A 121,896-nucleotide genomic window follows, 5' to 3' on the forward strand; every position below is an offset into this window, starting at 1 on the left:
TGAGCCATCAACGTCCTCCTCCAACCTGCAATAGAAACAATATAAAATACAATACAAAAACAATAATACAATACAACCCTCCTCTGAAATACTACCAAAAGAAATCAAATAATAAATAAATTAAACAAAAATAATCAAATTAAACACAAAATTAAATAAAACTACAAACTCCTAGTTTAACTCCCAAATAATAACAATTAGATAAAAGCGTCCTCAGAAATAATATGAATATGAAAAAAGGAAAGGATATGTCCTCCGATCTACTCCTTCTAGGATATAATAGGTTTTCTCTCAGGAATTCTCCGAATATCTTCAAAATCGCAAGATCTGCACAGAAAATACTCGGCAAAAGTCTCTGAATTCGCAGCGTCTCTCAACCAACAGATAGCGATGTTTGAGTGTATATTTTTGATTTTGAAGTCAGAATTCGTAACCATAGACTGTCGCTATAGCAAATAAAATTCGAATCATCATCGCACGCATGATGGGGGCGTGTCAGTGAAAAAAACATGGTGGAATAGAGTGGTGCAGAGCCATAGAGATGAACGCAACTTTGATGTATTTTGAAGCCTAAATGCAGTAGCCAGGAGTAAAATACTAAATGCTATAACGAACTACACCACGGTCTCACGACTTCAGTGTCACCACCACTAAGCTTCACACAACTCTTTTAGTTCATATATATATGTATATATATTTGTTATATATATGTATATGTATTTATATATTTATATATATATATATATATATAAAACATTTTCCCATAAAGTTTAAGTTTTAATAGTTTATAAGAGCACAATTTTAAGCATAACGAGAATGTAAACGCGGACTGAGCATACCTGTTCGCTGTGATGACGTTTAATCTCCTCGACTGCCTCTGTAGTCCCACCGTCTTATGAAACTTACATTGTTTGAAAATATTGATTAGAATATTTATATAAAACAGATATGTTTCTAACTCTGCGTATCTGAATTTTTGTGTAGCTGGCAGTGTATAGGAATTTACTCTAATTCTACATGTTTTCACTGTTATACGGTAGGGGGCGCTATGACACATCTTCTAGGACAGAATCTCCGGGACGGGTCAAAACACAGGAGAAGAAGAAGCTGAAACAAGTGATAGAAGATTGTTTGCTCAAATGTAAATAACGTGATCGTCAAACATTAAACAGCGTGTGAATCTAAACTGCTTAATATTACCAAATGAAATGAAGCGTAACCAATGAAGAGAAAACGACTGTGAAGCTTTGGGGGTGTTGGACTCGATCTACTCCATCTGTGTTTTGATCATCGTTCTGAATCTGATCAAGGCGTAGTCTTTGACAAAAATGTGATTTTCTCAGCTTTTTTTGTTTAAAATGTTGCCTTTCTTTATGAAACTTACCGACATTCAGGTTTTGATTAAAAAAAAAAGAATGCATGAAGCTAATAAAATGTTTTAAAAATTAAAGTACAGTTAAAGGTATTTTTCAAGTATAAACCAATAATATCTACATTTGAACATAGTAGTATACTGCAAATGCAAAAATAACATATAAATAGTAAACTATAAGTATAATGTTATGTTCACTTAAAGAAAACTTAAAAGTAGACTTGCAGTATAAACTACTAAACTAGTAGTTTACTGAGAGCACACTTCAGTGTGTACTTTCATCAACTAAAAAATGTACTACTTGTATTAAAATAGTAAACTACTAGTGTACTCATAAGTTCACTTGTAGAACAGATGCATTACAAATGAGAAACCTAGTTGTGTACTTTAAAGTTTACTACTCTTACACTTATAGTACACTTAAACATATACTTATATACTAAAAGTGGGCCAATTTAGTCCCAAGCCGTATTGAAATTGTTCACTTACATGTTTACTACAATTTTCAAGACTTGAGACCTGAATCTTTCTAATAATACGTAATATTATTAATTAAGAAAAGAAAATGAAAACAGAGGCTGACTCGCAGCACTAGCATAATCTAGCATAATAGCTGACTGGGTTTTTTTTTAAGAATGGCGAGGGCTGTCATGAGCCTAATTTTCCTATTCTTTGAAAGAATTTATTTAAAGGGATCATGTCACACTTTTTATAATCCGACTAAGATCCACTTATAATGTTTGTCAAGATTTTTATTGAGCTGAATGATGACAGCACTGTTTTCTGCAGAGCTGCTTTACAGCTGAATGGAACTCATTACATAATTGATGAACTTTACACAATTACTGAACTGAATCAACTATGAACCGACTCCAGCTGAATAATGACACTACTGTCTTAGAGCTGAATCTTAGAGAATTGAATTGTGTTTGCATTATTGATCCTTATCTTTCAGTTTATCACTGTAAAGCTGCTTTGAAACAATCTCTATTGTATGAAGTGCTGTATAAATAAAGATGATCGTCTTAACTTTAAATGTTTTTATTTTATTTCTGTACCTTTTTTGTATTAACAAGACATAGCTGCTTATACAAAGTAAGAGACAATGACATATATATACACACAAATACAAATATTAAAGTACAAATAAAGGGTAGGAAAAAAACGACTATATCTATACATCTACATATTTTGCTGTGCAAAATCATACTATTATACAAACATTGCTTTTAAAACAAAGCAAATATGGCTGTGATGACTTCTTTCCAGTCTTGCCGTCTCTCATGTTTATTTGTTCATAGAGACAGTGCATATTAATAAACACAAAGCATCTTATATTAATACAAACACACACAAAAGAGAGAGAAAAAAAATCACATTCTAAAAAAACAAGTACATGATTCCATGCGAAAATCAGTCTAAACATATACAGTGCTGCATAAGAGGTCAGAAAAATAGCGACAGGAGAAAGCAAATAACTAAGAGCAATTATTACAAAGAAGAATGACTAAAATCTGAATAGTAAGATACTAATGTTGACAGTGCTGAGTAGTGAGTAAAATAACTTAAAACTTAAAAGAACCGTATGTATCCAGTCTTCTAATTATTGATGGAGTTCCTTTCCCTTGCGGCTTTGAATGAAAATACAGACTGGCTAAATTAACTTTTTCTGAGAGGAATAATGCAGTTCCCTCTTTCTCCACCCGTTGTGGACAGATGTGCAGTTGTTCTAACGTTAACATACAGTTTAACGGGGAAGACAGGACTTAAACATAAGACAAACATCTACATATTTGATCAGGTTATCCCAACTTAGTAAATTGTATTTTTTTAGTATCGAGCAACGATGAAAATTAACAGATTTTTTTATCAAGAATTTTTAGTGATTGTTTATACAGAGACTCCAATGGTTTTAGAGTAGATGTACTCTCTTGTGACCAGGTTGTTAGACCTGATATGAGAGATACATAGAACATAGCGGCCTCTGTTGACATATAATCTCATATATATCTAAAATCTGACAGACTAAATTTGGCCCGGTTACAGACCTTTTTAACTTGAGCCTTAAATGAAAGTCTGGAATCAATCACAACTCCAAGGTACTTCAGATATTCAGATACAACTAGTAGCCTTTCCCCTGATTCGACCACATCTGGTACTACACTTGAGCTATTTGTTTTGGTAAAAAAACCACGCGCACTGTTTTAGTAATAGTTCACTGTAAACAGCATTGTTTTAGCCAAGCTGTGACATTAACCAGGGATTTTGTAGGTTCATTTCCGACTTGTGACACACTGCTCACGTGCATAATAACGGTGCCATCCGCATACATTTGGATGTTAGTGTCGGGACAAACGGATAGAAGATCATTGATACAACGTAAATAGCAATGGACCCAGAATAGATCCTTGGGGAACACCTGTGGATATACTTAAGGGAGCTGATTTATAATTCTGAACTCGGACATACTGTGTGCGACCGGACAAATATAATTTTATCCACCTCAAAGTCTCTGGAGAAAAATTAAAACCTAATAATTTAGACATAAGAATTCTGTGGTTTAAAGTGTCAAAAGCCTTCGTGAGGTCAAGAAACAGTGCCCCGACAACCCCACCTTTGTCTAAGAGAGACTTAACTTTTTCAGTGAAATAACAATTTGCCATCTCAGTTGAACAGTTTGCTCTGAAGCCAAACTGCATTGGATGCAAAGCAAATGAACTAGTATTTAGATAATCATTGATTTGCACAGCCAACAATTTCTCAGCAACCTTTGAGACTACAGGTAAAATACTAATAGGTCTGTAATAGGTGCCTCCACTTTTAGATATAGGCACTACAGGAGATGACTTCCAAGCACATGGGAACGTCGCCTGAGAAACTAAAAGGTTGACAATTTTGGTGATAGGAGTAACTAGTGATAGTGATAGCTCTTTAAGCATTACTACATCCAAACCAAATATATCTTTTTACTCTGGATGGATTAAGAGATGTAATTGTTATTAAAATGTCTAATTCAGTGACTGCCTTTAAAGTAAAGGCTTGTTCCACTGTATTAGCTAGACAAACTTCTGTGTACTCAGGGGAAAAAACTTTATTTTTGTGAAGTTGTGACTACAGAATCAATAAAATAATGATTAAGTGCTTCGGCCACTTCAGCTGGATTATTAGTCAGCTTCCCATTTCCTATCAATTCAAGTGATGTCCTATCTTTCTTTTTAATCTCCTTTTCATTTATTCAACTAGTTCCAGATTATGCCTTAGCTTTTCTGAGTGTCTTTACCACCTTGTTCCTTAACATAACAAAATGTTGGCTTTCATGACTTAACTTTGATTTATTCGTTTTTAAAGCAAGATCCCGTTCTTTCATCAGTTTTAAAATATCAGAATTTATATCAGAAACTAATACAGTGTGCTTTTTATTTTTAGGACTAAATTTGCAACTAAAATCTTTAATAGTGTGCTCTAATACTTTGGAGAATATTAGTCTGTCTTTCTCCTGATCTTTTCCTATCAATACATCACCCCATTTAATATGATGAACCGCACTTCTGAAGTCATCTAGTTTATGTTTTGAGATGCCATAAGAATCATATTTCATTAATCAATCACACTGTTTTAGTAAATGTTTCAAATTTTCATAAAAACTACTATTTGAAGAGGGAGGACTATAAATTACAATTATTACAAAGGACATTTGTGGTGATAGAATAAGATTCAGGCCAATACATTCCTAATCCATACAATTTGACCAAGCGATTTCATTACACTGGACACCAGTTTTCGCATAGATCATAACTCCCCTTAGAACCAACTCTATTTTTCTTATACAGTTTAAAAGCAGGCACTTCTAATGCTGCTGACGGGGGAATATACATGAAGCCATGTCTCAGATAAACAAAGAACATCTAAATTAGAGTCCAGTAAAAGATGGTGAATTTATTTTCAAGTGATCACCTAAGAGACCCTTTGGCTTAACTTTAGGGTCCCAAATTGTTCATGTTGATTTCCTGTCCGAAAGATCCCCCTGTTACGTACTGCTCCGAGACACGAGGGTAGAAGATCCAAATGCAGTTTTATTTAAAGGGTTAAGCAGAATCGTAATCAAAATCCAGGCAAAGGTCATACACAGGCAGGCAATCAAACAAACAGACAAATCCAGAGGGTGAGGCAGAAACAGGAAAACCAGGACACGGGCAGAGATCAAGAACCAGGAATAACAACGACAACAAAGGAAATGCTCAGAAATGCAGTTGGAATAACGTACAAGACTTCGCAGGGAATGATGAGGTGAACCAGGCTTATATGGGGTGAACTAAACAATATAATGAGACACAGGTGAATGTGATAATCAGGAATGATGAGTCCGGGCAGTGAATTATGGGAATTGTAGTAGTGAGTGAATAATGATAGTCTGATGTGGAGTGCCCTCAGGTGGCTCTCAAGGGCACTCCAGCTGATGACCGTTACACCCCCATGCTGACTGACTCTGAGCTAAAGAACTCCACCAAGGACAGCAACTTGACGGCTGGGTGATCTGGCTCAGGCTCTGGGTCCAGATCTGCTGGAGGGACGAAAGGCTCCACAACATCCACAGCACTACTGTGACAACAGCAGCCGAAGTGTTGTTTCATAGCCTTCCACACGCTCATGAGGAAAGAACGAATTCCTTTCCTCTTCCTACATTCTGTAGGTTTTTCTGAAATCACACAATTGAAAAAACATCTATTAGAAACATCTCTGACCTCAAATTAAACAATGACATAATGACACTTATATTTTACTGTTCAATTATTATCTGCAATGTTACGAATCAAGTAATGCAAATATATTATACGACGGCCCTGCTTCTGCTTAATGCCTGCATAAATGTCCCAAAGTCTTATTTCACAATATTAAGCATTGACATCCAGTTTTTTTCAATGTTTTAAACATGTTTTTTCCCGGTTATACAAATGTTAAGGGGACATTCTGTGTTATAATTTTGCAAATATTATGGGACTGTTACTTTTTAATGTTCTGTCAATGTTCTGAAAAATATGTTAGACAAACGTCCAACTAAAATATTTTGGAAATAATTTTGGAAAGAAAATTTCAGCTAAATTTTGCTGAGCAACAGTTAATATGACTAGACCTTATCCTGTTAAAAGCTTGAAGCAGTCTTATGCACAAAATCTGTATCCGTACACTTTACACCCCCCAGCCTTATTTCAATCTCACCTGTTGAGTTCTTGTTCGCAGGAGAAGCCTCCATGGCACCCTGGGTTGTTAGGCCAGTCGTGGTCACTGTTGGCTCCACAGGAACTTGACCTGGCAGCGGAGGGCACATCATCTCTTGGAGGCTGTCGGAGCACCACTCGACGCTGTACGTCCCTCTGCTGCTGAGGCTCAACTCTCCACATGACCGCCTGGATGGACATCCATCATCTGGGCTCTGCTGGCTGCCGCTCTTCCTCTTCCTGTAAGCCTGATCTGTGAACACAGAGAAAGAAAACTCAGAAGACAGAGGAGCTAAATCATCAGAGCTGAGACTACAAACCTCCAGACCAGCCGTCTGAGCGGAAGCAGCTCCCCTGGATCTGGAGCGGCCTGAGGCTGGAATATTTCAGACATCACATAGTTAGTTATGTTTTGATAATAATCAATGATCAATGTCAGTGGTCAATTACAAATTGTTACAATAGTTACTCAAATTGAAAGGTTTATTTCACATGCAAGGAATCAAATACATGTGATCACTTAGCTGGGAAAATTGGCAGATCAAATGGGTTAACGTTACCTCACACTAGTTTCTGCACATTAATTTAGTCCATCATCATACCATAACATACCATAAACAAATGAAAAACTAGAGCACTCACCTCTTCTTTCACCCATGTGAGCCATCAACGTCCTCCTCCAACCTGCAATAGAAACAATATAAAATACAATACAAAAACAATAATACAATACAACCCTCCTCTGAAATACTACCAAAAGAAATCAAATAATAAATAAATAAAACAAAAATAATCAAATTAAACACAAAATTAAATAAAACTACAAACTCCTAGTTTAACTCCCAAATAATAACAATTAGATAAAAGCGTCCTCAGAAATAATATGAATATGAAAAAAGGAAAGGATATATCCTCCGATCTACTCCTTCTAGGATATAATAGGTTTTCTCTCAGGAATTCTCCGAATAGCTTCAAAATCGCAAGATCTGCACAGAAAATACTCGGCAAAAGTCTCTGAATTCGCCGCGTCTCTCAACCAACAGATAGCGATGTTTGAGTGTATATTTTTGATTTTGAAGCCAGAATTCATAATACGCGTCGCTATAGCAACTAAAATTCGAATCATCATCGCACGCACACCTGAAGTCGGCATCAATTAATCTACTTATACTTGCAAAACACCCCGATGTACATGCGAAAATGTCATCAAAACAAATCAAACTATCCGGACATAAATACAAAAGATGGAGTATTTGCATGCTGATGATGACTAGTGACGTTTAAAGCCCGACACGCGCGCTTCTGAAAGGCTTGTTGTATGTGTGTGTGTGTGTGTGTGTGTGTGTGTGTGTGTGTGTGTGTGCCTCCAGGTATATTAGGTAAGCATTCTCTTGGTCGGCGTTACGTCACAAATCATGTGACCTGCGTAGCAACAAGCCACCGCCATGTTTGAAGGGTAAAACAAACCGAAGGCAAAGCCCGAGGCAAATCAAAAAGGTATCTATTCACAGAAGTTTTGCTGTGGATTATGTCAGTTATGGATACTAACGGACTACTTTGTATTAATGATGAATGATATCTGTGTATACGAATGTATGTCGGTGGTGAGAAGTAATAAAACACTCATGTAAAGCGCTTTAATTGTGACTAGCTACATGTCTGTGAAAGGCACTATATGAATAACGTTACAGATCTTCTATTACAGAATGTCTTATCAGTAGACAGTCTCCTAGCGTCTGTAAAAAAAAAAAATATTGCATCACATTAAGTGTATTGTGACTGTCAAAACATTTTAGTAACTAAACTGAATTTTATTAGGTTTAGTGACAGCATGTTACAATGTTTACATGGTACAATTTCTGGTAAGCTAACGTTACGCTTTTTTATTATTTCAATTCAATTATTGGGATTTGATTTAATACTGACTCATTTGGATAAATATTAGGTAGTCTACGCAAGATAGGCATTCATTTTTCTCAAGAAAAAACAACTCACCTAATGCTGTAAACATACAGAGAGCCCCATCAGCTGGCAGTATTATTTATATTTAGCAAAATACTCCCTATAGCTCTTTTTTCTAGCCAACTACGTGCTTTAGCCTATATTATGGTCATCAAATGGATTTCCTGAGGTAAATGTAATGTGACATAATTGTTCTCCAGCTGTTTTATTGACCCCTTTGTTTGATTGATTGGTCGATATTATGTATGAGGAATATACATTTCGGTAAGTTGTAACGTTACTGTTTCTTTCAACATTGTTCATTCGTGTTTATTTACTGTTAGCTAGTAGAGATGATCGGTTCACGTGCCGCTAGGGATCTGTCGCGTCACATTTACAAGCGCCAAAACGCTATTTCTTGTCTGAATTAAATTAAATAATAAAAGTGACAGAATCTGAGAGCTGAGATTTTTATATATCATAAGTAACCTGCTCTGTCTAGTCTGTCGGTCTCCGTGTCCTCTATGCTTCGCGATTTTTCTGTGCGTGAGAAAATGGATGTGTGGCGTGAAAGCGTGTGAAACGTTGCGTGAGAGTTGGCAGCTCTGGACTGAGTCCTACACTTGCAGTCATGTTTAAATACCCATCAAGCATCGATTACATTAACTATGTTCATTCAAAAGCATTGTGTTACACAGTGGCTGTAATGAACTCAGTCTGTCAGTGGCACAGCTTGTACAGTGTCAGTGAGGGACACAGTTTTTTCTAAAGCCAAAAAAGGCTAACTGCAGAAATGTATCAGTTGCCTCGCTAGGAATCAAATAAAAGGAGAGGTCACTCATTTTTACGCTGTTGTTGGTGCAACCAACAACACAAGTTTTCCGGCATGATTTGCAACCAAAGGAAAAGAGTTCGGCGCTCGTTTGTCTTCCGCTTCGTGTGTTGCAGTTGGCGGGCGCTTGTTTGTTTTACCCTTCGCCGCGGTTGCTTTGCGCGCGCAGTGCATTATGGGAGCACAAGTCCCGGATGTCCGAAATCTGTATCCGTACACTTTACACCCCCCAGCCTTATTTCAATCTCACCTGTTGAGTTCTTGTTCGCAGGAGAAGCCTCCACGGCACCCTGGGTTGTTAGGCCAGTCGTGGTCACTGTTGGCTCCACAGGAACTTGACCTGGCAGCGGAGGGCACATCATCTCTTGGAGGCTGTCGGAGCACCACTCGACGCTGTACGTCCCTCTGCTGCTGAGGCTCAACTCTCCACATGACCGCCTGGATGGACATCCATCATCTGGGCTCTGCTGGCTGCCGCTCTTCCTCTTCCTGTAGGCCGGACCTGTGAACACAGAGAAAGAAAACTCAGAAGACAGAGGAGCTAAATCATCAGAGCTGAGACTACAAACCTCCAGACCAGCCGTCTGAGCGGAAGCAGCTCCCCTGGATCTGGAGCGGCCTGAGGCTGGAATATTTCAGACATCACATAGTTAGTTATGTTTTGATAATAATCAATGATCAATGTCAGTGGTCAATTACAAATTGTTACAATAGTTACTCAAATTGAAAGGTTTATTTCACATGCAAGGAATCAAATACATGTGATCACTTAGCTGGGAAAATTGGCAGATCAAATGGGTTAACGTTACGTCACACTAGTTTCTGCACATTAATTTAGTCCATCATCATACCATAACATACCATAAACAAATGAAAAACTAGAGCACTCACCTCTTCTTTCACCCATGTGAGCCATCAATGTCCTCCTCCAACCTGCAATAGAAACAATATAAAATACAATACAAAAACAATATTACAATACAACCCTCCTCTGAAATACTACCAAAAGAAATCAAATAATAAATAAATAAAACAAAAATAATCAAATTAAACACAAAATTAAATAAAACTACAAACTCCTAGTTTAACTCCCAAATAATAACAATTAGATAAAAGCGTCCTCAGAAATAATATGAATATGAAAAAAGGAAAGGATATATCCTCCGATCTACTCCTTCTAGGATATAATAGGTTTTCTCTCAGGAATTCTCAGAATATCTTCAAAATCGCAAGATCTGCACAGAAAATACTCGGCAAAAGTCTCTGAATTCGCAGCGTCTCTCAACCAACAGATAGCGATGTTTGAGTGTATATTTTTGATTTTGAAGTCAGAATTCGTAACCATAGACTGTCGCTATAGCAAATAAAATTCGAATCATCATCGCACGCATGATGGGGGCGTGTCAGTGAAAAAAACATGGTGGAATAGAGTGGTGCAGAGCCATAGAGATGAACGCAACTTTGATGTATTTTGAAGCCTAAATGCAGTAACGTTAGCCAGGAGTAAAATACTAAATGCTATAACGAACTACACCACGGTCTCACGACTTCAGTGCCACCACCACTAAGCTTCACACAACTCTTTTAGTTTATATATATATATATATATATATATATATATATATATATATATATATATATATATATATATATATATAAACATTTTCCCATAAAGTTTAAGTTTTAATAGTTTATAAGAGCACAATTATAAGCATAACGAGAATGTAAACGCGGACTGAGCATAACGTTACCTGTTCGCTGTGATGACGTTTAATCTCCTCGACTGCCTCTGTAGTCCCACCGTCTTATGAAACTTACATTGTTTGAAAATATTGATTAGAATATTTATATAAAACAGATATGTTTCTAACTCTGCGTATCTGAATTTTTGTGTAGCTGGCAGTGTATAGGAATTTACTCTAATTCTACATGTTTTCACTGTTATACGGTAGGGGGCGCTATGACACATCTTCTAGGACAGAATCTCCGGGACGGGTCAAAACACAGGAGAAGAAGAAGCTGAAACAAGTGATAGAAGATTGTTTGCTCAAATGTAAATAACGTGATCGTCAAACATTAAACAGCGTGTGAATCTAAACTGCTTAATATTACCAAATGAAATGAAGCGTAACCAATGAAGAGAAAACGACTGTGAAGCTTTGGGGGTGTTGGACTCGATCTACTCCATCTGTGTTTTGATCATCGTTCTGAATCTGATCAAGGCGTAGTGTTTGAAAAAAATGTGATTTTCTCAGCTTTTTTTGTTTAAAATGTTGCCTTTCTTTATGAAACTTACCGACATTCAGGTTTTGATTAAAAAAAAAAGAATGCATGAAGCTAATAAAATGTTTTTAAAATTAAAGTACAGTTAAAGGTATTTTTCAAGTATAAACCAATAATATCTACATTTGAACATAGTAGTATACTGCAAATGCAAAAATAACAAATAGTAAACTATAAGTATAATGTTATGTTCACTTAAAGAAAACTTAAAAGTATACTTGCAGTATAAACTACTAAACTAGTAGTTTACTGAGAGCACACTTCAGTGTGTACTTTCATCAACTAAAAAATGTACTACTTGTATTAAAATAGTAAACTACTAGTGTACTCATAAGTTCACTTGTAGAACAGATGCATTACAAATGAGAAACCTAGTTGTGTACTTAAAGTTTACTACTCTTACACTTATAGTACACTTAAACATATACTTATATACAAAAAGTGGGCCAATTTAGTCTCAAACCGTATTGAAATTGTTCACTTACATGTTTACTACAATTTTCAAGACTTGAGACCTGAATCTTTCTAATAATACGTAATATTATTAATTAAGAAAAGAAAATGAAAACAGAGGCTGACTCGCAGCACTAGCATAATCTAGCATAATAGCTGACTGGTTTTTTTTACAATGGAGAGGGCTGTCATGAACCTAATTTTCCTATTCTTTGAAAGAATTTATTTAAAGGGATCATGTCACACTTTTTATAATCCGACTAAGATCCACTTATAATGTTTGTCAAGATTTTTATTGAGCTGAATGATGACAGCACTGTTTTCTGCAGAGCTGCTTTACAGCTGAATGGAACTCATTACATAATTGATGAACTTTACACAATTACTGAACTGAATCAACTATGAACCGACTCCAGCTGAATAATGACACTACTGTCTTAGAGCTGAATCTTAGAGAATTGAATTGTGTTTGCATTATTGATCCTTATCTTTCAGTTTATCACTGTAAAGCTGCTTTGAAACAATCTCTATTGTATGAAGTGCTGTATAAATAAAAGATGATCGTCTTAACTTTAAATGTTTTTATTTTATTTCTGTACCTTTTTTTGTATTAACAAGACATAGCTGCTTATACAAAGTAAGAGACAATGACATATATATACACACAAATACAAATATTAAAGTACAAATAAAGGGTAGGAAAAAAACGACTATATTTATACATCTACATATTTTGCTGTGCAAAATCATACTATTATACAAACATTGTTTTTAAAACAAAGCAAATATGGCTGTGATGACTTCTTTCCAGTCTTGCAGTCTCTCATGTTTATTTGTTCATAGAGACAGTGCATATTAATAAACACAAAGCATCTTATATTAATACAAACACACAAAAGAGAAAGAAAAAAAACGAACAACAAAAAAAACAAGTACATGATTCCATGCGAAAATCAGTCTAAACATATACAGTGCATAAGAGGTCAGAAAAATAGCGACAGGAGAAAGCAAATAACTAAGAGCAATTATTACAAAGAAGAATGACTAAAATCTGAATAGTAAGATACTAATGTTGACAGTGCTGAGTAGTGAGTAAAATAACTTCAAACTTAAAAGAACCGTATGTATCCAGTCTTCTAATTATTGATGGAGTTCTTTCCCTTGCGGCTTTGAATGAAAATACAGACTGGCTAAATTAACTTTTTCTGAGAGGAATAATGCAGTTCCCTCTTTCTCCACCCGTTGTGGACAGATGTGCAGTTGTTCTAACGTTAACATACAGTTTAACGGGGAAGACAGGACTTAAACATAAGACAAACATCTACATATTTGATCAGGTTATCCCAACTTAGCAAATTGTATTTTTTTAGTATCGAGCAACGATGAAAATTAACAGATTTTTTTATCAAGAATTTTTAGTGATTGTTTATACAGAAACTCCAATGGTTTTAGAGTAGTTGTACTCTCTTGTGACCAGGTTGTTAGACCTGATATGAGAGATACATAGAACATAGCGGCCTCTGTTGACATATAATCTCATATATATCTAAAATCTGACAGACTAAATTTGGCCCGGTTACAGACCTTTTTAACTTGAGCCTTAAATGAAAGTCTGGAATCAATCACAACTCCAAGGTACTTCAGATATTCAGATACAACTAGTAGCCTTTCCCCTGATTCGACCACATCTGGTACTACACTTGAGCTATTTGTTTTGGTCAAAAAAACACGCGCACTGTTTTAGTAATAGTTCACTTCACTGTAAACAGCATTGTTTTAGCCAAGCTGTGACATTAACCAGGGATTGTGTAGGTTCATTTCCGACTTGTGACACACTGCTCACGTGCATAATAACGGTGTCATCCGCATACATTTGGATGTTAGTGTCGGGACAAACAGATAGAAGATCATTGATATACAACGTAAATACCAATGGACCCAGAATAGATCCTTGGGGAACACCTGTGGATATACTTAAGGGGGCTGATTTATAATTCTGAACTCGGACATACTGTGTGCGACCGGACAAATATAATTTTATCCACCTAAAAGTCTCTGGAGAAAAATTAAAACCTAATAATTTAGACATAAGAATTCTGTGGTTTAAAGTGTCAAAAGCCTTCGTGAGGTCAAGAAACAGTGCCCCGACAACCCCACCTTTGTCTAAGAGAGACTTAACTTTTTCAGTGAAATAACAATTTGTCATCTCAGTTGAACAGTTTGCTCTGAAGCCAAACTGCATTGGATGCAAAGCAAATGAACTAGTATTTAGATAATCATTGATTTGCACAGCCAACAATTTCTCAGCAACCTTTGAGACTACAGGTAAAATACTAATAGGTCTGTAATAGGTGTCTCCACTTTTAGATATAGGCACTACAGGAGATGACTTCCAAGCACATGGGAATGTCGCCTGAGAAACTAAAAGGTTGACAATTTTGGTGATAGGAGTAACTAGTGATAGTGATAGCTCTTTAAGCATTACTACATCCAAACCAAATATATCTTTTTACTCTGGATGGATTAAGAGATGTAATTGTTCTTAAAATGTCTAATTCAGTGACTGCCTTTAAAGTAAAGGCTTGTTCCTCTGTATTAGCTAGACAAAATTCTGTGTACTCAGGGGAAAAAACATTATTTTTGTGAAGTTGTGACTACAGAAGCAATAAAATAATGATTAAGTGCTTCGGCCACTTCAGCTGGATTATTATTCATCTTCCCATTTCCTATCAATTCAAGTGATGTCCTATCTTTCTTTTTAATCTCCTTTTCATTTATTCAACTAGTTCCAGATTATGCCTTAGCTTTTCTGAGTGTCTTTACCACCTTGTTCCTTAACATAACAAAATGTTGGCTTTCATGACTTAACTTTGATTTATTAGTTTTTAAAGCAAGATCCCGTTCTTTCATCAGTTTTAAAATATCAGAATTTATCCAGGGGACAGTGTGCTTTTTATTTTTATGACTAAATTTGCAACTAAAATCTTTAATAGTGTGCTCTAATACTTTGGAGAATATTAGTCTGTCTTTCTCCTGATCTTTTCCTATCAATACATCACCCCATTTAATATGATGAACCGCACTTCTGAAGTCATCTAGTTTATGTTTTGGGATGCCATAAGAATCATATTTCATTAATCAATCACACTGTTTTAGTAAATGTTTCAAATTTTCATAAAAACTACTATTTGAAGAGGGAGGACTATAAATTACAATTATTACAAAGGACATTTGTGGTGATAGAATAAGATTCAGGCCAATACATTCCTAATCCATACAATTTGACCAAGCGATTTCATTACAGTAAAAGATGTTGAATTTATTTTCAAGTGATCACCTAAGAGACCCTTTGGCTTAACTTTAGGGTCCCAAATTGTTCATGTTGATTTCCTGTCCGAAAGATCCCCCATGCTGACTGACTCTGAGCTAAAGAACTCCACCAAGGACAGCAACTTGACGGCTGGGTGATCTGGCTCAGGCTCTGGGTCCAGATCTGCTGGAGGGACGAAAGGCTCCACAACATCCACAGCACTACTGTGACAACAGCAGCCGAAGTGTTGTTTCATAGCCTTCCACACACTCATGAGGAAAGAACGAATTCCTTTCCTCTTCCTACATTCTGTAGGTTTTTCTGAAATCACACAATTGAAAAGACATCTATTAGAAACATCTCTGACCTCAAATTAAACAATGACATAATGACACTTATATTTTACTGTTCAATTATTATCTGCAATGTTACGAATCAAGTAATGCAAATATATTATACGACGGCCCTGCTTCTGCTTAATGCCTGCATAAATGTCCCAAAGTCTTATTTCACAATATTAAGCATTGACATCCAGTTTTTTTCAACGTTTTAAACATGTTTTTTCTGGGTTATACAAATGTTAAGAGAACATTTTGTTTTATAATTTAAACATTATGGGACCATTACTTTTGAATGTTCTGTCAATGTTCTGAAAAATATGTTAGACAAACGTCCAACTAAAATATTTTGGAAATAATTTCAGAAAGAAAATTTCAGCTAAATTTTGCTGAGCAACGGTTAATATGACTAGACCTTAACCTGTTAAAAGCTTGAAGCAGTCTTATGCACGAAATCTGTATCCGTACACTTTACACCCCCCAGCCTTATTTCAATCTCACCTGTTGAGTTCTTGTTCGCAGGAGAAGCCTCCACGGCACCCTGGGTTGTTAGGCCAGTCGTGGTCACTGTTGGCTCCACAGGAACTTGACCTGGCAGCGGAGGGCACATCATCTCTTGGAGGCTGTCGGAGCTCCACTCGACGCTGTACGTCCCTCTGCTGCTGAGGCTCAACTCTCCACATGACCGCCTGGATGGACATCCATCATCTGGGCTCTGCTGGCTGCCGCTCTTCCTCTTCCTGTAAGCCGGACCTGTGAACACAGAGAAAGAAAACTCAGAAGACAGAGGAGCTAAATCATCAGAGCTGAGACTACAAACCTCCAGACCAGCCGTCTGAGCGGAAGCAGCTCCCCTGGATCTGGAGCGGCCTGAGGCTGGAATATTTCAGACATCACATAGTTAGTTATGTTTTGATAATAATCAATGATCAATGTCAGTGGTCAATTACAAATTGTTACAATAGTTACTCAAATTGAAAGGTTTATTTCACATGCAAGGAATCAAATACATGTGATCACTTAGCTGGGAAAATTGGCAGATCAAATGGGTTAACGTTACCTCACACTAGTTTCTGCACATTCATTTAGTCCATCATCATACCATAACATACCATAAACAAATGAAAAACTAGAGCACTCACCTCCTCTTTCACCCATGTGAGCCATCAACGTCCTCCTCCAACCTGCAATAGAAACAATATAAAACACAATACAAAAACAATAATACAATACAACCCTCCTCTGAAATACTACCAAAAGAAATCAAATAATATATAAAACAAACAAAAATAATCAAATTAAACACAAAATTAAATAAAACTACAAACTCCTAGTTTAACTCCCAAATAATAACAATTAGATAAAAGCGTCCTCAGAAATAATATGAATATGAAAAAAGGAAAGGATATATCCTCCGATCTACTCCTTCTAGGATATAATAGGTTTTCTCTCAGGAATTCTCAGAATATCTTCAAAATCGCAAGATCTGCACAGAAAATACTCGGCAAAAGTCTCTGAATTCGCAGCGTCTCTCAACCAACAGATAGCGATGTTTGAGTGTATATTTTTGATTTTGAAGTCAGAATTCATAATACGCGTCGCTATAGCAACTAAAATTCGAATCATCATCGCACGAAGTCGGCATCAATTAATCTACTTATACTTGCAAAACACCCCGATGTACATGCGAAAATGTCATCAAAACAAATAAAACTATCCGGACATAAATACAAAAGATGGAGTATTTGCATGCTGATGATGACTAGTGATGTTTAAAGCCCGACACGCGCGCTTCTGAAAGGCTTGTTGTATGTGTGTGTGTGTGTGCCTCCAGGTATATTAGGTAAGTATTCTCTTGGTCGGCGTTACGTCACAAATCATGTGACCTGCGTAGCAACAAGCCACCGCCATGTTTGAAGGGTAAAACAAACCGAAGGCAAAGCCCGAGGCAAATCAAAAAGGTATCTATTCACAGAAGTTTTGCTGTGGATTATGTCAGTTATGGATACTAACGGACTACTTTGTATTAATGATGAATGATATCTGTGTATACGAATGTATGTCGGTGGTGAGAAGTAATAAAACACTCATGTAAAGCGCTTTAATTGTGACTAGCTACATGTCTGTGAAAGGCGCTATATGAATAACGTTACAGATCTTCTATTACAGAATGTCTTATCAGTAGACAGTCTCCTAGCGTCTGTAAAAAAAATAATATTGCATCACATTAAGTGTATTGTGACTGTCAAAACATTTTAGTAACTAAACTGAATTTTATTAGGTTTAGTGACAGCATGTTACAATGTTTACATGGTACAATTTCTGGTAAGCTAACGTTACGCTTTTTTATTATTTCAATTCAATTATTGGGATTTGATTTAATATTGACTCATTTGGATAAATATTAGGTAGTCTACGCAAGATAGGCATTCATTTTTCTCAAGAAAAAACAACTCACCTAATGCTGTAAACATACAGAGAGCCCCATCAGCTGGCAGTATTATTTATATTTAGCAAAATACTCCCTATAGCTCTTTTTTCTAGCCAACTACGTGCTTTAGCCTATATTATGGTCATCAAATGGATTTCCTGAGGTAAATGTAATGTGACATAATTGTTCTCCAGCTGTTTTATTGACCCCTTTGTTTGATTGATTGGTCGATATTATGTATGAGGAATATACATTTCGGTAAGTTGTAACGTTACTGTTTCTTTCAACATTGTTCATTCGTGTTTATTTACTGTTAGCTAGTAGAGATGATCGGTTCACGTGCCGCTAGGGATCTGTCGCGTCACATTTACAAGCGCCAAAACGCTATTTCTTGTCTGAATTAAATAAAATAATAAAAGTGACAGAATCTGAGAGCTGAGATTTTTATATATCATAAGGAACCTGCTCTGTCTAGTCTGTCGGTCTCCGTGTCCTCTATGCTTCGCGATTTTTCTGTGCGTGAGAAAATGGATGTGTGGCGTGAAAGCGTGTGAAACGTTGCGTGAGAGTTGGCAGCTCTGGACTGAGTCCTACACTTGCAGTCATGTTTAAATACCCATCAAGCATCGATTACATTAACTATGTTCATTCAAAAGCATTGTGTTACACAGTGGCTGTAATGAACTCAGTCTGTCAGTGGCACAGCTTGTACAGTGTCAGTGAGGGACACAGTTTTTTCTAAAGCCAAAAAAGGCTAACTGCAGAAATGTATCAGTTGCCTCGCTAGGAATCAAATAAAAGGAGAGGTCACTCATTTTTACGCTGTTGTTGGTGCAACCAACAACACAAGTTTTTCGGCATGATTTGCAACCAAAGGAAAAGAGTTCGGCGCTCGTTTGTCTTCCGCTTCGTGTGTTGCAGTTGGCGGGCGCTTGTTTGTTTTAGCCTTCGCCGCGGTTGCTATGCGCGCGCAGTGCATTATGGGAGCACAAGTCCCGGATGTCCGAAATCTGTATCCGTACACTTTACACCCCCCAGCCTTATTTCAATCTCACCTGTTGAGTTCTTGTTGGCAGGAGAAGCCTCCACGGCACCCTGAGTTGTTAGGCCAGTCGTGGTCACTGTTGGCTCCACAGGAACTTGACCTGGCAGCGGAGGGCACATCATCTCTTGGAGGCTGTCGGAGCTCCACTCGACGCTGTACGTCCCTCTGCTGCTGAGGCTCAACTCTCCACATGACCGCCTGGATGGACATCCATCATCTGGGCTCTGCTGGCTGCCGCTCTTCCTCTTCCTGTAGGCCGGACCTGTGAACACAGAGGAAGAAAACTCAGAAGACAGAGGAGCTAAATCATCAGAGCTGAGACTACAAACCTCCAGACCAGCCGTCTGAGCGGAAGCAGCTCCCCTGGATCTGGAGCGGCCTGAGGCTGGAATATTTCAGACATCACATAGTTAGTTATGTTTTGATAATAATCAATGATCAATGTCAGTGGTCAATTACAAATTGTTACAATAGTTACTCAAATTGAAAGGTTTATTTCACATGCAAGGAATCAAATACATGTGATCACTTAGCTGGGAAAATTGGCAGATCAAATGGGTTAACGTTACCTCACACTAGTTTCTGCACATTAATTTAGTCCATCATCATACCATAACATACCATAAACAAATGAAAAACTAGAGCACTCACCTCTTCTTTCACCCATGTGAGCCATCAATGTCCTCCTCCAACCTGCAATAGAAACTATATAAAACACAATACAAAAACAATAATACAATACAACCCTCCTCTGAAATACTACCAAAAGAAATCAAATAATAAATAAATAAAACAAAAATAATCAAATTAAACACAAAATTAAATAAAACTACAAACTCCTAGTTTAACTCCCAAATAATAACAATTAGATAAAAGCGTCCTCAGAAATAATATGAATATGAAAAAAGGAAAGGATATATCCTCCGATCTACTCCTTCTAGGATATAATAGGTTTTCTCTCAGGAATTCTCTGAATATCTTCAAAATCGCAAGATCTGCACAGAAAATACTCGGCAAAAGTCTCTGAATTCGCCGCGTCTCTCAACCAACAGATAGCGATGTTTGAGTGTATATTTTTGATTTTGAAGTCAGAATTCGTAACCATAGACTGTAAAAAAATTGTTCGTAACACGCGTCGCTATAGCAACTAAAATTCGAATCATCATCGCACACACACCTGAAGTCGGCATCAATTAATCTACTTATACTTGCAAAACACCCCGATGTACATGCGAAAATGTCATCAAAACAAATAAAACTATCCGGACATAAATATAAAAGATGGAGTATTTGCATGCTGATGATGAATAGTGACAAGTTGGGGGCGTGTCAGTGAAAAAAACGTGGTGGAATAGAGTGGTGCAGAGCCATAGAGATGAACGCAACTTTGATGTATTTTGAAGCCTAAATGCAGTAGCCAGGAGTAAAATACTAAATGCTATAACGAACTACACCACAGTCTCACGACTTCAATGTCACCACCACTAAGCGTCACACAACTCTTTTAGTTTTTATCAAAAAAAAAAAAAAAAACATTTTCCCATAAAGTTTAGAGTTTTAATAGTTTATAAGAGCACAATTATAAGCATAACGAGAATGTAAAAGTGGACTGAGCATACCTGTTCGCTGTGATGACGTTTAATCTCCTCGACTTCCTCTGTAGTCCCATAGCACTTGTTAGCAAGCCTTTTTCAAGACACATAACAGCTTTAAAAAATCACGAGTGTGGTAATACCCTATGGGTAATACTGATGTATTTTATGTCGTAGAATAAAACGTGAAAGTATCTTGAGCTTGTGTTCACCTCTTATTTCAGTAATTTACCCAAAAACCCATTAAAAAAACCGACTTCGGGGTGATGGAACGTCATCTGCACAACAATATTTATAGGTATTTAGCAGTGACATTGTCAGGCTTTTTTATTTACCCTGCACAAAATATAATGGCATTGTAATTTTACAATAAAATAGCCTACGATTAAGTTTACAGTGACTTCATAAATTAATTAAAAACATTAAAACACCTGATTCACATTCCTTGTTCTTAATTATTAGTAAATACCTCGTAAATACGAACCCCACAGGAGGACTTGAACGCATCATAAACTCCTGTTCCTCCACAGTTGAAGGATTACAGAAATCACAGATGTTTTAACAAGATTACAGCACCCTCTAGTGTCAAATTTAATAAGCACTTTTAATGTCAAACAGAGTGTGATAAAAGATCTTTTACTGCTCACCTCCCTTGTTTTGAATAAATTCACTAATACCTTCACATTTCACGCTATTCGTCAGTTGGACACTTATGAAGTTGTTAAACAGCCTTTTATCATATAAACACTCTCTGGGCTGTACTCGCTCACGCTGAAGAGGAACTCTTTCTGTCAGCCGACTTCCTGTTCACTTTCCCTGAAGTGGCTCTAGTGCCTTTGGCAATTCAGAGTGTCTCTTCATCTGAATTTCACATCTCAATGGCAGCTGGGTCAGAGATTCGGTGAGGGGGGTTGCTTGTGAGGCTGAGCAACCACAGATGTGGAAAACGATGAGAAACAGAGGATTCCCATCATGATACGGGAGCCAATCTGACCTTGAGAGATGTCACACGACATCTGAAGAATACAAATTATTCTATCTATCTATCTATCTATCTATCTATCTATCTATCTATCTATCTATCTATCTATCTATCTATCTATCTATCTATCTATCTATCTATCTATCTATCTATCTATCTATCAGTCTGTGGTTGTTATGAGGTTTGTTCAGGATGGCAGCAGATGCTGTCATGGACACTGAATGTGGTCAGCACAGCAGATACGTGAGCTCTCTGAAGTTTTGGCAGCTTTTTGAATACATGCTTTGCACTCAAGAGTTTGCTATAGGCTGTGACCAATGGCCCTTTGCTTTTGCACTCCACTTGAACAAAGAGTGAAGCTTCAATCACCATGTCTAAGCCACTTGACGTGACCAGACTCTATTGACAACAAAGATAGAAAAGGCTGTAACTGTGAAACACAGGTAAAACCAGCTGAAATGCAACACATAATGAACATGGAAATAATTGGGCTTTCTCCTGCTTTTGGCTGTTATATATATATATAATTTTTATTATTTATTTTTTTAGCTCTGTAGAATAAAGTCTAAAGTCTACTTTGTTCATGTTTTTTGTCTTATTGAAGAGTTTATAATGTCCAGACTTTATCACATCTCAGACATATTAAACAATGTGGAGAGAAAATGGCACTGATAAAGCATTTTGATTTAAACATGCCTCCCTGTGCACATATGAAATGGCTCTAAATGATATATTGCAGGCAGTTGTATTAAAATGGAGGCAGATTATAAAGCTCAGTGTTTGAAGTGCATGCACAGCAGAGAAAATGCTGCCAAAGTAGCCACTGTAACACATTTACTCTTATCGCTTTTTAATTTACTGTTCTTCCCTCTGCTGTAAATGTGGTTTTAAAATTTCACCCCTTTTTTCTTATTGATTTTCTCTTTTTAATATTTTATTTTTATCATGACTAATTAAGTCTCCATTGAATTTTTTTTTGGGTAACACTTTAGAATACTGTTCATTCATTAATGAAAAAAAAACTACACAGGAACAAATGTTTAACACAATATTAATATTTTACTTAATTAAATACTTAATTCTAAAGTGAAGATCAAAGTAACCCACTCGAAAGTTGCTGCCTTAAATGTTTAAGTACAATCAACTTGGCTGTTTAAGTCATTTCAACTTAAATCAGGCCTACATTAAACTGCCTTTAACTTATATAACGTATAAAAAAGTAGAAAATTGCTTAACTTATTTTGATGGGTTAAAGCAAAAACATATGTTGTCTTAACTTATTGATCATCTAATTCTTTACCGTAGTAATTACTCAAGTATTACCAAATTCTAGAAGGAACAGCATTCTAAAGTAAAAAGCATGATATAACTCCCTAAAGATTGAAGTCATAAGCTTTTGAAGTTTTTGTAAGGTTTTAGATTTGGATTTGGTAACACTTGAGTCATTTCCACTGGGTTACCATGATCTTGACTTCAGAAAACTGTTCCAAATAGCTACTAATTCCTTTAGAAGGATGTAGTAACACTTGAGTCATTGGGCTACCATTCTTACAATAGGTTTTAATGGAACTAATAATAACCATATTACTTATTGATTATTTAAGTGGTTAAAATGTTAATTTGTCCTGTATAGGCTATAGTATGGGAGGATCTATCTATCTATCTATCTATCTATCTATCTATCTATCTATCTATCTATCTATCTATCTATCTATCTATCTATCTATCTATCTATCTATCTATCTATCTATCTATCTATCTATCTATCTATCAAAATTGAGGGCCTACAGACACACTCAGGACAAGATTACAGACCAAGACAGGTTTCAAGAACGTATGCTCTTCAAAGAGCAAGACGAGAGAAAAAAGACAGTAAAAAGCAGAGGCAGTAGGAGGGGGTGAGTGTGGGAGGGGAGATGGAGAGTGAAGGACGAGTGTTAGTATGGAGAATTAACACTGGCATAACCACAGGAAAGGACGGAGCTGCCTGTCCAACTCCGGGGGACCGAACATTAGGTCAGACAAGGGCCCCGGAATGAGCAGGACAATATTTTTTGAGGTAAGGCATCAAGTTAATTTACAAGATTACATGCTTTTTGTACAAACTTTAAACTATGGGTTTCGAGGTTCATTCATTTCTGTTTCTAAAGAGTAAATAGCCTCATACATTCCCACAGAAACAATACAAAGAAGGGGAGATCCTTCACTGTGTGTGGGTTTACCAGAAAATATATATATTTGGGTTTGTTCATGAAATGAATTATCTAATCATAAATATGTGTGACAGTAAAAGTGATTAAATATGTTAAATGTTAGGCTAATTAAAAACAGTCAGCATTTTTTAAGCTGAAAATGTGTCTTACGTCAGCCCTCAGATCCTCCAATCGGCTGTCATACTGTAAGAGCAAATTTGCTGTATGCTGGTTTGCTTTAATTTTACGCTTGCTGAACATAAACAAGTAAATATAATTTAGCGCATAACTGACCGGCCTGTCATCTGAGGAGGATTAATGACCCTCTCATGCATTGCCACTGCCTATGTAAAACACCACCAGAGACGGCTGTGCTATTGATTAACACACGCTCTATATTATAAACAACTTTAAAATCAAATGTACAGAAATCAAACATTTAAATGTAATGTACTGAACTGTTTTCTGTCAGCGAGATGTAAGCAAAGAGAAAGAACGAAAAAATCGAGGTTACAGAGTGGATACAGAATTATGTAATGTTTGAGCCTGGTACATTCCTCAACATTACTGATGTATTTACAGTACTGGAGGATGGCTATAACAGAAGCAGGACGTCCTGTCAATAGCACTTAGAAATCCACAGAGTGGTTTTATTGATTACTCTGCCTGATTGAAAACAGGACAATTTTACTGCTTGGTCTTTATACACGAGTATTACGGTGAGTGAGTCATTTAGTTCACTAAAGCTAAAGGCAGAGCGAAAATACTGTAAGTGTATACGGAAATATCAAGAGTCTAGACACTTCATATGAAAAAAAAGTTTCAGAATGAGATAATAATTTTTTTTATCAGATTCCAAACCACATTAGAATGTGCTATAAATCAAATTATATAATGTATGCGATAGTCTGAGCGATAATAGACTGATGTTTGCTTTATTGAATATTTATATATTTTATTTTACTTACAAGGACACACTGCTCAAATTTTTATGTTTTTACTGGAGATACTCTAGCTGCATTTTCAAGTGTAAGAGTTTAGAATACTAGCTAATGAATTTAGACAAGTGTTCTGTAGAATAACTTCTTACTTTAAGTTGAGCATTAGGCTAATCCTATGTCTCCATTAGAAGATTATTACTCTAGCCAGTATAAGAGCAGTTTCAGGGTGACAGCTCTGCTGAGCTCCACAATATATAGTGCTTTCAAGGCAAATTGCAGCAGACTCAACTCGCAGTACTCTGTAGATCAACACTGACACCTTTTAATTAAGATTAAAAAGCCTCCCATACTGCAAAAAGATGCATCCCCAGGAATTCAGAGCTCAGACAGGTCGGAAACAGACGATGGAAGAGATTGTGGTTTTGGGGTGATGAAGTGAATTCATTGAGCTAAACAGGGACAGATCTGTCAAAACAGAAGCTCTGATCAATTAACAGCGTCTGGACTGTGCCACCCTCATTAGGTGCTCATCGGCTTCTGCGATAGCCTACACAAAAGCTGTGTCAGAATGAATTTGGATATTCACTTCGCAGCACGTCTTTTGCGACCACTCAAGGGGAGACGTGTTGCAAATTATTCCTTAAACTCCTTATTTTCTGTTAATATGAAACTATGTAAACAGCTAAAGATTTGATTGCTTTTCTCAGTTGTCAATTATGTGATGCATCTTTGAAGCATACAATTCTGGGAGAACTGATGGGCAGCTTCACCCTGAGGCCTGACCTTCACGAAATTAACTTGATTTATGTTGATTGAATAAAAAAAAGAAAAAAAAGTAAGTATGCTTCACACAGTGTCTGTGCCATGCAGCTATAGACCTTATTCAGAGAAGCGCCATGACTGAAAGTGAGGCTGTGAGGGTACTTGTAATTTTCCACAGCTCATGTTGTCAGGTGTTTAAAAAAAAAAAAAAAGATACTAAAATATCTTGGAAAGGTATTTTTGCAGTGTTTCGTCAGCAGAACAAGCCAAAAACACATTACATAACAACTGAAGAGATGTATGTCTATCCCTCGCAGCCTCGCTTTCATTCCCGTTCAAAATCAAAGAAGGCTATGATGTGAATAAGGTCTATTAAAGGGATAGTTCAATCAAAAATGAAAATTAGCCCATGATTAAGTCATAATAGGGGTATGCCATTCTTCTTTCAGACGAATACAATCAGAGTTATATAAAAAAAATGTCCTGGCTCTTCCAAGCTTTATAATGGCAGTGAATTGCTGTTTCTGTTTCTGAAGTTTGTGTAAGAAAAATATTCAAATTTAACATGTTACAAAGCAAAATTTTAGCTTCTGGCCAAACGGCAATCTACTTACACCTAAAGCGCAACTTACACAACTTGTGACGTCGGAAGTAGCGCATTGCGTAAATATCAGCATTGCGTCGCATTACTCGCATAAGTTGTGCTGTAGACTTACGCGGAATTCGTATGTTCATTTGGCCGGAAGCTAATTATTTTATTTTATAAAGTTTTAAATATGGATATTTTTCTTACACAAACGCATCGCTTCACTTCAGAAGGCCTTTATTAACCCCCTAGAGCCGCGTGCATGATGGATAGATGCATCTTTATGGACTTCAAAACAGAAACAGCAATTCAATGCCATTATAAAGCTTGGAAGAGCCAGGACATTTTTCAATATAACTCCTGTTGTATTCATCTGAAAGAAGAATGTCATATACACCTAGGATGACTTGAGGGTGAGTAAATCATGGGCTAATTTTCATTTTTGGGTGAACTATCCCTTTAACCCAGCTGATATGACTCTAATCTTTCAGGTCGAAATTCTAGATTCAAACACCAAAGAACAGCTCTGTTTTCTTGACAAGGTAAGCAGATTTTACAACTAACAATCAATGCCAGTGATTGCTGCACTCAGCTAAAACTTTAAGGTAAATTACTTTATTTTGTTTTTAATGCAGGTTGATCCCCATTCAAGCATAGGTGACATTAAGATTTTGTTTAACAAGTCATGTAAGTTTTTTTTTTACCCCACAATGGTATTGTATTTTGTAATTTTGCCTGGTCATTTATGATATAAGTCACATTTTACCTCTGCTCCGCCTCGGGGTCCTCATCACTCTGTCGAGGTTTATTTAATAAGGAATTTATGGTGGGCATTTCAATTATTAGAAACAGAATGCACTCCTGAGGTGGAGCGGTTCAGTTGGTTACTCACCCTGTTGTTCTAATGCCTTATCTAAGATTTTTCCGTATGCCCTTCTTATTCCACTTCGAATATACGACACGTGTCGCATGGGATCATTCTGTAATATAATTTTTTATTTTATTTTTATTTTTTAAAGCTTGATGCTCTGGAAAAATATAGCCGCTGAATGCCTCGATTGACCAATCAGAATCAAGTATTCCAGAGCGCGTCAATAGTAAATTTATTTGAAAATTATATTGCAGAACAGGTATTAATAATCTAATGTGTAATATGTTTAAAACAGACATGTTATTTGATATGTATAATATTTACATATAAATTATTTAATTATTCAATTATTTAGTGATTAACCTTAGCCTCTTTTTATGACAGCATTGTGCTGTAGATATTAATATTTGATATACGATAATGTAATATTGTATGATTTTTCTGTCTTACTGTCAGATCCCAAATGGTATCCAGCTAGACAAGCCCTGAGGCTGGACCCCAGTGAGTATGAGGAACTCATAATACATAATTTATATATGTATACAAAAACAAAAACATCCAGATGATATCCTTACACGGGGGTTATGTTTTTACTACAGTATAGCATGGCTGTGGAATATTTCAGGACAGGCTTATTCCTTGGGTAGAAATGGAATCATAAAAATTCTTTCATCTGCTCCATTTGTACCAATTTCTAAAGCCACACATTGAATTGATGGATATTATTCATCTATGTTTAAAAACTGATCAGATGAAGGCAACTTAGTAGACAGGATGTTTCTCAGACATTGAACTCAGATGTCCCTTGATCTCTGTGTAGTGCTTTTGAAGGCAGCACATTTCAGGTTTCAGAAAGCAAGACGAGTGCTATCTGTTGAGAGCTGCTTTGATGCAGCAAGACCAAAACCTATACTTACCCAACACTTTAACACTAGCTGTGGCAAATCTAGTTCTGCATTTGTGGTTTTTAGAAGGAAAAGCACTGAGAGATGATGATGTACTGCAGAATCTTCCTGTTGGGACCTCGACGACCATGTATTTTAGAGACCTTGGCCCGCAACTGGGATGGACGTTGGTAAGAGTGCTATAGATTTGCAAAATGTAATTCTGACAGTATCAAACATATGATCTTTAAATACATAAATGCTCTGTAGGTTTTTTTGGCGGAGTGCATTGGTCCCCTTCTGATATATCTCCTCTTCTATGTCCGTGTCCCGCACATCTATAGCCACAATTACGCCTTCACCTCCAGCTCTCATTCTGTGGTCAGGTACATTCTTAAAAAAAAAAAAAAAAAAAGACACCTTTTGTGCTCCATTGATGAAATATGGATATGGATTTTGAAAGCCATGAGTAAATAACACAATTTAAATTTTCTCTTTAGTTTGGCTTGTGCTTGTCACTCCTTTCACTATATCAAGAGGCTAATTGAAATAATATTTGTGCATCGGTTTTCTCAAGGCACGATGCCTCTTAGAGCCATTGTAAGGGTGAGTGTTCGGTCACGCTGGTCTGGTTTGCTACTGTAACAAATAAAAACTAGTCTGAGAAGTAATTTGTCACCCTTGTTTACTTCAGACATGGTAAAATGATCATTGAATACAGTTCAGCCATTTTCTGAGCAATTTTACAAATTAAACAATACAATTATGATTATGTCAAATCCTCTGTTGATTGGTGATTCTCTGAATTCACAGAATTGTGCATATTACTGGGGTTTTGCAGCATGGTTAGCTTACCACATCAATCATCCTCTCTACACACCACCATGTGAGTACCAGAAGAGATAAAGGTATTTAATAGTCACTTCAGTTTGATACATTAACCTTTATGTTTTACAGCATACGGAGAGACACAGGTCAACTATGCACTAATTCTCTTTGTGGTACGTGATGTTTATGCACCACTTTAAAAAATGTATATTAAGGATAAATGAACAAACATGATATTGTTTGTGTTTCAGTTATGTGAGGCAGGTAATTTCTCCATCCACTGGTCATTGAACAGTTTAAAACGTGAAGGTGAGTGCATATGTCACATTTCGACTACTTTACAGCTTATGACCCAATGTATGATCCTATGTTTGTTTTTTTTGTTCTGTTTAAAAGGTACAAAATGTCGGAGGTTCCCAAATCCATCCAAAAACCCTTTTACATGGCTCTTTTTCTTTGTATCATGTCCCAACTACACATATGAGGTAACAGCAAAATAGTTATATCTTTATAACTTCATTTCTACTACCTTTGCCTGACCCATCACATCTTTGGTTACATTTTCCATCAGGTAGGTGTTTGGGTGGGCCTGTCCATCATGACCCAGTGCGTTCCAGGTGAGTAACTGCAATCAAACAGCTGTCAGCTTTGTGATTCTGATATATCTGATATACACTGAGCTACTTTTTATTTTTTTCAGTGGCTCTCTTCACACTTGTAGGGTTCATTCAAATGACCATCTGGGCCAAAGGAAAACACAAAATGTACACCCAAGAGTTTAAGGACTACCCAAACCTCCGCATGCCAATCCTCCCCTTCATCCTCTGACATTCACATAATACCAACTTCAGTTCAAAATGCAGAGACATTATGATTTTGGCTGAGAGAACTATGACAGCTGCATGTAAATGAAGCTGATTTATGACACCCTCTGGGCAGGATTATGAAAGTTAAATTCTCTTCTCAAAAATATCTCACGGTTATCATGCAAGATGAGGTCGCACATTGTTGCACTTACAATGGTATGTCACTTGGAATTTGAAATGAGCAGATTTGTGGGAATTTGTGTTTACAGTATATCTGTGTTGGTTAAAGCATTACACCAACCATTCATGTGCAATATACAGAACTCTACCTCTTTAAACCAACTACAACACAGGGAGACACTGAACTACATCAGGGAATTCAAAACTATATTTATATGAAAGGTTTTGGGTCAAATAAAAATAATTAGTTTTACCTGAAATCTCATTAACTGGTTTAAATGGTTATACAACCACAATCGAGTCATACCATTAAACAAACATGTCTGGATTGTATTGAAAATAGTAATGTTTTCTCATTAATTCTTGACAAGGTTCAAAGTGAGCGACAGCATACCGTTTTAATAGTATTATTTTGGTGAATTTTTACAAGAATAAGAAGAAAATCAACTTTCTATAATTCCTTGCCTTATCAGCCATATCTAGTATTATTTAGTTCATTTACAGCAACTGTTTGTATGCTACTCTTTTCTAACTTGGCAAAAATTCTTAAATCTGTGACTTGCAATGTGTCACAATGCAATATGCATTTCAATAGCAATAGCCTTTGCAATAAAATCTATTGCATCATTTGATTTGTTTTTAAAACAAAATTCTTTGTAAAATAAAAGTGATATTAATAATAGATATCACTTTTGAGAATAATAAAGTGCTACAGTATTCATAAGACTAACTCGGTCCAGTTCTGTCTATGTTTTGTTGTATTTTTCGATGCATTTCTATATAAAAAAAGGCCAATCAAAAAAGGTGCGCAAAGCTGTTACGGCGTAAACGATCAAAAGTCTCAAGTGTTTTGTAAAGAAGAAAAAAATCATCTCCTTTTCTTTTATTTCTTTTCTTTTTTCTTTTGTGTGACCTTGCAAGATGACTCCAATTGACCTGCTCAGATGACCCTCTTCAAGCTTTCAGGCTTTCGTTTTCACTGGAAAGACTCTCATGTCCCGCCGGGCACCGGCTGCCCTCGGGTGCAACACAATGGCATCATCTTCTCCGGATTGGTGCTTGGCGAAATTCACAAACACCTACAGGGAGTGAAACAAAGAGAGCGAGACTGCATAAGGAGCCAAAATGCCCTTGTTCCAGTGCATTTGTCACACTCAGGTATGGAAACAAATAGTGGCGGTCACAAGATGGATGGATGCTTGTGGCAATCTTCTGCCCCTAAACTGGACTGTTCTAAATTGAGCTTGTCTAGTTTGGGACATCCTGTCTCAGAAGTAGGAGAGTGCATACACTGATAATAGATTTCTCTGTTTTGGACTACATGAAGGGAATTATACATTTTTCAAACTTAAATGTCTACCATATAGATATACTGTCAAATATTTTCAGTAGTTGTCATTTAATTGAAAATTTAAATGGTAAAGGTTTATCTAGGCCAACAGAATCATATGAAATACCTGGTCCAGTGTTGTCTGGGAAACCGAGTAATCTTCAATATTCAGCATTTCCTTGTTGGCTAAGACGAGCTGGAAGATTTTGGCCAGAGAGGAAGAAGCGATCTCGTACTGTAGAGTATTATAGTGTTTCTCCCTCTGAATGCAGCCTGGAAATGTGCTCTCCATGAATGCTTCAGCCGGGTTCAGATCCGGGACTGTGCCTGCTTTGGCCGCCCTGATTTTCATGGTGACCACGTATCCATCACCAAATCTGCAGGGAAATGATTACAAGAGATGTTTCACAGAATAGCAATGCAAACAAAAAAAACGATACAACTGCAGAAAGCGTGTAGCTGGAAATTTTCATGTGAATAAAATGTGTGATCTTACTTGTATTTGAGGTGCTGGATTGTGCCAAGACACTTGAACGTTCCGTTCACCATGATGGCCAGTCGTGTGCAGAGAGCTTCACATTCCTCCATACTGGAGGATTGTAAAAAGTAGGCTATGATATTATTGCCTATACCTATATTATTTATAATTAGCATTATAAAATGCATGTGCTTTGTCGTGTTCTTGCCTGTGTGAGGTAAGGACCACCGCCCTGCCGCCCTGAATCACGCTCATGATGGAGTTCCAGAGGAACCTGCGAGAGTGAGGATCCATCCCTGTGGTTGGCTCGTCCTGCAGGCACAGGAAAAACAACATGCTAGTAACGATGCTTATCATAATCTGAGATAATTCACACAGAAAGGCTCTTACCAGGAGCAGAAGAGCTGGACAGCCAATCATTGCGATAGCTGTTGAGAGTTTACGCTTGTTTCCACCGCTGTATGTGCCGGCACTGCAGCCTGCATACTCAAATAAACCCAATTTCTGAATTCCCCATTCAGCCACCTGCATCAGAGGGAGATAGAAGTCTCTGACAGAAATCCCCAGAGAGAAATAAATAAGAAGAGATAAGAAAATGGAATATCGTCTCACTCTGCTGATCTCGGATTCCGGGACTCCTCTGAGCCGAGCGTATAAGTGCAGGTGTTCTCTTCCAGTTAGAAGATCATCGATGGCATCAAACTGAGGGCAGTAGCCCATGTTCTGGTGCACATCCAGGATGTTGGTCAGAATGCTGGAGCAACATAAGAAATCAAATTGATAAACAAAAAACTAAATGAGTTTGTTGAGTAAAATGTGTAATTTTCCACATCACTAGCAGCACCCAACAAAATAGTAAAAATAATTGTTTTCAAACTGCTTTCCTAAAAAGTCCTACTGGGTGTTCTAGGTGGTTACTGGTGTAAAAATAGTTGTAAGACACGTTCCTGGATTACCATGTTAACATACCCATAACTTATCCCTAAAATCAGAGGGAAATGATTGGTGAATAACACTGATGTAGAAGCACCTAACCCTATTTGTAAGCCTAAACTTGACATAAACTGTAAACTCGTCCCTTAAATCTGATTGGTTGTTTGGAATATTGTTCCAGGATCAACAAAGATGTTGATCTACAAACATATTGTACTTGGTGAAATCACGTTCACCATCCTAGCCATATTTGTATTGTGTTAGCAGTCAAAAATATACCTTTACAATTATCTAGTTAAACAAACCTGTAACCAGTCACAGCAGCTTCCCCTGAAGTGACATCTATGTCTCCTGTCAGCATTTTGAATGTGGTAGTTTTCCCAGCACCATTCACACCCAGAAGTCCAAAGCACTGTGGGGGGAAAAACAGTTCATGCAAAGCTCATGGAGCTTACAACACAAAGACCAAATGCATCCATTTATTACCTCTCCTGGTGACACTCCTACACATATCCTGTCCACTGCTGGCCTGATCGTTCCCACGTACGTCTGTAGAGAGAGAAAATGCATTCATGATCTCTGTTGTGTGAAGCAATGCCCATCATGCACCACTGTGAGGTGGACAGACTTGCCTTTGATAGGTCTTTTATCTGGAGGATATCGCTAGGGCTTCCTCCTTTGTAAATCCTCTCTCTCTCCTTGGCCACATCCACATCTTCATCAGTTACTGGTGGCTTCTTAAAATCTGACATCCTGTTGAAAGAGACAGCTTATTTATATATATATATATGTGGAAACCACTGGATCTACTCAAGGCTGAATGTATTTCTTCTCACCAGTGATCCAGGAAGAATCTGTACTGTATCAGAACATTCAGGATGAAATAGACGAACCCCTCTACTGCCATGAACGTCACATTCTTTCCCACAAAGTCCCAGCTGAAGGGATCCAGACTGAAGTCCTCACCTGAGACGCACATGCGATGTACAGTACATGAACCTCACAAGAAGTGTCACCAACATTTACATTTTCAGAACCAACTATGAATTATAAAAACTCTATACATGTAGTTAAGTGTTGCTATGCGGTTGTTAGGGTGTTCTTGGTGGTTGCTGGTGCATTGCTATACAGTTGCTATAATGTTCTGGGTGGTTGCCAGGGTTTTGCAAGGCTGGTTGCTAGGGAATTGCTATGCAGTTGCTAGGGTGTTCTGGGTGGCTGCTAGTATGCTGTGATGCGGATCCTAGCGTGTTCTTGGTGGTTGCCAGGGTGTCCCCAGGATGTTCTGTGTGGTAGTTAGGGTGTTGCAAAGTGGCTTCTATAGTATTCTGGGTGATTGCTGGGGTGTCGTCAAGAAGTTTCCAGGGTGTTCTCGGTGGTTGCTTGTGTGTTCCCATGCTGAGTGGTTCCCAGGGTGTTGCTAAGCAGTTTCTATGGTGTTCTGACTGGTTGCTTGGGAATTTCTTTGCAGTTTCTAGGATGTTCTGGGTGGTTGGTTGCTAGTGAGTTGCTATGTGGTTGCTAAAGTGTTCTTGGTAGTTGCCAGGGTGTTGCTAGGGTATTCTGGGATGTTGTCAGTGTGTTGCCAAGCAGTTTCTATGGTGATCTGAGTTGTTGCTTGGGCGTTAGTCTCCAAGTCCAATTAATGGCTCAGATGCCTTCTACAATGTAAGTCTTAGAGACTGCACATCTATTTTATCATCCGTCTAATCTCTTACAGAAGTTTCTAGTTAGTTAGAGAGACATCTCCTAGCCTCTCTAGTAAGTCCTTGTAGATTTTCAGTTAGCAAGAGATCAGTTTAAGGAGATCTAGGAGATCAGTTTGAGCACAAAGCCGCCTTTCCACTATCTCCGACATTCGCATGCGTGTCGGATTTCGCTCCTAGTGGCAGGCGCATGGAACTTTTCAAATTTCAAATTGAGTCTGTTCCATTTTGGCTATCTAAAACAATTGTAGCTTTGAATAGCCATCAGATGCAATGTGAATTTTCAATGAAGACACGGTTGGCAAATGTAAGGTGTTGTATTTCCATCATGTTGACATATAAATTGAAGCTCAGTGACTTTTATGGAGGTCAGATCACAGAGTCCAAACCTTGCCAGGGGCCAGGCAAGGGTCGCTTGCTGCAACCTCAATACGACCGATTGAAATGCAAGGTGGGGAAAGGAGCAGGACTCACCAAAGCGTGCATACACATCCATCACGGCTTGGTTCATTGCCATGTCAATGAGCCCACGGCCCAAACAGAAGTGAGGAAAGACAAGTAGAGCTTTCTTCAGCACCTGGTTACACTTATACAGAGCCTATGCAAGTAGAGACAGATGGAGGATGAAATGAACTTTAACTTTACACTTGACTAATGCATTAAGTCAGATTAAAATTGTAATGATAATATAGGTGGAAATTGGAGGGTTGTTTAAAAGCTAATAAATCGTATTATTTTAGACTAAAATAATTTTGAAGGCTGGGATGTTTCACCTCTGTACTGTCGAACAGGTCTAAGATAAACGTGATGGCACTGCTGTTGATGCCAATGAAGAGGTTGATGCAGGACAGAGAGACGTACGCTGTGCTGGGCACGTTAAACACATATGACATTGGATACATCATGGGAGTCACAGACCATCTATTTCACAAATGAGAAAAAAGACAGATTAGTATATTTTAAAATATTCATACAGGTCAGATTTATGGACACTAAAGAAATAAAATCAGCATTTTTATCTTCAGATACAATTTCCACTTATTCCTTTGAATGCATGAATCATTCTAATTCTGTCAAGATATGCTTCATTTATCAGAAACAACAAGATTTTGTCTTCAGAATAAGGGGTTTGTGCGGGGGTGTCTGGATTGGATTCACACTAGAAGACTCATTGAGCAGAGGAGAGTCTGAGAGACATTTGGCTTTCAATTGCACTGCCTGTGTTGATGTGATCAAGGGCCAAATAAACACACTGGGAAATGGCAACATGAATAAAACACTGGCAAATCACCTTTCAAACCTTTCAGTTGGGTCTACTCATGACCCTTCATCTCTCAGACCGTGCTGTTAAAGGCACTGAGGGTGAACTTTTTACACTGAATACTTTTTTGATTTCAACCCACATATATAATAAGACAAACCTAATATACCTAGAAAGGCTGTTCTGCTAAAAGAAATGTAAAAGGATCAATGAAAGAAGACATTACCCATAAAGCATCAGCAGAGCTATCAGGGCTTGCAAGTTGCCAGGCGAGGTATAGCATTTTTTATCAAATGCAATAAAAATCCCCACAACCATTGCCGCGCTGACAGCATAGTTTATCTGAAACGACAGGACAACAGCAAAACTGAATTATAAGACCATTTTAGAAAACATTAGACAATGCTATAGAATAAATACACTTTTATATTTATTCATTATACACTATAAGGAAACTTAATGGTCAAAACAACATGCTTATAGTTTATTAGTATTTAATTTATGATTTTCATTATTTATACAGGGCTCAGCAATAAGGATGTAGTTGCAAATTGCGCTGATTTGTCTCCAAGATAATGCTTTCTAGCTGGCTAACATTGGTTTTGTTGAAATTGCAAAAATGATTTGTGAAAGTCTGAAAGCATTAGCAAGAATACCAAACCAATAAATAATGTCTTGCATTATATATATATATTTTTTTTTTAGCAAAAGTGTCTTTGGAAATGTATGGCACTGCATGTATACAGTAGCAGTATAATTTCCCGTTTGTCTTTTTGTAAAAAATAAAAAAAGATTTAAATAAAAAAAAAATAATTCAATGAACAAAAGAAATGTATATGTAAATGAGAAATGTAAATATTTCTAGCAATACATTGATAAAAATTAAAACCTTTTTTTTTTGCGGGCCAGTTTTTATAAAAAAAAACTTTTTGTCAATTAAAAATATTTGAATTTAATTAACAAAAGACATGGTAAAGAACATAACGTGATATTTAAAAAATAATAATAATAATTTCAAGCAAATATAAAAATACAATGCTAACATTTAATCTTTTTGTGGGGCCAGTGAACAAGTTGGCAAGTTCTGGTAAGATGTACTGTCTTCATACTAACCATGTCCCAGAAGAAGTTGGCAGTCCAGTACACAATAGGACTGACCCCACTCACAAACTGCAGGTGTTTAGCCTGCGTCACTCTCTCCTGGATCAGATACAGCACAAAACTGGCCGGTACGAAGGACATGGCGAAGATCACGCAGATGGCAACCACTGCATCCACTGAGGTGGTCAGTCTGAGAGAATGAATAAGTAAACAATACTTACATACACAGACGTTTTACATACTCAACTGAGACTGATTTGCAAGTAAAACAACTATGTGACATTCTGACAGCACTACACTCACACTGTGACCTCCGACAGCTGTTCCTTGGTCAGGTTTAGTGGATGATTGATGGCTGTGATGCCGTACTCATTTAAATTGACACCAGGAGGCAGGTTGGCTCGAAGGATGGCATTATTCGCCACGTTCATGAAGGCCACCATAGCGTGCCAGCCTTTGTTATTGAACCACACCTAGGGGAGATAACAAATGGGTTATTTATCTTGAATGGGACGAGCTCAGTAAACTGTGACAGGAAGTGAAGCTGAAAGAAATCTCACCTTGACGTTGTTTTCAGTCTCCATATACCTCAAGAAAGTGCCGAACTCCTGCAGAGCAAGCTTTGAGTATCTGCCCTGTAAATGATCACAACATGAGCATAAAGTGACCCTTAAAAGAATTAATACTTAAGACAACTTAAAACCATAAAATGTTAATGTATTAAAAAAACAAAAAAGTTTTTAAAAATAGAAACTTTTGACAACCAAGACGTGTCTAAATACGTTTTTTCAATATATCTATTGTTTTACCATTTAAAACATTACATTTTTTGTCAAATTAAAGTAATATTTTGCTGACTTTATTTACAGTGTACCCTTACATTTTAGAGCCACTGTAGTAAACAAAATGAATAAATTATATATATATATATAGTATTTAAAATATATATATATATTTTTTTTTTCATATTAAATGATTTCATATTTTCATAAAAAAATAACAAAGCTAAAAATGTCATTCTTTTTTAAATCATAATTAAAAAATAAAAATATGTTTTATTTACTACTTGGCTTTGAGTAGCTTTTTTTTTTTATAATATGAAATATGATTACATCGAATTCACAATGAAAACAATATGAAACATTTACCCCTGTGACATTAAGCAGACGTCCTATCTGAGCAACTGCATTCTGGATGCTTTTAGGATCCACGTCGAGAACAGGAAGTCGGCCTCCGACAGAAATGCCGCCATACCTGAAGGAAAGAGACCGCAAACTTTCATTCTTCCATACATGTAAATCATTGAACGCATATATGTGTTCTCTATGTGTCCACAAGATGGAGTCGTTGTATTTTCTACTCCGTGTTTAAAACACCATTACCTTTGTTCATTTACCCAGTACTTGCTCTTCAAGCTGAAAGCAAAAACACAAATAAGATGAATACCTGGAAACATAAGAGCTATTTAATGAACAATTTGTCATAAATGGGCCACAATACCTTGTCTGTATTAAAATTGGGTAAGTCTTCACCAAATAATCAGAGATGTTCCTTCCAGTCAGATCCATCAACATGTCACCAGTGGATTGAATCCTCTGAAATGTAGGAATCACATCATTATACAACATTTTAAGTAATTTGTAGTGTCATATCTATAGTCGAGAGACAGACCTGGGGAGGAGGAAGACCCCCAGCACCTTCTGGACACACAGGTAACATGGTGAGCGTTTTGGGCGTGCTGCACTGGCAGCTGGGAGACGGACTGATGTCTGTCCACTCAGGGTTATCCAGCATCTCAATGAGCGCCGGGTTCACCAGGGGCATCTCCCACTCTGTGGTTATGTTATTACATGGATAGTCTCTGTGGGAAACATGAATGGTCACAGTAAGTAGGACAAAATCCTCTGGATATTCATTCATATCATGTACACGTACTGTAGAGGTTCATCCACCATACAGCGAGTGCCAAATCCAGGTCTGTTTAGAAGAACCTCGCCAAAATACCTCATATCTGGGCTTTGCATCTCTTCATTACTGGAAACAGACATTAAAAACGCTGTTTTTAACTTCTCAGGTAACTTTACATTGGATAAATGAACTGTTCTATCGTAAGTGTACCTGAAGAAGGTGAACTGTCGGCCGTACATCCATGGGCTTAGAGTAAGACTGGGATATTCTCCGAATGGAGGAACAATCAGCGTGAACATCAGAGAAACCAGGACAAAACTGGCGGGCAAAACAATCTGAGGAAGAGAATATAAACACTGTAAAAGAAAAGTTGCTGCCTTAAATTTATACTGTAAGTACAATCAACTTATATGTATAAATTACATTTAACTGAATCTTATATAACTTATTTATGGACTTCATCACTGTCGTTACAAAGCTAAATGTTTACAAAGCAATGATGCTATTCTGACCTGGGCAAGGAAGTCTTTTCCAGAGCGTGTGGAGTGATGGAACCTCTTAATGAGAAGAGCGAAAAACTGCTTTAGGACCAGAAAGATTCCCTTCACCTGTGGGGATCCTCTGCACTCTTTGCTGGTCGAACCTCCAGAGGTTGACTGACCATTAGCATACGCCGACCTGTCTGCATCTGCACAAAAGATTAAACGCTGTCAAAAGGAAATCTAAGACACAGTTATTTATATAGTTTTTGGTCAACTAATACGGGTTTTCCAAAGGCTGATGCAGATATCTAGAGAACAGCATATAGACAAAATGTAATTAAAAAAAATTAACATTATATTATTGAACAAATGAACAACACATTATTATTATAGGTTGTACAAAGGAAGATGATGGCTCAATAAATAAAATAAAATAAAATAAAATAAAATAAAATAAAATAAAATAAAATAAAATAAAATAAAATAAAATAAAATAAAATAAAATAAAATAAAATAAAATAAAAACAAGGATTGGCTTATACAGACTCTCAAAAAGCTCAAATATCCTTTGATGATTTTTCATAATAAGCCTGGCTGATATTTTGCTCTATAACTAATTTTTAACTATAAAAAATAACTATATCTACAACTATAAAAAGCGAGCTTAACCCTTTGATGTATCCATTTTTAGATAACAATATAATTAAATATATTTTATATTAATATTTGAGAGTTACACATCTGTCCAATAGATGATGTCATCATATATCATTCAATGAATTCTATCAAATAAAATATATAAGCATTAATAAGTCATTAAGAATGAAGAATTATTAGAGTCAAAAGAAATCACTCCATGCGTCAAAGAGTTAACCTGCACCACTTGCACTATTAGCATATTGTTTAGCGGCATGTCTCTGTTGTGTCCATTTAACTCTGTGTTGTTTTAGCAAGGCAGCTTTAGCTGAAGTAATGATGAAGCATTATAAGCCTGAGAGACTAAGTTAGTCGTCACCTTCTTCTATATTCACTTTGACTGCGGTGTCTCTATAAAGACTCGCAAGAGATCTCTGTTGCAGAACTCTGATGTCTCTGATGTCTAAGGGGTTCAACCACAAATATAGACATCACTATCACAATATACAAGACTCACAAGCACCAAACTGACACATATGCACAGTATCTGTACAGCTGAGAATGAATGAGAGATAGTACACTGAAATCTTACCACATGCAGTGTTGATGTGTGCAGCCTCTCCATCAGTTGTGACTTTCAGAAATATCTACAGGACACAAGAGACAAAACCAGATTTTTACAGGCTGTGCAAAGGAGGATGATGGATTTTAAAAAGTTGATCCCTTACTGCAAAATAAAATAAAATAAAATATATATGAAAAATATTAACACAATGATCAACTCATAATTGTTTCAGGTTGTACAAAGGGAGATGATGGTTCAAAATAATAATAAAAAAATAAAAATAATAATAATAAATAATAATAATAAATAAAAAAAATATATATATATATATATATATATATATATATATATATATCCTAATGGCAAACTGTTGTATTTATAACTGATTACGTTTTTTTATTTTATGTTCTCGATGATCTCAAATACAAATGATAGTAAATGAGCCTGTTTGTGCTTGACAGACCTCCTCCAATGAAGTGTCAGACACTCCAAAGCTGCTGAGCCCCATGTCTGCCAGCGTCTCCTCCAGCTCTCTGAACAGGCTGGCGTAAGAACGATGTTTGAAGCCCCGGCTGGGCAGCAGGAAGGTCAGCTCCTGCCCTATGACCTCTATCAATTTGGCCTCTGGGACGTGATGGTGGACGAGGGCCGTTATTTTCTCTATGTCCCCTGAGAGAGCGAGATTATACATCCTAAATTATGATCCTTACAGTTTGATTTCATTGATCTGATATAAACATATGAACTCTTTACCTTCCATCTGTCTTTCTGACACTCTGGGCTGCTCTACGGTGCTGTCCTTAAATTTGGTACAGAGTGAGCACTTACAGGAGCAGTCCTCAGTACAGTCACACTGACCCTGTAAGAACCACAACAACCATGAGAGTCTAGCTGCTTTATCCACTCTCTGTAATAGATGGTAAAAGTCTCACCTCTTTACTGACATGGGACGGCTGCTCTTTAATGCGCCGCACCAGAGTGAGGTAGAAGCCAGCGCCCAGACAGTTCTTCAGGAAGAGAGGAGAGCCACAGCAGTGCAGACGACCCTGAGAGATGATGGCCACACGGTCACTCAGCAGGTCAGCTTCGTCCATGTGGTGTGTGGACAAGATCACTGTACGACCTGAATAACACACCGATACACACACTTTTACACCCAGATGTTAGATTTTGCTCAATTTTACAATAGATTGATTAGAAATAAATAAATAAATAAACTATTTTTACATCTTGATGGATGGCTAGATGGATATCATATTTTTTATATAAAATATATAAAAAATAAAATATGGATGGGAATCAAATGTAGAAAATAAAAAAGAAATAAAAAAATATATAATAACATTTACATTTATTAATAATTAAATCATAAAAACATATGAAAAAAATATATTAAATATATAATAATACAATTTATTTGATGTACATATAGAATGATGAAAGGATGGATGGAAATTCTATATAAAATATTCAAAAGAGATTAAAAAAATATCTAAAATAATAATATTAATAATAAAAAAATAATAATTTTTACACATCGTAATGGATGGATGGATGGATTATATTTATTTATTATGTAATATTTTCTATATAAAACAAAAATATGAATTATATAACATAAAATAATAAAAAAGTATGAATTATAAAATACATATGAAAAAAATATATATATATTAATACAATTAATTAGACAGAAATAAAGTTGGATGGAGGGATGGACGGATATTCTATATAAAATATAAAACAATGTTATATATATAAAATAATAATATTAATAATAATAAAATGTATTATGGCTGGATGGATGCATTTATTATCCAATATCATAGATCAAACTTATTGGAGAAACGAACACTTGAACATACGTCTGTGTGATAAGAACTACGTAAAATGACATTAGAAAAAACTGTATTTGAAGTGTAATTGTATTTTTTAGTTTGGCTCATATACCAGCACGGTATTTCAGCAGAAGGTCCCAGATAGAGCGCCTAGAATAGGGGTCCACTCCTGATGTAGGTTCATCCAGAAACACCACTTTAGCACCGCCGACAAAAGCCATGGCAACGGAAAGCTTCCTCTGCATACCACCTACATAGGAAGACAACATCCTCTTTTTATTCCTCAGTTCAGTCTTACAGTGTTACAGAACAGAATTGAGTTCGTTCTGCAGAGGAAGGGATTGTTAAAAAAGGTATTTATGATCTAACCTGACAGGTTTTGTGCCTCCTCATTCCTCTTGTGAGGGAGACCGAGATCTTCCAGCATGTTTTCCACCTCTAGCTGGGCTTCGGGCAACGGCCTACCCTTCAGTAGAGAGTAAAACAAGATGTGCTCTGCTACTGTCATACTGTAGAAGAGAAAGAGATCAGAACAAATCAGAATTCTGACAGATTTTATATTAGCAGGTGAATCAACATCCTTCCAATGGAAACCACATGAGGGGTTTACGAACTGGTGAAAGATGATGTTATGTTGGGGGCACATTCCCAGAGATTTACGAATGGCATCCATGTCTGTTCGGATATCTTTCCCATAAATATAGGCCGTGCCAGAGGTGGGAGGGAACATGCCGGTGAGAATAGACCTGTGGGAGAGAGGAGAGGAGAAGAGAAGACTTCCATGTTTGATATTCCCATAGATAAACAAAGATCCATTTCACTGGTTTTGGATACGCACATGGTGGTGGTTTTTCCTGCACCGTTGTGTCCAAGGAAAGCAGTGATCTGACCCTCGTAGAAGGTGATACTCAGACCGTCCACAGCGGGTCTAGAGCCGCCGCTGAACACCTTATACAGGTTCTCCACACACACTCCAACCACCAAACCGGACGGTTCGGGCTCGAAAAAGTGCCTCCCTGGAGATAAGAGATTGGAAGGTGATTAAGATATTACATGTTTATTATACAGAAACACTTCAGATCCTTATAAAATACAATTATGTGGTGTGTAAAGGGACATAATTGTGTATAGATATTACAAATTTTTGCTTAAAAGTTCTTAAAGTTACTTAGACTTATTCTGATCTTTAGGGTCAAATATTAATTTATAATATAGTTTAATTATATGTGCGAAAACAGTATATATATATATATAAAATGGGCATGAAACCAGGAAGTAACTTTTATTTTGTTTGAAACCATGGCTACCATGATAAACTTTTTGTTAGGAAAAGGTGTATATACACCTTGATCCGTGAGACGAAAGGAATGTCATTGTCACGATGAAATAAACATATCTAACAACTCTAATATACATTAACCGGCATTAAGACAAACACAGAAACCAGCATTCCAACCTGCCAGCCAAGCAAACAGACGCAAGGCCACCGGGTTCCCACAAAGGGCACGGACAGAGATGTGTTTGTGCATCGTGTGCGATTATACTAGTGTACATGCGTGCGCACACATGCCTGGCGCCACCTTATACAGTGCGCTTGAACTTAAGACAGAGCGCTGGCAAGTGCTGATGGATAAAGCCAGCGAAGCTAAGACTGCAGTAATTACTCCCATGGGGCTCCATCAGTTCAAAGCCAAAAAAAACCTGCTGGATGCCTGCGCTCTAGTCAAGCAGATAAGCCTGGTTAGGTCTTTGAATACATCTGATGGGATCTTTTCCAGGAGTAAGAAAAGAAACACCACCTTCCTGTTTGTTGTAATAGGTTCTTTCACAAAATACTGTAGAGAATGAAAGGTTTCCCCTGATAGATAATAAAGCCCACTGGAACCACAAATGTATCTGTCAGAATTTACAGGTAAAATAATTAGTAATTCAGCAGTTCCATGCGGATACAAACTGCATCAACCAACCTAGCCTGGCTAAACTGGGGCAAGGTGCATAAACAGCACTAATATTAAAGGAACACTCCACCGTTTTTTAAAATAGGGCTTATTCACCTTCTTTCCTACATTTAGATAGGTGGGCAAATGCATTTTTGTCTCAGTGCATGCATTGTTTTAGTTTGACAGGGTCGGCGCTAGCTTAGCTTAGCATAATGAATGGAATCCTTTGTTGCCAGCTAGCATGTCCTGAGTAAAAGTGATATAAAAAAGATATCACGCCCAAGTAGCAGTGCTTCGCCTGTGCTTCCCCCTAATATAGTCCTTAATATATAAGTCAATATATGCCTAGGAAATCGCCTAGTGTTAATCTGCATCGCTATTTGTACTTGTTTTGAATACGCAGTGGAGTGGAGTGGAGTGGAGTGTTCCTTTAAGACTTTCGCTGTGTCTGAAATTGCATACATTTGAATTTGAACTTACTTTTATGTATGAATATGGGTAGTTTGAATGAAAATTGGACGTACTACATCCGCCATGTTGTTACTGTCATGTGATCGACCAGCATCAGTTGTTTTGCTTCACTGTGATTCATAAATCGTTCTCTTGTGGCCTCACGGGATAGTAAAGTGTTCATCGAGTGTGCACTTCAGTATCTCACCGGAAGTACTTTTCGCCAACTGTTTTTCAAATACTATGTATTCGGACATACTACTCTTTTGGCGTACTGTTTTTCGCATGCTAAATAGTAGGGAATTATGCGATTTCGGACGCAGTGTGTGTTAAGAACTAGTCAGCCCAACTAGCAGCTACTTTTCAGGTTCACATTCACAGCAATCTACTTTTTTCTGTAACTTACAGTACATTAAAAAAAAGTTTCGACCAGTCCAAAAGAAAATAATTAGATGACTAAATTGTATGACTAGTCTGCAACCAGCCACTGATGTTCAGCTAGTTTACCTGGTCAGGTCATATGTATTAACTGACTAAAACGTCTCCAAACCTGGTAAACTAGACCTGAGGCACCAGATAAGACCAGCAAACCACCTTAGACTGGTTTAAGCTGTTTTTTCTCCCACACCTGATGAGTCTGTGCTCATGCTGTGATTGGTCGTCTCCTCTTCATCAGGGCTCTTTGGTTCTTTCTCTAGTTTATCCCGTATATCTCCATGTTTGCAGGAGCCTGGCTGCACCGGAAGTTTTTCGGGTGCTGTGTGGTTCTCGGCCTGGTCATCATTGGGGTTCTTGGTCTGGTCATTAGTGTTGTTCACCAGATTATCAAAAGCAGGTTTCTCCACTGCTGACTTTCCAGGAACTGTGTAAAAGATTACGTGTTCATAAAAAGCTGAGGAAACCACGTATAATAAGCTATAAAGACACTCACCTTGTTTTAGAGGCTCAGGTCGGTTCAACCAATAAGAAGGCTGGATTGGAAAGTAAAAAGGCCGACCAATACCATACTGCCCTGATGATATACACAAGATTTGTCACTTATAATCCTCTGATAGGCTTTTTATTATCAAACCAACCTGAATATATTTTACCTGGGAAGACATTATCGAGGTACCATGCGAGAATGCCATAAAGGACCGTATCTAATGCCATCATGATAATCGAGGTGAGAAAGGAGAACTCGTCCCCCTCCAGAAGGCTGGTCTGGATGTTATCCCACTGCAGGCCGAGACCCTGCTCCTCGTAACGGGACAGGTACTCCGTCCCAAAGCCGAACGCCACCTGGGACATCAGACTCTGACACACAATATAACAATCTTAGAATCAGAACATCACATTTAAGTTGCTTTTCCGTTCCGAATTTGTTCCGTTCAGTAGTTTTATCATGCAACATACCGCCATGATTTTTATATCCTTGGTAATGCGGTCCTGCCAGGCGAAGCAAACTATATGAGGCAGGTAAAGAGTGAAGTAAATGATTCCACTGCAGGCTGCCGCCAAGTTCGCCTTGTTGAAAAACACGCTCATGAGGAAGCACTGCATGATGGTTGCCGTGGTGAAAGTGAGCAGGAATAGGAAGAGAATGATGGGATTGCTATAGTTCAGCACTTTTCCTCCCTGTGAGAAAACAAAGATGGGCTTTTATATTCTTTACAACATACATTTGGTTGTACAATACCGCTCAAAAGTTTTAGGGTCGGTAAGATTTTGTTATGTTTTGAAAGCTCTCTACACTCACCAAGGCTGCATTTTTTTTTTTTTTTACCAACAATATAGTAAAAACTAGCATGGGTTTCCCCATGCTGCCTTGTGCGCAGCGCAATTTTACTCACGCTGCTAGGCAGCCTGGACACCATGGACCAGATTTTCCCCTCAAAAAGGGAACCAATCACAGAACGGGGGGGGGGGCAGCAAGACGATGACGACGTCTATGCGACACACCGAAGCAGTTTGTTTATATCTATGGATCCAACATGGCATCAGACGCGAAGTTACCTTTCGATGCAGCCTTAGATAGTGTTCTAAGTAGTTTAGAACGCAATTTCGTCTTCTTCCTCGTCGAATTTCTGTCGCTCTACATACGTCATCTGGTATAATTGAAACGATTGGCTATGAGCTACTTACAGGCGCATTTGATAGACATTCGTAGCGCCCAATAAACGGCTCTGGGCATTCGTAAACCACGCCTCAAATACGAGAAAATGAACATGTGGTTCCCAGACCACGTCTCAATGAGAAAGAGGTCTGACGTTAGCCAGGCTAAGTAAAAACAGTAATATTGTGGAATGTTATTACAATTTAAAATAAGAGTTTTCATATATTTAAAGTGTAATTTATTCTTGTGATGGCAAAGCTGAATTTTCAGCATCATTACTCCAGTCTTCAGTGTCACATGATCCTAATATGCTGATTTGATGCTCAAGAAGCATTTCACATTATTATCAATTGAAAATAGTAAAAAAAATTGTGGTCCGTGATACTTTTTTCCCCCAGGATTGTTTTGATGAATAGAAAGTTTAAAAAAAAAGTATTTATTTAAAATAGTAATCTTTTGTAATACTACAAATGTTTTTACTATCACTTTTTATCAATTTATTGTTTCCTCGCTGAATAAAAATATAAATTTATTCCTATATATATATATATATATATATATATATATATATATAGGAATAAATTTATATTTTTATTCATATATATATATATATATATATATATATATATATACACACATATATATATATATATATATATATATATATATATATATATATATATATATAGGCTACACACACACATATTTTTTTAAACTAGTCTAAATAGTACATATTCAAATGTATCTTATGATGGTAGCCACAAGATGTCAGTAAAAAGATTAAATCTGAAAACAGAAAAAACTAACTTGTGAATTTTGCTCACACTTTAGTTGAAAGCAACCTAAATAAAAATAATATTTTACAGGGACAGCACCCTTTTTTGAAAGTCATGGATCACCTTTGGGAAATGGAACCAACAACCTTGGTTCTGACCAGATCTTTAACCACTATTCTACTGAAGAAAAAGAAAACACTGGTTTACTGGTCTTAGCTGGCCTTGCTTGCTGATATCAGGAGTGTTTTGGACACTATCTCTCACCATGATAATAAGAGTAAGCAGGGCTGTGCTGGACGCCATCATGAAGAATGTGTCGATGAACCATGTGCACCAGAGCACACGGTTAGTGACGCCCATGGCCTTCAGAGTCTCTTTCAACCTCATCTCCTTCTCCAGCACGATGCTCTTCACCGTCATAGAGACAGAGTAGACCCAGGCCAATACCATGAAGATCGGAAAGCAGCGGTTCAGAGTCAGCATGAAGCTGTGTGTCGTCAATGAGAAGAAGAAGATAGATTATTGATCGGAGGAGAAGACTGACGATATGCAACAATATTAAAGTAAGCCGTTAATCAATTTTATGTTACGGATTATAATCGATAAATTGGATACTTAATTAAAATGTAACTATTTTGTCTAAATAAGTTTAAAAAAATAACACTGTACATAACTGCATATGTTTTTGCTGAGTATCATATTTGATACACCAGGCTTTAATGGCTCATATTGTATGATATAGGAGATTATGCTCAAGGAGGAAACATTTTATTCAGAGGCCCAAAGTGAGCAAAAATATTGTGCAGTTAAAGTAAGATGAAATTCTGATAGCCTGTAATGTAAATCATTGAGATCTTTATAACAGTATAGCAGACTACTTACATAAAATGCATATAAATATCAGGCGTCACTATATCTTTCAACAATATGTCTTAGTAAGATGATATTTAAATGCTTAGTTTTATGATCAAAGCTCTGTAGTTTTTATTGTGGGGGGTCAAAACATATAATGCAATGCAATATAATAATGATTGAGAGATGTACAGATAAATGTTGTATCATATTCACTTTAACATGATTTTTCTAAATAATTATGTATGGATAACCAAGTACACCTTCAGTCCAGTAACTTCGTATAACAATATAAATATAGCAAAAATACACGTATACCACGACCTGAAGGGAATTTTTTTGATACAATAGGCTTTATGGATTCATGTTTTTAAAGCGAGTGTTACATGACGCAAAGGTAATCTAAATGTGAAAATGACCATTCACAATTAAATATCCAATAAACAAAATAAAATATGATCAATTACATTTCTAATATTAGCAGATAGAAATAGGTCTAGAAATATCATGCATAAATGTTCAAAATACTGAGTGTGATACTCACAGGTCATCCACATAGCAGGGATAGGGCATCTGCTGCAGGTAGACTCCTAACGGCCATTCCTTCCCAGTGTGGCTCTTTATTATCCCATGTTCTGTCATGTCCTGCAAGTATGCAAATCCTCCCCATATATAACGCAGATCATCCATTGGATCAGCCCTTGGCCCTGGATCCCAGTATCTGATTATAGAATAAATGCAAAGAAAATCAAGATTTGAGGAATGATTGGGGCAGTACTCTTAAAGTACTCTTATCTACCCCTAAAATCTGCATTTTAGTAGTAATATGTACCCTTTAAGGTACTACTTTCAACTTTTACGGGTAAATAAGGCACAAAATTGTCTGTTTAAGGGTGCTACCCCAGTGACAAGCTGTTGTACCCTTAAAGGTACAGTATTTGCATGTTTTTTTTCGAGAGTGTACAGACAGACCTGTCTTTGATCTTGTTGGTGCGCTCTACGACATCAATGTCCATACGGATTTTGAATTTGACATGAGGGGGCACCTTGGTGGTCCAGGAGTACATGTCAACAAATACCAGCCCTGCCCAGAACTTGCTCTCCCCTAGAAGGTCCAGCGCTCGATGGGTCAGCTGGTCCTCATCAGAAATGCCGGAGAACTTGTCCAGGACAAGACACTGTAAATAGATGGGGAGTATCTAAGTATATCATTTCACCTCATTTCTACTTTATCATATCATAGGTATACGTATGCTGAAACGTGTAATATATAGTGCCAGTCAAAAGTTTAAAAACATTACTATTTTTAATGTTTTTAAAAGAAGTCTGTTATGCTCATCAAGCTTGCATTTATTTGATAAAAAAAAAATAAATAAAAAATAAACTGTAATATTGTGAAATATTATTACAATTTAAAATAATTGTTTTCTATTTTAATATACTTTCAAATCTAATTTATTTCTGTGATGCAAAGCTGAATTTTTATCAGCCCTTAATCCAGTCTTCAGTGTCACATGATCCTTATAAAGAACCAAAATAAAGAAAAAAGTAAGTAGCATATTACATATATATATATATACATATACACACATACATACATACATACATACATACATATATATATATACACACATACATACATACACACATACATACACACATACACACATACATACATACACACATACATACATATATATATGTACTCAGACCATACACCGCACACTGCAACAAGTCGGTTTGCATGGCCGTCGTCCCAGAAGGAAGCCTCTTCTGAAGCTGGCTCGTAAGAAAGCCCGCAAACAGTTTGAGGATGAATTACTGGGCATGAATTACTGGAACCATGTCCTGTGGTCTGATGAGACTAAGATAAACTTGTTTGGCTCAGATGGTGTCCAGCATGTGTGGCAACGCCCTGCTAAAGGAGTACCAAGAACATTGTGTCTTGCCTACAGTCAAGCATGGTGGTGGTAGTATCATTGTCTGGGGCTGCATGAGTGCTGCTGGTACTGGGGAGCTGAGCTTCATTGAGGAAACATGGATTCCAACACATACTGTGACATTCTGAAGCAGAACATGATGCCCTCCCTTCAGAAACTGGGCTGAACGGCATGATAACGACCCCAAACACACCGCCAAGATGACGACCAAGTGAGTAGGCCTACTCACTTTTGTTGCCAGCTATTTTGACAATAATGGCTGTAGGTTGAGTTATTTTCAGAGGACAGTAAATATATACTGCTAAACAAGCAACACATTGACTACTCTAAAATATATCCAAGTTTCCTTGTCCCTTGAGAAGATATACTAAAATGGTTGCTTAAATGTAAGGGGTGTATACTCACTTTGTGTATGAGTATAAATATATATATATATATATATATATATACATACTACTTACTATTTTCTAAATATAAAATAGTATATTATATTTAATATATTGTGCCGTAACAATATATTAAAAAGAAATTATGTAAATAATGTAAAATTTCAAATTTTAATGTCAAATTAAAGACATTTTTAAATTAATGTGATGCCATTGAATGCCGGACTGTCAAACTGAATCAGATCAAGTCGTTCCACTGTATTAGAATGTTTGTCTGTATCAGAATTCAAAAAGTATCCAAAAAGACTCATTCAATGAGTCTTCAGTTTAATTGAATTGTTTGCTGATTTGTTTTCAGCTTGGCATAAGATTGTGGGAGTCTATTAGAGATCTTGGAGACATTGTTCTCCATGTGGCCGGTATGCACTGCAGTAAACTGGCCTGCGCTTTCTCTTTGTGTAGGTCGAGTAGACTGACAGCTGTATCGAATCGGACTCATTCGTTGGGTTTGTCTGTCACTCCTCAAGTGTTGCTAGCTAAGACAGACAAAAACTAAAAGACACATGGTTTAGATAGCAGAGGTCTTGCTCTCGCTGGCACAGGCTGCTTTAAGCGCACCCTGTTTTGTATTGAAGGCATTCAGCATTGAACTCTACCACTAAAGAGCTCTTCCACACTGGCAAACTCTCAGTGAGAAATCAAACGGTTTTCTTTGTTCTGCTTGACATCAGAGGCAGAGCCGGCTGAGAGTGACCACTTGGTTTTCACCCTCCTGCTTCTGAGCAGATCTGGGTCTCTTTATCTATGCTGAAATTCTAAATGACGAGTGAAGTTAGAAATTCTAGCTTATCACCAATAAAAGAACTAACAGTGTTATAAAAAAGATATTTTGAATTTCAAAGGCTGTGTTTTTAAAAAGGAATACGACCATACTGCCGACTGTTGTATACTGCATAGCATACTATTCATTCCATTCAAAATTCACTTTTAACTGATAAAGACACTTTTTAAATACATTTTTACAAAATATTTCTATTTTAAATAAATGCTGTTCAAGATGTAATCAAAATTAAATATGATAATTTAAGAAGAAAGAAAGGTTATGGATAATGAAAATGACTATTGTAACAAAAAATTGTTTAAAAATTATTATCACTTATTATTGGTTGTTTTAACCGCATTTAATATGATGGTGGTGCATCTTGATATTAGTATTACATCCTGATATAAATAGCTATGTTAGGCATAATAACAAATTGTTAGCTAATTTTGATTATACACTCACCTAAAGGATTATTAGGAACACCATACTAATATTGTGTTTGACCCCCTTTCGCCTTCAGAACTGCCTTAATTCTACGTGGCATTGATTCAACAAGGTGCTGAAAGCATTCTTTAGAAATGTTGGCCCATATTGATAGGATAGCATCTTGCAGTTGATGGAGATTTGTGGGATGCACATCCAGGGCACGAAGCTCCCGTTCCACCACATCCCAAAGATGCTCTATTGGGTTGAGATCTGGTGACTGTGGGGGCCATTTTAGTACAGTGAACTCATTGTCATGTTCAAGAAACCAATTTGAAATGATTCGAGCTTTGTGACATGGTGCATTATCCTGCTGGAAGTAGCCATCAGAGGATGGGTACATGGTGGTCATAAAGGGATGGACATGGTCAGAAACAATGCTCAGGTAGGCCGTGGCATTTAAACGATGCCCAATTGGCACTAAGGGGCCTAAAGTGTGCCAAGAAAACATCCCCCACACCATTACACCACCACCACCAGCCTGCACAGTGGTAACAAGGCATGATGGATCCATGTTCTCATTCTGTTTACGCCAAATTCTGACTCTACCATCTGAATGTCTCAACAGAAATCGAGACTCATCAGACCAGGCAACATTTTTCCAGTCTTCAACTGTCCAATTTTGGTGAGCTCGTGCAAATTGTAGCCTCTTTTTCCTATTTGTAGTGGAGATGAGTGGTACCCGGTGGGGTCTTCTGCTGTTGTAGCCCATCCGCCTTAAGGTTGTGCGTGTTGTGGCTTCACAAATGCTTTGCTGCATACCTCGGTTGTAACGAGTGGTTATTTCAGTCAAAGTTGCTCTTCTATCAGCTTGAATCAGTCGGCCCATTCTCCTCTGACCTCTAGCATCAACAAGGCATTTTCGCCTACAGGACTGCCGCATACTGGATGTTTTTCCCTTTTCACACCATTCTTTGTAAACCCTAGAAATGGTTGTGCGTGAAAATCCCAGAAACTGAGCAGATTGTGAAATACTCAGACCGGCCCGTCTGGCACCAACAACCATGCCACGCTCAAAATTGCTTAAATCACCTTTCTTTCCCATTCTGACATTCAGTTTGGAGTTCAGGAGATTGTCTTGACCAGGACCACACCCCTAAATGCATTGAAGCAACTGCCATGTGATTGGTTGATTAGATAATTGCATTAATGAGAAATTGAACAGGCGTTCCTAATAATCCTTTAGGTGAGTGTATATATATACTGTATATGCAAAATAGAATGCAGTATGCAACATTTCAAAAACCTTTTTGCATTTTAGATCCAGTTTTGCAAAAATAAATAAAAACTAGTTCATCATACTGAAAATGGAAGGTCAGTGGATTGTGGGACACAGAACTCAACTCCACTCAGCAGTATAGCACATTTTTCATTTCATTGTTCACCACACGAGTAGTATGATTAGTATGAGTAGTATTCTTGTTGCTAGTATTTGATACCTCTCCGTATCTGTTTACGAGGCGAATAACTTGGTCAGTCAGGTTAAAGATGTTTCGCCAGTCAAAGTTAGGCATGTCCTGGGCTCGATCCTCCTCGTGACCGTTGTGCAGGAAGTTGAGGATGTGTTGGCCAGTAAACGGAGTATCCTGGAGGCCTTTGTTGATATAATCCATCACTGTGGGGTTTCTAATGGAGTCCTGAGATATAAGGCACAATAATATTATGGAACTGAAAACTTGCATGAAATATGGTTGCCATGATTTTGCCAAGTAAGACATCCTGGAACGATATTCCTATAGAGGTGATAGGCGAATAAGATTGGTGTAGAAGCCCCTAACCCATTATTGTTGTAAGCCTAAACTTAACATCAACTCTAAACCTATCTCTTAAATCTGATTGGTTTATTGGAAAGCAACAAGGATGTTAATCCAGGAAAACGTTCTAATTGGTAAAATCACGTTCACACTTGAAATACTGTGCTAAAAATGAAAGGATCTCTCATGTATTGGTGTAAGAATGTCTAAGAATGTTTTCAAAGAATGTTTAAGAAACAGAGCTTACCCGAAGCATGTTCATCTGTATTCCATCCTGAAAGAAGCTCCACACCTGTGGGCCCACCTCCTCCCAGGCCCGACCCATGTTCCTAAGTCTTTCTAACTCCTCAAAGGTAGTGTTTGCCTGGGTAAACACACACAAACACACAAACTTACAAAGGTTAGATGCATTCAAATAAAAGTAAGCAAGCACAAATTAAATAATCAGTTTGTTTAGCATTCAATGGCACAGTCACAAAGACAGGACAATTACTCAAGTGGTGGCAACTGGTCGTCTGCTTAGCGTTTGACCACAGAATGACTGAATTCCCACCAGGAGCAGTATACACAGTCCCACTGAAAGCCCTACTGCATAAACAGAGAAACTGAAGCTTTCTAAAGCTGATCTGATGGGACCAAAGCCATGGCCCATTGCCCAGGGCAAGCATGTCCCCACCTAAGCCTGTCCTGCAACGGAGCTCTCTCCAGGGGCAAACCTTACCTCCCTCCTTCACTCAAATTCTTTGTTTTTTTTGCTTCCACATTTCCAATTTGAGAGGCACCAAGGAAAGATTCACAAAGAGCTGCATTTACACAAATGAACTAGTTCAATAGTTTACATACCCTTGAATCTTAACACTGTGTTGTTATAACCAAGATGGTTTGTTTTCATGTTCTGTGATGTTGTCCATGAGACCCTTGTTTGTCCTGAGCAGTTAAACTCAAACTAAAGTTCAGAACGATCCTCCAGGTCCTGCACATTCTTCGGTTTTGACTACATGTCATATTAGTCATTAGGTATTAGTAGTCTTTTTGGTTAATATCTAGTAACACTATTTTGATGGTCCCACAACCGACATTCAACTGACTATAAGTAACTTTGCAAGTACATGTCAACTTATTCTACTAACCCCAACCCTAACCTAACAGTCAGTTAATACTCTAATAAGAGTTAGTTCACAAGTAGTTGCAAAGTTAGTAGAATGTCTAAAGTGGACTTTCAAAATAAAGTGTAACCTTACATGTTTCCCAGAAGACAGTTACTCTGTTCAGTTGGACAAGTAGTCGTTTTTATGCATTTGCCAGTCTATTAGACTTTCAGATGCCAGATGTATAAAAACAACACTGTAAAAAAATATTTTCATGATTTGTTATCACAACTTTTAACCTTTTGTCAAATCAACTTAGATAATTAATGTGGTTCAGATAACATAATATTTTGAGTTTCTATTTATTGAACCAATCTCTTTGTTGTATTAACTAAATTTTTTTATTTCAATTAACTCAAAATGTTATGGCAACCATGGAAACTTAGTTTTTTAAGTTAAACCAACAATATTTTTTTACAGTGAACCTATTTGAAGCAACTTACATGTCATTTAAGGTATATTTTATCAGTTGCTAATACCATTCTTGACTTTTTGAGGTACAGGAATGCTAAGGGTATGCTATACGTGGAAAGAGAGGAAACTCATTTACAAAGCACCCATGCCGAAAAAACCTGCAGTCCTGCTTACATAAGAATCTGAGGGAGCAAAAGCCAGTCAGCTGGTCATATGTCCAGAAGTGTTCCTAAAACACACGTAGCCTCTATGGGAAGCCGTCTGTCCTGCCCATCAGTCAGCCCATCATTTCCCCTCTGGCTTAACCCACTGACATGTCTGCAGCAATGTGGTGATTTATCTGACAGGCCCGGAGCAAGATTAGCTGGTGCATTAATACACTCATCTACTGTTGTTCCAGGTGTGTGTACAGTCAAAGAAGAGCTGTTTCTCTTACATTTTTAATGATCTGTCTGACAGCAGGGGAATCAGGAGCATACAGAATTTTGCCCATCAGGAAAGGCTTGACTGAACTCCACACAATCCTTGTGACCGGATTGGACTCCAAATCCTTCATGAGGTCATTACAGAACGGAGCTGAAAGAGATATGGAGTTATGAGAAACACGAGAACATTCTCTTCTCCTCTTTTCCTCTTCATCAGTCTAAACTAAAGTCTGTGTAAAGTACAGTACTCACTGGCCGTGTGATCGTAGTTGTACTTCCCCTCTCCCCTTGTGCTGTTGATGCCCAAAAAGGCTTTGTAGTTGTTATCCTCGTACCAGTTGAAGGAGGTGACCCTGGAGAAGGCCCCTTCAGTGTAGCCACAGAACAAGCTGGAGGTGGCGGCCATGAGTTGGCTGAAAGATGGCGTCTCATGGGACTGAAGCAATAGAGAGAGCACTTGCAGGAGGTCTTTAGAGCTAGTTCTGTCAAACAGCTGTTGAAAAAGGGGTATAGGAGTCATTTTTCAAAATCAAAATGAATCTGCACTTTTTAATTTAGCTAAAAAACAAAAAAACAATCAATGTTTTTAGAATACAATGGCTCCAAAAATGTATTCAGACAGTTAAGTCACATTTAATGTATGAATGTCATTGCGTTACTTATAATATGTTTTATATTCTATATTTCTGTTTTAAAGCACAAGCTCACTTTTCAACCAAAACGTTTCATAAAAACGTTAGGCACAAAATTGGACAGTAACAATTTGGATACTTTCTGGTTGTCTAACTTAGAACATGGAGAACATTTCATTTCATTTCAGTTGGTTCATTTTTGTATTTAATGCAATATAATTCATATTCCGTATGTGTGACTTCAATGTCCAGATTGGGGATCCTGTGGATTTAACTACTTCCAACTTACAGAACAATAATAAATAATTAATTGTACTAAAATATTTCTGATGAGGTTTGTGCCGAAATCACCATAATCTGCACATCTTTCAACGAAGTAAGGAGTAAGAATTTCATATCTGTCATGGAGTCAGAAGGCAAACCAAATCTTTTGGCACCAAACTAAAATCCCTCTGGGTGGGAAAGTCCATTATCCTCTAAACTCAAACACATCAAAGCCTACAGACACAGGACAGATAATCTGAGCCTCTGGGGTCCACAGTACTACGGCAGGTGAAGAGAGAGAAAAAACAGCGTCTAGAGGATGTCAGATAACAGCAGTCCATTGATTCATACAAACTCCTTCAAACAAAAGCCAGCAAGTTCTGTAAAACACATTTGTTTCCTCACAAGCTAATAAAAAGGGATATTTTTGGAACAATTGAGACAGTAAATTCCTGGATTTTCTCATTACGTTGTTCTTGGTACATCTGCCCAGTGGTATAGAGAACATGATGAAAAAGGAATTCGGGAAAATTAGTAATTGGCGTCAGGATCCCTGTTAGCCGGGCAACAGACAAAAGAGCAGCCCCACCGGGACAGGAAGTCCCTGACTTGTAGAGCTGCAGGCACACTGACACACTTTAACCAGCAGACATTGACGTATAACATCCGTGCTGCGTTTCCCCCTTTTCAGCAGGGTATAAAAGCCCTCAACTGTCAACTAACCACATGTGAACCTCAACCTTATTTATAATGAATCTGACTGAGCAGTGGCTGAAATTAGCTTTCCGCACACACACCAATGATATCTCCATATCCGTATGCTTGCGCAAAAAGTCACGCAGAGGAAATCGTGATTTCCTGATCGCTAAAAATACAGTTGAACTTTTGTAGGGCCCGGAGGTCCATTACGCACCGCTCTCAGCTTCTCAGACACGGCAGGCAGAAGTCGGGCCCAGAAGTGAAGGTCCAGTCCATTGGAGTAGTTATCAAGAACTAGAGGAAGCTGGGAATGAGAGAAGAGAAGGAAATGAGACCATCAAGTTAGATAGATGTACAGTGCATTCCATACATTAACAGTTCATGGGACAGATTTACTAAACAGGGCAAATTAGCATGAGAACGCAATACCAAAAAAGCGTAAATGAGAGTGGAAAGTTATGTGCTTGATCTACTGACGAGACGACGTGCAAATTAAAGAACACAGACACAGCCGGATCATTTCCATAATGACCAACGCAATCTACCAAGAGCAGCGCAAATTAGAGTCTGGCACAAATGTGACACAAAAAGTAAGTGAATACAAGCAAGTAAAAAAAAATAAAAAAAATCAGTCAGTTATTTTAGAATCATTGACATACTATTATAGTTTTTGTTAATTTTTTTTATTAGATTACATTTTTTTATTTTATATATTTTCAAGTAATTTGTTGTATTTTTGTCATTTTTATTTTTAATGTCTGTGTCTATATAGTTTTTTATTAAGTTTTAGTTTTTAGTTTATTTAGTTCTAATTATTTAGTTCTTCAACTTGCCTTGGCAACTACCTGAAATTAATTATATTTTCATTTAATTTTTATTTTAAGTACTGAAAATGTTTTTATGGTTTCAGTTTTTAGTAATAATTAAGAATAACAACACTGGTTTCAGTTACATTTATGTATAAAATATATGTATAAAATGAAATTAACATTTTAAACAGTGTCCAAATTATTTTAGCTGAAGTAGCAAAGCAGGGTTTGGGAAATGCGTGTACAGCTCACATCCTGTCTACCGAGATGTAACACTTCCAGAAACAATCTTTCTTCTACAGAATCCAAGCTACTTTACAATGGACCAGGAGGGACCAAGTTCAGGAAATGCCATGTGTGTGTGTCACAGGAGCAACCTCAAATATGAGACATCCTTCCTATCAGCCTCTCAATCTATCTCTAATGCTAAAAGTGACTTATAACATGTTCATATGGATCCAGCCATCAGTGTTTGCATATGACTGACAATTAGAGTCATTATACTTGCAGTGTTCAAGTGTAACGTGATGCTAACAACACATGAGTGGCTTTGGATAAAAGTGTCTAGCAAATTAATAAACATTAATGTGTTTATGTATCTGTTCAGAGGGGGACGCTTGGATAAAATAGTCTTTAGTAAAGTCTATCAGTATTATTATTTAAAGCCCTCATAGCGTTTAGTCCAGCAGAGGTGTGTTGACTGTAATCTAATTAGTGAAATAGGCCAAGTCGGTTCCCTTCACTAACACTGATCGGGTGACTCAGGCTAACGCCCCGCTGTCCTCTCCCCACGCTCATTTAGAAACCATAAACTACCAAGAACAACCGGGAAGGGTGTGTGGGGTTACTAACTCTACAAAAATGTAAGAGCTATCATCAAACAGGAAGTACAAAAACATGCACTTGCTGTTACTATAATCAATCATTAATCTTCCTTTGTTCAGTTTCACTTACAAATGTCAAATTTAACAAATTTAACTGTCAGGAACGTTAAAAACATTCCTTAAAATATCTTCTTTTGTATTCCACAGAAGAACAAACAGGTTTGGAATGACAAGGGTAAGCAAATGATGACAGAATTAAAATTTTGGGGTGGACTATCGCTTTAAGCTGGTCTTTTTGGTGTATACTACATTCTGAACCATAATTATTTGTTGCTTCCACTCAAAACATGAGCTGATTTGACTTCCCTCATAGTTGGCATAGCTATCTGTGTCAGCACTTCCTCTACACCCAAACCCATTTCCAACATTTACAGATGATATTAGTGATTTTATTGAGTGTATGAGTAGACTGACCAAGCGGAAAAGTTTGAAGAAGTCGAGGTTAGCATAGAATTTGTCCTCAATGGTCTGAAGACGCTGCGGTGTGAGAACGCACATGGCATTGCGCACAGTATACAGGCCCCAACGGCTCGGGAAAATTAGGAAACGCTCAAGAAGAGTCTGACTGCAGGCGATGTCCTTCAGATGGAGATCAGGAACTCCATATGCAAACTGAGAGAGACAGACAGTGAAAAACAGAATGAAAAGATTAGGAATTGAGGGCAGTTAATGCTATGTTAGTCTGAGCTGGACTTAAACATTCAGCAGTAGTAAAATGTTGCTGGAAATAGATAAAAATAGATAGTTAGAGTAATCTCTAAAACTATCTGTCATGTAGGCCTATCTGTCTGTGACTGAAATAGAACATATCAAAACCGCAACATAACAAATCAGTTTTGTTGCAGCAATGTTTTAGTAGTGTTGTTTTAGCATAACACTGAAAAAGAGACATAAATGCAATTTTTTTTAGCATCAACTATTTTTTTTTTGTTAGATTGAGATTTTTACTAGCTAAACTTGCTATGCTAACGATCTGCACCCACTATAAAGACATATTAGCATTAGCATTATATGTGACAAGAATACATACAGTTTCTATGAAAAAAAAAACTGGTTTATTTATCATTTTAATACATTTTTAATGAATGCTTTGAGTACACACAGATCACTCATATAGGCCAACGGTATGTTATCTAGCTAATGCTATCTAAATTAGCACAATTCACAGTACTGATCAATGTATGATGACAGAAAACAAAATGGTAAACATTTGAAAGACATAAAAATGCATGAGCAACAAAAGACCCCATGTGTTTTACCATTAGGTTTGAAAATGCTAATTAGCTAATGTGCTAACGGTCCTCTCATAGTGTACAACATGCACAGGTTAAAAGTCAAAACAACATACACACATGCAGATAGTCAGCCAAACTCAACCTGTACTCAACCTTCATCAAACATCTATTAAGAAACACCCCATGGAATAGCATTTCAACTCAAGGAAGGGGCACAAAAGAGGATGGCAACAAAATTGGAGGAAATCATTTACATCCAAGACATCCTGGAACAGCTTTAACCATCGGCTTAAATCACAAGAAACACTTCTGAGGTGTTGTTGCCTGCTACCATTAGACAATACAACATCTGCTATTTATATAGAATGACATAATAGTACATGTATGTTTACATCATCCTTATGCTTTTAAATTATCTGTATGTGTGTAAAATATAGATATCACATATTTGATACTGTATGTGACATATTGTAAATAATGTGAATACAAATAAAATTATACTGTTCAAAAGTTTGGGAACAGGAGTTTTTTTTTATTATTAATGTTTTTATTTAAGATGCATTAAATTGAGCAATTGATCAGTAAATACATTTACAATATAGTGCTACAAAATATTTATTTCAAATAAATGCTGTCGATGCACTTTCTATTCATCAAAGAATCCTTAAAAAAAGTATCACAGTTTCCACAAAAATATTAAGCAGCGCAACCATCTCCTTCATACTTGTTTCCCTTCTTACTTTGAATTTGTTTTATGTCTGCAACTTTTATCATGAAACAAGCAGGGGCAAAAACAATGGTACAGTATCCACAGTATGTACAAGCAGCAGCTAACAACAATATTCAGACATTATACACAACTTCGCTGCATTGGAAATCGAATTCTTCCCAATATAGTATGCGAAAACCAGTACGCCAAAAGAGTAGTATGTCTGAATACATATATTCGAAAAACAGTAGGCGAATAATACCCGAATGACTTCGGCCGAGATTCTGAAGTGTGCATTTGATGGACACTTTACAATCCCATGAGGCTGTGGGAGAGGATTTATGAATGGAAGTGAAACAACGCAACTGACGCTGGTAGGTCACATGACAGAAACAAAATGGCGGATGTAGTACGTCCAAATTTCATTCATAATACCCATTTTCATACTGTATATTTTTTTAACGTTGACAAAGTAAATTCACATTCAAACGGAGTACATTCTCAGACAGTACTCGATTTTGTACGCTGCACTTGTGTGTCTTTGCCTCAACAATGGGCTACACACTTATAGATGCAAGCTATGGCTCAGAACCAGTGTGCAAAAAAACCCAACTGGAAAACCTCCAGCTTCATGCATCCACTCTAACCAGCTTCCTCTCTCTTTCTCTATTTCATTGGTAGCTAAAGACTTATCCAACCAGGACATTCCATCTTCTTCTGTACGCCCCTGCTGGCTGACTGGCAGCACCTCTGAGAAAGCCTTCAAAATGCCTTGCATTCCTCTCCCTTACATTTCCATATGAAAGTGACTCGGACCCTGATGTTCTTGTGTTCATGCAATCACTTCCTCTAGACCTGCTCTTCTCTTTGTCCACATCGCTGCCCTCAAGATCAAAGGAGACAGGGTCTCGTGCAAATCATCATCGGTGCTTTGTTCTCACTGGAAAATAAACCCACAAAGAATCTCGGGGCAGGGTAACATGGGGGCGAGGTTCAGCCAGAGACGTTCTGCCATAGGTTGGGGGTCTGATTACTCACAGGGCCCTGGGATGACAAATATATACATCACAAAAGGTCTGTACAGAGAGCTGAGAAACCCAAACATGCAGTCTGATGCTGAACAAACGGGCACTTGAGAACCGGCCAAGATTCTCTCAGTCTCAAACAGAGACATTCAAGTCCACCAACAAAGCAGCAGAGAAAGCAGATGAATTTTTGTCTCTGCGGCGAAATCAATCTGCGTATCATTCACGATTAAATTAGGCAATCACAAAAAAGGACGGTTCGGGTTAGTGACCTCTCTGAGTTTTGGAGGCTTCAAGCTGAACCCTTAGCTGTAATGTAAATAGATGCAATGATATTCTGGCAGTTACAGATTAAAATGACTATTTTCATATTGCAGGCAGTAAACGGATGATTTTTATCATCTTAATAAATGATTACTGTTTTGTGTAAAAAAAAAAAAAATAATAACTAAAAAAAAACTATAAAATGAACCGTTACTGTTATTACTAAAATATACTGCTACAAGTGTATTTAGGCATGAAAAATGGATATTTTTATTTTGAGATTTGCTAAAAGATTACATTAAACATTGTGTTTTTAAGATTAACTTTAAGGGAGTGTTAGATGACAGCAATGGTCACCAAAATGTAAAAAATAGGTGAAATGAGCATGCACATAAATAAAAACAAATATGGTATTAATATATCGTCCATTTCTAGAGCCAATTTCAATTATAATGGCCTAAATGTGAGTTTAACCTTAACCTTTTTATTCATTTTACATGCAAAGAGGCTAAGCAATCTTATTACATACTCCTCTGGAATATTTCATTCTAATGGATATTTATAAGTCTTAAAGGTACAGTAGTAAAAATAGTTTAATTGTAAGGTTTTTTTTGTCTTGTTTCCAGACAAAATTTCTAAAATCACTCAAACAAAATGTATTTACTTGATGGGCAATATAGCAAAGATTAAGACTTTTTTTAAGATTGTGTCTTTAATATAAATGTAAACAAGTAAAAAACTAAATTAATATTTTATTGTTTCTTCTCAAGTGAACTTATCTTCTTTTAAAATTTTACCTGAAAAAAAAAAAAAAAAAAAAAAACGAATTAAACCGCATACTGTATTTTGCAGTGTGGTGGGAAATGGACATATAAAATTATTCCAATTATTCCAATATTTATATTGGATATTTCTGGATCATATCATTTAAGCAGTCCAACACAGTTTACCTGTTCAGGTCGGATCTGTGAATGAACCAGCTGATGCACCACAGATTCTGTTAGAGGAACATCTCTGAGCAGGTATGAAGTGAGAGTTTCGTCATCCTTCAAAATGTCCTCCACTTTCACGCCTCGACCTGCACACGAAGTGAACAAAACGTGTGAGAACAGGATTCCAGAGTGAAGAATTTCAATAGGATGAAAGAATGTCGCACTTCAACATTTAAGAGATGCTCAGCTGGAAGGATTTCAGCAGCATGACAATCATTCTAATGAGATGAACAGATAGCTCTGGTATGCCAGGTATCCATGACCTGCTGAAATATGGCCAATATATCGCTGTGTTTATGCTTATTTTTGAAAGAAAGTGTGAAGAGGATGTGATAGAGGAGAGAGATTCCGGTGTGAATCAGTGCCAGGAACCTAGAGGAGCCAGAGACCATTTCACACGACACAAAAAACAAGTCATGAGCCTTTTTTCTCAAGGGCCACGAAGCTATTAGCACTTTGAACGCGAGCTGCTGCACGTAGGACTAAGCTTAAGACAGGTTCTTCTGCCAGGAACCAAAAGATCATTCATCCCTGCCCTCAGCATAATGCCCTGGACAATTATTCAGTCAATCACCAGAGAACAATCAATCACATTCCACTGAAGGCCATAGACATTTGTTTTTCAAGCGAGGACAGGCCAATTAGAGCTTTCAGCGAAGGAATGCCAGACTCAAACCCAGACAACTTCTATTTGTGTGTCCCGTCATGAGGTAAACAAATGGAAGTGCTTTCTCTAAAAATAATAGTATGGAAGGAGCATAAGCTTCTTAGCATTCCCCATGAAAGGACCTCTTCAAGGCAGATTGAGCATGTGATGTAATCTGAGAGAGCGGTGTAAACAGTGAAGGAATGGCTGGGAAGCCGAGGTGACGTGAGGTTTGCTGACCTGCGATCAGTTCAGGATTGGTTCGGAGAGTGTCCATGAAGTTGCTCATGGCCATGAGTTCTCGCCATAGCCGTCCCAACTGCAGGAACTCTGCATCTTCAAACAGCAGCTCCTGCGCGTCCATCCAAAACCGAGCCAGTCTGAACAGTGAGGGGTGCATGTGTATTAGAGCAACGGAGGACTAGATCATCTGCATCATTTGCACATGAAACATATCAACTCACATTGAGTTGTTGTAGTTGGATACCAGGCCTGGAGACTCTCCACGGGTCGAGTGCTGGAAACAGGGGTTGTTGGCGTTGCAGAAGATCCCTTGGATCCATGGAAGGATGCCAGTGGAGGGCATGGCTTTGTTTGGAAAATGACCTGTGGTGGAGCAAACTGGTCATTAATGCCAACAAATGAACATATGCATCACAAACATCAACCATTATCAGTGAGAACGGTTGCTTTTTGAATGTGACTAGAAATACTGTAATACAGAATAAAAAAATGAGAATTATTATTATTATGATAAAATAATATTATCTATTTTTTTACTGTAATATATATATATATATACACACAAAAATGGACAAAAATATTACTTTTTTATTTAAATAATAATAAAAAAAATTCTATGAAAATAAAATGTTTAAAAATGTATTTCATCTTCAACCATCCATACATTCATGTTGGCGGTAAAGAGGGTTCGCTCTTCTCAGCCAAACCAGTCCAATGAATAGCACCACAGGCCACATAATCTCCATAAAGAGCCGAGTCTGGGGTTAAAACACAAGAAAATTCATTAGAAAGGCTCAAGAAGAAATGCAGACAAAGAACATCTATCCTACAGATCCTACAGTAAATATACAAAACTTTTGAGCTGTATATATATTTGTCAGATGAAGTTGTTCAGGTCCTAGTTCAAATCTTAACCCATATTCATTGCATAATGTGACTGGAATTTCCTTTTGCTGAGTTAAATGTAGTAATTTCCAGCTTTCCTATGTGTATAGTGAAGGAACAAGCTGATCACCTTCTGCCTCTTTCGGATAGTCCAGTTTTTCCAGAGGAGCAGCCGCACTTGGCTGTTGGTTCCCATGACTGCGGCTCTTCACCCCAACAGGGGTCACGTACAGGTGACCTACCTGGACAAAACAACCAAAGAAAAGACACATTGTATCACCATCAGACATGTCAAGATGTTTATAAGTCTGATTAATGCAACAAATATGAGTTAAACGCACCAGTGGTCTAATCCCATTCTAAGAATCCATATATGACTTCATGCATTTAGTTCCAAAGAAGTTTTTTTAACCAGTGAGCAACCCAAAGGCAGCCGGGAAAGAAAACCAACCTTTCTTCAACCCCTCAGAAAAGTACAAAATAAATACACTGTATCTAAATCATAAGACCAGTCATGAGACATAATGAGACAAAAAATGATTTGTGTGGGCTGTAAATACAGATCAGCATATTAGAGACAAACACAGTGCTCTTACGTAACAGGCCTGCATGCTCCTTTATGCAACACTCAATAACCATTCATCCGGAAATGGCTAAAGGACACATGCAAACCATAATTAAAAAGACAGAACTCACCTCAGGAGAAGAAGGCTCTTTTACGCTTACATCTGCTGAAGCTCATGGCCGTCTTCACTCGACTGACTGTAGGTTTGCTGCAGACGCTAAGCAGGTTTGTAATCTGATTGATTTAAGCTCCTTTCACCAGTGTGAGAGCCGGTGCTCTGAGCCCAATCTATGCTGCGTTGGACCTGTGACCTAGCTAACAGTAATTGGTGATGAATAGGAACTCTTATAAATTCATTTTCATTTACTAATAGTAAATATATATACTGCCCAGCCTCCCCAAAAAAGTCACTGTTTGGATTTAAATTGGCAAATTCTTAAGAGTCTATGATTGGATCATTATTGCAGTGATTATTATGTATATAAAATGTTATATGTTTGGCAACTAATCCTTCTTATCCTAATTGATGGAGTGTGTAGCTTTTCATTTCTTAAACAACCATGTAGGAAGACGCATCATGGCCATATTCCAGGATGACAATGTTAAGATTCATCAGGCTCAAATTGTGAAAGAATGGTTGGGAGGGAGCATGAAGAATCATTTTCACACATGAATTGGCACCAGAACTTAAATTCATTGAAAGTCTTTGGGATGTGCTGGAGGAGGCTTTACAGAGTGCTCGACTCTTGCATTGTCAATACAAGATCTTGACCAAACATTGATGCACCTCTTGATGGAAATAAAAGTTGTGATGGTTTTTGTTTTGCAAGTTGTCACTCCTTTACGCCAGTGAATATATCAATTATTTCTGTATAAACACATACCGGTCTGGCTACAAAGAAAATCTATTGGACATTTCCATCGTCACTGCACAGGAAAAAAGTTCAGAAAACAAACGTCGATCTTTTGTGACAACATGCCCCAATGGTGCACACAATGGCAGAAACTTTCCTCCTGCAAATAAATGCAGTTGTCATTCACAAAACGTTTCAATGTTGCCTCAGTTTAGTATTAGCATTTTAAAAACTTAGTTACATACCATATACACTCACCTAAAGGATTATTAGGAACACCTGTTCAATTTCTCATTAATGCATGGCAGTTGCTTCAATGCATTTAGGGGTGTGGTCCTGGTCAAGACAATCTCCTGAACTCCAAACTGAATGTCAGAATGGGAAAGAAAGGTGATTTAAGCAATTTTGAGCGTGGCATGGTTGTTGGTGCCAGACAACAGTATTTCACAATCTGCTCAGTTACTGGGATTTTCACGCACAACCATTTCTAGGGTTTACAAAGAATGGTGTGAAAAGGGAAAAACATCCAGTATGCGGCAGTCCTGTGGGCAAAAATGCCTTGTTGATGCTAGAGGTCAGAGGAGAATGGGCCGACTGATTCAAGCTGATAGAAGAGCAACTTTGACTGAAATAACCACTCGTTACAACCGAGGTATGCAGCAAAGCATTTGTGAAGCCACAACACGCACAACCTTGAGGCGAATGGGCTACAACAGCAGAAGACCCCACCGGGTATCACTCATCTCCACTACAAATAGGAAAAAGAGGCTACAATTTGCACGAGCTCACCAAAATTGGACAGTTGAAGACTGGAAAAATGTTGCCTGGTCTGATGAGTCTCGATTTCTGTTGAGACATTCAGATGGTAGAGTCAGAATTTGGCGTAAACAGAATGAGAACATGGATCCATCATGCCTTGTTACCACTGTGCAGGCTGGTGGTGGTGGTGCAATGGTGTGGGGGATGTTTTCTTGGCACACTTTAGGCCCCTTAGTGCCAATTGGGCATTGTTTAAATGCCACGGCCTACCTGAGCATTGTTTCTGACCATGTCCATCCCTTTATGACCACCATGTACCCATCCTCTGATGGCTACTTCCAGCAGGATAATGCACCATGTCACAAATATCTCAACCCAATAGAGCAGGCATTCTCAACCCTGGTCCTCGAGGGCCACTGACCTGCAGAGTTTAGCTCTAACCCTAAATCAAACACACCTGAGCCAGCTAATTAAGCCTTTCAGGATTACTGGAAAGCTATAGGCAGGTGAGTTTGATCAAGGTTGGACCTAAACTCTGCAGGACAGTGGCCCTCGAGGACCAGGGTTGAGAACCCTTGCAATAGAGCATCTTTGGGATGTGGTGGAACGGGAGCTTCGTGCCCTGGATGTGCATCCCACAAATCTCCATCAACTGCATGATGCTATCCTATCAATATGGGCCAACATTTCTAAAGAATGCTTTCAGCACCTTGTTGAATCAATGCCACGTAGAATTAAGGCAGTTCTGAAGGCGAAAGGGGGTCAAACACAGTATTAGTATGGTGTTCCTAATAATCCTTTAGGTGAGTGTATAATCAAAATTAGCTAACAATTTGTTATTATGCCTAACATAGCTATTTATATCAGGATGCAATACTAATATCAAGATGCACCACCATCATATTAAATGCGGTTAAAACAACCAATAATAAGTGATAATTTTTAAACAAATTTTTTATGTTACAATAGTCATTTTCATTATCCATAACCTTTCTTTCTTCTTAAATTATCATATTTAATTTTGATTACATTTATGGCTGGGGCTTCAAAAACATATTCTATGCACACATAATGAGGATAACACATTCTGAGAGGTACATCAGAACAATTTCAAGTAAAAACATGAACTCAAATATGACATCAGCTGTGGTTTTAATAAGTTACAAGTGTGTATTCTCACATGTACCTGTTTTTACACTTGAGGGAAGGTAAGACATCTTGAAAATGCTGTTAAAAGAATCAGTTTATACAGTATAATCACATCAGATACATGGGTGCCATTTACAAAAGCCACCGATTGAGTGTTAAACTGGTAAAATGTAGTTTAGACCAGCTAATTTGTGTTGGACAACCAGTCAGTGGACTCTCATAAATGAAGGCACTTGCTTTGGCTTGACTTGCTTGTTTTGGGTATACTGACATTTAAGTTGTTGTTGATATGACCATTAAAAAATAATACGAAAAAGGAAACTTTGGGCAAACCGTTACAATTTGTTATGTACACTTAATAGAATGTGGGCCAAATTGCATTTCTAAAAGCTCTCTAATAGACTTATAGCATTTTTTGCATTATAAAAGAAACAAGACAAAAAAGAAAATACCTTTGCACACTTTAACAAAAAACAAGCGTACATCTCTCAGACAGGTCAGATTACATCCGTCTGTTGTTCTTGAAAAACAAAATTAACACTGCATGTAGTTCAACAATTCAGTAGCGTGAAATGTGTGGTTCCAAAGTCTAGTAAGTGCATTTTATGATTATAATAAAGTGACGATACTCAACTGTAACAGCTTGGTCATTTTGGTTTTGGTGTAAAACATAAAAATACAGAAATATACAGAATATATATATATATTTATATATTTTTTTAAACAAAAAAATCCATATACAGTGTAAATGAAATTGCACAGTGACAGTGATGTTCTGGTGTTATAATGCAAAAACGGGTTGTTTTGACTTTGTGCATAAGTGATGCGATGAAGTAAAAAAACATTAAGTGCATACTGTGTGAATTCTTGTCCAAGTGGTTTGTTTGATTATTACAAACAGCAGATGCACAATATATTAATATAAAGATATATACCATGTCCTTGCATCTCTTCACAGTTATGGAAAACCTTTCCACAAACACAAAATGGGGCCGTTGCTAAAATTCACAGGTCCGAGACAAAATCGTAAAGACAATGACCTCGTCCCGGGATGACATTCCCGGTTGCCCCTTAACCAACAGTTCTGGAGTCAAATAAGTGTCCAGATCTCAAACAAAATGTGCCTCCCTGTGTTCGAGATCCTGCATACGGTGCGATCTGAGTCTCTGGTACACGGGTTTGGTCTCGTTTTGTCCGAGTTCCTCCGGGCTGGAGCCGGGAGACTGAGGAAGCAAAAGTGGGCTTGTGTTGTGGGCATCCAGCTCCGGTGATGGTTCTGGATCCAATTCTGTCTCAGGTTCATCAACCGAGACTTCCACCCCAAACCCTTCCTCCTCCTCATCGTCATCGTCATCCTCCTCTTCTTCCTCGGTGCTGTTTGCGGTTGCTCTACTCGACTTAAGCTCGACCTCTGTTAATGTTTTGGTTTTGCTACCTGGAGGTTTGTAGAACGTTCCAGGAGGAGGTTGCAGAGTTCTAGGAGGCCTGAAGGCTGTGGGAACGGGGCAGTACTCGCTAACGTTTCCTTCCCTGCGTAAAGTCCGTCCAGGCCTCACAGCAATGGTGTATGGTCTGTTAGCAAGAGCAGTGCTTACGGTTTTGGTGTGTTCTGAAAAAGACGATGACGTGAGAGAAGAAGTGTGAACGTTGGCATCATTGGTCCCGGAATCAGAAGGATAGGTGGTTGTAATCACAACGGTCTTTGGAGTGATGTCGTGATGCTTATACTGCCTGTCCCATGTCCGCCGTAGGGTCTGCGTATCGATATAAGATTTCCTGTAATGGTTTCCCGCTCTGGACTTGGGCTTCTCCTCTTCGGACACCTCCTCGATGACGGGATCACGACCGTGGTTGTCACCCTGCTCTACGGAGTTCTTCACGTTACATTCGTCCACCTTGGCGAGGTTGAGGAGCCGCTCGGCTGGCATGCTGATCGGTCGAGAGGCCAGCTTGGGTCTCGGCGGCCGAAGCTGAACTCTGGAGACGTGGTTGCGGCGGCTGAGGCCGGGCGAGTTCCTCATTTCAGGAACGCTTGACGAGAGGTGCCTGTTGATGTCCACTGTATCGCCACCTGCATGCAAAGACAAAGAGAGAGAGAAGTAGAAGCTTTCGACGTATGACAATATGCCACTTTATGGTTTTTTTTAGCAAAGTAAAACAATACTGACCTGCAGCGAAGTCTTTGTCAGAACTTATCTTCATCTCATCCACCAGGTGAGTAGAAGGTATTACAGAGGAATGTCTTTTATATGTCTTAGCCTTTGACTGTTGCTGCTTTGAGAAATGAAACAAAGATGGAAAAATGAAGCAGATACTGTTAGGAATTTTTATTTGGTTCATTTAGACATCTAAGGTTTGGTTAGTTTGGTTTGGTTACTGGCCAAAGGTGGTCAAGATAGTTCAAACCAGCTAAACTACCATCTTGACCAGGTAGTGACTAGTTTAGTTTCTGATGGACTTTCCAGCAGGGTAGCGACTTTGATTATATTGAAATAAACAATATTTTTTAACCATTATTATAATCAACATCATAAACATCAACAAACCGCCTCACCTCCTTAATGTCCACCATGGACTTTGAATGTCGGCTAAGCTGTTGTTGTTTCTCCCGTGAGGTGAGACGTGATTTGATGGGGAGCGGAGAGCTCTCGGCTACAGGGGAGGAAGGAGGAAGAGGACTCAGAGGAGTGTCGAAGATCATCTCGTAATGGCGGATCAAAAGCTCCACGATCAGGGCCTGGTAGGGGTAATCTACCAGAGAGGACAGAGAGACCTCCGCATCGGCCTGTCGGGGCTTGATCAGTGTGGGCCCAAAGATGATGCCCAGATTACTGGCAGTCATCTTGTTCTCATCTGCCCTTTCTGACACCCTATTAGAAAGAAAAATGTGATTACAAACTGTGTTTTCTGACGCCGTTTTCATCTATATTCTAATTAAAACATATACTCATTAAAACACCTGTGCAAGTGTTGAATAAGGAACTGCAGGGTTTTGTAGTGGGCTGGAGGAAGCTGACGCAGCAGGTCTTTAATCTTGAAGAGGACTCGGTTGAGCTCTACGCTGATCTGCGGGTTGTCGGATGCGGGACTTCCTCTAGACGCCTCTACTTCATCAACAATGATACTCTGACTCTCTTTGGCCAATCCGATGAAGTCGTTATAGTATCGGAAAAGAATGAGGGGCTCTGGGAGCTGAGGGGTATAAAATTAGCATTTTTTATTACACAAACGTATACATCTATTTTTATTTTATTTTATGAATGGGTAAATAAATACAATTTTATAAAATGAAATAAAATAATATTAAATACATTTTATTAAATTTAAAATACTGAAATAGGGTGGAAAATGCTTTTTGCAGGGCAAATGTTTCTTAAATAATTTTGTTTAATATTTGATAATAATAATAAAAAAGTCACAAAAAGATGTAATGAATTTATAAATGTATTAAGTTGCATTTAAAAAACATAATTTTGACATATACCTGGCGTAGGTAGAGTTTGAGGACGTTGCTGATATCGTGAGGGTAGAGATCCGAAAGCTCAACCAGGTCTTTGCCATTTTCAAACGCCTGACAAAGCTTCTCCACCCGTGATTTGGCACCGTTAACACGATAAATTCCCTTTAAAAATACAACAAAACATCCCCTTTCAGTCTCCCTCAGCATTTACATTTCATATCCTCCTGGAAATACATAAGACATAGAGAGGAAGCAGCTTTCCTGTAGCTCAAACAGTAGAGCGTTGACGCTTGCAACGCCAAGATCATGGGTTTGATTCCCAGGGAAATAAAGAATCGATAAAAATGTAAATGTGTACCTTGAAATGCAATGCAAGTTGCTTTTGATAAAAGCGTCTGCCAAATGCATAAATGTAAGTACACACCTTGATATTCAGAGCCCTGTTTTCGATCTCTGAGGTGCATTTTTTGATGATGAAGGGGATTCCATCATGACTGTTCTTGGCTGCCTGAGCAAAGTCGATAGCAAAGAGATGAAGTTTTCCCTGTAGCTTCTTATGCCCACACTGGATGGCTAGAGTCTCCAAACACTTCTTATGACAAGCGAGAGAACACTGAAAATAACACAAAAATGAAGAACTTATTCCCATGGTGCAAATTCTAAAATTATTAAGGCATGAAATTGCATTTGCAACACAAAAACATTAAATAACATCTTACAAAAATGTATTTTAGCTCATGCTTTATCAATGACTTGTACATGTGTTCATGTAAACACTCACCTCCTCGCATTCAGCACCGTGAAACACCACAAGACTTTCACACTCCCGGCACTTGGATGGTGCACGGAGCTTCCTCAGCTTGTGCGTCTGTGCCGCTTTAGACATCTGTGTGTTGCGAAAAGGTCCAGGAGAGCTGGCTGCCTCAGTAACCATTTCACTCAAACCTAAGAGACAATGTTTACAGTGTTTATTTTTGCTCTGTTCATTCAGACCTTTCCAAAAGATTTTGAAAAATGTTTCCAGCGACAATTATAGCACACTGTTAACATGCTTGGACTGCATTCTGTACATTGTCTGTCTGTTACAGTATTACCAAAAAAAAAAAAATTTGTGCAATGTCAAACAGCCAGAGAGCATGTTTGGAAGTGTTATTCAATGTACAAAAGCTCACCATTATCTGAAGGAGATGGCGGTTCTCTCTCATCCAGATCATCTGCTGAAGACATGGTGCCTGTGGATGGGGTTCTGGGAAGCCTTCTCTTAAAATCACCTGGAAAATGGCACAAATGGATCATTAGTTTCAACACTACGTGTTTATGTTTACAATCAATACAAAATCATATACAGATGATGCACTACTATTCAAAAGTTTAGGGATGGTTTTATTCTTAAATATTTTTTTACTTATGCTCACCAAGGATGCATTTATTTGATCAAAAATACAGTAAAAACAGTAACATTGTAAAATATTATTACAATTTAAAATAAGTGTTTTCTATTTTAATATATTTTAAAGTGTAATTTATTCCTGTGATGGCAAAGCTGAATTTTCATCATCATTACTCCAGTATTCAGTGTCACACAATCCTTCAGAAATCATTCTAATATGCTGATATGGTGCTTAAGAAACATTTCTTATTATCATCAATGTTTAAAACATACTGCTTAATTAGTGGAAACCACTATACTTTTATCAGGATTCTTTGATGAATAGAAAGTTCAAAAGAACAGCATTTATTTGAAATAGAAACAGCATAATTATAAATGTCTTTACTGTCACTTCTGATCTATTTAATGCATCCTTGCTGAATAAAATTATTAATTTCTTACTGACCCCAAACTTTTGAACACTAGTATATGCACTGTTAGCACCACATGGTATTCTGGGTAATTTTGCAACAGAGAGCGTGACTGGTCTGTTTACCATCACTATGCTACACACTCATGACAAAAGACCTGTCAATCAAGTGTGTTTATTTGCCTCAAGCAAAGAGAGATTTATAAGCGTGACTGTTGCTGTACCTGGGCTTGCCGTAGGGGAGTCCATAGAGCGAGATTCACTGCTTCCTCCAGCGCTCTCAGAGTCACTGCACATGCCTCCACCCTGACTGCTGCTCCTCCAGACCCGGAACGGACCCTGGATCCTCAGAGCTATCAAACATGACATAACATTCAGAAACTTTGATCTGAATAGTACACGAGTTCTATTTTGATGTATATGTCTATCCTTGTGTTTTACTATATAACATGGTAAATAAGTGACTGATTCATGAACAAATGACTCTTATGAACCAGTTCTTTTTAGTGAATCATAACCATATAGTGTACCAGTGTAGCCCGATTACTGAAACAAATTACTCTTACAAACTGGTTCTTTTTAGTGAATCATGACAATAGAGTTTACCAGTCTAGTCCAATTCCAGAAACAAATGACTCTTATGAACAGGTTCATTTTAGTGAATCATAACCATATAGTCTACCGGTGTAGCCTGATTCCTGAAACAAATGACTCTTATGGACCGGTTATTTTCAGTGAATCGTAACTATTTAATGTACCGATGTAGACTGATTCCCGAAACACGACTCTTATGAGCCGGTTCTTTTAATTAATAGCTTTAATTAAAGTTACCAGGTTTGAATCAGTCTAAAACAATGTAGTGTAAAATTGACACGGTTAGCAGAGAGAAAATTACCATCACATGTACTTTATGCAAAACGGACATTATAACTGAAATATACCCAAATGAATTGAATCCAATCTAATTTGAATCAGAATTCAATTGAATCGAGAGCTTATGAATTAGAATCAAATTGAATACCCTAATAAAAAAATAGGCTAAAATAAAATAAATGTTGGAAGTTTGGAAAAATTGGAAAAATAGTCAAAAACATCACAGATGATCAGTTCAGTGCTGTGTGTGTGTGTATCGGCCGCCCACTTCGTCTTCAGCTGATGCTAGTTCACACTCTCGTAAACCTTAATGAGATGTCTTAAAACACTAATGTGTCCAATTGATCTCTGCTAAAAGCAGGTCTGACAGGCGTATCTCCGAGCGGAGGTTTCATGTGTCATTAGTGAAAAGAAAAAACTTTTTCATGAAAGAGATAAACGAGGGCGCATCCTGAGGGAGCGATTCACTTTTAGCATTCCAGGAAAGTCAGCCAAAACCCTGCAGTGATGCAGCCTCACTGGACCTCACTGAATCGTAAAACGTGCTGCGCTTTTAAGGAAAATCTGTTCAAAAGAGAAGAGGTGTTTGATGTGCTACCTTGAATATCTGAACTGCTGTTGGAGCGTCCGTCCGTCATCTTTCCAGTGCGTGCTTGGACGTGACTTTCCACATCGTCGGCACTCAGGAAGTCTCCAGGTGCGAGAGACACCTGGGACAAGTGAACTTGGGATGAATGACCACTATTCATCACTCGCTTTGAGAGGGGCAACCTGCATGAACATACAAAAGTATTTCAGAAAACCAGTTAAAAGTAGTTTGGACTAGATTAGTCAGTTTTTAATGCCACAAACCTGATATGAGAAAGAACATAGTAGGCCATAATGACTGTGGCCATTTAAATACTTAAAAGAATGTTAATGTTGGTATATATATATATATATATATACATACATACATACACACACTCACCTAAAGGATTATTAGGAACACCATACTAATACTGTGTTTGACCCCCTTTCGCCTTCAGAACTGCCTTAATTCTACGTGGCATTGATTCAACAAGGTGCTGAAAGCATTCTTTAGACATGTTGGCCCATATTGATAGGATAGCATCTTGCAGTTGATGGAGATTTGTGGGATGCACATCCAGGGCACGAAGCTCCCGTTCCACCACATCCCAAAGATGCTCTATTGGGTTGAGATCTGGTGACTGTGGGGGCCATTTTAGTACAGTGAACTCATTGTCATGTTCAAGAAACCAATCTGAAATGATTCGAGCTTTGTGATTACTTCGTGCATTATCCTGCTGGAAGTAGCCATCAGAGGATGGGTACATGGTGGTCATAAAGGGATGGACATGGTCAGAAACAATGCTCAGGTAGGCCGTGGCATTTAAACGATGCCCAATTGGCACTAAGGGGCCTAAAGTGTGCCAAGAAAACATCCCCCACACCATTACACCACCACCACCAGCCTGCACAGTGGTAACAAGGCATGATGGATCCATGTTCTCATTCTGTTTACGCCAAATTCTGACTCTACCATCTGAATGTCTCAACAGAAATCGAGACTCATCAGACCAGGCAACATTTTTCCAGTCTTCAACTGTCCAATTTTGGTGAGCTCGTGCAAATTGTAGCCTCTTTTTCCTATTTGTAGTGGAGATGAGTGGTACCCGGTGGGGTCTTCTGCTGTTGTAGCCCATCCGCATCAAGGTTGTGCGTGTTGTGGCTTCACAAATGCTTTGCTGCATACCTCGGTTGTAATGAGTGGTTATTTCAGTCAAAGTTGCTCTTCTATCAGCTTGAATCAGTCGGCCCATTCTCCTCTGACCTCTAGCATCAACAAGGCATTTTCGCCCACAGGACTGCCGCATACTGGATGTTTTTCCCTTTTCACACCATTCTTTGTAAACCCTACAAATGGTTGTGCGTGAAAATCCCAGTAACTGAGCAGATTGTGAAATACTCAGATCGGCCTGTCTGGCACCAACAACCATTCCACGCTCAAAATTGCTTAAATCACCTTTCTTTCCCATTCTGACATTCAGTTTGGAGTTCAGGAGATTGTCTTGACCAGGACCACACCCCCTAAATGCATTGAAGTAACTGCCATGTGATTGGTTGATTAGATAATTGCATTAATGAGAAATTGAACAGGTGTTCCTAATAATCCTTTAGGTGAGTGTATATATATATATATATATATATATATATATATATATATATATTAGTGCTGTCAACGTTAACGCGTTAACGCATGCGATTAATTTTTGTCTGGTTTAACGTGTTAAAATATTTAACGCAATTAACGCAGCATCCGTCTTTTCTGCCATCCGTTGGCTAGCTTTACATTATATGATCACGCTCTTATTCATTTAAATGCTTTTAAACATTTCAAGCGCGGCAAGACAAAAGAGAAAGCGCTGTCTGTGAATGTCTTTATGTGACACACACACACACAATGCATAGACAGGGCGCCAGAATCCAGTTCTCTTTCGCGCTTGAACTAACAATAACAATCCCAAAATGTCAGTTTTGTCGATTATCCTCATAAGAGCAGTCTTAAATGATTTATATAAAGTCTAAAATGAACGAAGAGTTGCGAGAGAATGAGGCGCGCGTGTGAGATCCATAGACAGTACGGTATATAAACGGTGAGATCCGCGTGTCTGTCTGCTCTTAAAGGGACAGCAGCCAATAAAGCTTCCTGTCAGTAAAGTTAAAGAACAAAGGGAACAGAGAAAATGACTCACTGCTGTTGACTAAATAACTTTTGTAGCTTTAATAAGGATTAACTATTTAATTTATAGTTTATGCAGTGCAGACTGCATATAACTTTGATAACTTTATTACAGTATATTTCCTAACTGTTAAGACAGGAAGGGCACGAATAAATATGACATTTATTATGGGTTTATGTTAGCATTGTTTTAAGTTCACTTAAATTAAAAAGTGTTATATTTTTGAAGCCTAATAAATGTGAAAAAGAAAAAAAAATCAGTAGCTGTATTAATATCAGTAATACTGGCCTTCATTCATAAAAAGATGCCATTAAAAAAATATTTAAAATATACAGTCTTTATGTTGTTTCTACATTAATTTGATTAACTGTGAAATTATTACATTATAAAATATATTAAAAACGTACAAAAATATTTTTTTTTATTGCGATTAATTGCGATTAATCACAGAAAAAATGTGTGATTAATCTAGTTAAAGTTTTTAATCGATTGACAGCACTAATATATATATATATATATATATATATATATCACAAAACCAGTCACAAGTAGCATGGGTATATTTGTGGCAATAGCCAACAAAACATTGTATGGGTCAAAATTATAATTTTTTCTTTTATGCCAAAAATCATTAGGATATTAAGTAAAGATCATGTTCCATGAAGATATTTTGTACATTTGCTATCGTAAATATATAAAACATTTATTTTTGTGAGTGAATGCAGCACAATCGCAAACATAAATGGACAACTTTAAAGGTGATTTTCTCAATGTTTATCTCAGCCAAATACTGTCCTATCCTAACAAACCATACTCAATGGAAAGCTTATTTATTCAGCGTTCATATGATGTATAAATCTCAATTTTAAAAAAAAATGTGTAATCTTATGTGCTTTTGTCAATTTATAAAAAAATTTGTTCTATTTAATTTATTATTTCAGTTTTGTTTTATTAATTTTTGCAACATTTCTAAGTTCTAGTTTTAATTTTTTTCTTATTTAAATTTTATTTCAGCTTATTTCAATAAACAAACAAAAACATATATTAAAAATACTACATATAAGTTATGAATTTTGCTCATTTTTATGTTGCAAAAACATTACAGATAAGATGTTAGAACAACATGCAGGATGTTTTTTGCAAGATACATATATTTTGCCCATATACATATATTACTTTTGTACACAAATTACGCATATCCACATGCACCTCAATGTATGTGTACTTACTGGGATGCTCTTTATTGACATTTAACAGAGAGAAACTGATGAAATTCAGTTTTCACCACCTCCCAGGTATTTTCAGTAAAACCTCTTAACAGTTCAAAACAAAAGGTCTTCAGCTATCACTCACCGAGCCACGAATAAAAAAGGACCTTGTGTTAGAACATGGGTGTTTTGACTAGACTGCTTTTGAGTTTCATTTCAGGAACGAGAGGTGTGTTTTTAAAAGAGGTTGCTCTGAAATATTGTCCCCAACACAACACAGGATATCAACAACCCAGAGTCATGTGCCAGAAAGAGCGCATGCGAACGTGAGATCTGTTGAACAGAAACAACACGAAACATTCCTCCTTTCACTCCCTGTCCCGTTCCCTGTATCCCTTTCTGCCCCGACCACAGCCATTTCCTCAGGAAGACCTGAGGGCGACCACACAATTGTGTGACATTCTCACCAACACAATTCATTTTCTCTCTCTTTCTCCATCACTCAGTGACTTAAAAGTCAAAGATCTGGGAAAAAAACAAGCAGGCCTTTGCCAGTTTTGAGAAGCGAAACTTGGATTTAGTGATTCCAAAACACAGATTTTTCCTGGATACTCATCTCGGTGGGAATTTTCTGAGCTGGGAAAAAGTTACGGATAGGGATATAGACCTACCCTGTGTTCTGTGTCCCAGAGATGTCAAAGGAGAACGATTCCACTCTGGTCCTGTCTGAAGGCAGACTCTTCACAAATTCAGTGTAACACAGACCTGGCTCGTACAGTTTAGCGTTCTCGCATAGTGACTGGAAGTTCACAGGCAGGGACACCACCTGTGCCTGCTGCATCTGAAACCAGTTCACCGTCACCTGCAAACAAGAAAATAAATAATTACTATCAAATGAGTACAATTGAGGCCATTGACACAAACATTTAGTCCTAATTGTGCCAAAAAAATTTGAGTTGTTTTGTGCCAAACAACTGCAATATGTTGGAGAAAGGTTACTGGTCAGAGGTAGAACAATATAAGGATTTCTTTGTCATGTTCATGATCCAAACTTTAATGTCAATCCGTTTTTTATATATATATATAAAAAGCACATAACAAAATTACTACAACTGAAACTAAAATTAAAAACTGTAAAAATAAAAGCCAATTCAAAAAAATAATAAACATTATAATAGTATATAAATGAAAAAAATAATGCACTGGCTACACAGACAGATAACATGAAAAAAGTAAAAATCAAGCAATTGTCAAAAAAAAACAATTTAAAAGATTTATCGCTTGACCATTGAGTCATTCCTGGTTAAGAAACTGTGAAATTTAACCTGTAGCCTGAGGTCACTTTGTTGAAGTGAAGCCAACCAATTACAATCCGCCTCAAGGATCCCAGGTGTGCCTGTTTTGTCTGAATGACCAGTAATAAGTTAGATTTTATCTAATCGTGTGTGTACATTATTACTCACTGCTTTCAGGGTCAGGTCGCACTGAAACACAAGCTCTCGTATCTGAGTAAGAATCTCGCTCTTGGTGTTGGCCAGGTCCACTCTCTTCACTCCGACATCTGTAATGCAATGCTTATAATGTTCTTGGGCTTCCTCTGCCTAGAAACGGACACATACAAACACAATTATATTTAGACCAGGATATTTCCTGTTTCTCTCATTTCTGGCCAAAATCATCTTTGTGTCTAAAACAACAGATTATTTACAGCAGACTGGAGAAAACGACTTTTGAAACTATTTTGCCGAGCCACAAGAGACTCATCATTTATAGTTTATAGTAAAGTATATATATATATATATATATATATATATATATGAATGAAGAGTTCAGATGCAAAAGCCTCTAAATGCCATCTGAAATTTTCTTCTAGAATGATCATTTTTATAAAGCTTGTATTTTTAAGTTCAATAATTTCACTTAAATGGCAATGCAAATTACCTATTAATTGTCATTTAAGTGAAATTACTTAACTTAAATATACAAGCTTTATAAAAATGATCATTCTAGAAGAAAATTTCAGATGGCACTTAGAGGCTTTTGCATCTGAACTCTTCATATATATATATATATATATATATATATATATATATATATATATATGAGTATTGTAGTAAACTATATAGTAGTAAACTATAGTTGTGACTCCTTAGTATTTTGGAAAAGTAGCTAGCTACAAATAAAACATAGCTGCAACAATGAAACTTCTTAAGGGTGGAATCTTATTTTATTGTATTAAATCTAATATTTATAAAATAGTTTATTATGACGAACTATTTTTATAATTTAATTTGAAAAAATCAGAGTTGGATTTAATGGCAATTTAACAACAAGGATCTCAAAAAGATAAGGTGAAAAAATAAAAATACAACTAATGAAGTAAAAAAAACTAATAAAACAAACCTCCATAATTTATATAAATTAATCAAAAGTAAAGTGCAGCTACAAAATAAAAGTCTTCGGAGTGCTTATTTAAATTAATCAGTGAATAATTTTATATGAATAATGAAGATTTACATATACAAGACAGAAAAGTGTGCAATATAGAAGTCAAGATTGAATTATTGCAAAACGGTTGTGTGTTGCAGCCGTGTCAGACCTTCTGCAGAGCCTCCTCCTCCAGTTTGCGCCTCTTCTCCAGCTGTTTTCCTCCAGCCGCTCCGATCTGTTCCTCCTCCACTCGACTGGTTGAGCAGCGGGCTTTCTCGTACTCTTCCTGCCTCTGAGCCTGCAGGAGCCGGGCTTTCTTCAGCGCACTGTCTGCTTCATGCTGTAAATACACAATAGAAACACATTCACATGATTAGCCAATCATAACAAAGGTCGTTTAAATGGAGACATCTTAAAAGGTACAGTAACAAAAACAGCCTGTTTAATGTTTAAGTCATTGTGACACACTCCATACTTCATGATATGAAAATAAATCATTGCTTTTAGACGGAAACCCCGTAATTCTATATTTTTTTCATTAAATTCACAAAAAATTTAAGTGGACTAAAGATAAGAATAAAAAGTTGCAAAAAAGAATACTGGTCCTTCAAAAATCATTTGGACAAAATACCAAATAAACACCATTAAAGAGCCATTTCTCATAATAAAGTCAAACTCATCAACTAATTTCAGCACATGCACATATGCATATCCAAAACACAACACATTTTCTCTAATTATCAAATCACACAAATACGTTTTAAAGGAAGTACATTCTTGATGCCCATTCAGAGGCACTAGAAGAACACAGGCAATCGGCACTTCAGAGTGTAGCAGTGCATAAGCACTACCTTAACTTTGTTCTCTTTTCGTCAGTAATAAGTCATGCTTAGGTGCTAAACAGCCGCTTACCAAAATACCTCACACAAAGACATGTCTGTGCACCAACAGAATGAAGTCGCTGCAACTGAATCTGATGTAATTAGTGTTAACACAGAGCCTCTATTAGATCAGCAGAGGAATTTGAACAACAAACAGGCTGACAGCTGAGCCAATTCGGTTTTCAGAAGGGACCTCATAGTGTTTCGCAAATACTGCTTTTGATTGATTTGCATACAAATCTACCCACCATTTTCTTCTGCTCTCTCTGCCATTGTTCCTTCACCTCCTTTCTCAACTTATCGAGCTCATTTTTTCGAGCTTGCAGAGGCTAAAAAAGGACATACACTTTTAAAAAAACTAGTACATTTTCAATTAATCAGTTACACAATGAGAGCATAAGATCAAAATCAGAAAGAGAATAGTAGTTGTACCTGCATGAATTTGTTAGATTGTAGAGCAGCTGTGGTTTGCATGATCAAATGGCTGTATTCAATATCGTTTTTGAAGGCAGATATGTAAATATCCTGGAATGGCATGTGCTCCTGGAATCAACCACAAAGGTTTGAACAAACAGAAACAAAGCTTTGATAGCACCATTGCTTACTTAGCAAATATTTTTTAACAGTCTGAGAATGGAAATGTGTAAGTTTTTGAATTGTACTTTTATGAAGTGGATATCATAGAAATATTGACCTGTTGAGACGCCAGCGCCTTTGCAGATTCAGCCATCTTGGCGTAGCACTTTGCACACTCAATGTCTGGGAATAAATTCAAAGGATATGATCAATACAGAGTCTTGGTTTGTCAGTTCAATTACACAGTCAGTCAACTAATTAAAATATTTCATATTTTATGCGTTTTTTCTAAGTTTTTAAATATTAGAATCATTTCTGAGGATGTCATGTGACACTGAAGATTAAAGTAATAGCGGCTGAAAATTCAGCTTTGCCATCACAGGATTTTTAAAAAACATATTAACATAGAAAACAGTTATTTTAAATGGTAATATTATTTCACAATCTTTTCGTTTGTGAAATAATACTTCTTTCAAAAACATTTAAGAAATCTTACAGATTCTAAACATTTAAAAGGAAGCATGTCATTTGAATCACGTTATAATGACCATTGCCTGTGTTACATATAATGTTATAGCTACTAATCGTGAAATTAAACATTTCTCATTCTCGTTTTGTAAGCCCTGCATGCTTGCTGATTAGCCTGATTGTGTAACCTTTATCCTACTCAAATATTCAGTTATACATATATTTGTTATCACATTATGAAAAACACACAATTAACCACTAAAGCTGAAGACAACTAACAGTAACTCCCTCATCTACTAATGATAGATAAACATGCTTGTACAGATATCTAGATGCTCGACTCACCCATATTAATACGTTTGTCCACCCAGGCCAGGAGTTCCTTGGTATATTTCGACCAGGCTTTGGCATAGAGCAGGGCCGACTCCACCCCGCTGTCACTCCGGAGCAAAGCTCCATCCATCTCCTCCACCCTCGCGGGCGGAGAGGGACCTGCCAAAAGGACAGACACATAGCCAAACACATCCGTGAGGGTGAGCAGCAAGGGCTGTCGCATGGATCCCAGCAAGCCCACCCCAGACATAGGTGATTTTACACCAGGGGCAGGGTGTTTGCGTATGTGTGTGTGTAGGGCAGAGGGAAAGTGTTTACTGACCTTGGGGCTGTATTAGAGTGGATTGTCACTAAGCAGCCCTGCCAGGATTTAAAGTGACAGCGAATGTGTGAGCCGAGAGCTTATTCACACATGCTGAGAATGATCAGTGAAATCTGATCTGAGAACAGGGAGCTGTTTGATATGTGCGAGTCTACGTGGGTGTGATCCGTGCTGCTAAATTCAAACCTTTGCAAGTGTGGTTTTTTTCTGTAATGTGACATGTTTATCCATTATCCATCAGGAATCAATTGAATCATGAAAAGTGACGTTTATGAAATGTGGTTGGAGGGGAGGAGTTGAAAAATAAGAAAGATTGCTAACAGTCGAAAAAGAAAGTTGTAACAGAGGCAGAGAAACAATAAAATAAAGTAAAATAAAGTAAAATAAAATAAAAAGTTTCAGAGGCAGATCAATAAATAAAATAAAATAAAATAAAATAAAATAAAATAAAATAAAATAAAATAAAAACATTTCAGAGGCAGATCTATAAATCAAATAAATAATTATAAATAAATAAATGAATAAATAAATTTGGAATGAGGAGAAAATTGTCCAATTGGATTTCATGTTGATTTTAAATTATTTCATTTAAATGTGTTTAATATTTAAATATTAAATGTAACATTTATTAAGTAAGTAACTTATATGTATAAGTAACTTATATGTATAAATTCTTGATAAAAAATGTTTTATTGACTCTCACCTGGTGGGTCATCTTTTTCCGGTACACATCCTCCGGACTCCACTGCCAGGTTTTCAAAAGACTGAAATAAAAAGAGACGGCAGATTGAACAAACAATCCAATACAGAAAAGGAAACACGTTTTATCTTCCATATCTGGTTTATCTGTGAGTACTCAGTCAAATCACAATGCCAAAGTGTCACTGGCTTTTTCCATGAGATATATCACGGGGGGTGGGGGGGGGGGGGGGGATCCAAACAGGAAGAGCCCTCTTCTCCAAAACAGACCTTGTTTCTATTTTCCTTTACTGAGCATTACACTCTCTGACCCCCACCTCTAAAGCACAGAAAGCAGCCAGATCCTTCAGCCTTTGACGTGACATACAGCCACCTGTTATTCGGACCGCTTTAAAGTGTATATTGAGGAGTGGAAAGCGGGAAATCTCACCCTGCTCCTGCGGGCCTGAGGAAGCCCCGAGGCTGAGCCATTCTCTACATCTCCCATAAGGAAGTCAGACACTCTGAGGAAGACAAGACAAAAACAAACTCAACGTTAAAACAACACACACATAAGCGCACATGCACAGCAGGACCAAAGCCTTGTAAGTGACTGCTTTGGAACGTTGAACTACTTTTAACTTGAGCGTCATGCTGCAAAAGACACAAAACCCTAGTGCAACGGTGAAACACATTCTTCTAACACATGTTTACGTAGAAAAACAATGGAAAAACAGTGCAGTGGAATGCTAAAAACACATTCTGTGTGGACAGTATCGTAACTATCATGACACCTCACAAGTGACCAATTTGGAGTGGTCTACATACGCAGCAACTAAAATACATAGACAAATAAAATTAGCAAGTGAGACTTGACTTAATAGAGTTCCAATAGAGTTTGTTGTTAGCATGTTGCTAAGCTAACACTGCAATACACTTATAAGCATAAAAATACATACCACACACAAATATTCCGAAATTGCATATTCTTTTGAAGTAATTACATCACAACCGTTAAAAAAGTATGTTCTATATGCCATGAATGTAATCCGTAAATACTACATTGCCAAGTTGTTATTATCATGTGACTTGCAGTGTCAGTTGTGTCACTTTGCTGCCATTCACAATTCATCTCCAGTGGCCTCATGGGATAAATTGTCCATTGGATGCACACTTCAGAATCTCACCAGAAGTAGTCAGCCGGGTACTTTTCGCCAACTGTTTTATGAATACTGGGAGTTGTATGTAGGCCTATGCATGTTTGGATGCAGCCATTGCCTTCTATTCAAACGATGCAATGCTTTCTTGTAATCTCTCTAAAACAAAGCATCTTACGAGGTAGTATAATCAAGTTGCCCTTTGAAACAGCTTTTGCCTATGATGCCTTAAAATGCTGAAGTTCACTAGGTTTAGGAACAAAGCTAATGACTCACACACACAATCGTGCACACTCCTGATGTGAAAAATAACAAGCAACACCTAAACCACATAGAGTCGGTGTTATCTTATAAAACAGACATGAGCTGAACACACATTCAGCTTGCTGACTCAGGGAGGTCACTATCCTCTGTGCAGATGTTTTTTAAATGACTAATCGGATAATGTTTCATGACAAACCAATGATTTTACGGCAACATATAATGAAGCACCTGTGTTGCACTTACACATTGCCAAACGTGAAGGCCAATGTATCTATGGAAGTGTAGATCTCGGAAAAGAGCGTCTGCTTATTGTCTTCATTCACTTCCTTGAAGTTAACACCTGTTTGATGACAAAAGATGAGAAAAAAAAAAAGTTTGAAATGAAAATATTAAAATACTTGATTATTACATGCATACTGACACAAATGAGTGAATAAATAAATAAATATACATAAAATCATATTATATATTAATGTATAGCTAAAGTGTTGCTATAATAATATAACCATAATTAATAATAAACAATTATAAATTAGTGTCCATCAACTTTTACAGTCACATCCTACATAAAAATGTATGATGCGTAAGTCAAATTCTACTCTAAGGTTGGGAGTAACATTATGGCTCAGTCTGTAATCTAGAGAAAACTTTGTTTCCTGAGTCTAAACACTGGACTAGTAAAGACAGGGAGGAACTAAACAGCAGTGTAAATAAGCTACAATCAGCTCCAATAATAAACACTGTGAAAATAAACAAGTGGCAGACCTTGCCAAAACCACTGACGCCATTCCTATTTCAACCCCCTCCCCCCACGATTCCAAATCCACCCCAAGAGTTGTGAAGAGAAAGAAGGCCAGTGGATGTCCAGGTACTCCATTACAACATATTTCACCTGTTATATACCTAGTATACCTTCCTATCTGGTCACTACTGGTTTAGTTAACCATTACAGTCTCAGTTTAGCTTTCCGGTGCCACTCAACTGAGAACAAGAAGCTTTAAGAACTCTTGAAAGCCCTCAAAAATCATAGCGTGGCTAAAAAGCAAATTAAGAAGCTGTCTTCAAGACTCAAAACAATTCCTCAAAGCAAACACTTACCGACCACTACACTTCCCATCCAGTTATAGCACACACCAAACCGCCAGGAAAAGACAGATGAAAAGTCAAGATCGATTAGTTTCCAGGAATCTTTTTAGGGTCTATCGCAAAAAAACTTTGCCTGAAGACACTCCTGGTCTGAATGGACAAAACAGTTAGGCTGCTCTTCTTGACCTTTTGAGATCTTCCCAAAACGTTTTTAGATTCTGAAGCGAACGTGATGCGGATCACAAGCTCCTTCTACCGCCGTTTACGAAGTTCTGTCTGGTCCTTACGTCCCCTCGTCCCTCCACATACCCCTCCCCAACAGGACATCCTGAAGCTCGCAAGAACACAATGGCAGCCCTCACCATCCACACACAATCCAAATGTGGAAGTTACATCATCAAGCAAAAATGGTATTGTTTTTTTGCGTTTTTCCCCCTTCTCTCTGGGAAATCAGGCACCAGTGAGGCTTGCTAATCAATTTCACCTCTAAATCAGGAGGGAGGAACTGATAAAACATGGATGAGACCAAACATTGAGCCCCCGGAGACCCAGTTTGGACGTTTCCCACAGAAGATACCAGACTTATCTGTTCAGATAAGGATGACACTGACACGTCCTCACATTAGAGGTGGTTAAAATGCAGTCCTAACTTGGTGCGAAGAAGAATTTGATGGATTTGTCTCCGTAAGCTCTGGGAATTTGGAGAGCAGCACTTAGTCAAAAGGTCTCGAGTCCATCAGATGAAGGGGGTTTGGAGCGTCCCTGAGGGATGTAGGTGGTGAGAGGTAAAGAGCCACAGGGCTGATGGGAACAAACACACCCCCTTTTTGTTGGCAGCCCATGAGAGACGCTGTACCACAGAGAAACTTCAATTACTTTTGAAACCCAATACATGCAAGAAAGTTGCATGAGTTCTTGCATAACAGAAATGCAGGACGAAAAAAAGGAAGGTAAAAAACCTCCTTGTGGCTCTTGCTCAAGAAAACAAGCTTTATTTTTATTTCATCAGAACAGGACGGTATGCTGAGCGCTAAAATCATCAAGGACACCTCGCACGAGGTTCGTCAACATCAGCACATATCTTCCCATCAGGATATTCGGCTTTTGGGGAGTTTATATTGGGATGTTCACATAACATTCTGGACCGTAGTCCTCCCTAGAGCCTCCATGAAGGTTTGCCTAAACTCCTGCTGGTCCCTATCTCATCCTGAGGCCCAGCCAGGAGGGTCAGTGTCACATTTCTGCAGCGGACGCATGTGCCGAGCTGAACATGAGAGATTCAGCCCTGTTCAAACTCCATAGTGGAGTTCTTATCATGCTTGGAGCTCCCCGATCCGGATATTCAACTTTCTCTTATTCTAATCTCCGAGCCACAGAGTTAGAACACTGATTATTCAAGTATCACATTACAAAGGTTTCAGTGTGTGTGTGTGTGTGTGTGTGTGTGTGTGTGTGTGTGTATCTGAGAGAGAGAGAGAGAGAGAGAGAGAGAGAGAGAGAGAGAGAGAGAGAGAGTATTATTGGAAGAGAGTTATTGGAAAGTGGTGCCAACCTAAGAAGCATCTTCCCCTCTAGTGGTGGAAGCTGGAATTGCACAGATTTAACTTCAGAAACTGACTATTATTAACAGATGCTAGAAAATCGAAGGGTGAAATCATTAGTATTTAAAGGTTTTCATACAAAATGTTTAAAAAAAAAATTTGTACATTTGGTTAAACACTGAAATCCAATATTCACAGCATCTAAAATGTAAATGCAGAATATTTATTTATAAATTAAATCCATAATTTAATTTATAATATATTTGTATAGAATTTTAATAATATAATATTAATTAACCTAATTTGCTACAATTACAATAAATTTAAATTAAATTAATCAAATCTAATTTAATGTTCTGATATTTATATAACTTAAAAGATTCATATGCATTCATAAGTATCTAAACCTGCTGTCAATAATACATTCAGTATTTATGCACATGTACAAAATGCACGTATGTTAGAAAAAAAAAACAGTTTACGCATACTAAAGACAAAAAAAAACTGATTTAAGTTAAATAAATTTGATTACACAGAGAAAACTGAATAGCTGCACAGAAAGAGGAAACCAAAAGGTCTGCATAACAACATAACTGTTTAGAAAGAGGAAACTGAAAGGTTTGGGCATGTGTTTATACAAAAACATCACATGACCCGCTATGAGATCAACTGTCAAAACAAAGCTAGGCATTTTAGCTTCAGTTCCCAATAACAGTGAAGAGTGCAAGTAAAGTGACCAAATAATAAACCAAGACCTGCCATTTAGTCCTCCTTCTATTTGTGTAAACAAGCGAGAACCAGAAGACATTTCAGCACTGAAAATGTTGACATCAGTGACACTACAGGTTACATATCAGCGAATGAGGTCAAATTAATCTTTGTCAACGAAATGAATACTGACGAACCTGAACATGCACGCAGTGGTCCTAAAAACTATATGCACACTTAGGCAGCACTTAAAACATCACTGATTTAGACAACAAAATATCAAACTAAGTGTTTTTTAAGACAGCACAAGAAAAACACTCACAATAAGAAGTTTGTTAGATGCTATGCAGATACAGAGATTCTTGTCCGCAAGCCAAGTGAAGCATCGCCATGCATGGAGATGCTAATCTTCACCGTGGAACCGAGTGAAACGGGATTCCTCTACTCTGACAAGGACATTGTACTCCGAGCAAGCGTTTGCCCCCACACATATGTGCACTCGCACAAACACACTTGTAGACATGCATTGTTCTGCTTTTCCAATGTCAGCCCTGTGAGAAGCTTGAGAAACAAAGATGTCTCTATTTGATTTCCGCATGCATCTCACAGAGCTTTGTATGCACTGGTAATCCTACTGGAAAATCATCTCTGGCAATTTCGGGTTTATCCTTACTAGTGACATGAGACAATTTAGAGTGATACAGAGTGCAAAACAAGAGTGGGAGGCCTGTGTGAGAGAGTTTGAGGAGCAAGATAGCAATGAATGAGTGTCTCTCCCTCATTCTTCTACACTGTGTAATATTAAAGTCGAAGGAGGAGAGTGAGACAACTCTTTACCTTTGACCTTTGCGATTAGGGTCCCTGCCGCACTGAGGATTTCAACTGAATTCAAGGAGTGATGTTTGGAAATCACAGCTTTCAACACACGCAGCAGCTCTCCCAAACGCTCGTGAACCACCTGGTGTAGACAGTCCTGGTGATCTGAAACACATACAAGGAAGCATTACAGTCATGAAAAAAAAAGTCACAAACTTTTTTATTTTCTGGAGAAAAAACCCCCCTGAAAAAACATGATTGGTTGCGAGGGCTAGGGTGTTCTGGATCGTTGCTAGAGCATTGCTAGACTGGGCTGCTTACTGGTCCAAGTCAAAAGAGCCCATCCCATCCATGTTATAATTCATTGGGCAAAAACCGCAAGTTTTATTAATTAGAAACCTAAACAGGCTAGTTGGGTTAGATGCCATATTGAATTTAACAAATGAAAACAAGGCTGTGAGGGATAGACTTACAGTCTTTACAATGGCTCGCACTATATAAAGGCTAGATCAAATAATTTTCACGATTCAACTTTCAAAACTGTTTGTGGAGTTTTTGTCTCCAGAAACTTTTTCAGCTGAACAATCAGTATGTTGCTAAACAATAGTATGATCCATGGAACAAACTACTTCTATCCAGCACAGCCTAATTTTATTTCCTGTCAAAAATTAAATATGGCGCTGACTAAGGTCTATTCTTCAAATACTTAGTCAGCGTTTGCTGTAGCATTTGGTGTGCGCTTTCAGAAACCCTCCACCTTCCCCAGCTCCACCTGTATAGATCTGCTATGGGTAATTCATGTATGCTATTGCACAGCAGCTGCGTGTCTGTGTATGTATTGGCAGTAGCAAGTCCTGTACTTGCTCTGCAACAGCAGCAATAACAGCAGCAGCGTAGCAGATCTATTCCGCCAAGACCAAACATGTCAATATTGTCATATCCATTACCATGACAAACCCTCCGAGAGTGTCATGACAGAAATTATAACAGTGATGCTTGACTTAGCAGACACCTCTAATAATAGTACAATAAAGTGTTCTGAAAGGACACACAAGACACAAGTGCAAATATCAGAAATCCAAGTTTAACTTAGGTAATACATCAATTGTATTCATGTGTTATTTTGACACCTGATTCCAACTAATACGTCATCAAACACTTACACATACACCAGATGGAGGAAGAGCTTACACTTATTCTGAATGAATCTTTTGTTTAGATTAGAAACAGAAACACAATGGCATGAACCTGTCTGATCACTACATCTACATTCACATCTCATTACCTTCTGTGCCTGAGATAACCATTTCTGAAACACATTTGCTTTCAGTATGTAATTTCGGCCTGCTGCCTGGTCAGTCCAAGCACACATTGCACAACCCAACAATAGTGCCGACTTTCAGACACATTCAAACTGAACTTCCCACATGGGGCCTTCTTTCTATACAGCTTCTTTTGACCTGTTTCCCCCTAGATTCGCAATAGCACACAAACACATACCCACGCACTCGCTTACCCATAAACACATTCAGGGGCACCATGTTCAGTCGCACCCTCTCCCAGCTATCAAAGCCACATTTGTGCTGACGGTGGCCTCTGGATTACCCGGCATACGGAAAAGGGGATCAGGGAGACTTTACCCCCTCTACCCTCTTTTTTCGCTCCATCTCTTTTCCGAAAAGCAACAAAAAGAGCCTGCGGTGGAACTAATGCTGCTGTGGATGGTGACTACCATGGAAATGACTGCTGCTCTCTGGCCTTAGAGAGCCAATGCAGTCTGACCACATTACAGTTACGCAAGGGAAGTTATAGGAAACAATTTTATCATTATATATTATAGATGCAACGATATTGAAAAATACTGGCCTTTATTTTCATGATGTGGGCAATGACCGATAAATAAATGGCCGCTAATATAAAGAAAATCACAATGTACAAAAAATGTATATAATTGTTTGTATGCTACAAGTCAATTTAGACATCGCAACATAACATAAATCATGAAAGATTAAACAATAAATATTGTAATAATAAATAAAAATGAGCATGAGCAAAACAGTGTTTACTGTGCTTTTCATAACATTAATGATTTTTTTTTTTTTTATGGGCAATGAAGACTGAATAAATAAATAAATAAATAAGACGTTAACTGATATGGTCCTGATATATCATGCAACCTTATTATATAACAGTCCGCTCACTGTGGTTCACTAAGTCATGTGTAATTACAGAAATCAGTGTGTTTCTCAGCTCCTCATGAATATGAACCTTGAAATTTCGTTCATGGGTAAATCCCTATAGGCTTCATATGCAGGTGTACCTACATGCCCTGATATGATTAATGATAACCGGAAGGTCGTAAGATATAATTACACAAGGGGTGATCTATAAATACCACCACTGTGACCTTGAGCAGTAATTGGGATTGCTTTAAATGTACAGTATGTTACAGTTTGAATAAAAGCTAAATCAGCCCTTTTCAAACTTGGGTCCGTGGGTTTTATATTTAAAAATAATAAATAATAATAATTACATAGCTGCCTTTATATTTTAAGAGTCCTTTGCCTGGGGGGGTCATAATTTTTTAGGTCTTTGGCATTAAAATGTTAGAAAACTCCTTTGCTCAATGACTAACCACTGCATGAGTCAATATGCCAAGCTCACAGAATGACATATCTACATTGATGTTCAACCCTGCTGCCCTTACCAGTGTGAACAGCAGGTCTGCCACTGTCCTGTTGCTTTAGCACTCATTTATCTTCATCAAGTGTCATGTATAAGCGCTTCCTGATGAGATAACCCAGAGCTCTCTTATGAGAACTGAACCAAGCTTTTGTTTTAATCTTCTGCAGCCAATCTTCACCAGCTCCCCTCCTGTTCAAAAGAGGCCAACCCTGCACTTCTGACCCTGAGACCCCTCGTCATGAGTGCTATTACACATCAGATGAGGTTATTGCATGTGGGAGTGTGCAGGATGTGTTCCTGTAAACCTCTACAATGTCTTACTCTGAGCTGTGAGAAAAAGGTTACTCTAGGCGATTGTGAAGTCACCATGCTTTACAAGTTAAATCATCTACAGTTCAATGAGTCAATGAGGCCTTGAAAGAGGAAGAGGAACATCGCCTACAGACAGTGTTTTACATTTGTATCTGAGGACTTAAAACAGTTATCTGAAGACATTTTTGGAATATAAGAAGTTTTGATCATTTTTTTAAATGAATTAGCCACACCCCTGAATCCATCCTTCCATCCATCCAAGTTTTCCTCAACAAATTTGGCTTTTACAGCTATATGAATTGATTGAATTTTAATTAGACTTTGTTACATTCAAATTTGAACTGCAATTCTCCATCCTGTTTGTTAGCTCAATTCAAATTCATTAAATGAATTAAAATGTAAAAGACACCATCAATTAATTTCTTAACTGTGTACAACCTCAATGGCTGACTAAGCATAATCTTAATCTTAATCCCTGCAATGTTGCAAGTCCCATACAAATCTGATAAACCTATGCCTAAACTAAACTTTTTTCAAAACTTTCAAACAAGATTGTCAAGTCAACATTCAATGTTTTGCTTTTCTAGACGGTATACAACCCTGTTTTTCTCAGAGCATGGCACAAACTCAAGACCTCTCAGAGTTAAGTATAGGACTAACTAGCTGACTAAGTATAATCTTAATCTTAATCACTGCAATGCTGAAACTGCCATACTATTCTTAAAGTTCTCTGCTATATTAAGCTTGCATTTCACTTGGGAAACATGAGACCAAGAACAATTACTAAGAGAAATTCTCAATCAGTTTGGCAACAGTTATCTACATTACTATCAAGAGAAACAATCTCGTAAAGAGAGAACGAGAGCGGACAGGGAGATATTCGGAGAAACAGAAGGAGCACAAGAGGATTTCACACCGTGATGTGAAGACGGCGAGTATAATAAGCAGGTGGGTCAAAGGTGACCGCCAACCAACCCGAGCCTAAATCTCTTAATTGGTGGGGGTCAAATTAAAAACCCTCTTTTAAAGACATTACATTTTGAATGACAATAACACAAACACAAAGCAAGGCCCCATCCCCACACAGCGCTCCCATTCACATGCACACACGGTCACGCATCCCGAATGGACGGGGGGGGGGGGGGGGTTCAGTTCTTCTCGGTATGGCTGAACAGAGAGAATTGAGGCCACAAGACCCAGGGCCATCAAACACTTTAAATGGCTCCCTGCTCGTTTGGGCCGGTCCTAAAAAACAACCAATTAGCACAACTGAGTCCTAGAACAGGGGGAAGGATGGGAAGTTGATGATTTTAACCCTGCAGTTCCCTGTTTGGGATGGTTACAACAGCACTGAGTTTGTTCTAACCGGGGCCAAACACGATCACTCACCAACAGATTGATATAGCAGGGAAGAGACCCCTCACCGGTGATGACGGGAAACCTTGTTTAACCAAGAGCGAGCTTTCAACGGGACAAGAAAAGCCTTTCTGATTGGGGGAACCTTTCTTTTGTCTCCGGGGGCCATTTGCAAACAGTCGGGATGTCTTCTTTGGGGCCTGCAGCATGAGGCATTTATAGAACAATAAATCTGGGAGGCTTTCAGAAACGAGAGATGGGCCGTAGGACTCCACAGGGAACGGAAGAGCGAAGGAAGGGGGAAGTTGGGATCTTCTTCATGGGTCCAGATATGTGCACCTGGGTTAAGACCTGGGGAAGCGTGTTTCTAGGAATAGAAAGCCCACTCCTGCAAGCCCACTCTGGACTCATTTTTACCCCTTTAGCGCCATGGAAACCCAGCATTCCAGTATGGTGACGCCTCATCAAGTGTAGGAGTGGGAAAAGAGGGGCCATACATGTAAACACACGAACACACAAGATGTCTTCCAAATAAGTATAACAGCTAAGGCTCCTTTCTTGGAAATATACAGTATGTTCCTCAAAACCTGCTAAACCAAAGCACGTAAATAAAACGGCGATAAATAATGTAATAAGAAACAAGCTTAGAGTACAATGAGTGCGCTAATATTACAATTTTGGCTGTTACTGATAATTACTTTCACATTATGGCCAATATCTGATAAATGAAATTCTTACAATTCTGTTAAAGAAATATCAAATAAATACAAAAATTATGTTAATATAAATTCAAATCAAGTACTGTAAAATCTACAAGACAAAAACAGGCAACACTATATATTATAATAATATTTTTATACTGAATATTATAATGTTGTGTTACATAAATTATAATATACAGTATAAAAAGTCAATATAATTTTTAGATTTGACCAATTTTATTGATTTAAAAATAAATGATTAAATCAAACCATTACATTTTAAAATTAAAACATAATAAGAATACAGTATCAACCAATATGAACTGATTTTTTTTTAAATAAATCGAAATGGTTATGAACAGTTACATTTTAAAATAAAAAAAATAATTATAATTTTAAAAATCCAATTAAAAAAAATATATAGTACCAACCAATACTAAACCTTTGCAACATTCCTCTTCCTGCGACCCCAATCTTGCTCAATCATGCATGGCTAATCATGAGAACAATGTAATAATAAAGCTCCAAAATATGAGAGATGGATGGCAGGGCCTCTTGGTCTACGGACAGTGTGAAATCACTAAACATGTCACAATTGAGCCAGCTGAGGCCCAATCAAATTATAAAGAGCTTATGGTATTTAATGTAAACCCCACTCCACAAAGGATTAAAAAACATGCTATTATACCATTGAAAATTAATTTTAATTGGAGTCCCACAACAACCACCTGCTTGAAAAGCCAGCAAGAACACTCATTATGATAATCTTCTGATTAGGGGTCAACAGCAGTGTAGGAGTGTAGGAGTCAGTAATTTGGTGATCAACATATTTGGTTACGTTCCTCCTTTATGTCTTGAAGTCAAAAGACTTGGTAAAATTCAGACTACTTAGCCTTTAACATGCCCTTTTGACCAGAGTTGCCAGGGTGGACGGTCTAATGCGTTCCTCAGCGCTTACGGCCCACCCCGGGGCACTTTCTGTTGAGGTAGGTGGGCCAGGTCCTCCCCTGTGACAGGGAAGCTCCCAGGATCAGGATATTACATGCTCCGCGGTAAAGGGGCCTTTTGCGTTAGCATCTCCCCCTGCCCCAAAGTACCCTGCTGATCCACCTTTTATCTACTCTTTCCCATGACTGCACACAAAGGGCCAACGTTTAAAAGAGCCTCTTGCACACACACATATTCGCCTCGGACGTCAAACCGGACAGGTAGAACATTCGCCAACATGAAATGAAATATCTTGCAAACGTTAAATTAATCAAGTCTTAATCTTGTCACTGAAATTATTGCCTTTTTTTTTTATTTCTTCAAGGATAACCAGGACGAAAACTGCATCATGATCATATCAACGATTTTAAATAAAACATGCTGTTGCCAAAAATATGAAGAAAAGAAAAAACATCAGATACACAAGATATTAACAATGCATGAAGCCAAAAGTATACTTCAGGCATCTGTATTGACTTAAATTAGATGCCATTTTAGTAAAATTTTCTAAAATGATTGAATTAGGCATAAACTAAATTGAAAGGATATTTCTGGCAAAAGGCAAAAACTATGAAACAAAAAGCTGTGTAAAAATGAACATTGTCTTGAATGACATGGTAAGGTCACATTATTCTTCAAGTGCCATTAGTAAGTACAAAAATGCCCTGATTGTTGAAAAGCCTTAAACACTCCACTTCGAGATGTTCTTCAAACTGATTTTGAATCACTTCTGGAGGGATTGAAGGACAGCTGATTGTGAAGCCGAACGTTATTTGCAAAATGCATCCATTTTGACAAACCATATCTTCACTACCATTAAATATTCCAAGTATTTATACTCCCAAGTTTCCTTCTGCATATAAATCAGATGCCTTGCATGGAGACAGGAATGCGCTTGTTTCTTTCATTAGGCCGCAGAGCTGTCAATCACTCAGAGAGCGGGAAAAAAGACAGCCACCATTCCCTCCTGTTCCCCACGTAGCGTTTATGAGGAGAAATGAGCACCAGCATTCCAGCTATGCCGCATTCAACATGACTGAAAATCTCCAACAGAGCAACGCCGACCAGAACACAGAGAGAGCCCAGCTCTCTCCGCACGGATTACTGCGACCAGCTCATCTCGGGCCTGGCAGACCTGACATCCAGAAGGTAGAGAACCAACTTTTGACTTAATGTCAAAAGTCAAGCAGAGTAAAACACAAAAAAAGCTTCACAGAGGTCCTAATTAGCATAATCTACAGAAATCGGACAGAAAAATCCTATTCAAACAAGATCTAAACAGATTACTCGCTTCATCCTCTAAAAATGGCATATGATTTATATTACATATCATAATATAATGTAATGTAAAAAAAAAAGTCAAGCTTGAAGTCATGTATTGCAAAATGAATGTATGCTATATTATGCGGAATGCAATACAAAATCAATTTGCACAATGGAAAGGAAAATGGAAATGGAAGTTGTAGAAACTGTGGAAACCACTGTGGCTCTTTTATTAATCTTTTTTAATAAAAATAATTATTTTATTATTATTTTATTACATTACTTGCAGTTTAGAGCGTGCAGACAAAATGTTTACGGACCTTGTGTTTGCTAGCGATCATCGGTTGATGCCTCAAAGGGGTCATTGGATGCAAAATTCATTTAAATATTTTATTTGCATATAAATGTGTCTTTGCAGTGTGTGGACACAACCACCATACAATGAAAAAAATCCATTCACTCAAATCCTCAAAAAGTCTAAACAATCCGTTTGGATTTTCAGAGCAATGTGATGTCATATTGCTCATGCTCCGCCCACGACCACTGACGGACTATCCCATATTAGCATGTTTCCGCCCTCAGCCATTTGTATACTGTCCACCGAGGCAGGTTGCCAAGGCAGTCTTGTGTCGACACCCTCCACGGAAGAGAGGGGTGGGGTGAGCAGTTGCTCATTATCATTTAAAGAGACATGCACTGAAACGGGTCGCTGTGAACAGAGCTGTTTTTGAGGAGGAAAAAGGGTGTTGTTTTACACAACCATTGAGGAATTTTAGCCAAAGTATTTTACAAACTTCACATGAAGACCCTAAAGAATCATACCAACTTGTCTGGAGCGAAATCGTTCTGGAAGGTCATATTAATCAATAATCTGATTGAATAATTATTCAGTAGAAGTTCCACCTCAAGTGAGTTTTTTATACACACTTTTTTTTTTTTTTTTTAATCTTGCTGTGTTCAACCAGCATTTTGCCAAATATGCCAATATGGAAATGGAAATCCTTTGCTTCTCACATATCTAAAACCTTCCCATTCCACATTACATTTGTGTGCAAACATGAATGCATTGAGTATATTGAGCATTTAAAGGGATAGTTCACCAAAAATGACACGTATGCATTTTTTCTCTTTTGTGGAACACGTATACATTTCATTCTGTCTTAACACTAGTTGTGCAATTGTCCATAAAGTCCGTGAGAAAAACCAGACAGCTGTTGCTCGGCCAAGGATAAGCCACGGACAGGGTTTCCCCTCTCAACATGAAGCTGTGTCTCTTTGATGGGCTTTCCAGGGCTCAGGCCTCAGATGCAAAACAGGGGCCAATTAATCTTCAACCACTCATCTTGTACCAGGAACCCACTGCTCGAAAACAGGATTTGAGTCAGATCAAGTTGAGTATTTGGTCTTGCAGGGCTACGCTATAGAACCCCTTGTGTTTTGTATGGGAGCGGAGGAGATTAATCCGTTCCTGGCTTTACTGAGGGTAAGGAGACTGGAGGGACACATAAAATCTACCGCTTTCCAGACCATTTTAATCCACTACCAATCGGAGGACCACCTTAATCTAATCTACAGGATAAATTTGCTGTCTTGGATTCAAGTTGCTAATCCAGAGGGGTGGGCTTGATTGGGGGTTGTCTAGAATTAGGGATAATCTGTAGACCATATTTGCTAGGTTGGTTTGGAGATAAAAGACAAAGCTACTGGGACCCTCAGGTGTGGTATCTTGTTACCATTGACCAACATTATCATTTCAGTTTCTTGAAAACTGTTTAACATTCCTTTGTGTCCTATGTTTGACTAGGTTACAGCTCTCTCCAAACTTTAGTTCCTGCCCTAAACTTTCTTCATTCCAGAGCTCCTTAGATTAGGACTTTGTATTAATCTGAATGCCTCAAATGGTCAGTGGACCCTTCTCTCTGGAACTTCTGCTTTAGTAAATACAAGTGTACAAACCCATAAACTACAAAAATGCTTCATTTTGACATTTTATGCATGACTTGCTGATTTTCAAAAGATTTAATACGGTACATTCTAATGTTGTGATGCCTAAATTGACATCGGCATCACAGCATTGACAAAAACTATTTTAGTGTTTTATATTTTTTATTCCTTAAATTGTGTTTTTGAACAAGTAATTACTAATGAGATTAAAAAAGTTGAATAGTTGAGATGAGAAAATTCAACAATAGAGGTAGGGAAAATGGGTAAAAAATAATGCTCTTAAAAAGTATTTGGTGTAATATAGTGCTATCACTTTAAAAAAAATAATAAGATAAAACAAAATAAAATAATTCTAGTTTGGGGTTTGGAAAGGTAGGGGATCAGTTGGGGATCAGCCTACAAATCTTGTTTCAGGAAGGCTAACTGTTTAAACTCCACATATCAGCATAGACCAGGCAATAAACAGCTATCCGCAGCCCACACATGTGCATTGGTACAGCCAGCCCTGACATCTCACAGTTGTGCCTTATCTATTATTCTCTGTGTTTTGCTCAGGGTAGGAATGAATGTCACCTTGCCCTACATTCAGCTTTCCCTGAAGGCTGTAATCTCTGCTCCATGCTCAGCTCCTGAATGGGCTCCACTATAGATAAGCAACGAAATCTAGGAGAAAAGGAGCAAAACAGCTGGTCTAATGCTTTAAAGAGGTTCTATTATGTTTTTTTACATTTTCAACTTTCTTTAGAGTGTAATGTTGCTGTTTGAGCATGAAGATGGTCTGCACAGTTACAAAGCACAAAGTCACTCCAAAGGGAAGTTATTCGCTATATCAGTGCGCACTGTTTCTGCACTCCCTGAAATGCCACGATTGTCTTGAGGTTTCTTCCAGGAACGTACACATCACAATATTCCTCATTTAAATAATTCCCGCCAAAGGCATAAGCAAATAGAGGGTGCAGGGTCTGGTTGAGTTGCGTTAGTACTAGTAGTGTGTTGTTGCAATGTCCAAGAGATGTTGTTTTTTTCCACCCCGGATCTAATGCAGTTATGGTAAGGGACGTGACACTTCCGAAACACGCTAAAAAGCGGTTCACCAACAATCACAACACACTGATCCAGCCGACCAATCAGAGCACTTGCGCTTTTCGGAAAGGAGGAACTTCATAGATACAGAAACTAAACAAGAGTGTTGCTGACAGACTGGGAAAAGAGGTGCTGCAACAATGTACAATATGCACACACACACACACACACACACACAAAAATTCAAGCATGAAAACCTATTCTAGTAGACCCCAAAAACAAAATCAAGACTTTGTAAAAGGGAACTATAGGTCCTCTTTAAGTACTAACTAACTAAATAAATATTGCAAACATTTCATAATGGAAATGAACATCATGAAAATGATTTGGTTATAGTATTATTTTTTTTAAATGGTACCGGTTAAGCGGTTCTAAGTGAGATTCCTAGCTCTAACTCTAATTCTGATGAAACAAGACAGTGTAATGTGATCTTCAAAGATGATCTGGACTCATTTATGAGCTCATTTACTTTGCCTTTGAACAAGAATATCTTCAAAGTGGCCATTAAAGGACCTCTTTATTAGAGAACTGACTGGTGGCTGCACCAAGCATCTCATATCAGAGGAGATCTGTCATCTACCAGGAGTACAGCTGGATCACAGCTGCATTAAAATGCCAGAACAAGCCACTGAAATGACACGGGACAGCTAAATTTAGGCTGGAATTTCACATTGGAGCATATTGGTTTTCTCAGAGGGGGCTAGTGCACAACCTTTTTCCCATAAGACTTAAGATAAGTTGTATTTCTCATTGTTATCTATATACCATGAGTGAAATCAACACAACATATGTGTACCAGTTGAGAGACTGGCCGTAGTATCACATGGGAAAGAAACAGTAATCCTAAAAACATTCCTGGCTCGACACCAGGAATTACTCACAGTGACGTCTGACAAACTGGGTGCTGTGAAACACCTGGTGAGAAGTTCTCAGCACCTAACAAGTTACACATTAACATTACCACATTGCAGGAATACTGTGAAAATGACCGTTTTGCTCACCTTTTACTGTTCAGCCAAGCAATTAAGTCATCTGATACCAATGACTCATTAAGAATACTGAAAGATTTATGTAACCAAACACTTAAAATGCAGATGTGACTGACTTTAAAGCACTCATGACTCATGACATAAAATCAGCTGTGCCACAACTAATCAGCACTGACTTTGCACAAATAAACAAATTCTCTGAAACAGATGAGCTAGAAATACCCTACACACACATCTGAAATCTGTTCGGGATCAAAGCAGCCCATATGTATGGTTCATGTGGTCTCTCATGCCTGTGTTTGAAGGTTGTCGTTCACAGGGCAAGTGGTGTGGGTCACCAGCCCCCAAATCACCTCACAATAGGGGCCAGAAAATCACTTTTAGCCGATCAGAGGAAGCCCCCCATGCACTGCAGGCTGGAGCACAATGTGGTGCCACTGGGGATGAAGAGGGGTCTAATCCCACTCCTGCACCCCACTGCGAGGCCAGTTTGGACCCTCCACAAACTCAACAGCAACAGTTTGAAACCTTTCCAGGCCGTCTCAGGAAATTTGCCCAGTATTGGAAGTTAAGTGGCTTAAAATAATAAACTAAATTTAATTTATGCTAAAACATTTTTTTATTTTTTATTAAAGTAAATAATAAACAGGATTTGAGTCTGATCAAGTTGAGTATTTGGTCTTGCAGGGCTACGCTATAGAACCCCTTGTTTTTTGTATGGGAGCGGAGGAGATTAATCCGTTCCTGACTTTACTGAGGGTAAGGAGACTGGAGGGACACATAAAATCTACCGCTTTCCAGACCATTTTAATCCAGTACCAATTGGCCCCTGTTTTATTAAAGTAAATAAAAAGCACATAACATTACTAACAAACTAAAATAAAAATGGGAAATATAAAAATAAATGATTAAATATTAATTAATCCTTAATAAATATTAATAAATGTGCAATACATATATTTATTTTTATATTAATGCATTTGACAGACACTGTTATCCAAAGTGACTTACATTGCATTTAAGGTATACATTTTATTAATTCTTGCATTTATTTGATCAAGGCCTGCATTCTAGGTAGATGTCAGCGCTGTTGGAGTCATGCTCTACGGTTTGAACTACAGGAACACTTGGTACCCATTCTAAAATTCTAAATAACTGCCTAAATGCTATTTAGATGTTGGTTATCCAATAGTAGGTGGCCTAAGTGACAACAGCAGTACATTTTGATTAAGGATTACGAAGACAAACTATTTTTTTTCCCTTTGACTCCAAACATTTCCAATCATCATAATGGACTGTAAAGTCACTGTACTCTAGGACAGCAGAACTGTCAATGTTTTATGCCGGTTCTTTTTGTCCAAAGTGTCCAACATCCAGCAACTGTTGATCTAAGACACTAAAGCAACAAGTGAGCATTTGTTCTGGAGGAATGCAGAGTATGTGGGGGGGATGGGAGAGGAGAGGACTGTGTTTCCCACCCCATCAAAATGATGAGCCGAGACCGCGGTAATGGCTGACCAGGAGAGGGTCAATATTGATTTAACAGTTAAAAATACACCAGACTGGTCCTCTCAAGGTTACACTAGCACTATCAAACAGAAACCTGTAAGAAGAACCAAACCGTACTGAGATATCATTAAGCATGTGAGATGTGATTAATTTGATTCTCTTAATCAAAGATTAAGAGAATCAGATAACTTGTTAAGATAACTGAATAAGTGTTTATATTTGGGTAAACAGAACAGTTCTAAGACTTTAAAACATCTGTGAGCTATAAAGCAACCCAAATAATTTGAAATATGAGGGAAATTCTAAGACAATTTGATTATTTACCCATCCTGCACTTGGGGAGAACCAAAACAGTTTACTGTCCCTTAGGAGCTCGTAATAAACAAATGTCCACTCTGAGAAGCCCTTAGTTCACACAGACTTCAGGGCGACCAAAGAAGTTTGTGGATTGATAAACACAGAGGCTGTGTCTGAAAAACGTAGGCAGCTGACTTGTCACCTCACTGCCCTATCAGGCAATGACTTTGCAGGCAGCTTTTGCACATGAATTAGGATTTTTCGTTTCGTAATCGTTTTTTTAAATGTGGTCGATTCAAAATCGATTCTCAAAGGCCACGACTCGATTTTTTTCCATTATTATTTATCTATAACCCAAAAGCCAGTATTAGTTTTCCTACACTGTTCATTGGCTTGCAGCCTCCATGTTACAGCTAATGCAGTGAGATTTTATGTTTGTTTTATCTTAAACATAAAATAACCTGATCCTGTTTGATCAAGGCATGCAACTGTTCTGACTTGTCCAATTCTCAACATATATTTTTCATCTTGCATCAAAATCCTGTCTATTCATTGTATGCATTTGAAATATAGAGTTGGGTTCTGTTTTAATGTACCCAAGTGTACCTAAAATAAAAAGAGTTTAAGTTCTTTTCATTAATTAACCACTTGTAAACTTTTGTTCACTGTTCTTTTTTATAAATATAGGATTTGTATTAAATCTATATTCATTGAGTCGAATCGAGAATCGAAACTGAATCGAATTGAGAGCTTGCGAATCGAAACATTGAATCGATACCCAGCCCTAACATGAAGGTACCTCAAGGAACTGATTTCGGACAGACTTCTGAGGCAGCGTAACGGTTTAATGATCTACAGCAAAATAGAGCAAGCTTTGGTGAAAACTAAGCGAATATTTAATTACTACAATAGTAATTTCTCGCTAGAAATGACATCAAATTTTAAAAACGTTGCTAAAAAACATACATTCACACACAAATTGAACACCAACCACAACTTTCAGGTACCATCTTTATTTTTTAGCTCAACTGTCACAGAATGGAAAGCATAGAATTGTGGGATATCAAAAGCAGCGAAGGAAACATCTACACTGCCTTCAAAATTGATCAGATGAAGGTATCTTAGGAGACTGGAACTGTGAAGGTAACATTGGATTCGCACGGCCTTGATGCCTTCCTACCTTGGAATGAGTCCTCCAAAGGCAGCATTTATCAGTTTTTGGATGCAGCCAGACTCTACTTCGCACTTCAGAATAACAAGTTTCGCTAATCAGCCAGTAGTAGCTGATTCTGGTCTATGGGAGGGCGATTGTGTCAATTTCTCAGCATGCCTTCTAACCAAAGCATCTTGGAGAGATGACACTTGAAATTGTGCTTTCGCACAGCGCTTTCCAAATTATTATCCAAAAGGCAAAAAGCTCGCTGTGGTTCCCATCAGAAACGAGCAAGCGTGAATGGAGGGTCTCCAAAACATCATAAAGAGAGCAGTGAACCTTACACACTTTATTTCCCTCAGTGAATAGGGCCAGTATTCATTACAGGCCATCTTGTTTTTCATTTCCAAAATAGCTGACACATGCCAACCATCCTGCTGCTTGAATGAGTCGCCCATGGGACAAACGCAACACCTGACCAGCTTGGAAAATCAAAGACAAGGTCTCAAAATGTAAAAGAAGAGGTCAATCTAACAATGGATGCTCTGTAAATGCCACCTGCCATGCTTTATTGCATTATATTGACTATTTCTAAGGCAAATACGGTGAAATACAGAATTATGGCAGCCAAATATAGATAATGCTGACTATTTTAAACAATTTGGTCTGGCATACAATATATTTATTTCTTAAAAAAAAAAAAAAAAATGTATGCTGCTACAAGTGAATTTAGGCATGACAACATTATAGTGTGGAAAATGGACATTTTGATATTAGCTAAAGATTATATTTAACAGTGTTATTAAATTATTAGTGTTTTTAAAGATCACATTAACATGACCGTTAGGTAATCTGAATGTAAAAATAGGGGAAAAGAGCATGAATAAAAAAAAATTGAGCTGATAACCAATATATTGAGCATCCTTAATTACAATATGTCAATATATCCACAAAACATAAATCAACACATTAAATCAGTATCTACACTACCAACAGTATATACATAATATAGAGATATATATATGTAACCAAGTTTCTTGGTCTTTAAAATATAACCCTTACTACCCCCACATTAAACTAAATACTTCAATACTGACCTCCAAGTTCAGAGCCCAAACTGCCAGTTACGGCCCAGACCAGCGCAGACCCCAAAATAATCCAATCCAATTACCAACATGTCCATCATGTGCGGCCCCCGGGCAAGGTCATGACCCTTTCAAGATATTCAAAATCCCTCTCATTGTGAAGACATCTTTATGGAAGCTGTCTAGACCTCATAACTGGGAATGATGTGAAAACAAGCCATCAAGATGTTTTTTTTTTCTTGATTCAAATCCATAAAAACTCAAGTAGAATGAAACATAGAGGTCAGCCTCTTAACAGCGCTGTCTATGAGAGCTGCTGTTTAGTAATTGCCATTTAAGGTGACAAGCTTGACTTCAGACAGAAAAAAAGAAAAGAAAAAAATGAATTCCTACTATAGCAGACCACTACTCCCTAAGGAGGGATCTCAAGGTTCTTGCTATTCTTGCATGGGAAAGTCGACTCATTGCCAGAAGCTGCCAGTTTGCTCGAAGACCAATTCTAAGAACGAGTGACAAAGAAAGTCACCCTCACATCAGCGCATGTGAATAAAGCAGATGTTTTGTAACGAGTCGAAATATTGCACTGTGGTAAAGGGTCCATGGTTTCCCGACCCTTCCTGAAAAGCTTTGAGAAACGAGGAGTGTCTTTCTGCAGCCACGTACTGCAGAGACAATACAGCCATAAACTGAAAGGATCTAAATCACTTTCAATCACACCAGAGCAACTGATTCCCAACCAGTTCTTTTATGCTCTGCTTCAGCCCCACCCAGTTCGCTACCAACAATTACTACTTTGAAGATGTGCGCTGAAGCAAAACACTAATCACCCAGATACCCAGAATGTTCATTTCCTACGCACACCAGAGTAAACAAAGCTCAAGAGTCACTTGTGAATGGAAATTAGGAGTATTTCTTCATTTAAATGGACGTCTGAAGTGCCTCGTGTACGATTTAGGAATAAATAAGTGGCTGTGGAAGAAATGTGATGATCTGTGAGGATAAGTGGTGCTTTAACATACATAAAAGTAGGGCTGGGCAATATATTGAATATTTACAATACATTCAATTTTGTTTTGTTGGTGATACAAATTGAACCAGCAGCGTGAATTTCACAGCGATTATGGCGTCATCACTCTTTAAAGTGTTAATTCACCGAAAATTTTAAATTCTGCCATCATTTACTCACCCTCAAGTTGTACCAAAACTGTATGGATTTCTGGAACACAAAAGAAGATATTTTGAAGAAAGTCGGTGACCAAACAGTTCATGGACCCTGTTGACTTCCATAGTATGGGGAAAAAATACTATGGAAGTCAATGGGGTCCAATCAACAGACAGTTGGGACAACTTGAGGGTGAGTAAATGATGACATCATTTTTATTTTTGGGTGAACTATCCCTTAAAGACACCTACGTGCCATAATGCTATATATATATATATATATATATATATATACATACAGACACACACACACATTTATACTGTCAACAGTCTACAAAGTAGAAGTAATGTTTGTTTGCACGTTTGTTTGCTTTTCCGAGGAAAGGAGCCTCTTGAGTTCTTTGCACTCTCTTGTATTCAGCTTCCTGTTCAATTAGTCTCCTTTCCTGCATTTAGCTGAAATTCAGGCGATAACGGCAAAAGCATTGAGCTATGACTCACATGTTAGTGTGTTACTAAGCTTATTTACATAATATCCGCTGATTTGAGCCACCAAGGCTAAGACACAAAGGGGTATTTTCAAGAATGCTACATGCGTGTTTAAAAGTTACCTTTTTCTCTGTAAAAGTGCAACTGTTTTGGCAGTGGTCTTTTTTCAGATCTTTAATAAGGTCACTCTACGGAAAGATTCCACGCCTGAGACGGATTTGTAAAGCGCCACACTTTCGGAACGATGACAACAATGCAAGACTGACACATAGTTTGTAAGTCTCCAATGATTGGAAGAGTAACACCCCCGCTCAGATCTGGTGTTCCTACTGTTCAAGGTCCAAAGCTGCGGGAAGGGGAGACCTGGAGGCCAAAAGCACTGGTCACACACTGGCAGCTCTCAGAGTTACTCTCCTTCCCAGCTGGGGTCAAGGACCCTCCATCACCCCGCCAAACAAAAGAAGAGATTCCTACAGTCCCTGGACAACATGGCACAGACACAATGGGAGGCTGGAAACACCCCCCCACCACATACACACACAACCACCCCTCCATCCCCTCCTTATTAAGGAACTCTCAAGCAAAGGCAAGGATAAGTGCACTGGATCTGATCCAAACGGACCCAAACGGCACTGCCTTGGGAATGCAGTAATCGCACATGCAAGAGTAATCATCCCGATAATCTTCATTCACTCCTCTATTATAAAACATTTCTTGCTGTTTTAAAACACTTCACTTAAGATTACAGAGTATAGAGGAAAAGGTTATTAATTACCACAGAGGGTATTATTTCAATAAATAATCCCACAGTCAAGGCTGTTATACACTCACCTAAAGGATTATTAGGAACACCATACTAATACTGTGTTTGACCCCCTTTCGCCTTCAGAACTGCCTTAATTCTACGTGGCATTGATTCAACAAGGTGCTGAAAGCATTCTTTAGACATGTTGGCCCATATTGATAGGATAGCATCTTGCAGTTGATGGAATGATTCGAGCTTTGTAACATGGTGCACTATCCTGCTGGAAGTAGCCATCAGAGGATGGGTACATGGTGGTCATAAAGGGATGGACATGGTCAGAAACAATGCTCAGGTAGGCCGTGGCATTTAAACGATGCCCAATTGGCACTAAGGGGCCTAAAGTGTGCCAAGAAAACATCCCCCACACCATTACACCACCACCACCAGCCTGCACAGTGGTAACAAGGCATGATGGATCCATGTTCTCATTCTGTTTACGTCAAATTCTGACTCTACCATCTGAATGTCTCAACAGAAATCGAGACTCATCAGACCAGGCAACATTTTTCCAGTCTTCAACTGTCCAATTTTGGTGAGCTCGTGCAAATTGTAGCCTCTTTTTCCTATTTGTAGTGGAGATGAGTGGTACCCGGTGGGGTCTTCTGCTGTTGTAACCCATCCGCCTCAAGGTTGTGCGTGTTGTGGCTTCACAAATGCTTTGCTGCATACCTCGGTTGTAACGAGTGGTTATTTCAGTCAAAGTTGCTCTTCTATCAGCTTGAATCAGTCGCCCCATTCTCCTCTGACCTCTAGCATCAACAAGGCATTTTCGCCCACAGGACTGCCGCACACTGGATGTTTTTCCCTTTTCACACCATTCTTTGTAAACCCTAGAAATGGTTGTGCGTGAAAATCCCAGTAACTGAGCAGATTGTGAAATACTCAGACTGGCTTGTCTGGCACCAACAACCATGCCACGCTCAAAATTGCTTAAATCACCTTTCTTTCCCATTCTGACATTCAGTCTGGACATTCAGTTTATATATATATACACACACATACACACACACACAATATTGCCTCAATCAATGGCATGATTTTGGGGGTGGGCTTATACATATATATATATATATATATATATATATATATATATATATATATATATATATATATAAAATATATATAATAACTGTTCTATATATGTATTTATTTGTATATTTTTACATTTAAATTATATAACATAATGGATTAAAATGGCTCAAATGTCTATTTGCTTTAAACAAAATGAAAATAAACTACTAACCTTTCTAAATAAAGAAAAAATCATTACCGACTATCTTTGTTTAAGATTGCTGGCATTGTTGAATGAACTCACATTTGTGGCAAATAAACATTCCCTTGCTGCTATCCAAAAAAGATAAAGAGAGTTTAGTGGCCCTGAAACCATTGACCCCACAACAGGTTGAAACTCTGACAGTAACAACAAGCTCTTTTCATGAACACTGTGCGATCTCACGCTTACCTTTGGTGTTGAAAGCTTCCTTGAGGTGGAGCAGCACATCTGCAAACCTCCGCACTTCATTGACCAGCTGCATGATGTAGTCGGGATCGGCACCCGCCATGTCCATGCTGTCCGATCCCGAGCTGACGGAGCTCAGAGAGCCGCTCTTCGCGGATCGGCCCAAACCCCACGACCCCGAAGCCGAGGAGAGGGGGAAAAAGTGGGAGTTGGGAAGCCGAGCCATTCCCAGCGATCGCTTGTTCAGTCCTCCGCTGCTTTGCTGCAGCATCCCAGCAGCAAACATCCCAGCTGCAGCCAGTTTGAAAGGATCCCAGTGCAACGTTCCCAGGAGACTCTCAGATTCCAAGAGTTTCCTCACTGACTGTTGGTCCTGTGTGCACAACAGAGACAACGTATGGTTAAACCACTAATGTTTGAAGACAAGAACACTTCTATTTGCAGGACTTTACAGCACACACACGGGAGAAATTTAAGCTGTGCTCTAATGGGATGTCTTACACGCCAAATTGGTTTAGACTTCACTGAGTCTCAAAAGTGATTTACATCTCAAATAAAGAAACCTTCAAACAGACTAAAGGCGATATGGTCGGGTATACTCTGAGATGAGGCTATTAGTTACAAGAAAACCAGGAATTTCAAAGGCATATTTTGACTGTGACCTGAGGCTTAGGAAAAGCTTGGGTTAAGTCTGAGTCTAAATATCATCAAGGTTTTGTTTTGTTTTGTTTTTTTTACATATCAGACTTGCATTCTTTAGATCAAGTGCTCTTAATAGAATTTTAGAATTTAAAAATGCAGGTAAAAACAATCCCAATGCCTTTCCTTTGCTCAAGATAAAATGCTTTGAGTTTGAGGAAAGCTAAACCACTAACCTCACAGACTAAAGATGAAGTAACATCTCACTTTGTCTTTGTTTAGGATTTCTGTCATTTTTGAAAGAACTCACACTGTGGATTGTAAATAAAACCGTCCCTTGCTGTTATTCAGAAGACAAGAAAGATAAAACAAGATTAGTAGGATTAAGTTAGAATCCCAAATATCTATATATGACCAGTTATTTTGTAAGAAAGTCCAATATAAAATAGATTTAGAAAAATAAAATTAGAACTTCACAGAAATATAGTTGCTACAACATTTAGCCAGACTTTTTAAAAAGTTTTTACTTAAATTAAAATGATAACATAAAACATGGAAATTCTACTTTTCAGTTTTTCCTAAGAACATATTTATAGGCTACTTCTTTTTGTATTTATGTGAACAGTTTGCAATTGTTTTAAGAAAGAATCACTGTCCCACAGTCACAACAATCGTTTTAGAGAACAACTGAATTTATCCACACACACACAAAAAAAAGGTTTCTATTGGGTCTTGATGGAAATGAGATGAGACAAGAACAGAATTACAGTTTAAATAAGTGGAATGTTACTTCATGTCATTACCAAACATGTCAGTATTTAAGAATTTCAATTTCATTTATTTTTAGAGAAATATGAGTGCTAGAAACCATGTTGTGTTAGCAAGTCCAAAGCATTTTCTCCAAACACTAAAACATATAACCATCACACACAGTATGACAATTCCACACATTACACAAAAATCCTTAAGTGCACTATTTGACGAATTAAAATAGCATAGCCTATATTTACTAAAATAAACTGATAGAATGACGCGAAACAATCACAGTAAACGCGTAAATTCTAACAAAGATTGCGTTCAATGTCAAAGGACACGTGAAGTCCATTCCCAAACAACCGAAGACAACATTCCTCAAAAAGGTAGCCTACTAACTTACATGTTAGGGGGGAAAGTTTTCACAACTAACTTAAACGAGGTCATAAAGTTTTTGTAACTTTTCTGTGTTGCTGTTAATGCGATATTGCACACCTCAAATACTATTTAAAATACGTATTTCACCTATAGCGGTAGTTCTTCATCATTTTATTAACGTAGTAGCCTATTTAAATCAAAATCCCACCAGTCACGCAATTCCGTTATATCAAATATGAAATTAGAAAATGCATACTTACTAAAGGAGCATATCTCGATCGTTGCACACAGATACATGTATACTGGAAGCCCAAATATATCCGAAATGCCGTTAAATTCCCGGTTTGCACTACAATCTCAGTCCCGTAAACCGAAATAATGTTGTCTATGCGAGCATCACATTCCGCTTGCCTCGCCCCGCCCTCTAACGGCCGTTTAACTCATGATTGGCCCTGGTGGATTGAGAGGCGGGGCCTCAGTCTCCACCCACTAACAACAGGTGTACTTGCACTCTGGATGATGTATAGACATACACGGCTTCTTTTCTTTCAAAATACATATAAAAAAATGCTTTAGATTAATTTTCCTGAATTTCCTGCCTATTATTTATATTTAAGTGCATCAAGAATAACTAGGGAATTTAACATCTGCGCTCAGGAATATAAATGGACTGTGCCAAAGGGAAGGCTGATTTGTAAAGGGATTTGATCCATCTAGTGGCTGCTTTTTTGTGTTACGTTCAAGTATGTAACCAAATATTAGAAAACATTGGACACAGAGCTAAGTTTAAGCATTTATTTAGCATTGCAAAAACGTTGATTATCCACTAATCTAAATATTAAGTGCATATCACTGTTATTTTTGTGTATTTTTTTTTCAGTTAATGCTGATTTTATTTCAATACATTTTTTTTTATGGTTTTAGTTTTAGTTCATGAAAATAACCCTTACATGTCCCCCTCAGTGTCTACCTTTCCAAAACATTACTGCAACGTTGTTCACAAATATTGGGTATTGTCGCTTTTTAAGTGATTTCCCTGCCAGCAACTCAGAAGTATGTACTCCCTTATTTATAGTCAATACAATATTATACTCTCATTCCCCCAGCAGATATAGTGGCAGTGGTTTACAGAAAGCACCATACATCATTTCCAGTCAACCAGTCAATCCAGTCTGACAGCTAGTTTCACGGAACATGGAAACATGGACTTTACAAGTTTACAATAAATAATATTTTATGCAGAAATAAACCAATTATAGTAGATGTTGGCTAATTAAGAGAATGTGGCAAAGCAATGGTGAGCCATAACTGACATAATCGCTTCCTTAGGGGGAAAATATAAGCATTCACTACCTGCCCCCCTCCGTTAAAGCCAATGATCCATCAGACCAGACAGCATTCAAGCAGCAAGCAATGAATCATGCAGAAAACAGACTGACAGTTGCATAACCAAGGTGGAAAAAAACATAATATTCCTACAACATCAGAAAATTACGGAAATCTAATCTTTCTTTCAGTGTTAAGAATAAATTACATCATTAGTCTTTGTCTAGCTCAAGCTACTAAATAACCCTGGAGGTTTAATAATAGTTAATAATTAATAACCTGCCATTTAGGAAGTAAAATAATTGCAAATTCCAGTTGCTGTTTTTTCTGAGAAACAGACTGAAGGCATGTATTACATAAACCATGAATGTGAGCGAAGTGATGGGATCTTTTTCTTCTTTTTCTACACATAAGTGAACACATAAGTTCAACAGAATTGTTGGGTGACCTATCCCTTTAAACTCTCTTTTATTCATTTATGATTTTAAATATTCAGCGATAGCTAGCCTATAAATAATGCACTTTATTTTAATGAATATTTAATAAATATTTTAATTTATGAGTCAAAAGTGTACATTTTAGGTTATATTTATTTGAGCCTAAATAAAGAATTGTAAACTAAACGGCGCCCTCTAGTTGTCTTTCCCGTAACATTCCATTTCCCCCTCCCTTCTATACGTAATCTAGTCAATGGCAAGGTCCTTAAAGGAGTGTATAACATAAAATGGAGAAGGTAGATTCATTTCCGAGAATCGGTTCTTTCGAACAGTTCAGTTCAAAGAACCGGTTTGAAACAATTCAAGTTTTATTTAGGACCTAAATATAATTTGAATATAATGCCATAGTAAAACAATTACCTTAACGTCATAAAACATAAACATTTATCTTTGTTATCATTTTATACCTTTCGCTCCATTAGTCAAAAGACTCGGTTTACTCCAAACGGTTCACTCGGCTCATCAAAAAGGATGGTTTCGTGGACCAGTTCAATCAATTCACTGAAAAGATCTTACTCACAAGAATGATTCATTCATCAATCGGGCATTACTAATGTGAAACAGAAACAGAAACAGAAAGAGTAGCATTAGAACGTGTTATGTACGATACTTGGATAATTATTGTTAATATATAAAGTAACTTAATCAAACGATAAACTTTCGTACAATCCATCCTGATTATTGAGCTCAGATTTTTTGACCGCACGCCGTCCAGGACCTTTACAATAGTCACATAGCTTAGATTTTGATCCATTTGGCCGCAACAGCAATAACACCGGGAGATGTGTCAGGCAAACGTGCTCCACGGGACCGCGGTGGGGTTCTGACCCGCTGTTGAATCCAGATTAGCGGTTGTAATAACGGTTGCTTTCAACGGAGGAGTTTGACATGTCTGGAGCAGGGGCCGGAGGGGCGCAGTCTGCGGGGCTGGGCTCTGCCGCCGCGGGCTGCTGCTCCTCCTCGTCGGGAGCCGGTTCTGCCGCATTATTAAGCGGAGGATCGAGCATCGCGGGCCGGCTACCCAGCCGAGTTCTCGAGCATATGTTCTCCTATCTGGAGCTGCCGGATCTCATGAACTGTTCGCTCGTTTGCTGGCACTGGTACAACAGTCTGGCGGATGAAAACAGCGAGGTGTGGCGAAGTCTGTGCGCCCGCTTGCTCAGTGAAGAAGCGCTGCGCTCTGATGTCCTCTGCAACCTGACTTCATATAAAGGAAAAGTAAGATTGTTCAAAGTAATTCATGTTAACATGCATTTATATAATCGCCACTGTAATACGCATGATCATGCATCATGCGTGCATTTTCTAAAATGGTATTTTTTATTAAATAAACTAGAATTTGCGTAGTGCATGATAATTTGGAATTATTTGCTTTTATTTTTCAAATAATAGCCATAAACTTTCATTTTTCATTTCGTATTTTTTTAATATACAGTTATGTTTGTAGGTGACCGTCAGAACGGTGCTAATGTATGACGTCATTTGTAAATATTGGCCCCAAATACAGCCACATCAATAGGTTGCATGGAAATGATGGGCAGAAAAATGGCATTTACATATAAATTACTAAAATCCTGTATTGACTGGTCGTATCAAAGCTAAGTCTTCTCATCACCAAAATGGTACCAGCATTGTGTTTTGGACATGGTTCTGTCAAATATGTTTATTAATCTATTTTTAACTTATTTTACCCTGTTCTTGCAATGAGAATAAATAATGATGTTGCTTAAACCACTAAATAAACCATGCCATACTTTTTTAAACATATCATACTGTCATAATTAATAGATTATTATATAGAGAGAGAATTACCATTGTATTACCATCTCATTCTAGAGAAAATTTTATTGGACAAAAGTTTGGAGTAACTTTCTTTCTTTTATCCTCAGCTGAAGTCCTTCCAACATGCGTTGAGTTCCCATGACTGCTCCAGGAATGTATATATAAAGAAAAACGGGTTTACTCTGCACCGTAACCCCATCGCCCAAAGCACTGACGGTGCCCGTGGGAAGATCGGCTTTTTGGAGGGCCGGCATGCCTGGGAGATCTGGTGGGAGGGTCCTCTTGGCACGGTGGCGGTGATCGGCATCGCGACCAAGAGGGCTCCCATGCAGTGCCAGGGCTATGTGGCACTTCTAGGCAGCGATGACCAGAGCTGGGGTTGGAATCTAGTAGACAATAACCTGCTTCACAATGGAGAGGTCAACGGCAACTTCCCCCAGTGCAACAACGCACCAAAATACCAGGTAGTGGAGCTTGAGAACGTACTATATAAAAATCATGCTTTTCCAACTTAAAGGGATAGTTCACCTAAAAATGGAAATTCTGTCATTTACTCACCTTCATGTCGTTTAACACCTTAATGACTCTCTTTCTACTGCGAAACACACAAGAGGTGGTTTAGGTTTGTGTTGCCATGTTTGATGTAGATGCATCCCAATTCACATATACACTATTCTATGCGATTTTGCAGTATAAATAGTATATAGTATAAGTATACTTCAGAGTACATATGTATATGTATGAATTAGTTTTACTCTACCTTTTGTGGTTTTTGGTTTATTGAAGGTCATTGGCTTTCACAATATGGACAACAGCTTCATGTATCCTATTTTGTGTTTTACCTGAAGAAAGAAAGCTAAATGAGTGGAATGACATGAAGTTGAATAAATTATGACAGAATTTCCATTTAGAGAAATAATGTACCTCAAAAAAACAAATGTTGTCATTGTTTTCTCACTCTCATCTTCTAAACCTGTTATTTTTGCTGTTATCTTTCATGTGAAAAGAAGGAATTGTGAAGAATCTTTGTGCAGTCCATACAATCATTCTACAGTGACCACAGCTGTCCGTGTCAAGCTCCAAAAACGACAAAAAAGAAACACCATAAAAGCAGTTGGAATATGACTTGTGTGCTATTTTCGTCTTCCGAAGTTGCTTTTTAACTTTATGTGAGGAGCAGTTTGTAACTTAAAGGGATAGTTCGCCCAAAAATGATATTTAAGCCATGATTTACTCACCCTCAAGCCGTTCGAGATGCATATGTCAATCTTTTTTCAGACGAACACATTTTCAGTTATTTTAGAAAATGTCTTAGATCTTTCAGTGGTTAGAATGTGAAGCAATGGGGTCCAGCTCGTTGAAGTCCGCAAATGAGCATGCATCCTTCACAAAAGTAATCCATCCGGCTCCAGGGGGATAAACGAAGGCCTTCCGAGGGTAATCCGTGCGGTTTTGTCGTAAAAATATACATATTTAAAACTTTATAAACGAAAATAACTGGCTTCCGGTCGCGGTCGACGCGCGTTCACGGAGATGGATGCTGGCGTATGATGTAGGACGTAGCGTAGGAAGCGACGTGACGTAGAACGAACGTAGAGTTTTGTTTTGCTCTGCTCTCTGGCTGCGCTGTCATGTTCGTTCTACGTCACGACGCTTCCATCTCCATGAACGCGCGTCGACCGCGACCGGAAGCCAGTTATTTTCGTTTATAAAGTTTTAAATATGTATATTTTTACGACAAAACCACACGGATTACCCTCGGAAGGCCTTCGTTTATCCACCTGGAGCCGGATGGATTACTTTTGTGAAGGATGCATGCTCATTTGCGGACTTCAACGAGCTGGACCCCATTGCTTCACATTCTAACCACTGAAAGATCTAAGACATTTTCTAAAATAACTGAAAATGTGTTCGTCTGAAAAAAGATTGACATATGCATCTCGAACGGCTTGAGGGTGAGTAAATCATGGGCTAAATATCATTTTTGGGCGAACTATCCCTTTAAGTCATTATTCACTTACAATATCTGCCAAAGCTCTAAAATATCAAATGTTGCTTGTACAAAGCTATTGTATTACTGCAGAAAACACAGAATACAGCACATAAGTCATACAGACAACTTTTATGTTTTTTTTGTGCTTGACAGTCTTGTTTGGGGGGGGAAACAGTGTGAAGATTCTTCAAAATATCTTCTTTTTTGTTTTTGATGGAAAACATAACCGCATGCAGGTTTGGAACAACAGGAGGGAGAGTAACTAATGTCAGTTTTAGGGATTCACCAATATGAAAATTTTGGCCAATACCGATAATTCTTTATATTTGGAAGCAGATATCCGATATATTTGCTGATAAATATAAATCCAAATTTCAATCCGCAATTCAAAACCATCATGGCGAACAGTGTGCATCTGAAGTGTCTCAGCTGAAGGAAATAATCCATCATATATCGTCTTTAATACATCGGTAAAAAAAAATGTATCAGGCTGATAACGATAACTTAACAATTAACATATATCAGCCGATACCGATATGGTGGCTGATATATCATGCATCACTAGTCAGTTTGTAATTTTAGCTTGAACCTTTCCTTGAAAAGTCAGCATTAAAACGGAAGTTGTGAATCTTCCGTATACCTGAGTGAAAAGGCTTCTGAACAAGAAGGGCAGGACTTGATTTTGTCCATGGGGAATTGATTGGGTCTTTGGATCATTGTGGTTTGCTATTGGTCGATCTCATGTGAGTTAAAGGTTGTCCCGCCCTCACGCCAGTAAACATCATCAAAGAAGAGATGTCGCTGCGAGAGGGAGGGGAAGTTATATTGACTAAAGATTATGACGGCACATTCGTTTAAAAAAAATAATAATGATGTGCACTGATAAATTATTTATAATAAATAGGCCTACAGCAATATTCCTAGAAATAAGAATTGTCCATTTTCTATAATATGTTTGTATTTATTTTCCAGATTGGGGAGAGAATACGTGTAATCCTAGACATGGATGATAAGACACTAGCCTTTGAGCGAGGGTTTGAGTTCCTTGGAGTGGCTTTCCGGGGGCTGCCCAAAACATGCCTCTTTCCAGCTGTTTCTGCCGTCTATGGGAACACTGAAGTGACTATGGTGTATCTGGGAAGACCCCTGGATGGATAAGTAAGATCTCAGTGCCACTATTACCACCGGAGAGCACCATGGGAACTGCTGCTTGTCACTAAAAAAAAGAGGAAAATTTGTGGTTGGTGGCGGGGCTTGTTGATGGTGAGGATGTCCAACACACATCTGCGGATTTCAGTTGAACATCTATTTGTTTTTAATCCTTTTTTAAGACCTGGGACATTTTTTTAAAACCTGGTTTTAATCTAATTTATGAAATTGCACAGGGAGCAGCTGTTCTATTTTATGAAATAGGTTAAAAAATTAAGCCAAAATAGAAGAGACAAGTGACAGAGTTTTATAATTCATTACAAACATTTTACACACGCATGGAATGAGAAGCTACTGTATGAGTACAAGGACGGCTCAAGCTTTCACTTAAAAAAGCAAATTTACGTGTAGGTAAATAACATGAAGTAAACATGCCAAAACAATGTACCAATATCTTACCGTTCTGTTTTTTTCCAGAGCAGTTATCTGCATGCAGTATACCAGTCTCTTCCTCTGTTTTTTTATTATTATTTTTAAGGACAGGCAAAGGTAGTATGTCGTTATTCCGTTTGTTACTGTACATCTTAACTGTGATGTATAAGTGTATAGTATTTATTTATTGAGGTCCATCTTTGCTATAACCAAGGTTATGGAGACTGCAAATAAACTCTAAATTGTGCCAGACTGTGAACATATCTCAGACTGTTTTGTTGTTACATGATTGATCTGGTGGTATATTAATGTTTGTATCTAGCAATCGATGAAGAGCCCATAGTTGCTCTCTTTTCACCACGAGGTGGCATCCGTCATCATGAGTTTCTAGACAAGGTCAAACATATAGTGCAATCGGTCTAAAATGGAAGGAAAGGACAATTTCATTCTTTGTTTAACTGTATCAGCAGAGGCGGACAGAGTACACAGCTTCATTACTTGAGTAAAAGTACAGATACCCCTTGCTAAATTTTACTCAAGTACAAGTAAAAGTACTACAGTCAGATGTCTACTTAAGTAAAAGTACTAAAGTACTTGTTTTTAAAAGTACTTGAGTATCAAGAGTACAAGAGTACATTTTCTAAATATTGCATTACTACTGCCACAGTGCTTACATTGGTAAACACAGCAAACACTTGAAGCGAAAACTATCATTAACTTGTTCAGAAAATTGATATAGTCTTGTGAGGTGGGGCCACGGGTTGGCATGATATTTTTTTTCCCAGGATGGTAGGGAAAGACTCATGAATATTCATTAGGGAAGTCATCCCTGATTGGTCTGATGACCTACCCCTAACCCCGCCCCTAAACCTACCCGGTTCAGGGATGACTTCCCTAATGAATATTCATGAGTCGTGCCCTACCATCCTGAAAACCTCTCAATCACATTTGAGAGGGTTTGCGAAATGTTTCTTTTTTCCTTTTTTTTTATTTTTTTTTTTAGAAGAAGTAACGGGTACTCACAGTTATGGATAGAAATGTAGTGGAGTAAAGAGTACAATATTTGCCTCTCAAATGTACTTGAGTAAAGTCATGAGTACTCCCCAAAAATGATACTCGAGTAAAGTACAGATCCCTCAAAATTGTACTTAAGTACTGTACTCAAGTTAATGTACTCCGTTACTGTCCGGCTCTGTGTATCAGTGGTTTGTAAGTGGTAACTATAATTATTGGTCAGGATTTTGTGTAGTCTTAAACTTTGGTTTGTACACATCATCCACTGTTTGCACTATGAACATGAATGTTACCTCAAATAGTGCTGGTGTGCTAATAATCTTCTAAGCTGTCATAATTATATTATTGTAGCAGGTGGACAATAAAACAGGCAATACATTTTTTTTTTTTTTAAGCCATATCAAGGGACCAAAATATCACAGAACAGTGGATCTCAACCACAAGATGGCCTCAGCTAACAGCTAAAGAGAGAGAGAGAGAGAGAGAGAGAGAGAGAGAGAGATTTCTTATTTTAATCAAAGCCACTTGAAGTCAAGCCTACAAGGTTAGCAAAAATGTTATCATGGTATGCAGGGAAGGAGACCAGAGGCCTTTTTTTTTTATTTTTTTTTATCGATGTCCATGGAGGAGAGGCTTCACTACGCTGAATAAACGGCTTAACATTTAATGAATTGACAGCCTATCGACTAATCTTCAACATATTTGCTCTTAAACATTAGTTTAAAGTTGATCTTTTTTTAGTTTACACTGAAAAAAAAGAGGCTTTTTTATAAAAGAAGTCACAGACAATTGCGAGACAGGTAGGATTTAGTTTAAAGCACTTCTCATTCATTTCTGTGGCTGTGTTCGAAAATCGCCCCCTATACCCTCATTCACTATTCCCTACATAACTCCACTTATATAGTCCACCTGAAGGAGTGAATAAAAACGAGTGTGTGAATTCGGACCGGAAGTGCTCCAGCTTTAAATAGTTTGTGCCTGCTGTTTAATAATCATTTGAAACTTAACAAACTGGCAGCTCCAGTAGTAATGGAAAATGTATCTTGAACTCTGTCATGGAAACTATGTATACTGTAAAAAGTGAACAGTTGGATCAACTTAAATAAATTACTTCAATTGGTAACACCTAAAGAAATTAAGTTTTCTCAACTTAAATTATCACGTTTTATCGTTTTAATTTTGCTTATCGCAAATTTAATTGCTATCGCTTAATTTTTTTAAGTTGATCCAACTGTTCACTTTTTATCAATTGAAACAGAATTTATACCTGTATGACATGATTCAACTGTGGGCGCCATCTTCTCATGAGACGCGGGAATTCATTTGACGCGACTCTCGCAATGCATTATAGATATTCTCTAGATGTTGAGTGTACATTGGTTGTACACTTGTTTTTGCGGTGCATTGTGTGATTGAATTGGTGCACTTGATTACATCTACTATGGTTTGGGACACCACTACAAATGGCTGTCCCCTCAAATAGTGCCCTATTTAAGGGTATAGGGGTCATTTCGGACACAGCCTGGCCCTATGGTATCCGCAAACTGTCGCACAACTCTGAATGAAATTCAATTACGTGAAGGCAGTAATGTGATTGGTTATCAAAGCACACGTGATCCAAGTTGGCCGTTACACTTTCTCCAATGGTCGATGCGGTCCCCCCATATTCGCATTGGGCTGGGTTTGGGCTATTTTTGTTGGCAATCGCTGGGCTAGTTTTGTTGTGCAGACCTGGCTACCCTGCCCCCTCAACAATTAGAAACTGCCGAAACACCACGATTAATTTTAACAATTTGCTTAACAACTGCATAGCACTGCATTTGACACCCTAGCAAATGCATTTCAGCACACTAAAACTACTAAGAGCACCTTAGCATCTGCATAGTGACATTCAACGCCCTAGCAACTGCTTGGAAACCCACAAAAAATTACTCAGATTACCTTAGCAACTGTATAGCAATGCACTACAAAACAAGAACACATTTAAGCAGCTGCATAGCACTGCACTAAACGGCTCAACACCCTAGTAACAGCATAGCAACACACTAAAAGTAGCTTAGCAACTGCAAAGCATTGCACTAAAAGCAATTTGACAAAATAGTAACTGCATTTTCTTAGTAAATATATTTCCAAAGGTGCTATTGACATGAAATTTTCACCAGATGTTGGTAACAACCCAAGTAAGCCATACATACAAAGAAACAAACAAAAATAAGTTCTGATTTTTCTTTTCACTCCTCTATCAGAAATCTTGCGAGGAGCACCTGGTCGAGGCAAATTTATGGTGAAATGATTGTCTTTCCACTTCCGTATTATGGCCCCAAAAGTGCTCACTGGACCATTCAGAAGCTTAGAATGGCGCCTATAACCAATGCCATCATTATGTGTTGGAACAATTAGGTTGCGAAGGTCTTGAGACAGCTCTTTGCTTTTACCCATCATGACATGTGTCTTGTGTGACACCTTGGCAATGAGACCTTTTTGTAGGCCATCATTTGGGACTGAACCAGCTGTTATTAATTTCCACGGACAGGGGGCTGGATTGCTTTTTAATTACTGTAAGTTTTCAGCAGTTGTCTTGGCTTTCCATGCCTTTTTGCGCCTCCCTTTCTTCATGTGTTCAATACTTTTTCCCTGTGTCATTTCACATTATTACACATAACTTACTTTCTGAACTTATTTTTGTTTGTTTCTTTGTATGTATGGCTTACTTGGGTTGTTACCAACATCTGGTGAAAATTTCATGTCAATAGCACCTTTGGAAATATATTTACTGAGAAAAATGATGACGTGTTCAATACTTATTTTCCCCGCTGTATACATAGATCGACGCAATTGTGCAGAATAGATCCTTTTCTTAAAAAGAATCGATCATTTTCTTAAAATTTGCTTCCAAATTGCTTAAAATTTGCTTCCAAATTGCTTTAAAAAAATTGATCGCTTCTTTTCCAAAATGAATCGCTTCTTTTCTTAAAATGAATTGCTACTTTTCTTAAAGGGGTCATATAATGGTACATGCACTTTTACAAGTTGATTGTACTGAAATGTGTGTTGGCAGTGCCTGTACACAACCATCATAAAATGATAAAAATCCATCCAGTGTTTTTTTTTAAATCTTCTTATATGTT

At 37.8% G+C, this 121,896-nt stretch overlaps 4 protein-coding genes across 12 annotated transcripts; 2 read left to right on the top strand and 2 right to left on the bottom strand.

Moving 5' to 3' along the window:
• Nucleotides 1-25,824: 25,824 nt before the first annotated feature.
• Nucleotides 25,825-29,820, top strand: tecrl2a (trans-2,3-enoyl-CoA reductase-like 2a; the record flags this gene model as incomplete). Its single annotated transcript, XM_084398850.1, has 12 exons — nt 25,825-25,848; nt 26,768-26,818; nt 26,912-26,963; nt 27,604-27,648; nt 28,119-28,222; nt 28,302-28,417; nt 28,532-28,637; nt 28,845-28,917; nt 28,989-29,032; nt 29,111-29,344; nt 29,431-29,476; nt 29,560-29,820. The coding sequence occupies 12 exons, from the start codon at nt 25,825-25,827 to the stop codon at nt 29,685-29,687; spliced, it is 1,023 nt and encodes a 340-aa protein (XP_084254976.1). The 3' UTR covers nt 29,688-29,820.
• Nucleotides 28,702-65,656, bottom strand: abca4a (ATP-binding cassette, sub-family A (ABC1), member 4a). Of its 4 annotated transcripts, XM_084399613.1 has the most exons (52): nt 65,553-65,656; nt 64,987-65,098; nt 64,636-64,729; nt 64,193-64,334; nt 63,969-64,108; nt 63,041-63,168; nt 59,272-59,469; nt 57,379-57,468; nt 55,822-56,062; nt 55,581-55,720; nt 53,830-53,946; nt 53,268-53,465; nt 49,169-49,374; nt 48,741-48,917; nt 47,609-47,831; nt 45,869-46,090; nt 45,565-45,769; nt 45,405-45,485; nt 45,102-45,335; nt 42,922-43,099; nt 42,698-42,829; nt 42,453-42,592; nt 42,196-42,333; nt 41,178-41,368; nt 40,999-41,104; nt 40,709-40,914; nt 40,273-40,327; nt 40,060-40,143; nt 39,075-39,250; nt 38,773-38,897; nt 38,590-38,688; nt 38,326-38,515; nt 38,155-38,249; nt 38,037-38,069; nt 37,803-37,908; nt 37,215-37,289; nt 36,958-37,127; nt 36,667-36,844; nt 35,780-35,895; nt 35,066-35,213; nt 34,767-34,890; nt 33,423-33,552; nt 33,219-33,339; nt 33,073-33,135; nt 32,892-32,998; nt 32,266-32,407; nt 32,044-32,178; nt 31,862-31,965; nt 31,672-31,764; nt 31,303-31,552; nt 30,782-30,924; nt 28,702-29,484 (listed from the first exon to the last, which is right to left on the bottom strand). In XM_084399613.1, exons 2-51 carry the CDS (start codon nt 65,050-65,052, stop codon nt 30,808-30,810), a joined length of 7,029 nt encoding a protein of 2,342 aa, XP_084255739.1. In that variant the 5' UTR covers nt 65,053-65,098; nt 65,553-65,656; the 3' UTR covers nt 28,702-29,484; nt 30,782-30,807. The 4 variants fall into 4 exon arrangements, with proteins under 4 accessions (XP_084255739.1, XP_084255741.1, XP_084255738.1 ...); XM_084399615.1 differs by lacking the exon at nt 40,060-40,143; XM_084399612.1 differs by lacking the exon at nt 28,702-29,484 and having other exon boundaries at nt 30,221-30,924.
• Nucleotides 65,657-68,169: 2,513 nt separating this feature from the next.
• Nucleotides 68,170-112,832, bottom strand: arhgap29a (Rho GTPase activating protein 29a). Of its 6 annotated transcripts, XM_084399618.1 has the most exons (24): nt 112,806-112,820; nt 109,681-109,784; nt 108,809-109,178; nt 89,549-89,692; nt 85,620-85,716; nt 84,407-84,479; nt 83,981-84,041; nt 82,968-83,114; nt 82,273-82,337; nt 82,011-82,121; nt 81,827-81,907; nt 80,867-81,037; nt 79,731-79,868; nt 78,939-79,129; nt 74,914-75,086; nt 73,667-73,795; nt 72,816-72,914; nt 72,425-72,588; nt 72,068-72,256; nt 71,668-71,805; nt 71,143-71,375; nt 70,738-71,053; nt 70,352-70,457; nt 68,170-70,254 (listed from the first exon to the last, which is right to left on the bottom strand). In XM_084399618.1, exons 3-24 carry the CDS (start codon nt 109,089-109,091, stop codon nt 69,293-69,295), a joined length of 4,071 nt encoding a protein of 1,356 aa, XP_084255744.1. In that variant the 5' UTR covers nt 109,092-109,178; nt 109,681-109,784; nt 112,806-112,820; the 3' UTR covers nt 68,170-69,292. The 6 variants fall into 6 exon arrangements, with proteins under 6 accessions (XP_084255744.1, XP_084255743.1, XP_084255742.1 ...); XM_084399617.1 differs by lacking the exon at nt 109,681-109,784 and having other exon boundaries at nt 70,352-70,454; nt 112,806-112,832; XM_084399616.1 differs by lacking the exon at nt 109,681-109,784 and having other exon boundaries at nt 112,806-112,832.
• A 97-nt stretch (nt 112,833-112,929) lies between these two features.
• Nucleotides 112,930-118,016, top strand: fbxo45 (F-box protein 45). Its single transcript, XM_084399623.1, has 3 exons — nt 112,930-113,616; nt 114,288-114,644; nt 117,146-118,016. Exons 1-3 carry the CDS (start codon nt 113,287-113,289, stop codon nt 117,329-117,331), a joined length of 873 nt encoding a protein of 290 aa, XP_084255749.1. The 5' UTR covers nt 112,930-113,286; the 3' UTR covers nt 117,332-118,016.
• The last annotated feature ends 3,880 nt before the right edge of the window (nt 118,017-121,896 follow it).

The sequence above is a fragment of the Rutilus rutilus genome (genome assembly GCF_951802725.1).
Source record: "Rutilus rutilus genome assembly, chromosome: 24".
NCBI classification, from domain to species: Eukaryota; Metazoa; Chordata; class Actinopteri; order Cypriniformes; family Leuciscidae; genus Rutilus; species Rutilus rutilus.

Coding starts and splice junctions, on each gene's coding strand:
- arhgap29a (XM_084399616.1), bottom strand. Junction 85,717..89,548: donor CCTAATCGCAAAGGTCAAAG/GTAAAGAGTTGT, acceptor GTCATCAAACAG/GTGTTAACTTCAAGGAAGTG. Junction 79,130..79,730: donor GCGACCTGACCCTGAAAGCA/GTGAGTAATAAT, acceptor TCTTGTTTGCAG/GTGACGGTGAACTGGTTTCA.
- abca4a (XM_084399613.1), bottom strand. CDS start 65,052: ATGGGAACCAACAGCCAAGTGCGGCTGCTCCTCTGGAAAAACTGGACT. Junction 42,593..42,697: donor CATAACATCATCTTTCACCA/GTTCGTAAACCC, acceptor TCTCTTCTACAG/TATGACAGTAGCAGAGCACA. Junction 31,553..31,671: donor ATCCAGCACCTCAAATACAA/GTAAGATCACAC, acceptor ATTTCCCTGCAG/ATTTGGTGATGGATACGTGG.
- fbxo45 (XM_084399623.1), top strand. CDS start 113,287: ATGTCTGGAGCAGGGGCCGGAGGGGCGCAGTCTGCGGGGCTGGGCTCT. Junction 113,617..114,287: donor TGACTTCATATAAAGGAAAA/GTAAGATTGTTC, acceptor TTTTATCCTCAG/CTGAAGTCCTTCCAACATGC. Junction 114,645..117,145: donor ACAACGCACCAAAATACCAG/GTAGTGGAGCTT, acceptor TTTATTTTCCAG/ATTGGGGAGAGAATACGTGT.